The sequence below is a fragment of the Enhydra lutris genome, unplaced genomic scaffold (genome assembly GCF_002288905.1).
Source record: "Enhydra lutris kenyoni isolate GAN:26980312 unplaced genomic scaffold, ASM228890v2 scaffoldscaffold76, whole genome shotgun sequence".
Taxonomy (NCBI): Eukaryota; Metazoa; Chordata; class Mammalia; order Carnivora; family Mustelidae; genus Enhydra; species Enhydra lutris.
Window position 1 is genome coordinate 4,602,025 of NW_019154160.1, and position 127,775 is coordinate 4,729,799.

A 127,775-nucleotide genomic window follows, 5' to 3' on the forward strand; every position below is an offset into this window, starting at 1 on the left:
ACAGGGGAGCTGCCAGGAGTCCTGCGTCCCGCTGCCCTGCAGACAGCTCTGTTTAGAAGTGATTAAGGACAAGAGCCAGGGAGACTGGTGTGACAGCAGAAGGGCCCACCATTTCTGGATCATTTCCAGGAAATGATCAGCAACCTTGGTTTCTGAGAATTTCCCCCTCAAATGCCCCGGCGAGGCGGAAAGGGAGCTTGACGTGAAATCTAACAGCAGGAGGCGTCACGAAGGGTCCGCTTCATGCCAGACTTTCCCCAGGCTCCGGGAACCCGTGTCCTTATTCCGTCCCCGTTACAAAACCCTCTCTGGGCAGGAGTCTTTCCACTTGGTCTCTCCTGCGGACTGGAAGAACCAGACTTTTTCCTGAAAGCCTGTTCTAGTTACTGGGAAATCAGAGAGCGCGTTGCCATTTGTGACTACCGCGAAAACGCCTCTGAGTGGGAAACACACTGAAAGCGTTTAGCAATCTGCAGCCTGTTGGGGTTCGCCTTGCACTCTGCTCACCAGGACCGTGGTCCCACCGGGGGAGACAGGACTGAGGCCAGGACCCTGCCCCAGTGCTCCTGTCTACCTGCGGGGCCTCAGGTGTTACTACCTGGTCAGCCTTCCTGACCCCTCCCAGCTCCATCCCTTGGGACAGCCATGGCCCGGATGCTGGCAGGAGGACTACCCACCCCCCACCTCCCGCAGTGCTCTGGGCTGATGCTCCTGCAGCGCTCATTGGCCTGGCTCAGGGCTGCATCTGAGCACCTCTGAGCCTGCGCCCGGCTCCGCCTGGCACCCTGGCTGGGGGAATATTGGACCAATGCCTCAGGAAAGCAGACACCGTTCTTGAGACTCTTGGTTTAATTTTCCAAACCTTCGCTTCTTCTCAGGATGGAAAAGGGTTAGAGGAACGTCAGCCACACCGCCTGGAGGCCCGGCGGGTGCGCACACCTCCTCCAGGCAGGCCCCCCTCACACCCCCTAGGAAACGCTCTGAACATCTCGGAGAGGAAGGTTCATGGGTTTGCCTGCGGGAATGGGGTGCATTTCTTGAAATAAGCTCTGTCTGCTTGTCACCAGCTGAGAGAGAGACCCGGGTGGCTTTGAGCCCCGTGAGCCTCATGGGGACCATTCATCATTTGGGCTGTATCTCCTTCCCCTTGACAAGAACAATGTGCTGGAGTGAATTCTAAATTAATTGATCCTTACCAGGGCCTCAGGGGGCCTACTGGTTCTTCCCTTCCACACCCCTGGCTTGCACTGAGTATGTTTTGTTTTCCTTTCTCCACAGTAAGCCCAGATGGGTTTGTGCAGCGGAGGGATGAGAGGAGCATGTCTGGGGTGGGGGTTGGGAGGAGTCTCACCCGGTGTGCAGCTACTTTGCCCGAGGACTCCAGTAGCCTTGGACACTGCAGCAGGGCAGACCGACTCTCCCTCTCCAGGACTTGCCAAGTGCACACACCGAACTCGATCCTGCCACGGGGCCTGTCCTGTGTTCTGTGCCTGGCTTAGCAGTGCTGGGGGCTGTGTGCAGAATGATTGGGGAGGCTGGAGGAGGAACCCGGAGGGGAGGGGAGCCAGGGTGCATGACCCGGTGTCCAGGGGAGAGGGGCCGTGGCTTAGGGCAGGGATGTTAGGAAAGCGGGTGAGAGGGGGCAGATTCTCTTAGCAAAATGACTGTCAGGGCTTCTTTGTGGGGCGCTAGGTTGGGGCTTCCTGCTCCCAGACCTGAGTCCAAGGACGGAAGAGGGACAGACCGGCAAGTTCAAAAAACTTTGGATATGCTGGCACGAAAACGCCCTCCTCCCTGCTGGTGGGAGGATAGAGAGTAAACTCTCATAATCTTTTTGGAGAATTGTTGATTAAAATCTATCAAAATAACAAATGCCCGGACCTCCCCACCCTGAGCCAGCTGTTTCCTCCTAGCAACGTCCCCCGCAGATAAACCTGTCCCCCTGAAACACTTTCCAGCTTGTTCAGTTCATTGCAACACTATTTACTGTAGAGAAAAGTTGGGAAGCCCTTAGGGCCCACTCTTAGGGGCCACGATAAAAAATTACGGCCCAGTTAACTGTGAAACGGAACACCGTGTGGCCAACAGACGGGAACGAGGGGATTCCACACTGACAGGGATGTTTGACAGAAAGGTCCCCGTGCAGCGTGGTGTGCAGAGTTGGCCACCGTTTGTAGAGAAACAGGGAAGAGAATATGCTTTTCTAGCTGCAGAAGAAGTTCTTGGAAAATACACCTGGCATTAGCAAGAGGATCCCCTTTTCTGGGGTTTGGACTGAGTAAGCAGTGGCTAGGGTGTCCGGAGACTTCTCTGTATGCCTTTTTATAGGATTTTGTACTTGTAACCTTATAGATGTACTCGGATGAATTTCTTTCTAAGTTTGAGATGTTGAGGTCCAGTGGGCGGTTAGATAGCGAGCAGGACTGCAGACGTCGTGGAGAGTGCCCCTGTCCTCCTGTCTGAGCGACCGAGTCCCTCTGGCTGCATGGACCCCTCAGTAGGATGCTCTCCACTCTCCCCCTCCCAACTCTCCTAGCGACCCCTCCTCATACGTGACCCTGTGCCCCAGCATGTACCACCCACTGTGTGTGCGAAGGGGCTTGGGCCGGGATGGGGGCCTCGGAATTCATGCACCACGTCCCACGTGTGCAGAAATGGAATTCCTTCTCTTCTGGTGCCTACGCCCCGACGGGCCTTGGGACTGCCAACTGCCCAGAGCACCCTGTGATCTTGCCCCTTCGCGGGGTGCTCTAACACATGGAGTTCAAGGCCACTTTTAAGTATTACTGGCTTAGTCACTCTTTTGGCCAAAACTGAGTCCTCTTGAGGTAAGCACTGTCTCCAGGATTTCTACCCCAGTCCACTTTTCTCCCCGGGGAGGGGGGGTGGCATTTGGGCACAGGGAGGGAAATGGGCTTCTTTGGTACCAGAACCAGACCAGAGGTCCCCAAGTCTCCTGGCCTGTGGTGGATCTGTCCTCCTCCCCTGGCCCCAGGAGACTTTCTTTCTAAGGTGGGAATGACCCACGTGTCACCATAGACTTCAAAAAGTCTAGCTTGAAGCTCAAAGCCAAGCAGGGATGTCTTCATTCTAGAGGGCCTCTGTTTCCCCTCCCTTCGTCTCACTGCCAAGAAGTTGAGGCTCAGGAGTGGTGGTCACGAGGGCCACCCCCGTCTCCTAGAAGGTGCGAGCTGGTACTCCCTCTGTCACCTCCCAGGTTCACACCGGGAAGCCTGGGTCCCAGGTGAGATTCTCACTTCCTCCCCCAGGCCGTGTCCTCACCGGAACGGCCGGCATTCCAGCATCCGGATACCCACCCTTCCCCGCCAGCGGGCCACCCACATTGACGTCACATCACAGGCCAGGTGGTCACCGGCAGGCACCCAGCGCGAATCTTTCCCAGATGCTCTTTGCAGTCTCTGGCCTCAGTTGTCTGAGGGCAGAGAGTGTGCCGCTCGGAGACGCGCGCTGATCAGCTCCGGAGAGTTCCCCTGGGCTCCCAGAGCTGCTCATGCTGCCTGCGCTGCCTTTGGCTGTGGCCTTGCTTTCTGGCTTGGTTGTGGAATGCGGTTTCCTCCAAGGCCTTGTCGTCCCAAATAAGCACAAGGCTCCTGCTCTACAGCCCAAGGTGACACTGTCGAAACGGCCTTTGCATTCCTGAGGGGTTTCACTCTTTGAGATTTCAGCGTGGGGGCACCTGGGTGGCTCTGTTGGTTAAGTGTCTGACTCTTGGTTTTGGCTCAGGTCGTGATCTCACGTCGTTGAGATCGAACCCCACCTGGGGCTCCACAGTCCGCGTGGAGTCTGCCTCATATACTCTCTCCCTCTCCCTCTACCCCTCTTTCTCACTCTCTCTCTGTCAAATAAATAAATCAATCTTTAAAAAATAAAAATAAAATAGTAATAAAATAAAATAAAATTTTGGTGTGGAAGGAACACCGATATCCTTGGCTTCCTTCTGTGGACCCTCTGATGCCTCTGTCCCTGCAATTTGGTCTCATTCCCAGAGGACAGCTTCCCGGCCTCCCTCGGGGCCGCAGGTTGATGCTACACACAGATCCTAGGATGCCCTGAACCCTAGGCCCAGCAGAATGGACCTCCACTCTCCGTGGTTTAGCAAGCAAACATCCCAACTTGATTTTTGAAAACCTATGCGTCTTGTCGCCTCTTGCCCTGGAGCCCCCATTCCCATCCAGTAGTAAAAATGGGATTTACATTTTGCTGTGTGATACTCTTTCATTTTAAAAGGGTCTCTTTTTTTTTTTTAATTTTTAAAATTTATTTTCAGCGTAACGGTATTCACTGTTTTTGTACCACACCCAGTGCTCCATGCAATCCGTGCCCTCTCCAATACCCACCACCTGGCTCCCCCAACCTCCCACCCCCCGCCCCTTCAAAACCCTCAGATTGTTTTTCAGAGTCCATAGTCTCTCATGGTTCATCTCCCCTCCCAATTGCTCTGCCAACTAGCCGTCCACTTCAGCGCTCAAGCACCCTCTGAATCAGTCTCTCCGCACTCAACGGTCTTCTTCTCCCTTCTTTCCAACAGGGGCACCTGCAGCATCTGGGGAGGTGGGGAGCTGTGGGGGGGTGTCTGACTTATCTGGGGCATTGGGGCGGGGCCTCTGGGGCCCTGGGAATTCACCTCTTTTCTCACTGAGTTTGCTGCTGGAGGTTGCGTTTCGATTTTTTATCGTGGATGATGCTTTGTAATTCCCTGGGGGTGCAGCATGGCTCCATTTTTCCCTGATGGAAGCCCCTCCACTGGGGTCTCTCCGGGCCCCCTCAATCTCTGGCCCTCGGTTCCCTTTCCCGGCTGGGCTCTCAGCTCCCGCAGCCACCCCAACACGTCCCCTGCCTGCTCAGGACAATGCCAGGGGAAGTGACTCTTGAGTCTCAGCCACGCCTTCCCTGCCAGTGGAAATTGACATGTTTGGGCTGTGCAATGTCATTTGAACCCCCTTCTTCCAACTGGAGGGTTTCATAAATCCCATTTCATAAATCCCATCTCCCGGGGATGGGAACAGAACTTATTCCCGGGTCTTCCTGGCTGTCGGGGGCTACATGACTCAGGCTCTGCTCCTCAGAGGTCCCCACGTGAGACTGATTCAGAGCGAGAGCTGGAGAAGCAGGAGAGAAGGAACTTGTTTCGTGTGTTGTGAGAGCGAGGCGGTGGTGGAGGCACTCTGGTCTTTAGGGTCTGCGTGGGAAGCATTTGGTGTCTGTGTGTCAGCATCCTGTGAGCCTCTAGCAGGTGGGCCTGAGGAATGAGGTCTCTGCCGGCGAGTGACCGTGGAGTTGACCTTTCTCCAAAGAAGCCCGGGATGGCGCTGAGAATCACTGCTGGCTTTGTTCCTCCCAAGCCTGGGTCGCTGGCTTCCCTGGAAACCGTGACCTCCCTCTACCCTTTAATAAACATTCTGCTTTAAGTAGCAACTGTTGCTTGCGACGAGGAATTGTGGGCACCCTTGGCTTGTTTCCATGTGATCTTCAGGTCCTGGGATCTGAGCAGGCTTGCAGGCTTCCCTCTACCCAAACAGCCTTGGTGCTCTTCTTGTCTGGGACCCACAGGAGCCCCTGTGAGGCCGTCTGCCCCGCGGATGCACGCAGAACCTGGTGCACAGCGTACTGGTTTCAGAGTCTCCTGCAAACATCTGGAAGTGTTTCCTCCATTGCCCCTTCTCTGCAGGGTTAACCAAGAGGAGTCTTGGGGCGGGTGGAGGCAATGACTTCACACATGGGAACTCCATTCTCATCTTTAGCTTCTCCCTACCTCCACCAGCCCGGCCTGGGCTCTGGACACTTTGGGACTCCTGCTCTGGTCCTGAGAACTCCTCTGGTACCGCATCCACAAGCCTGGCTAGTGTTCTGCTGGGCAGGGGAGGGGCCGCAGGGAGAGAGGGTGCAGCCCTCTCGGCAGGCCGGCCACAACCATCCCAGCTCCATTGTCTCCTTCCGAGCCGGCTCACGGCCAAACAGCAGAGCCCACCCAGAGCAGGACAGTCCAGCTGAGCCTCATGTAAAAGACCAGCCACAGACTCATGGAAAACACATGTTCTGTAAAGCCCTTAAGCTGCAGGGGGTTTGTTATGCAGCAAAAGCTCACCGACACACCTCCCATGAGACCGTAACTATGGTGGGATGAATGGGACAGTCATGAGGCGGTCTCGTAACTGAGCACGACTGGGGGCAAAAATACACTGGTTTGGGATTTAGTGTTGAAAAAATACCCCTGTTACACATCATTTTCTAAATCAAATTACACTTGGTCTGAGCTGCCAGTCTTCAGAACTGATGGAAAGTGTCCGTTCAGTGAGCTTTGGGGATGGCTCTGTCCAGGGTTGCACAAGCACTCCCCAGGGAGATGCAGGAGGCCGTGGGGGCTCGTACAGGGTGGTCCCTGGCATTGCTGGGGCCTCCTGGCTTGGATGAGGACGCAGCACGTGAGAGCTAGAGAGGCTCCTGTGCTTGTGGCATTGGCCCCGTTGGCTCTGTGAGGGTAGACATTGTCCTGACCCTAATTCCTCTGCAGAAGATCTGTTGTCCCAACTACTAATCCTCCCCTGATTCTCCCCTAGAACACTGAGGAAACATAGATTAGGGCGAGTCTGGGAGACCCCTTCCCTCCTTTCCAGAGATGCTATGGGGGTTTTGTTCTGGGTCTGAAGGATCCTTCCATCCTAAGCCCAAGCACCATGTCAGACACCCTCTGATACACCAGAGCAATTATCCCAGAAGATCCCAGCAGAACACTCAACTGTCCTGGATCGTCCCCAATCCAGAAGGCTTCACCATTATACAGCCTGTCCCAGGGTCCTGGGGTCAGTCCAGCCTAGCCTCGAAGACAACCCTCAGATTTACTATGAAATCAAGCAAGACCCTGGACCTTGATTTTACTTTGAGTTCACATCTAGGGAGGTTGGAGTAAGGGAGGCCCAAAGCTCCAGGGAGCCCGTTGGCAGAGACTTTGCCAACAAGTCACGTGGCTCTGGGCATGAATAATGCAGAGTATTGTCCTGAAGCAGCTTCTGCCATGTAGGAGGAAAGACAGTCACTAGTAGTTTGTGATGTTTTCCTGTAGCAAAAAGAGATGGAATACAAAAGAAAAAAGAAAGAAAGAAAAAAAAATCATTGTAGAGATTTTTATATTCTCCACAGCATTGCTGGGTTTATTAAAATAATTAATATAATTACAAATATCTCATGGGAGCTCTCTCCTGCATCATACAGCCCAGCTGCATATGCAGTAATTGACATAGATTTTATTTCATTCCCCCCCTTTTTTTTTGCGGCGAAGGTTTATCTTCAGCAACTCTTCATGTGTCTCATCTTTTGTCACTTCTCATTGCGTCTTTTTGACACACCATTTTCAGATTCTCATAAATGGTATTCTCCCACGTTGGGAAGGCACCATTAGGCAGCAAACACATGCTACTTTCGCCCGGATGAATGGCTCAGGAAAAGAACTATTTGTCTCCTTTGAGCTAATGGCTTTCATAAAATCTCATAGAAATCCTTATGCTCCAGCTTTCAGGAGGATTTATTAGCTTAGGCTCCCATGAAAAGGGAATTTATAAAGTCTCTGACTGTCAGTCCTAGCTTGGAGGACACCAAGGAACACAAGAATTGCTCATTTTGGATAGGACTTCTTTCATCTGAGTACTATGATATGAATGAATACGGTCATGGGTTCGATTATTATAACTAATGTATAAATATAGTTTCCTGTTTAATTTAGGCAATTACAAACTGTGGGAGCTGGTGGGATGCAAAACCATTTCACGATTTTGGAGAATAGTCTAGTCGTTCCTGAAATGGTTACACCTAGTTACCATGTGACCCAGCAATCCCAGTCCCAGACGTATCCCCCACCCCATGAAAATATATGTCCACACAAAACCTTGTTCATGGGTGTCTGTAGCAACATTATTCATAATGGCCAAAAGGTAGAAAGAATGTGAACCAACTGATGAGTGGATAACCAGAATTTGGGATGTCCATGCGGTAGAATATGGGCGAGTCAAGACAAGGAATGAAACCCAACAGACGCCACAACATGGAGGAACCATGAAAACATTATGCCCTCATGAAAGAACCATCACAAAAATCCATGTATTAGATGCTGTGGACTGAAGAATGTCTGTGTCCCCTCCCCGCAGCCCCAGGTCATAGGTGGAGACCTAACCCCCAGTGTGATGGGATTTGCTGGTGGAGCACTCACGAATGGGAGGACCGCCCTAAAAAAGAGGTTCAGGAAAGCTCCCTTGTCCCCTTCACCACTGGGCACACAGGAAAAAGACGGCCATCTCTTAGCCAAGAAATGGGTTCTCGTCAGACACTGGGTCTGGTGGTGCTTTGATCTTGGGACTTCCCAAGCTTCCAGAACTGTAAGAATTGTTTGTTGGTGATGCCTCACTGTCTGTGGTATTTTTGTTATAGCAACCCAAACGACTAAGCTATTCCATGATTCCATTCGTATGATCGTCCATAACAGGAAAATCTGTAGAGACAGCAACTAGATTAGTGGTTGCCAAGGGCTGGGGGAGAGCGGAGGGTGGGATAGAAGTGGGGTGCTAGCTATAGGATTCGGGGTTTCTCTGAGGTGATGAAAATGTGCTGAGATTCACGGAGGTGATGGTTGCACATAGTTGTGACCATACTAAGCATCGTTGAATCGTACACTTAAAATAGGTGAATTGCATAATATGTGAATTATAGCTCAATAAAGCTGCTTATAAAAAGAAGATGTGTGTAAGTTCTGTGCTTAATTTTGCCCCTGATAAGGTTTCATAAAGTTATGTGCTGCAAATGTGACTTGGGTGTTAATAATAGTGATGGTACGGACTGTAATCTCCACGGGAGGTTCTCCGGCGTCCCTGCACACGCAGTGTTCCGTGCAGATGGCTCCTTGCGGGTCAAGGTTCTCCTGTAAGCTGTGCAGATTGATCTGCGTAAATGAGGCAGAAAGGTATTTATCAAAAGAGCTCGGGAAACCCAGAAAATGGGTAAATGCAGAGAAAAACTAAGAACCGGGTATGGAGATGAGCAGGAACTGGGGGAGACCCAAGAGCTGTGAACAGAGGGGTGCCTGGGTGGCTCAGTTGGTTGAGCATCTGCCTTCAGCTCTGGTTGTGATCTCAGGGTCCTGGGATTGAGCCCCACATCCGGCCCCACATCCGCCCCGTATCAGGCTCCCTGCTCCACGGGGAGTCTGTTTCTCCCTTTGCCCCTCCCCACTGCTTGTATGTGCTCTCTCTGCCTCAAATAAATAAAATAAAAGCTTCAGAAAAGAAAAAGAGCTGAGAATAGAAACATTCTCACAGCAGGGTCAGAAGTCGGGGTGACTGGAAGCCGACCATCCCCACAGCTTATACCTCTGTGCTTTGGACTCCAACGCCAGGTGGTGGCCCCTGAGCCCAGCGAAGGCAGAACCTCCCACTAACAGCCCTTCCAGATTCTACCCGAGACCCACAGGGGTCCAGGTGCTGAAAACTGACCCAAGCCCTCAGCAGGCTCCCGGGATGCTGCCGGTTTTGTCCAGGGTGAACCCTGTGGCCCCATCAGGAAACAGAGCCTCCCCATTTTGCAATTTGGCCCCAAAATGCTACTCGAAGAATTACATTAGACACTATAGCAGTGTGTGGCTGACTCGGGAAAGAGAAATCGGAAGTGGAGGAAACATTTCATTCAGCCCTGAACGCCCGAGTAACAAATCTCTTCCTTGCTCAGCCCTGGTTCAGACCAGTGTCCGTGCTCTCGATGTTGTGCAAATCCTGGCCAAAGGAGGACGTTTGAAAGAATGTTTTGGATCAAGACCCAGATGAGGAGAAATCCATCACATTAACAACCGCAACAACAACTTTGTGTTAAACCTTTATATGTAAAGATTGAATTTGCTTCAGGAGCTTGGAAGCCGAGCTGAGTACGACTGAGTATTACTGAGTATTACTGAATGTTACTGAACAACACGTGTGTTCTCTGCCACACCAAAGCAAACTCTTTGGATTTAAAGTTTTTCTTTAAGTTTTTCTTTAAGTTTTTCTTAAACTTTCTTTAAGTTTTGATATCCTTTTCCAAGATCCCCTAAATGTATGTGAGGCATTTTTCTTTTAAATAGTGTAGTCAGGGTCCTGGGAAGAAGTAGGCGGTACACCCACTGGGACAACCGAGAAGATTTTCATCAATGAACTGTTCACCAGGATGTGGGCAGGAAAAGACACAGTAGCTTGAACAGCTCCCTGGGTCTTGGAGCAACGGGGTCCCTCTAGAACGTCCCCATCTGGGAGGGGCAGGAGTTGACAGAAGAGGGCGTAACCCCGGGAGGGACTCCTACAGGTAGCGAGGACTGCAGGACCAGTAAGGATGATCTCCTCCACCGCCGAGACCAACTGAAAGTCCACCAAGGGAGCCTGATGGCCTCATTCATGTCAATCAGCCTCCCAGGGCAGGGGCAGGGAGGCGAGGGCGGGAGGGAGCAGGTGGGTGGGAGTCTTGAGTGAGCTCTTTGCAGGGGGTGGGTCGTGCTGGCATCGAGCTGCGTCCCACAAGAGGGTGGGAGTCCCCAAACATTGAGCCCAGGCCTGAGTGCAGTTTTCTGAGCCAATGAGTGATGTGATTATTACCCACCTTTCCCTCCAGCGTGCCTCTGGCTCTGGTCTTTTGTTCAGATGATAAGCAAAGCCAATTATTTATAGAATTTATGAATTAAATTCTTTCCTGGAGTCTTTTTGTGGTGAAATACATGTAACGTGAAAGTGACCGTGGTAACGATTTTGAAGTGTGCGGTTCAGTGGCCTTAAGGACGATCACAGTGTTCGGTGACCATCACTCCCATCCGGCTCCAGAACCTTCTCATCTTCCCAAACTGAAACCCTGCCACCGTTTAACAGTAGCTTCCCATTCCCCGTACCCCAGGCCCTGGCCACCACCAACCCGCTTTCTGTTACTATGAATCTGACCTCCTACAAGTGGGACCATACGGTATTCGTCCTTTTGCCAATGACTTATTTTACTCAGGATCATGTCTTCAAGGTCCTTCCATGCTGTAGCCTGGGTCTGGATTCCCTTCCTTTTAAATCTGAGTGATAGTCCATTCATGGCGCCCTGCTGATCCATTCACCCACCAGAAGATACCAGGATCGCTTCCACCTTCTGGGTACTGTGAACAAAGCATAGGGGATTTAAGTGAAACAAACATAATGCAAACACCTTTGCGCAAACTCCAGCGCGTGCCCGCGACCCCACTGGCTAGAGGATCGTGCACACAAGAGAACTAGAAAACACATGTGCCCCCTGCAAGAGAGGGCATTAGAAGCTTCGAGAGCCCTGAGCTCAGCTCCTTATGGTATCTAGAAGTGAAACCCAAGCTTCTACCTGAGCCCTCCCCCTACCTTGAAGATGGGGGTGGTGGTCCCGGAATGATTGACAGGACAAGTCTCCAGAAGATGGTCTCCCCATAGACAAGATGGAAGAGAAGGCATGGGGGTGGCCCAGTGACAGGCAAGCCAAGAGGAAGACTCTGGTCCCCATCACAGTGGCTCTCAAGTGGCCCCATCCAACCAGATGTCACCAGGAGGCAGAGCCTGGGGTGGGGCAGCTTTGGAATTACACATGATCAGGTGAGTTCACCCCAACTCAACTGCATTGACAAGTTTTCCAGAGGAAACGTCAATCCTGCAAAAGCTTCCTATTTTCAAACAGTAGCAAAGATCCCATTTTGGCCTGAGTGGGTTTATCACTTTGTAGCAATTGAAAAGCTTTTCAGGGATAAGAAAGTGCAAACGAGTCTCCTAGTAAGAAAAGCAGCCTTAGGACTAAGGGTGCTGGCTGGGGGTTCCTGATGGTAATTTTCACAGGTGCTTGCTTTCACAAGCTTTAGCCTTTCGAATTTTTATTTGTTGTGGCACCTGGATGGCTCAGTAGGTTCAGCATCCAACTCTTGAGCTCAGCTCAGGGCTTGAACTCAGGGTCGTGAGTTCAAGCCCCATGTTGGGCTCCATGATAGGTGTAGAACCTACTTAAAAAAAATACAGTAGATTTTTTGTTTGTTTGTTTGTTTGAAACCTGGTGAATGTATGAAAGCGTGCTTGGAAACATCTAGTAAAGAGCTGAGTTTAGGAGTTGATAGAAACTTTCTATCATTTTAATCAGAAGGAATTTTCACGAAAAGGGGCGGAATTTTAATAGACCAACTTGGTTTTTAGGTACCTCTGGCTTTGGGTACCTCTCCAAATTTCTTGTGCTGATTTGCTGCACTCATGGGCCAGTTCACCAAGAAAGCCAGGGCTGCTCCTCCCTGCTGGGCACACCAATTTTGGAGACCCACCTGTGGCCAGACACTGTTCTAGATGTGGAACTCTTGCCAGGAAAAAAAATCAGCCCTCAACGAGCTCATCACCCAGAATTCAATATACAAACTGTATGATTTCATACAATGATCCCCGGTAGAAGGAAGTTAAGGAGGAGTCAGGGGATAAGGCGTGGGGCAGGGTGTCCCTCTGGGGTGCTCACAGAGGCCTCTGAAGCATGAGATTTGAACTGATCAGTGAGTAATGAGCCCCTGCTCCCAGATTGAGGAAGAAATCATGCTGGGTGGTGGTTTCTGGGTTCAGGGGACAGGAAAGAGGTCAGAGTGGCTGGAGCCCAGAGGATAAAGGGTGGGGGTCGTGTACTTAGGGCTTACCCACGTGGTGAGGGTTCTGATTTGTCACTAACTACAATGGGCCGCCTTTGGAGGTCTTGCTCCTAGAGGGAATGTGATGGGATTTACACTGAAGAAAGACCTCACTGCGGGCCACATGACCAACAGATGGGAGGGAGCCGTGGGGGCAGAAAGCAGGAAGTCTAGCAAGGTGGCCTGTGGGACATGTGGAGGAGCTGTGCAAGCCTTAGACAAGCAGTTATGGGACTCTGTTGGGGGACATTTAATTAAAAAGCAGAGTCTTCTCTCAACCTGGTAATTCTCTCCACAAAACAATAGAGCAAAAAAACCGGTTTTATGAGTGAAGAGGCATTAAACCACATGTGATAGGCATCGCAGGGAATCCACGAGAAGATGGCCGGCAGATACCACCAGGACACACGTGTTCTCAAGACAGACGACAACTAGTCCTCAAGGAAGAGGACACGATGGCCCTCCTGCTCATGCAGAGTTCATTGAACTTTACCTGGTGACTGGAGTGACCATCTGCTAATTGAAGGGAAGACATGCTTCTCGCAACATTACGACAGGAGGTGGGGGAGCCATCCCCCTCCCCAGCTTAGGCTCCTACATACGGCACCCAGGGGCTGGGACATAAGGAGCTCTGGCCCTTCCTGCTTCTGTTTCAAAAAGAAGAGAATTGGATTGACAGTGCCGAGTTTTCTAAGGTAAGTGTTCTGAGAAAACGGATGGGGGAGGGGAGATCCCTTCCCCCACTCTCAACAGGGAGAATGGAGTCTCAGGATTTCATTTGAATTTGTCCTTACAGGGCCCTCTGTGTATCAGAAACACTACCCGGGAGCACAGGGCAGCTGTGCTGAAGACTAGTTGGGCGCCATCGGCCTCCTGCTGGCCATGGATGAAAGTCCGGGAGAGATGACCAGTGGAGGCCAAAGGGCAGTGTGGAGCACAGAGAGGGAGAGGGCGGACAAAGCACACAAGATAGAGACCTTCGGCTCAGGGTCAGGTGGAGGGTCAGATCACCGTTGCGCTTCCGCTTGCTGTCAGCCCAGCAGAGCTAGCGCTCTCCCCAGCCGCCCGGCTGAAACCCACATCCCCAGCAGCCCTTTCATGGTGGACAGCACACTGGTGTCATCATAAAACACTCATCATGACCTTTGAGACTAGAGTTGTTCTCCTGGGGCTTGCAGAGAGGATAACAATCAGCCTGATCGGTTCCCTGACCTAATTCCAGAGTATATGATGCAAGAGCCAGAAGAACACCTGTGCCCAAAGAGTTACGGTGCAGAGAGTGTATTCTACCCTGTTATAGAGAAGGGACGTGAAGCAGCAGGTGGGAAGTCCTAGAAGGGTGACCTGCCCCTCAAAGGTGCTTAGGAAGTGGCAGCCTCTTATAGTTGTTGCTATGATCTCACAGGTGACATAAATAGCGCCTCTCCAGATGGACGTAAGAGCCCGGAAGGCTGGAGAACTTTCTGTGTTGTGCCTCCCAGGGTCAGATCAAGACCTGATACAGAAGACGTGCTCACTAATTACTGAGAGATGAGGATTGTTGCGCCCTCAGAAGTGGATAGAACTTGCCATTTTCTCACACGGGCATGGTGTCTTTCTGGAGGAGACAACTCAGCAGAACTCTGTCGTGTGCCCCTCAGTTACTTACTCGAGGTTTCTAGGACCTCCTGAGCCTGTACTGATGGTTTGACTTTTGCTGGAGAATTGTCGCTGTCAACGTAGGTTTTCATACCACCTGGCGAAAAACCGTAGGTAAGATTCTCTCTCAATTTCCTAATCTCCTTTGTAACTGTAGCCTTTTTATATGTGCTTGGTAAATACGCATTGACAGTCTGATTGATAGCTTTAATTTATGATCATAGAATAACTCAGAGAGTACAGTTGGGCGTTTGACTCCTGGGGAAGACCCCGGGGATTCATAATTTCCGTGCTTGGTGTTATGTGATGGTCTCTTTGCTCTGGCCTGAGAAATCACTCAAATGGGTTTAGGTATGAGACATAGTTCCTGGCACAGGTGGTCACTGTGCCTGGTCACACTGTCTGGAGCAGAGAGCTCAGGAGAATTATATTTTTCCTTTGCCCAGAATCTTTAGGAGGAGGGATTATCTTTTTTGGACCTCAGCTTCATACCTGAGCACCACTGGTGTGATTTTGGGGCTCTCCTATGTCTATCAGGGTGCCAATTTCCTGGGACCTTCTCAGAAAGTCCAACCATTCACCATCTCCAATGCAACCTTGATTCCAGAAAGTCATCATTGACATTACTGCCCAGGGGAGAGGGAGAAGGGAGGACTTTCAGATCCTGTATCCAAATTCTTCACTCCTTACTCAGAGAGTTGGAGTGTTGGAGTGTCTTCTTGGAAACATTTTGAGATCCAAGGGAACGTCAGGAGGTGAAAAAACAAGACCTGGGGAGACACAGGGGCTGTGCCCCCCCAGTAAAGCTCTATGGAAGAACATACACAGATTGAATTCTTCATCAAAATATGGAGCAGGGATGCTGGGACAGGATGTGAGAAGAGATTCGTTCACCCGTCGGGCTCCCTACTCTTGATAAAGTAGGGGAAGTGGTCCTACCAGCTCCAGTTTTTGTTCGTTTGTTTTTAAATATCGTAAGCACAAACCAAATAGAGCCCTCTCCCATCTTGGCTCATAGCATGACATCTGGGGCCAAGTCCCACTGTCCAGACTGCTTGATCACTCGCCATGGAGCCATTTATAAGCCCGTCCCTCTATTAATAAGATGGGCAAAGCAAGTGTCATGGCTTCTTCTCTTCATACAGGACAGTCAACTAGCAATACCCACAATGCCTGGGGGAGGCCTGAGAGGTGACCCAGGAATCCCGGCCTCTGCTATACGGCTGGTTCTGGCTGGCAGCTTTTGCTGGCACTCCTACCACGGCTGGCCTCCCCACTGCACCCCGACTTCTCCACTCCTTCCTGTTTGCGGCCGGAAGGCACCTCCACAGGTTTCTGTCCCCAAATTTCTTTGCTGTGTTTTCCATGGAAGAAGACGCGATCGTTGCATAAACACTATTTCTGGAACTCGGTTTTCGCAAGAGGTACATCTCGGGCCCGTAAGGATGGTGTTTCTGTTATCACCTGTATGGAACTTCAGTGGGAAAAGGGTGACAGCGTTTCCCCATTGGACAGCCATTCCTTATCTAAACTTATTAAATGGCGAGCAGCACTGTCCCCTGTAGACTTTTCCCAACCCCACGGGTGCCAAAGCAAACACATGGAGTCCGGCCACCTTGCTGTAGTAATACAAGTGTAAGGTGGTGTGAGTAGGGAAAATAGATCTGGAAAACAGTACTCTCTGTATCTGCTTTCAGGATGCCTCCCTCTGCTGACACAGAAACGGAAGGCCAGGCCTGTCCAGGGCCATTCCCCAACCAGAGAGTCACCCCCAAAACAAACTGAGGACCCTCGATAATGTGCCATCTTAAACAAGAATGACGAATTCAACTTCATGTGACTCCTGATGAATTTTCATTGAAGATGTATTTTCTGGGATAAAACCCCTTCAGCCAATTTAATTCACTAATCAATCTCTATTATATAGAGTAGTTAAATCATTTTTATTTTTCTAAAGTTAATGAAATGTTTTCCATTCTAATTTCTCAAAAGTTAATTATCATCAGGATAAATTCTTTCCCTTTTAAAATTTATTGTGAAGAGCTGATTAATCAATTAGCTTTTGTCCTCATCAAATTCTCTTGATTATATCATCTGCCTCTCAAGATTTTTCTTTTATAGCCGGACCCAAAGTTTCCTTTTGTTTTTCTCCCCCTTCCCCTTTGGCCAAGTTCAATGGCTCAGGCTTAAAGTTGGCAGATCTGTGTTTTACCAACAATATAGTTTTTAAAATCAATTTTCGATTAGTGACAAAGTTTGTCATGTACAATTCTAGCCATCGTCTGGATAGGTTATGTACGTCATTTCTTCCTGTCCTTTTCATTATGAAGGGGATAAAATAGATCATCTAGCTTTTTTTGGTTCAGAATTTTCTGTACAGTCATCTCTTCATGCACGAATAAAATAATAAAATTATACACGAAACAGGTGTTGTAAATAAAATAGATGTTTCCAAAGTGAATATTTATGTATTTATGCTTTAAAGATTTATGTATTTATATATTTGTGTGAGAGGGAGAGAGTACCCATGCAGGGCAGGGGAAGAGAGAGAATCCCAAGCAGGCTCACCGCTGAGCGTGGAGCCCGACGCGGGACTCGATCTCACGAGACCATGACCTGAGCCGTCAGCCAGTTAACTGACGGAGCCACCCACGCGCCCTCCAAAGTTGAATTTTAGAGAAGGACGCTATGCAAGTATAGATCCATTACCTTTGTCCCTGGTAACCTGGATTAACAGAACAGATCAAGGTTCAGCGAGCCTTTTGTGGGGAGGGCAGGGTAACAAATATTTTAGGGTCATATCTTCTCTCAACTCTGCTGTTGTAGCCTGAAAGCAGCCATGGACCGTATGGAAGTTACCAAGTATGACTGTGTTCAATTAAAACTGTATTGTACATAGATAAACATATAGTGTATATTTATATATACTTATATACATAAATATATACTATTTATCGAGATAAATATATGATATTGATATAAATATATATTTATCTATATATCCACAGATCTTATTGAAGTGTAATTAAGACACAATGTTATGTCAGTTTCCGGTGCACAACATACTGATTTAACAATTCTGTCCACACTTCAGGGCGCCCCACAGTAAGCACAGCAACCATCGGTCCCCGTACGAGGTTGCCACGATATTACGGACGGTATCCCCTCTGCTGTACTTTTCATCTCCGTGACTTACTTAATTTATGACTGGAAGATTGTACCTCTTAGCCTCCTTGATCCTCTCCCATTTTCCCCGCTGCATCCCCTCTGGCAGACTCCGGTTTGCTCTCTGTATTTAAGAGCCTGTTGTTCCCCCCTCCCCATTCCACACACGAGTGAAATCATATAGTATTTGTCTTTCCCTGACTTACTTCACTTAGCATAACACCCTCTAGGTCCACCCACGTTGGCTCGAACGGCACGATCTCATTCTTGTTGGTGACTGCGGAATATTGCATTGGGTGTATGTACACCACGTCTTTATCTGTTCATCTATCAATGAACACTCGAGTCGCTTCTGTATCTCAGCTGTTGGAAATAATGTTGCAGGAAACATAGGGATACCTATATCTTTTTGAAAGAGTGTTTTCCTTCTCTTTGGGTAAATGCCTGGCAGTGGAATTGCTGTGTCATATGGTAGCTGTAATTTTTGAGGCATGTCCCTGTTACTTTCCGCAGTGGTCGCATGAGTTGACATTCCCACCAGCAGTGCACGAGGTTTCTCTTTTCTCCACATCCTGGCCAGCACCTGTTACTGTCTTTTTGATTCTAGCCATTCTGACTGCTGTGGGGGTGATACCTCATCGTTCTCCAATAAAACTTCATTCATAGAGTTGTGGTCCAGATTTGGCCCGTGTGCCGTAGCTTGCCAATCCCTGGAATGGATGAATGCTATTCCGTTGTTTGTTTACTTGCCTGGGTTGACTACAGACGACTCTGGTTAGAGAGTTCCTGGAACGCACATTAGAAGTGGTTTCTCTTTGCCCAGTCTCTTGGGATCTCAGGATCACAGCTGTTCTTCAAAGTCCTGTGAAGCTGCCATGTGTGTGTCATACCCACTTTTTTTTAAGGAGCTCATCAACCCACGGACTTAAATGGAGAACCATAAAATGTCCTGGGGCAGGATAAAGGGAAGATAATCATAGCTCCATCTTACTGAAAACGGAGGCAGAACAATCCTCTTAACCTTCATCACAGGGTTAATTATGGTTGGAGCATATTATATGATAAAACCAAAACGCATTGCAAAGCAAGGCATGACTCTAACGTTATTATTCATGAACCTCATCTGGGCAGAGCAGATTAAGTTCTGAATTTAACTGGGAAATTGTTACACTTTATACTTAGATCGCTCCCTTAAATACAGAAACGATGACACTTCTGAGTATAGTATTAGAGAATTGTCTCGTCACCGTGTCGGAAACTGGCAGCGAATGTAAAACTGTGTGTCAATGTACTTAAATAAAAAAGAAAAGAAGAAAAGCCAAAAATTCAACTAAAGCAAATGTAAAAGGGAGACCCATTACACACAGGCTAAAACTTGAAGGGAAATTTAGTGTACTCAGGGGAATCGAATTTTAAAAAAATATTTCATTTATTTGTTTTGGGGGGTGGGGTGGGCAGAGGAAGAGGGAGAAAGAGTCCTGGGCAGATTCCCAGCTGAGTGCAGAGCCTGACACCACCCTGAGCCGAAACCAAGGCTTGGATGATTGACTGTGCCACCCACACGCCCTGGAATTGGATTTTTGAAGAATGCTCTCTTGCCCTTTCCGTGGGAATAAAGGTTAAGTTATCGGGGATATCCAGAGACAGGCAATCGTCGGCACCAGCTGGGAAGCTCGATGTGCCAATCAAAGCTCAGGTTTTCCCTCTCGTTCCACTCTATCATTCTTAGTTTGTTGGCCTTTGGTCCTTGTGGGTGTTGTCTCATGGTTACAAGATGGCTGCCCTGTCTCCGCGTAGTACGTAATGTTTGAGGGAGTAGATTCTGAGTCACTAACTGCTAACACAAGGAAAGCAACAAGACTCCCAGAGGCCCTCAAATTTCTGTTTATGTCTCGCCGGCCTGAACCATCTCCCTTGACCAGTAGTGGTTACAGGAGAGCCGAGGAAAGTGAATAGTTACTTTTCCCAATTTCTGCGTGGATGTGGATGAAGGAGAAAGGTGCAGGGGAGAGGAGAGGTCGGCATCCAACAGCATCCGGGATTAACTTTATTGCCCGTTTTCACAGTCCCCTGGAACTGATTCACTAACTGTATCACCTTACATCAAAATTGATGGAGACAAATAATCTACTTCTTATTTATACAACTGTAGTGGGTGACCAAGAAGAGTCATCCGTTTGGCTCTGTGTTCTGAAATATGCTCCAGTCACAAGAATTTCCCCGAACGGTGTCATCTGGAATCCCCATCCCCTCCAGCCCTTGGTCTCCTGCATCTAAATCAGCAGCCATGTCCTCACCAGACAACATCTGTATGCAGAGGTCTGCAGGGCCCGGCCCGGCCCAGGGCATCACGCGATGTCCGGGAGGGCTCCCAGGGGGAGCAGATCCCTCCTGCTGAGAAGCGGGTGCTGGCACTAGTTCGTCTTATTTAGCAGGAGTCTAAAGCCCTTGAGAGCTGAGAACACTGCCTTTGTATTTGAGGACTCTTTATTGGAAGGAGATGGATTTCTCCCTAATGAGTCCATTTTACCAACGGAGAGAGCCCTAAGAGCTGTTCCAGTTTCTCTGACTCAGATGAGCAGGGATGAGGACTCAGAAATGGGGGAACGTGTCCTCGTCACAAAAAGAAGAACTTGGCGGCAGGACAGGGAGCACCTCCCTGCCGTCTGGTTCCAGGAAATGATGTACCTGTACTCATGTGTCCCGGACCAGGCATGTTTGTGGGACAACAGCTCTGATCTGGGAAGAAGCAAGTCCCCCGTGAAATAATGAGTTTTGTCCTAGAAGTAGAAATAGAAACCCGGTTCCTGTGTTTATGCCTCCTTCTTTCCTTGGTTCATTCTACCAGCCTCAGAGTCTGATGACGTCATGTACATCAGTAAAGCATGGCGTAGTTTCCCAGTTTGGCTTTGTTTTGCTTTAGAGCAGGAGTTTGTGTGTGTTTGTCCTGTGGCTGGCGGGCTGGCTGGTCAAGAGGTGGGAAAGCAGGAGTTTGAGTTCAGACCAATCCTCATCTCCATGACTGCAGCATGGACTTGACCTCCAGTAGTGCCAGATGGAGGCGTACCCCCTCGCCAAGGCTTCACTGTGGCCCAACGCTGCCTCTGACCCATGGCTGGGTTCATGGACCCCATTCTGAGGGATGGCTTACTCAAGCTCCATGGCCAATATGTGCTGTTCATTCCACAGTCTGCATTTAGCTGCAGATAAACCATCCCGGACTTCCACTTAGAGAGCAGACATAAGAAATGGTACATATTAGAAAGAAAATTGTCCTAACTCTACATCAGGTCAAAAGTCAGTGGCCTGTTTGAGTGGTTGCTGCTTCTGGGAATAATTTAGAGTCTTGATCAAATGCTCTAGCAATTTTCTGATTTATTTTAATGAGCTTAAAAGCCTGGCATCGAAAATCCACCCAGCTGATAGTCAGCCTTGGGAGCTGATTAATGGCCTTGAACCAGTCTCGCAAGAAGTCGAAGCTGACATCCTTTACTGTGTCCCACTTAATGGTGATTGCCTCCTTATTTTTTCCCCAGTATTATGTCATTACCAAGAGAGAAATGTCTGTTTAGAGGCCCCTCTCCACTTTGTAACAAGTTTGAAATGAACTTTGACGTGTGTTGTAATCCCTGAGAAGCTGCTTTCAAATATACTAAAGGCTGTAATTGTGTGACAGGGACACTCAAGCCTGAAAAAATTGAGAGAAGTGGGGGAAATCACTCAAGGACACTCAAGGGCATGTTTTTCAGATGCTCACAGATGGGGGCAGAGGTGACCTGGGTCTAGGGGATGGGGGGAGTGCCCAGAGGAGGGACACATTGGATGTTCCCTTGATGCCGGGCCACCACTAAGCTATTTGGCAAAGACAATTAACCTTTGGGAGGAACTTGTCTATATGAGCAAAATTAAAAAAAGCACAGACAATTAACCTTTGGGAGGAACTTGTCTATATGAGCGAAATAATTGTAAAATTATGTGACAGAATTCATAGGCCCATGTGAGATACAGTGATTCTTTTAAAATGAAGATTTAGAAAAGTGGTCAGAGAAGGGACTTAAGTCCCTACTGTCTAATCAGTGAATGTCAAGATTCTTTCTGTTCTTTATTATCAAATGTGTCATTCCTGGATAATTTCTATCTTGTGGCTCCTCCAGCCTGTTTGTGTCGAGACAGTACAGACCTTCCTGTCTCAGCAGTTTCCCAACACTCCTGAAGCTGTGCCCTCTGTCATGCCATCTGGGAATGCTGGCTTCTGATGACTTAGCAAGTTGCCCTGTCCTTTGTTGACGATGACCACAAATGCAAGTCTTACCTACAGGGCAGTCTGAATTAGAATTCTTCTTCTGGTCATGTTAAACGTACTGCTTGGATTTTTTTTTTTTTTTTTTTTTGTAGCATAAACAGAATAACAGGTGTTATGATCATACCTTCCCCTGAACTCCATAGGACGTGTGGGCAGGGTGCATTCCATTGTCCACCTGCCTTTGGCACCCAACAGGAGCAGGGAGGGTAGGTGATGAGCGACAGTCTGGGGAAAAGGGGGGGGTCTCATTGTCCCAAGGAATGTCCGTCTCCCATCTGGCATTGCAGAAGCCCAACCCAGAAAGCATGATGTCATTGCACTGATTCGAGGCAAGAGAGGGCATCTATCAGAAGGACCAGTTAGTGAATGGGCACCGATTTTGAAAGTCCTTGGAAGGGAGAGGACCACCCCTGGAGGACTGGCTGACACAGAGCCTGTGGAAGGGGTGGGGTGAGCATTCTGAGGGCCAGAGGCAAGGAATCCATAGGAAGAAAGATGCCCACTGCCATCGGTACCCTGAGGCCATAGAAAGCAGAAAAGATACATGGGACACAGGTGATTGAGACAGATGTATGGCTCAAGCCCAAGGCTTTGGCAGTGGCTCTTTGTAGCTCAGAGCTCCGACGTCCCAAAAGGAGACATCAGTACCATCCTAACAGCCCAATCTTATGTGATCCTACTAATTATTATCAGTGAAACAAACGTTGTGCCAGCCAGCAAGAGTGATCTGATGAGGAGACAGCCCTCCTAAACCGAGGATGCTCCAGAGGCAAGAGGCCTAGAACTACTCAGACATCTGGTCACCCCCTAATGCAACATGGGGAATGCATAGAAGGTGAGGGAATGTCTTCATGGGGAGAAACAGGAATCAGGGACCACACAGGTCATGGTCCTGCCCCCAACCTGTCCCTGACACCCGAGAACTTAAAACATTGAAAAGAAGGTGCTCTAGGGCATAGTTTGTCTCCTTCCAGTTCTGTGGTCCTAAGATTCAACCCTTCATGCCTTGGTTTACCCACTGTGTTGGGCCATTTTGAGATAATACAGTAAATCTAGTTTTGTACATATCTGGGGTTCAGGATCCCTCCCCCAAACTTTACTAGTTTAAGAAATATGTGTACGGTATGGTTTGTCTAGACAGCAGATGTCCTCCTGTCCCTTAATACTGTCATTTCTGTGAAATAGTTGCTGTCCTTTGGACAGCTGGGCTAAGACACATGATCAGACATTGAACTTCCAATTCTTGACCTGTAGAAGGTTTTCAATAAATAGTTGTTGGACACATGCCTGAATGTGGTAGGAAAAGAACAGGTGTAGGTGTCAGACAGACCTGGATTCACCATGTTCTTTCTGGGTGATGTTTAGCAAACCTCTGAGCCTCTTGGGGGCCTCAGTTTTCTCTCTCTGGATGGCAGCGGGTGTGTGAAAGTGTGCACTGAAGACATCGAAGAACGTGGGTGCACGGGGCATGGAGCCCCACCTTAGAAAGAAAACTACAGGCCCCAAATGGCATCACTTAGGCTAACTCAGCAAACCAAGACTTAATACGCAAGCTAACTGCAGTTTGGATCCCTCGAGAACATGACCTTTCAGCAGACAACATGGAATTTTCTGGTCGATACCAGAAAATTTACTGAGAGACCACTTCTGCTCCCTCTAGAAGGCCGACATTGCCTGAAAAATGCACTCTTAGCTCTTGCTAACAAATTAAAATTCTATTCATTGTTTGCATGCCCTCTGTCTGCCTTCAAAAATCTTTCTTTTGGTTTGCTCAGTGGAGCTCCCCTCTACTTGCTGCCTGATTCATGAATTGTTGAACAAAGCCCATCGTATCTTCGCATTTGCTTGGTAGAATTCTGATTTTTAACAAGCTGCTCAACAAACATGAATTCTCTCTTCCTTCTACCCAGGAGTTGAGAATACGGAGTTTTTTGCTCCCTGCACCCATTCATTACCATGATTGTTAAAAGAGGAGTCCACAGTTCAATCTTCCATTGGCTTCTCAAACCATCTCAGCCGGACCCCTCCCTCGTCCTTCCCTGAGGCTGCTCTCCAACTCCCTAGGGACTCCTACCCTCCTCCTCATGGTCTTTGATGAGCAATAAAGGGTGTCAATCAAGATCGCTCTGGGTACAGACATCTCCACTCCGGTGACTTGAAGCCATTCTGACATATGCTGCCCAAAAGCCCTCCTTCCGGCCCTGACTCCTCACCTTTCGGAACTCTCCTCCTGGCTTCTGGAACACAACCCCCTGTGTGTTACAGCCACCCCCCTGCCCCTCCTCATCCTGTGCTGACTCCCTTCCCATCCCCCAGCTCCCTAGGTTTCCCTCTTCTCCCCTCTCCTCACATCTAAGACTTCTCGGGGTCGGGGGTGGGGGGTGGGGAACATCTCCACCCACAGGCCTTGAACTCCACCATGATGCATCAGGACCCTGCATCCAGCTGAGATCTCTGTGCTGAGAGCAGGAATTGTCGCCCCGAGTATTCCCGGCTGGGATCCAATAGGGGCTCAAAACAAACCCATCTGAGATCAAACTCTTCCTGTTGCTTCCCCAAAGCTCTTGTGCTTCCTCGGTCCCTCTCTCGATTATTGGTTTCAGCATTCTCTCTCTCTCTGGGCCGGAGCTTGGAAACCTGATGCCTGTCCCAGTTAGAGGACATTTGTAAAAGCAGAAATCAGGCTTCATAACATTCTCCCGCTCAGACACCTTCCATCCCTCCCTCCCATGGCATTGACTTTGACCTCTGAGCTGGTGTTCAGGCTCTAGCCAGCGTCCTTTCTTTCCACATCACTCGGTCCCACACCCCAGATCTGGGGTGGCCGAGTGGGTTTCGTCTCGTATGTTGGCTCAGATCCTGGAGAGTTTGGCCTGAAGCCCTGTGTCCAGGGGACACTCAGGAATGATGGGGCGCCCTCCCCGGCCATGGGGGCAGGCACAGGGAACAGTGGCCATTTGCTGTTATCCCTGCTCTTCCTTGTAGCACCTTTAGGGGTGCTGGTGTCCCCTGAAAATCTCCGTGCTTTCCCGCCCCTCTGGTACTACTATCCGTAGGCCTCTAAAGACCCCTCCCTCAGTGTCCAAGCCCAGCTTGTTTACCCTTCAGGCTTGGACAGAAATGACTTTGCTTCCTGAAACCTTCCCCAGCTTAACAATTGTTCCTTCCCAGGATCTGAAAGCATCTTGTCGGTGCCTGTCTGTCTGTCTGTACCACTGTTGGCGTCTAGCAGTCTCCCCAGCGAAATCACCAGTCTCTGGAAGGTGCTTCTGCTTGGTTGTGCATCTCTCCCCCTGCCCGCCAGAGGGCGTCTCAGGGAGCAGGTGCCTAAAGGTGGTTTGGATAATCATTGAGCGGCTCAAGGCCGTGGGGTCAGAAATCGCCCACCCGCCACCTCCCGGGCCACCCTTCACAGCTCCCTCCCCTGCCCAATGGGGACTCAAGCACAATCTTGGGGACTCTCAGAAGCACACCTCAAGAGGGCTCTGTCAGAAGGCCTGGGTGGCTGTCACACCTCAGGCTAGAGACCCATCACACACCTACACACACCTACGTGGGATCCCTGTGTGCGTCCCCGCGGCCCTAGGGCAGGTGAGCTGGGGTAAATGTGTAACTCCACGGCTTGCCGGCTCATGCTGTTCGGCACGGAAAGTGTGTATCGATCACTCTGACTTCCTGGAAGGAGTCCCAGCCTGAGAGTCGCTCTGGCGCCTGTCCCCTAGCCACCCAGCCGCCTGAGGCCCCCACCCCCCAGGGTCAGGCCAAGTGATGTCACCACCCTCCTCCCCAGCTTGGGCACAGAACGGTCTGGGAACGGCTCCATCCCCTCTGATATAAATAGGGCCTCGGCCCAGCCAGGGGAAGAGGCTGCTCTTGTTTTGGGGACCCGAGGAGAAGGTAAGCGGGGAGCCCCTCCCTGTCAGGGCAGCTGAGTTCTGCCGGGAGGAGAAGCCAAGGGGTCTCTAGTGGGAGCAGCTGGGAGCCGGAAGGCAGGGATCTGTGGTGACAGGCGCTGCGGAGGGATCACTACCGAAGACGACGCCGATATGTACCCCCTCCTGTCACATCGGAAGTCCTCTCATGGGCTGTCCTCCCCCTCAGCCACCCCAGGTCTTAGCAGAGGAACTTCCCCCTCCTCCACAGCTGTAGGGCAGGGTGGCCGCGTCCCCTGCTGCCTCTGAGCAGGGCTGGGTCCTCAGGCACAGGCCGGGAGCAGAGCCACGGGGGGCCTAGAGTCAGAAGGAAGCACAAAGCTTGTGCAGGGACAGGAGCTGTGAGGTGGATGGGGGAGCAGCCTCAGATAGCTGGGAGCTGCGTCCCTGACCCTATCCCTGGAGGCTCAGACGAGGAGTGGCCTGCACCATGTCTGTCTCCCTGCACCTCCCCCAGGCAGTGCTGCCTCTGGCCCTGGGTTCAAAGCTTGGGTGCCCTCAACTCATCACTTTGTATCCCCAAGCCTCGGTTTGCCCATCTATAAAATGGGACAAACAGCGATGCCTGGCCTCCCTTGCTCATGAGCTAGGGGGTATCTTCAGAGAGCTAATATAATGTGAAAGTGCTTTCTAAACTTTAAGAGAAACTACAAAGACAGATTCTTATTGTTCAAGAGGCACTACGATGGGTGCTGAAGTGTGTTGACTGTGGCATCAGGGGGTCTGGGTTTGAATCCTAGTTCTGTCTCTCACTTAGCTGCGTGACCTTGAGCAAGTCACGGAACCTCTCTGTTCCTCCGCAAAACAGCATCCATTAATCCACTTAACAACTGTTTATCAAGTACGTACTATGTCCCAGGAACATTTCTGGAAATGCAGCATGCATATCAGCGAATAAAACAGAGCAAGGACCCCACTCTCTTGGGGTTTGCCTTCACGTGGGAAGAGACAGGTAATGAACACTAAACAAATAAATACATGAGAATTAATTATTTGTAAGGTCATAAGGGGGTCAGTGCTGTGGAGAGAGGAAGTAAAGCGGGATAAGTGAGTTCAGGGTGTCAGGCGTGGTGGGGGACAGTTACAGCGGGAAATGGGATGTCACGGAAGCCTTAGCAGGATGAGACAAGTCCATGGAAAGTGCTAGAACACTGCCTGGCAATGATAGGCATTAGACCAGTGTTGGCTGCTGATCTCACCATTTCACGAAGCCACAGAACCACGAGGGGATATGGAGAGGAGACTGAGCAGGGGTGCCGGAGGAGGGCAGATCCACAGGAGCCTGGAGCCCCCGTTTATTCTGAGACCCCGTGGTGGGCTGCTAAGGACCGGTCAGTATGGCAGCCACAGATCCCAGCTGAGAGCAACACACAGCAGCCCCCGCCCCGGACCGTGACCGTGAAACTGTTTCACTGTAGACAGTGCGTGTGCTGTGCGGGACTGGCAAAGCAGGGAGGGGGCTGTGCTTACCTGTGTGGCCCTAGCCCGGGACTGGGGGCCACTTCTGCCAGATTCCTCCAGCCCTCCGCTTCTACAGGTTTCCCCTGATAACTCAGAGTGTTTTGGCTTTTTACACGAGGCAAGAGCTGGCCACGGAGGCCCGTCTGGACGGGAAGGAGAACTTTCTGTTCCGTTTTTGTATGTCGTGTGGCTTCTCATGAGAACCATGGATTGGGTCAAACATGTGGGGAGGAGGGGGAAGCGGTGGCCGAGGTCAGAAGTCAAAGTTCCTTTGGTGTTTGATGACCAGAGCAGAACTAAACACACAATGCTCGTGAGTTGAAAGCGGGTGCAGGTGACCAGACCCGGGAGAGGAGTGCGGAGCGCCAACATCAGGGGATAACTGGGTATGCCTGGGTGTACAGGAAAGATGGAGGCGTCAAGGTGACCTTGAGTTCATGCCTCAGTTCCAGGGATGACTGGGCTGCTCTGGGAGGGCGGGGGATGGGTGAGGATGAGGACGGGAGCACGAAGGCTGAAGCTGGTAATGCAGTCCTCAGCTTCACCAGAAATCAGTGCGGTACCATGGAAATGACTGGGAGCGAAGGAACCCGTGCCATGAACACAGGTCCTAGGTCCGCAGAGCCAGCCCAAGAACCTTGTCTGCCACGTTCTCTCTCATTGAGAGGAGAGGCGGGAGCAGAATCGCAGGGCGCTAGAGAAAGGTGCCAGAAATCCTCCTGCCAACGACAGAGACCCACGTCTAGGGCACAGGATGGTTCTACTTCAGACTCACCTGGGACTTTTTTTAAAAAAAACTATCCCTGGCCCCAGCGCAGACCAACGCCACCGGCTGTCGGTGAGAGGCGTTGGTGGGGCTGGTGTCGGGCTCCACGGGGATCCACTGCGCAGGACATGGTCCTCTACGAGCAGGACACAGTCGCTGACCGGCCTGGGGCACTGGGACAGGTGCAAACACCAGGGTTTCAGGCTGAGGCTCTGGGGCTCACCGCCAGCTGCCTGTGGGGGCCACAGTGGAGCTGAGAAACCCCTTCAAGGCCACACCCCAGGGTCATTATAGCTGGCATCTCCGGGGGCGGGGGAAGACGAACTTCCACGGTTTCTAAGGCTCCCCCGGATGAGATCTGTGGGAACCGGGCTTGGGACTAAACGCAGGTCTGAATTGTGTCTGTTACACGCTTTGCTGTGTGAACTCGGGAACTTTTCTTTATGCCTCAGAACTCCCCTTTCCGTGTCTGCAAAGGGGTGAAAACTTTCCTTCCTCGCATGAACAGCCAAGGGCTGGATTGGGGAATCTGTAGGCAGGGGCTTCTGGGAACTGTCACACACTACCCAGTTAGAACAGGTCTATTCTTACAGGACGCACCGGTCTGGGGAATGAGGTGTGTATCTCCTGGTTGGGACCATACAGATCGTTCTCACCAGGCCAACTTATAACGTAGAAAAAAACCTCTGTGCATCTTAGTCTCGTGTTCCAAACTGGTTTCCACCTACCCCGGGGCTAGGAGGCCTCCTAGAGACTCGAGGTCTGCCCCACGGCTGGTTTTCTAGGGAAGCTCATAGCCAGAGGCAGCCATATCAAAGTCTCACAGACTGGGTCCCTTCAACGACAGAAATCTGTTCTCTCGTGATTCGGACGGCGACAAGTACTGATGACTCCTTCTGGGAGAACCTTCATGTCTCATACTGGTTCCAAGTCCAAGCTGAGATGTTGACAGATGTGTCTTCTGAGGTCCCTCCCCCTGGCTTGTAGATGGCTGTCTTCCTGTCTTTCCAGGGTCTTCCGTTTGTGTGTGTCTGTGTCCTAATCTCTTCTAAGAGGGATCCCAGTCAAATGCGATGAGGGTCCATCCCAATGACCCCATTTAACCTAAATTACCTCTTTAGAGACTCTATCTCCCAATAGAGTACATTTTGAAGTAGTGGGATTTAGGACTTCAACATAGCAAGTTAAAAATTTTAAGGCAACAAGGTGCATTTTGTTTATTTTAAAATCAAAGTTCCTTCAAAAATAAGTTTAACAAGATGGGATCGGGAGGGAGATAAACCATAAGAGATTCTTTTTTTTAAATTAATTTTATTTTTTTTAAACATATAATATATTTTTATCCCCAGGGGTACAGGTCTGTGAATCGCCAGGTTTACACATTTTACAGCACTCACCATAGCACATACCCTCCCCAATGTTCATAACCCCACCCCCCGACCATAAGAGATTCTTAATGTCACAAAACAAACTGAGGGTTGCCGGGGGCAGAGGGGTCGGGAGAGGGTGGCTGGGTTATGGACATTGGGGAGGGTATGTGCTATGGTGAGAGCTGGGAAGTGTGTAAGCCTGACGATTCACAGACCTGTACCCCTGGGGCTAATAATACATTATATGTTAATACAAATAATAAAAAAAAAATAAAATTCAGTAAAGGCAAAAAAAAATAAGTTTAAATGTTTCCATATTACTCTTTAAAAAAAAGATTTTATTTATTTACTTGAGAGATGGAGAGAGTGAGCACAAGCAGGTAGGGGATGTGTAGAGGGAGAGGGAGAAGTAGGCTCCCCGCTGAGCAGGGAGCCAGACACGGGACTTGATCCCAGGACCCCAGGATCATGACCTGGGCTGAAGGCAGATGCTTAACGACTGAGCCACCCAGGTGCCCCCCCATTACTCTTTATTAAACATATAATTATTGACTAATCCATGATATCACTGATTTACCCAAGGTAAAAAATACTATCAGGCAGTCGCATATTTTTTTTTAAGATTTTTATTTATTTATTTGACAGAGAGAGATCACAAGTAGGCAGAAAGGCAGGCAGAGAGAGAGAGGGAAGCAGGCTCCCCGCCGAGCAGAGAGTCTGATGTGGGGCTCAATCCCAGGACCCTGAGATCATGACCTGAGCCGAAGGCAGAGGCTCAACCCACTGAGCCACCCAGGCACCCGCAGTTGCGTATTCTTGAAGAGAAGCACTTAACAACATTTTGTGAAAATATTTGTGTATATTTTTCCTTGATGTAACGGACATTTTGGTATTTCTGTTTATAATCTACCCATGTCTTACTGTCGAGACATTCTCCCCATTATAAAAATCAGACAAAACAAAACCAACCCCAAAATACTCCCCCCCCCCCCCCCCCCCACCCCACCGCCCACCCCACGATAGCGCGTCATGGCTCCCAGAGATACTGTCCTCAGAGCCTGGAATCTATCGCTTCTCTTCAAGGTGTGTGTAGACCCGGATAGATTTCTCCTGGGTTCATGACCGCAGGGAATACGGGAACAGCTAGACGTCTGGCTGGAGGGCACTAACGCACTTAGTAACCTGTCGCCTTACACGAAATGCTGTTTCAGGGAAGCGAGCGCCCCTGCCGGAGATGGGTCCTGCCGGAGTGGGCCTAAGGGCCACTGTCCTCTGCCTCATGGCCTGGGCCGGCCTGGCCGCTGGGGACCGAGTGTACATCCATCCCTTCCACCTCCTCGTCTACAGCAAGAGCAGCTGTGAGCAGCTGGAGAGACCCGGCCCAGAGATGCCCGAGGAGCGGACCTTCACGCCCGTCCCGATTCAGGCCAAGACGTCCCCGGTGGACGAGGAGGCGCTCCGGGAGCAGCTGGCGCTGGCGGCCGGGAAGCTGGAGGAGGAGGACAGGATGCGGGCGGTTAAAGTGGGCACGATGCTCAACTTCCTGGGCTTCCACATGTACAGGGCACTGGGCGAGTCCGGGAGCGCGGCCAGTGGGACCGTCCTGTCCCCCACGACTCTATTCGGCACGCTGGCCTCTCTCTACCTGGGCGCGCTGGACCCCACGGCCAGCAGACTGCAGGCCTTCCTGGGCGTCCCCGGGGAGGACCAGAGCTGCACCTCCCGGCTGGACGGCCACAAGGTGCTGTCCGCCCTGCAGACCATCCAGGGCCTTCTGGTCGCCAAGGGTGAGGCCGGCGGCCGGTCCGCACTGCTCCTCTCCACGGTGCTGGGCCTGTTCACAGCCCCTGGCCTGCGCCTGAAGCAGCCTTTTGTGCGGGGCCTGGCGCCCTTTGCCCCCGTCACCCTCCCGCGCTCTCTGGACTTGTTCACGGACCCGGATCTTGCTGCTGAGAAGATCGACAGGTTCATGCAGGCAGTGACAGGGTGGAAAATGGACAGACCCCTGTCAGGAGTCAGCCCAGACAGCACCCTGCTTTTCAACGCCTATGTCCACTTCCAAGGTAAGGCAAAGCCCGGAGGTGCCCTTGGGGTGGGTGCCCTAGGGGGACAGCTCTCTGTGTCTACAGACTTAGTGTCCAGCATTTGGCTCAGCAGGGCTGGGCCTTGGGGATGGGCAAGGTGAGAACGTGGGGAAGTACCTGAGAGTCGCTCTCAAGGAGCTGGTAGTAGCTGCACAAGGGGCTCCTTGGATGAGCATCCAGATAGCCACCTGCTGTCCTACTGTGTGCAGCGACTCTAGTACTCCCTCCTATCCTGATCATTTAATCCCCTTGGGACGTGGTAAAGCAGTGTTACTGCCTCCAGGGAAAAACCCACAGTGACCGCCTTAAGAAGGCACGGCCACAAGTCGGGGTCCTGAGATCCAAACCCACACCTCCCAGCCCAGTGGCCCATCTCCACACTCAGGAGGGGAGGCTTCTTGTCTCCTGAGAAGGTCAGTGTCCTTGCAAAAATACCGTTTGTTTGCTTACACCACTTTCATGCTGGGAGCGGTTAGTACTACTCCCCCCTCCCTAAATCCCCACAAAGATAGCTCGCTCATTCAACAACTGATTGTTGAAGCCCTATTACGCGCATGCCCCTGAGCTGGGCGTCTCAGGGGGCCAGGGAGGAAGGACGCACAGGTGTGGAACCCAGGTTGCCTACTGACGTTACAGAGGGGAGATCGACCCACAGGTGAGTGCCCCCAGCTGCAGAGCTCTAGGGAAACGTGCCCTGAAAAGGCACTCTGGGGCGCCAGGCCCTTGGAGGAGGGAGGGCCCCCGGGGAGAGGACAGAGGATGGCGAGGGGAGCAGGGCTGTGGAAGGACAAATGTGTGAGCAAAAAGGCTGGCAAGTTCGGGGCCAGAAACCAGAGCAAGGGCGGCTCTGTTTGGCCAGAGCTCAGGGGGGATGGGACCTATGGGAGGCACAGCCCGAAAGAGGGGTCCAGCCAGATCTTGGGATGTGATGCTGGGAAGGGTGGTGGATGCTGGAGCAGGAAAAGTGTTCTGGTCAGAGGGCATCCAGGCTGCCAGGGCTGTGTGCACGGGAGGCGGGGAGGGTCCCAGGAAGGTGATGCAACGGGCCCACTGTCCCGGGAGCACGTGCTGAGGCAGTGACCTTGCAGACTGACAGGTGCGGTGGGCAGGGTGTGTTTGCGAGCCAAGGGAGCCACAGCAGAGAGATGAAACCAGAGACATGGAGGTGTAATAGAGCATGACTGTTGTCTTACTCTGAAAACATCCTACAAGTATGTAAACCCCCCACGGGGGAGGACCTCCAGCCCGTTCTGGGTGCAGGGGGAAGACGATGGACCCAGGAACCGAGGACAGCACAGGTGCCCTCCTGCTGAGGGTGGCTGCCCCCGCCCCGTGGAGGACAGAGGGGGGACGCACGGCCTCAGCCTGCCGTTTCCAGGAGGAGCCCCAGGAGGAGCCCCAGGAGGATTGCTCACTGAGAAAGTCCTGCCCCCCAAAAGCTGGAGAGCCACAGGTGCCTGGACACTCGGCCAGCCCCACCATGCCCACTCTCTGATCTTGCCCCCTGACCTTTCTGGGCCTCGGTTTCCATCCAACAGAGATGCACAACCCCTCCCAGCCCAGCACCACACGGCTGCCTTACGAAGCCAAAGGCTGTCTCTCTGGGGAGCTCGAAGTGCCTCTTTGGTAATGATGTTCTGTGACCACGATCTCAGAGCCCAGATGGACGTTCCCGGCTCTCGAGGCCTTGGGGGTTGGGAGCCCCTGAGCTGTAGGGCGCCCTTTGCTCCGGCCCTGTGGTCATCCCGAGCTGCCGCGGGCTCTGGCAGGTTCCACAACACCAGTTGACTTAACCTTGAGAGATTTACTTAACCTCTGGGTGAGGATGGATTCTGTGCTTTTCAGCGGAGTGTCCAGGACAGGGAAGCCACCTCTGTTCAGACTCTCACGTCCTTCTGTTTGGGTGGGAAAAGGTTTAGTTCTTTCTTCCCCTAAATCTACAAGTCTCCGGCCAGGCCTGGTGGGCCGGCACTGAGGACCCCCTTGGGGAGCCTGGTACAGTCACGGGGGACCCCCAGAGTCAGGGCATCCAGCAAGCGTCTGCCTCTCTTTCCGGACAGCGGAGCCAGCTGGCCGCACCCCTCGGCCACCCCTCATGCAGCCCCCCCGGGGGGGGCCACACGGGGCTGCCCCCTCCCCGCAGGGCCCAGGGTGAGCTTGCACCGAGCGCTTCCCTCCGAGCCACGGCTCGCACTAGGTCCTGTGTCTGTCCTGGGCAGCACGTGGAGCCTGCCTTGCGGGACGTGTGCTTAGCTCTGCGTCCTGACTGCAGAAGGGGAGCCTGTCGCAGCTGACACTGCTCCCAGATGGAGACGCGCGCGTGCCCCAAGGCTGCGTAGGGCTGCCAAGCTGCTCTGGGTGACGCTGGGATGGTGGGCGCAGATCACTGCACGTCTGTCCAGCCCCACAGAACGTACGGCCCTGAGAGCGAGCCCTCATGTCAGCCCTGGACTCTGGGTGACAGTGATGTGTCGGTGGAGGGTCATCAGGGTTAACGGACGTCCCACTCCGGTGGGGGTGCAGATAGCACGGGAGGCTGTGCTTGGGGTGGGGATGGGTGTACGGGGAAACTCTATACCTTCCCCTAATTATGCTATGAACCTAACTTCTCTAAAAAAATGAAGTTTATTTAAAAAAAGAAGCCAGTGAGTGTGGTGGGCCGCAGGCTTTGGGCCAGGACAGATCTGGGGTGAGTTTACCTGGTCAGTTCATGGTGGCCTAAGGTCCCTGGTTTCCTTTGTGGACCTTAAGGTGACAGGTGTAAAATCTCAGAGTGCACCTGGTGTGTTAAATGTCTTCAACACGGGCAGTTAGCGTCACCGTCGTGATCTCAAACGGTTGGATCTTGTAGGAGGAAGACTCTACCGGCCCTTGGGGTACAGGGTAGGGCCTGCAAAGCGCAGGGGTGGGAAGATACCCCGTGGCCCGGGGTATGCCGGGGGAGGCCGGGGGAGGTCGGGTCACAGGCTGGGCCTTCGGCTCTCCCCGTGGTGTCCCCAGCCCTGAGCGCATCTGCCTGCCCCTGCCTCGGCTGATCCGTCCCTCCTTGTCTCCTCTCTGGGTCTCCAGGACAGCTGAAGGGCTTCTCCCTGCTGGGGGGACTGCAGGAGTTCTGGGTGGACAATGCCACCTCGGTGTCGGTCCCCATGCTCTCAGGCACGGGCACCTTCCAGCACTGGAGCGACGTCCAGAACAACCTCTCCATGACCCGGGTACCCCTCAGCAAGAGTGCCTGCCTGCTGCTGGTCCAGCCCCACGGCACCTCGGGCCTGCAGAAGGTGGAGGCCGTCACCTTCCAGCACAAATTCCTGACGTGGTTGAAGAACCTGTCTCCCCGGTACGGCTCCTGGGACACCGGCTGGCACCTCTGGGGCAGCTCCCCGTGGACAGTGGGGAGCTGGGCCCATCTGTCTACCCAGGGCGGGAGGGGACGTGGGATGAGCAGATGTGTGGGAGTTGACTGAGCCCTGGGCCCAGGACGGGGAGGGGCCGGGGGCTTCTGCTGTTCTGGAGCCTGTGCGTTCATGTGTCACCCCTCCTTCCGTCCACCCGTCCACCTAACTCTGCAGGTGTCGCCTCTTTCTGGGTGCAGGAGAGGGAAGGAGTGGGAACGTGATTTCCTTGGGCTTGGGCTTACCCGCTGGTTTTGGAGGACTGCGTTTCAATCCGCCCTGAAGGGGGGACCTTTGATGCCATGACCACCCACCACGTCCCCCTCCCCTCCCCCGCCATCCTCCCACCCCCAGTCTGCTGCATTCCCAGAGCTTGTCGGGGACTGGCTTCCCAGAAGGGTTCAGACCCCTCTGGGAGGCCTGGGGGAGACGCTTTCTTGGGGAACTGTCCTTGAGTCCAGAACTCCCTGCTTTGCTGCCCGAGTCGTTTGCTCCTCTTTCCAACTATGGCAGGAAGAAAGCCATTCCCGTACGCTGGCGTGCTACACTTGTCCCTTGTCCATGGCCCAGAGCAGTGGGGGCCGGAAACCTGCTCCGAGACCATCACTCAGGGACACACTGGCCTCCCGAGGGCAACGCTCCTTTGGAAATCAGTTTCGGGTGTGCTGACGGTAAACGCCTAACGGCAAGTGTACCACGTGTACCATCTGTAGCGCACCATTCAGTGGCATGAAGCACCCCACGCTGGTGTGCCCCCCCACCGTCCGTCTCCAGGTTTTCAGCTTCCCCGACGGAAACGCAGCCTGCCCACCCCACTCCACCCCACCCCCACCAAAGCCCTGGCCATGGCCGCTCTGCTTCTGCTCTCTGTGAACTTGTCTGTTCTAGGACCTCAGAGGAGTGAACTCATACAGTGTCTGTCCTTTTGTGACAGGCTTGTTTCACTTAGCATGACGTCCTCAGGGCTCGCCCGTGTGGCAGCGTGGGTCGGGATTCCCTTCTCTTACATCTGATGCTCCGTTAGACGGACAGACATGTTTTGTTTATCCCGCCGTCCGTCCGTGCACTCTTGGGTCACTTCCACCATTTGGCTATTGTGGATAATGTATGGACGTGGGTGTCACGTAAATCCCGTGAAGGCTTTGGGGGTCACGGGAAACATCCCTGGGCTCTCAGGGAAGCTGACGGAAGGCAGAGGCCCTACAGGCAAGCCAGCTGAGTTGATGTCAGCAACATGACGGTGTGGAGAGTGACGGGACGTTCTTCCCATTGCTCTCTCCTCCACGGGGCTTTCTGTGTCAAGAATAACACTGCAAGGTGGTAGTAAGACGCGCTGCGTTATTTCAGAAAACAGCTTTTTACAATTATCCACGTAGTGCAGCTTTGATGCGACCAGCTGAAAACCAGAGTAGAACGAAGGACAACTCATCGCCAACCTCCCGGGCGCTACTTGAAGCGCACATCCTTCGCACAGTATTTCCAAGGACACGAGAGTTTTTTTGTTGTATTTGTTGCTGACAAACTTTCTCTAGCTGGGCGGGGGGCCCCAGGGCCTCCCAGGGGGGGCCACCCGGGACTTCCTAAGCGTGTGTCACCCCCATAGGACCATCCGCCTGACCGTGCCCCAGCTGACACTGCGAGCCTCCTATGACCTGCGGGACCTGCTGGCCCAGGCCAAGCTGCCTACCCTGCTGGGGGCCGAGGCAAACCTGGGCAAAATCAGCAATGATGATCTCCGAGTCGGAAAGGTACCGTCTGTGCCGGTGATGTCCAGGCCCAAGTGATTCCGTGTGTTCACGGCGGGGGAGATGGAGACGGAAGGGACACGGAGAGAGCTTCTGCGGGGCAGGCAGGGGAGGAGAGGAGGACAGCATGGCTATGTGGCTATGCATCCGGGGTGGGAGAGAAGTGACCAGAACTTTCCAGGGCTTTCTGGGGACAGGCGGAGAGCAGCAAACCCTTCCCCACCATGTGTTTTTGGCTCTGCCCAGCATGGCCTAGCCTCGGGGTCCTTCCCAAATCCCACAAGAGGGTCAGGACTCAGGCCATGGGATAAGGACCCGGTGCCAGTTCTGCCAGAGCTGCGTGCCCCAGGGAACACTCAGCAGGAGTGTCCCTCTGCCTGAATGATGTCTCCCTGGAGCTGGGGGGCTTGGAAGTGCTGGCACCGGGCTGGGTACCGGGGAGAGGGGGCCTTCGCAGTTCTTCACTTCTGGGGAGCATCAGTCCTCTTGCTAACTTCGTGGGAGGAACCAAGCACTAGCAGACCACAGCCAAGGGGCCTGGGGTTCTGTCCTGGAAATCCAGGTGGAAAGTGGGAGACCGGTGGGTTGGAGGGATGCTCTGGGGAGAGCTGTTCTGTGAGTTGGGCCGAGTGGGAGCCATCTACACCGAGGGGCATGTATGGCACGAGCGAGCTGGAGAAACAGCTGTCCTGCACCTTCTCCCTGGGCCCTGAGGGCCATTGGGAGCTGTCACAACGCTTGCTGCTTTGCAGGTGCTGAATAGCATCCTTTTGGAACTAAAAGCAGACGAGGGAGAGCAGCCCACAGAGTCTGCCCCACAGCCGGATGGGCCCAAGGCCTTGGAGGTGACCTTGAACCGCCCGTTCCTGTTTGCCATTTACGAGCATGACTCCACTGCCCTGCACTTCTTGGGCCGTGTGACCAACCCGCTGAGCACGGTGTGAGGCCCGGCCCGCCCACAGACCTGGCAGTCACCGTGAGCAAGGGCAGCGGCCCGCAGCAGCGCTGATCTGTCGCCGTCTTCCACTCTGCCTTCCAGTGAGTCAGCTTCGCGCTGGGAGAAAGCCGTTCTCCTCCCGTCTAATGAGCAGCAGAACCTGCGGGCAGAAGGCCTCCCGGGTTCTTCGACTTCTCCTGGGCCACGTGGGGGGTACCAGGAACCGGAATTTAGTACAGGACAACTGTTCAGGAGAAAGTCTGAACAGACCAACTGGGTCGTGAAACCGGAAATTGTTTCCTTTTTATCGGAGAACAGGAATTGGGTTTCACAGTCGCACGGTTTTCCCTGCCCTGAGTGGAGATCGGCTGGGGAAGCGTGAGCCGCCGAGCCGCCGTCCCCGCGATGCCTTAGCTTTTGTTGGTCCCGGTCTTCTTTCCCAGGATGCTGTGATCTTGGAAAAACCCAAGCACCTGAATTTATGTTAGAATGTAACACCATGGCTAATTATCCCTTGTGTTATTAATACATGTTTTGCAACAATAAACAAAACAAGAAAAATTCTTGGGCTGCCTGGGTGGTTCAGTGGGTTAAGCGTCTGCCTTCGGCTCAGATCATGATCCCAGGGTCCTGGGATCGAACCCCACATTAGGCTCCGTGCTCAGCCCATCCTTCCACTCCTGTTCTCTCTCGCGTCTACTCTCTTGTCAATAAATAAATAAAACAAATCAAATAAATAAAATCTTAAAAAGAAAAATTCTATCCTTCAGCAGCAAAACAAAACCCTGCCATCTAGCTGACAGACGGTACACACCAAGTCCTTTCTAGGGCTTTGAGCCAGACTTTGGGCGTATTTCCACGGAAGGTGTGGGCCGTGACTTAGCCATCATGTGGAGAAGTTTGCTTCCGGACGCTTCCGTCCCCAAGCGGCAGGTGGGTGCGTGGGGGAGGAGGCCTCAGGCCCCTACATGCAGCCGGAAGGAACGGGGCCCATGGGCACTTCTTCCTTTCCGGGGACACAGGGTTGATCGCTGGTGCTGACGACAGTGAACCCGTTTCCTCATGTACATTCAGCGCTCTCTCCGGCTGCCTCCACCAACACCAAAATGACCAGGCAGGCTACGGACTACGGGGCCCACCGACGAGGGCCAGGGGCATGCGGCGGCCGGGCATGCGTCTGGGGGTGAGAGTGGGGGTGACCATCTCAGAGTTGAACCGGGTCTCTCCCATTTGCGGATGCAGTGGTGGGAGCAGAAGCACCCGTGTTCTGCTCACACGACGGCTTTGCTGCCCACAGTCCAGAGCAGACTGAGTGTCCTCCGAGCCTCAGTGTCCCCCTCATGTTCCAAGCGTCCAGCTAGTCTGGCACACACCTCCTTGCTCTGAGATCCGGGGAACAGCTGGGCCAGGCATGTGAGAGGCAGCATGGTGGGGGCTTAGGGGCATGGCTTCCAGAAATGGATGGGCTGAGCAGGAAGCCCACATCCAACGCTGACCGTGACCCAGAGCGGGTGACCTCCCGGTCTGGGGTCCCCTGCCCTTCTGTGCCAAATGGGAAATCCTTGAATGAATAAATGAGAAATAACCACCATCATGCCAGTGGCAAATGTTTTGGGGTGCAGGCAGCACCCATCCTTATCTCTACAGCTGCAGGTGAAGCTTTCTGCTGCGGATCATTTCAGTTCCTGGCCGCTTCCCATCGCCCTGCCCCCCAGCTCCCCTTTCCTCAGATCAGCCTCTGCCTTCTGGCTGCACAAGGAGGCCCCAGACACATTACACCGATCTAGATGGATGCTTGAAAGTTCTAAGGCATGAGTCCTTCCAGAATGTGAAAGAGCCTAAGCAAGGGGTGCCCATTCCCCCCAAACCCCCAAACCTCACACGACGTCAGCCTGAGTGATATGGGCCCCCGGGGGGATGACTGTGACACAGCACCAGTGCTTTGCATGGTCACTTCGAGGACGCAGAGATCCAGACGCCCTGAACCCTCCCCGCGGCATGTTAATGAACTGTGGGTGCTGCCTGGGGCCCTCCTTTCTGCAGCTGGCAGAGACCCGATTCCCGCAGCAGCCCCGACCCTGCTGGGCCAGCCCTGGCTTATTTTCCACCACGCTCTGCGCTCCCTGGGTCCCTCTTCCCTCCGCCCAGCGTGGGGCAGAAGCTGCCCCCCAAGTCCTCTCTGGCTTGGGCTTTCTGGAAAGGTTAGGAGACACCAAGGCTCTGGGGAAAGCCGGACGTTCAGGAGACAGGCGTGCCTGAGACTCTCACGACTCAGCCCAGCCTGTGGTGTGTGTTGGGGACGCAGAGCCTCGGGTCCCACCCAGGCCCCAGAGTCCGCGTCTGCATCTTCCCGGTGGCCCGCGAATGCACACTGGACTTCAGGTTAGGGACAGCACAGAATCCCCCTCCCAGCACAAGCTTCAAGAAGGGCCGGGGCCACAGCCAGCAGCATCAGCTCCCGGATTCCCGCTCTCAGCGGGGAGGACGCATCTTCAGTCGGAACTAACCCTGACGGCTTCTCCCGTGGTTCCTGAAGCGACTGCAGACGGACAGCGGTCTGGACGGGCGCGTGCGCTACAGGCGCAGCTCGTCCCTGTACTGGCACAACGGCGCCGGCAGGGAACCCGAGCCACCGTCGCTGCCCTCTATCTGACTCGTGAACCGTGGTCTCGAGGCGGCTCGCGGAGACACACGTGGTCGCGCTGCCCGCAGAGGAAGGGCACGTCGGTGTTCTTCCCCGCACTTTAGAAAGCAGCCGGCAGCGGACGAGCGCGTTTCTCCCGCTGCTGGGGCCGCTGGGGCTCGGGGCGGTTGCTAGGAGTACGGTGTTGCCAACCCACGCACGGCTGCTTTTGTCCTCCAGCCCTTTTATAAATGGGCAGTGGGTCAGCATGTTCCCAGGATACAAAATACGAACATTCTGCAGATTGGGTCACACGCAGGCATCACTTCTGGGGGTCTGTTTCTCTTACACCATTCTTCACTCAGTTCTAAGTCTTCCTGGGGGTGCCAAGCGCCCCTCCCGTAGACACCGGCGTGATTCTGCAGCTCTGATCCCCTCCAGCCTGGGCACAGGTGGGGCCGGCAGGGACGGTGGTCCAGGTTGCTTCCCTGCCCACTGAGGAAGCACATCAGAGCCCGAATCTTTATGACTTTTGTTTGTTACTCATTTGGCAGCAAACCCCAGCCTGAACCGACACGAGGCTGCTTAAGATCCTTGCGTGACGGAAGTTTATGGAAGTGTGACGGGCCCTCAGTTTGCTGCAGGAAGATCCGTGTTGGATGAGCAGATGCGTTCCATGCGGCCCCATGGTACCCGAGATGGAAATCACGTTACCTTTCCAAACTGAGAAATTCGGATCTCTGAAACGTGTACTGAAGGCTTTGGGCTTTAGATAGATGGTGGATTTGAATATCATCCCATGTGATCTTTTTTTTCCAATAGGATTTATTTTTTAGAGCAGTTTTAGGCTCACAACAAAACTGAAGAGAAACTAGAGTTCTCCTATACTAATAGGTGAGATTTTGGGTGTCCTAAAAACCCTCTGTGCTCTACCTATTCATACCCCACGCCTCCTGGCACCACTGACCCTTTAACCGCCTCCCTAGGGAGACATTCTCTTCCAGAAGGTCGTGTAGCTAGAATTCTACAGTGTGCAGTCTTTCCAGATCGCCTTCTCTTAGCAATATGCGTTTAAGATGCCTCCGTATCTTTTCATGGCTTGATGGCTCATTTCTTTTTAGCACCAATGACATTCCACTGCCTGGATGGGCCAGCCTTTGATTTATCCCTCCCCATACTGAAGGACAACTTGGTTGTTTCCAATATTTTTTGGAAATTATGAATAAAAGCTGCTATAAACATCCGTGTGCAGGTTTTTGTGTGGTCACCATTTTGCCGTGATTTTTTTTTTTAAGATTTTATTTATTTATTTGACAGAGAGAGATCACAAGTAGGCAGAGAGAGAGAGGGAGAAGCAGGCTCCCTGCTGAGCAGAGGACCAGATGCAGGGCTCGATCCCAGGACCCTGAGATCATGACCTGAGCCGAAGGCAGAGGCCTCCGCCCATGATTTTTTTTTTTTTTCCTTCAAGATTTTACTTATTGAGGCGCCTGGGTGGCTCAGTTGGTTGAGTGACTGCCTTCAGCTCAGGTCATGATCCTGGAGTCCCAAGATCGAGTCCGGCATCGGGCTCCCAGCTCCATGGGGAGTCTGCTTCTCCCTCTGACCTTCTCCCTTCTCATGCTCTCTTTCAAATAAATAAAATTTTAAAAGAATTTAAAAAAAAAGATTTTATTTATTTATTTGAGAGAGACCAAGAGAGCACCAGCAGGGAGAGGAGTGGAGGGAGAGGGACAAACAGACCCTGCGCAGATCAGGGAGTCTGATGCGGGGCTCGATCCCAGGACCCTGAGGTCATGACCTGAGCCGAAAGCAGCCACTTCACCAACGAGCCACCCAGGTGCCCCCATCATGTGATTTCTTAAAGCTGCAGAATGAGTAGACGTTCAGGGTGCCTCAGGGAGACCCTCAAACACCGTGTGTTTTGAATGTCAGTGACTCCATCACTTCAAAGGAGTGGGGGTCCCGTAGCCCACCTCCCTGCAAGTTACCGCACACTTCTGCTGAGTTACCCGGAAAGTTATCCTCGGAGGCCTGTTTGTAAGCTCTGTTAAGTGGGTAGAGAGCAGCCTGCGGTTTAGGCTAATTTGGTGCCACCCCTGAGGCCATATCCCTCCAAGGACCCTCCTCATGGCCCCTGTGAGAAACCTTCCATTCCGGGAACACACACTGTTCCCAGGCACCCCGAGCTCGGAGGATTGTTCTACCTGCTCCCTTCCTCGCCTTCGTGGCCTCCTGCCCACACCTGTCCACACGGCTAGTCAGCACCCAGCTATACGAGAGCCGCCCTCCTTCCTCTCCACACTCTACCCTCAAGTTCTGGCCTCCCAAGCACCCCCAACTCCAAACTCTCTCAAACCAGAGTCGCCAGGCTCTGGGTCCACCTGTGCTGGGGCCTGGCTGCCGTCCACACGGGGCTCAGTTTCCTTTCTCTCTGAGATCTCGGACACTGCTGCTGCCTGGTGTCCACACTGCACGTTTCTGACCTTGGCCTTGTTCAGCTGTTCAAGGTGGGAGAGTGACTCAGGTCATGGTTACTGCATCACGCTGGAGTCCTTCACAGCCGGAACCCGCCTTGAAGATTAAGAGTGCGTTTTGGCCCCCCATCAGAGAGAGAACCCCAGTGTTCTGAGGTGCAGCGTGAATGTGAGAATGAGGCTGAGTGGAGCACAGAGGCGCGCTGGCAGCCGCGGGAAGGGAGCATGGGGCCTGCCCCCGCTGCTGTGCGACACGACACCCGGAGGCCGGTCAGGGGGGGGTGGGCAGTGCCGGGAATGTGCACAGGTCAGTGCCGGCGTCCCCTTCAGAGCTGCTGACCCTGAGGCAGGAGGAGGAGACGGACAGGGAGAGGCCAGCTTTCTCCCATGGCGGGGAGACTCCATTGGGGCTGCGTGGAGGCGGAGGAGGGGTCTCTCCTGTGGGTCGGGATGCCAGCACCAAGAAGATCAACGGTGCCTTCAGAGAAGAATCACTGCCCCACCACCCCCAAGACCCGGCTTCAGAATCTACCACTCACTCGACGTCTGCATTCCGTCACTGGCCTCAGTCCTGGAACATGAACTTGAGCGGGAAGGTCTCAGCAATCTCCGTGGCAGGTCACATCTGCGTGTCACCGTGCGGCCGGTAGGGCAAGGCCAAGCACCTGAAGTCCTGCGGCCCCGGCGGCCCTGCTTTAGCCCACCAGGAGAGGCCTGAGGACCCAGGGCAGCCTTTCCCACACGCGCTTGGTGGCTGAGCAGCTTGGTTGCCGGCAGCGACGCCCTACAGAAGTCTAGGACGCTGCAGAATCACCGGGACAGATGCCCACCAGGAGCGCGGGCGCGAGTCTGAAGCAGCTCCAGGATCAGCGTCCGTCTCTCGGTCCTCCTGGACACACAGCCAGACCGGTTTCCAGTCTCCACGGGCTGAGCTCTGGCCACGGGAGTGTGCTGGGCTCTCCCACATGGGGCCACCCCCCCACCCCCCGGCGTGGCCCTCCATGTGCTTTTCCTTTCCCGGTTGGCTGCCGCCAAGGGGGAGACCCCATGGTGGCCCCAGAAGGTCGGCCCACATCCGAAGCCCTGGAACCTGGGCCTGGTGCCCGGTGACCTCACTCGGCAAAGAGGCCTTTGCAAACACGATTCAGCTCGGGAGCTCGTGACGAGATCCTCCCGGATTAAGCACGTGGATCCTAAATACAAGGACAGCGTTCTCCTAAGGGAGGAAGGGCAGGCGGCCCCGGGAAGAGGGAGGCAGAGACTGAGTAGTGCTAATGTGAGGGAGGTGGGAGAGGCAAGGACTGTGTCTGACCAGTCCTCAGGGTGCAGGGCCCCGCCGACGCCCACATTCGGACCTCTGCCTTCAGAACTCTGAGAGAACAGAATTCTGTCGTTTTAAGCCACCATATTTGCAGTAATTTGTTAAAACAGCCACAGGGAACCAACACAGGAAGTCACCCTCGGGAAACGTGGAAGCCACAGGAAGGAGGTGGCGGCTGGGAGGCAGCTGGGGTCCCTGAACGATGGCGGGGAACGCCCCACCAACTCGCGCACAGCCTCCGGGCACCACATCACTCAGGCCAGAGAGACGTCCTTGTGCTGAGATGGCTGTTTGGCTCCTATGTCTTAGGGTAAAAACTCATTCTAGTTTTTCCTATAAAAAATGCATTGGTTCGTCCTTAACCTTTGCTCAATTATGATTCTTCAAGGCAAAGCGAACTAACAGAACACACATTGACACAGACGTTCTGGGGAAGCCAGGGATAAGTGTTCTAGAACTTTCTGCTTTTCACTAAAGACTGTTTCTTCAGCCTAGGAACCAGCCTCAGGACCCCAACCGTGTAGCTACACCGAAATGAGCCCGGAACATGTTGTTACCGGACCTAGGCTGAGCCTGGGCCCCAGTCCTGCAGCAGCAGCTTCTCTGTTCCGACGCTCCTATTAAGGAGGGAGAATTACCTAGTGGGGAAGCCTGGACCCTGGGACCAGCTTGGTTGGATTGAAATTCCACTTGTTAGTTATCCTAACTCCTTGTCTTCTGTTTCCTCATCTGCATACGGGGACAGTGGGGGGTTGGAAGGGCTAAATACACTGGATCCTTGTCAACCCTGTTTTGAGACAAACGAGAAAGGCAAGGCAGCCAGGCCGAGGGGACACACCAAGGCTAGCGTTGACCAGCGCTGGGCTGGCGACAGGTGCTCAGCCACGTGGCAAGTGAGCAGACCGTGGGCAGGTGGGCGGATCTGCGCAGCCGCTGGCGCTGGGTCCCGGCTCCCGGAGGGCCGTGCCAGGGGCGGCGGGAAGCTGGCGTTACCCACGAGGGCCTAAGTTTACACGCAGAGGCAAGTGCTGGGCCGGCCACTGTGGTGGCTCACACAGGTCCTGTGGGGCTGCAGGCTTGCCTGCTGGCACAGGGTGGCAGGGCCGCCGCTGGCTCTCCCTCGGCTCCCGCAAATCCTGGGCCGGGGGTGTGTGCAGCTTCCAGAAAGCGCGACTTTTGTAGGCCCCCTTTACGGAACTTGGGGTCTGGGGGCAGCCAGAGACAAACGCGGGTGTGGGCTGATCTCCACTGGCTCCAGGGCAGCCTCGCTCGCTCTCGCTCCCGTCCCCTCCAGCGCACCTTCCTACCGCCCCCGACTGCCCCCCACGGCCTACAGGCCCAGCGCCCGCAGAGGCAACAGCCCGTGTAGACGGCTGAGCCGGTTCCCGCGGTCGTGCGAGCGACCACCCTGACGCTCAGTCCCTTCTGCTCTCACCACCGCGCGGCGGCCCACCAGACCCCGGTCCCATCAGGTGAGAGCCGGCTCCAGCCGGGGCTCTCCAGGCCCCGAAACACAGCGGGAGCTCCTGCCGCCCCTGCCGCTCTTACTGGGGTTCCTCTCGTGCCCCCCTTCTGCTGCTCGGCCTCAGCACGGCGCTGAAAACAAACAGCAGAGTAACTGCTGCCGCCTCCCGGCCCTGCCTCTTCATGGGCTCTTAGCCTCTTCCTTTCTCGGCCGGCAGCGGCCCTTTGAACCAAGGAGACTCTGAGATGCGACGAAACGCACGCTCGCGGGAGGAGCGCGGCGCCTCCGCCGGTGGGTCCAGGGGTCGGCAGCGGCCCACGCCGCGCTCCTCCCTCTTCCCCGCGTCCTGCAGCCTCCCCCTCCCGCCGGGGAGCGCCACCTCACCCGCGCTCACCCACAGCCCAAACCCGAAACCGCAGCGCTCAGGCAGACGCGTCTTTTATTCCGGAAACACGTCTTTCCTCCTGCTTCGCCGGCAGACGGAGGAGTGCGGCTTCCCGCCTCCCTCAGAGCGTGCCCTGCGCGCGGCCCCCCTGCAGGCGGGCGCTCCCCGCGGCGGGTCCCGGGCCAACTTTCCGCCGCTGCGCGGCTCTACCTACTCAAGTCCCGTTTTAGAAATCGGCTCTTCCACGCTAAGATTTACAATAAAAATAAAATAATTTGCTCTGTAAACTATAGTAGAAAGTTTCAAGTGTCTTAAAAACGATCTTCCATACAACGGAAAAAGGCTTCTGTGTTCTGCTCTGGGTGACAGGACACCTGATGTGCGGGGAGCAGCGGCGTCGGGGTGTGGCTGGAGACACGATGCACCACTTCTGGGCCACAGAGACTTGCGGAGGGGCAGAGCCGCTTTCCTCCCCTCAGGCTCCATGGCCTGCTCTCCCCTCCCTGTGGGCTCTTCCAAAATGCTCAGGGCTGTTCTGCCGTTGCCTGGTCCTTGGCGGCAGCGACCAGCTCGGCGAGAGCGGGGAAGCTCTTTATGTCCTTTGTCGCCAGGCCCATCTTTTGAATCTGCAAAGGCCAGGAGAGCGAATGAAGGCCCCTCCGTCTGAATGCGAACAAAAGCCCCTTATGAAAGGACACACAGAACAGCTACCCCCCCAGGAACCCAGAAAAAGGGCGCTCCCCAGTGACTGCCAGAGTATTTCTCCCTCACAGCAAAGGGCTGACTCATCGTCAAGCCTCACTTTTTGGGGCCAAACGCTTGACATCCTCAGAAGCCAGCATGTTCATTTATCTTAGTCCGTCACACCGGGCTCTTACCAGCCTGAGAGCCTCTTTTGTGGACTGCGAAAGAAAATTCACACAAAAAGAATAATAAAGTGAACTATTTCTTAAGTGGAGAGTTTTCAGAAAAGCATTGGCCTGAGCTCTTCATTTCTTCACACACCACCACCAACCTCTCCTCAGAATCTGATGAATTGCGGATGCCGTGGCGGGGCGAACGCCGTGGATTACCGGGCAACCGAGTCGTGGCACACTGTGTTCCCGCTTTTCTGAACGGCAGCTACAAACACCACATGCACACATGCACAGGAAAATCTGGAAAAATCTGCACCAAGTATACAGAATCTGCCGGCATGCTGATGCTCCTCTGGGGACCGGGACCAAGGACTCCCATTTCTTTTTGTCCCCCTGCTGCTAGCCCCCCAGCCCTCCCCTTCTTTCTTTGGCTTCTTTGTTCTTCGCATTGCTGTAACAAATTGTTTTACTTGTAAAAAGACTCTAAGTTTCTCTTTTGAAATAAAAAAACAAGGCAATGGGCTTCTGCCAGAATAGACCTATCTCTAAATTCACCTTAAAGCAGCAAAATTCAGCCTGCAGGAGTCCTCAATGAGCTAGAAAGCCAAGCATCTCCTGATGGAGATTTCAGGATCCCTCCTCTTTTCCTCCAGCACAAGACCTTCCCAGAGGACCTGTGTCATTCCATGAGCCTAAACAGTTTAGAAAGCCAGCTTCTCGAGGATGAGAAGTTTCTCGATCCTTGAGCAAGTCACCTCAGTGTGAACAGAGGCCTTGCACAGAACCTGGATCCGCCCCCTCAGAGACATTAGGTACAGTAATGCTCATCCACCCGCCGTGACCCTAAAGCCTGGGTTCGATGAAAACAGAGAACTCAGCCAGGGACGCAAAGAGGTCAGGCTTAGGCGATTCCTCAAGGGCCACACTGAGAAATCCACAGGCTAATGGTTTTCTCGTTATTCTAACAACCTGACTGCGTCTTGGGCACTTTCCAGAAGGCGGACAAATAGGACACCATCTCCGTCTGTGAGCTCACACTCACACTCATACGCTCACACTCACGAGTGCCCGAGCCGAACAGAGGTGGTGGGACTGCAACCGTCATTTTTAGTATCTGCTGGTGCACATCCTTTTCCTTCAAGTATTTTGGGGCCCTGACCTACTCTTCCAGCCCCAGAGGTGGATACCCCCACCTTCCCCGGGCAGCACGTGTGGGCTCAGGTGAGTCCCCAAGAGACCGAGGGGCCATCATCAGAGGCATCATGCTGACGACAGCTCGGGCCTTACCTGCTCTCCCAAGTATTCCACGTCCAAGGCCAACTGCAGCCGGATTTTGTCATCGTCGCTCATGCCGCCGCCACTGGGACCGACGGGGTTGGCGGGAGTGCTTTTCCTGGCTTGTTTCAGCCTTTTCAGGCTCTCCTCCATTTTCCTCACCGAGCTCAGGACGTCTGACACGGTTTCGTAATACCTGGAGCACAGGACACACTCACTGGTGAGGCCGAGGTGCTCGTGTGTCTCCCCAGACAGGGGAACTGGCTTTGTGGGCCAAAACAAGAGATTTTTAGGATTAAAAATTCATTTCCAATTTTTAAAAAATCTGCCATGGTAGATTTATCAATGTTTCTTATGACTGAAAAAAAAAATAAGTTTTTTTTGTTTTTTGTTTTTTTAAAGATGTTATTTATTTGAAAGAGCGAGAGAGAGTGCACAAAGTGGGAGGCGCAGAGCGAGGGGGAGAAGCAGGCTCCTCGCTCAGCGGGGGGCCGGATGCGGGGCTTGAGCCTGGGGGATCATGACCTGAGCCGAAGGCAAATGCTTAACTGAGCCACCCAGGTGCCCCTAACGGGCGGGTCGTGACTCTCTAACACTGCGTTCCCTCAGACCTGAAGAAATATGTACGTGGACTTGTGTACAGTTTTACCCCCGAACTCTAAGAGGAAACTATGGGCCAAATGGTCTTTCCTACTTGAAGAGTGAGTAGCTGGAGTTCATTCCCCAAGCGCAAGTAACAGATTCATTTACAGTCAGTTCTCGGAACAGTTCATCTTTTAAAGAATGGAAGCATTTCAAATTTTTAAATAAAACAAATTACCTTCACAATAGTCTCAATATAATTTGCAAATTATAAATGAGTTGCTTTTCAAAACTTTGTTTACAAGCTGGTTACTTGGCACTTGGAATGTATTTGCCCACAAAAGCAATATTGTAACTCACTGTTATGTCCTAAATTAACCCACAGATTTCACTTAATTCAGATGAGACTGAAATAAATCAAGCATTAGTGCAAAATAATTAAACAAAACTGAATAATATTCTTTTGACATAAGTCAAGGCTGGCATCGGGGGAGAAGCTGATTAAGGGAGAAATGAGGAGACATTCAACCACAGGGATGCTAAAGACCTCCTTGTATTTTTAAGGACTGCAGGGTTTGAGACACGGAGCATTTCTCCGTTGTAATGACAGTTCCGAATGTCTGTTTTCTCGTCTAGACCGCAGTGGCCTCGCGGGTAGGAGCCTTGGATTATGCGGCGTGATCAGAGCCATTTCAGACACAGCTGAGGAGAGAGAGGATCTTGAAAGGGAAAGTAAGCCTGGACTTGCACAAAGAGGCCCGCATGAGGTGCATCACGGACAGCAAGGCCCGGGAGTGCCCAGGGAGGTGCAGGGCCAGTGTGAGCCCCAGGGAGGCCAGGAAGCAGGCGGCCCGACGCGCTCTGGGTGCAGGGCGAGTGGTGCGAGCGCGGCTGAGCCATCAACACAGACGGAAGGACAGAGCACCCTGGCTCGTCCAGGTACCCGCTGACTGGATGGACTCCCCACCTTGTGCACATGCAACCTGCCAGGGCCTCCGCGGTCTCTGACTCAAGGCTTTTCTAAGAAAGTCTGGAATTGCCTACTCCTCGGGTACTTACTTATGAGTGCTCTCAGAAAGGGCGCCTTCTAGCCACTGCCGGATTATTGCCTGTTTGAGCTTATCCTTGTGCCCGCTCTGAAGCTGGTGAAAGGGCTTCAGAGCACTGTCCACGTACGAGGAGGCTGCTGTTGGCACCTCCTGGAATAACGACGGTGGGGGATACAAAAGTACACGGGAAAAAAAAAAAGAGAGAGTAAGTTACTCAAACTTCACGGAGGTGCTACTGACCTACCAGTTTTGAGACAGGTACAAAGTCTCTCCCTCCCCAGAAGGCACACCAGTGTTGTCTACAGAAAGACACCTGGAGAACAAAGGGGGTCTGGTAAAGCAAGGGAAAAGTCACGTTTCCAGCCAGAGACGGAGAGAGAAAGAGAACATGCACCAGGGCGGATGGGGGTGATGGGGGCCGTGGGGGGCTGTGTCTGAGACCATGCATGTCTAACAAGCTCCCACCAGGTGGCGCTAACGCCGCCTATGGGCAGCCAGAGGAGCATGGATCTAGGGTTCGTAATTTGACTTTCTTCAGTTTTAGCTTCTTCAGCTGCAGACAAGGCCACTGGCATTCACTTTATAGAAGAACAAATGACAGTATCTGACCCACCTGCACCTGGTAAATACATTAATGTATGGAACAGACGGGGAAAGCCGGTAGCTTACTAAAAGGAAATTAATGTATTTGGAACATAAAGTAGGTCTCTCTCCCACTTTGAAGTGGGAGCTTCAAGTCAGACCAGAAAGAGGAAGCCAGGTGAGAAAGTGCGCTTGCTGGAAGCGGCAATCCTAACGCACACCCCAGATTTAAGAAGGAGAAGAAAAAGAACCACAAAGGAGATTCGCCCCAGCTCAGTTCAGCCCTCTCTGCCTCCGGAACACGAGTTGGACAGGAAGGCCAGCACGAATGGGACAGGACCCACGATCAGCATGCGCGGAGGCTGCCCCAGGGACACTCCAAAACAGCACAGCGTCTTAGGAAATCGTCATAGTTCTTGAAAATAATTTTAGCCTAACATCCAACTCTACAATTGTGAAAAAAGAAATTCGATGGAAAATTAAGTGACATGTAGCCAGAAGGAGATGAGAAATGCCTGAAAATAAGAATTCAGGAGGGGAAACTAAGACCACTGGTCCAAAAGAAGTCCCCAAGTCGCCATTCTATAAAACGTGACAACAGGAGAATTCAACTTTGAACACCAGTGTGCGTGCACGCTTTTCCATCTCATAAATGCTTTCCATGTTCTTAACGCAGCTTTTCAAATCTTACCGAGTTAAAGAACCGGAGGAAGCTGGTACTTGCTAGGATAGTATGAAGGGAACAAGATAAATTCAAATTTTTTCAAATATAAGATTCAAAGACCAAAAGAGTACAGGAGTTAAAGATATTTTCTTAAAATGCTTTCTTTTGAAATCTTTATCTTTATCTTTTCTTTTATCTTTATCTTTTCTTTATCTTTCCTTAAGGCCAAAGGCATCCAGAACAAGTCTGTATAGTCTGAGTCCAATTCCCAAAGCAGCTGACCGTAACCATCCACCTGTGTGGTCCCCCTCCAGCAAATAAAGACTCTTTGGATGAGGCTGATTAGGTCTGTCTTGGGCTGTCCTGGGTCTTGCTGAACCACTCCCTCCCTCAGTGTCTTTCCTGCTCTGTATTTCCCCACCTTGGAATTCTTTTCAGTGAGTGCTGCTAACCTTATTGGTTCTTCGGTAAAGCCTGGGGACCTCCAGGGCACTTTTCAGGTAACTGAAACAAGACTCACTTAAGTCTTGGATGATTCTGTTACTCAAGGCAGGCACACAGGCTGACAGAGACGTCTGGGAGTCCTCCAGGGCTGCTGTAGAGACATAAAGATTAAATGTAACCACTTACTCAGGCCCAGATGTGAATCTTAATTTAGACAGTGCCATGGTATTTAGAGAGTATATGACAGTAAATCAAATCAAATCATTAGAATTAAACAAAATATCTCATTTAGAGAAGTTAAAATCACAGAACAGAATATAGAAACAACCAAGGATTTACAACGAGAGAAGAAAATTACCGGTAAATATATCCTACAGTGTCTAAAGTTTTATTTTAAATTATTTCTCATTCAAAGATTTGCTGGGTCTAAAGGTTTATTTTTTTTACCTGAGATAGAAGAAAAATTCTTAAAGCCAATCATTTCAAGTTTTGGCTTGATTGTTTCCAAGAGTTCTGGAAGCTGAAATAAATATGCACTTTATATATTCAGTTACTTTTTAGAAATCAAAGGAAGAGGCAATTCTATTTGCATCTATAAACTCTAAAATATTGTTAATGAACGATGAAACTAAACTCAGGACTTTCTGTCATTTTCGTCAGAAGAAGGGAGAATTCCTAACGCTTTCACAATATAACAGAAGCCAACATCACGTGAAACGGCAGTGCTCGGCTAGCAACAGGCCAGGGACTATGAAAACCATTTCCTATCCTGTGGCTCTCTCCCGTCCCAAAATAAATTTACAATGAAGACCATGTTTTTGCTCAAAACATGTTATTTGTTCGAGCCCCACAACATATTTAAACCGGAGGAAAGCAGATTTATGTACCAGAGCACTCGCACACAAATTCGGCCCACAAAGCCCTCTTAATTAGTGATAAAGGCCCCCGATATGGGGCCCTATCCAGGGGAAACAGAGGCAGAAGTTTTAACAGTTGAGCACTTTCAAAGTACAGCTGACGATCTAAAGTTACCTGGAAATGATGTGGTCAGGTCAAGTGGGGTAGAGACAATTAAGCCCCAACCTGTTAGCAATCATGCCGCACAGCGTGAGCGGAACTAACGGGCCGACGGGAGCAGGCTCGCTCGGGGCTCATGACAGCGCTACGGGAGAGGAAGCGGAGGCCCCAGGTTCACACAGTTTGCGACCAGACTGATGAGCAAGGACGAAGACAGCCCACTGGTGGTGGGGGGAGGGTTTGGAGAGACACCTCAGAGGGCAGATGAACATGTTCTCTCGAGGTGCCCTTGGGCCCCATGATTCTAAGCCCTGTGAGGCCAAATGGCGTCAGGTCTTTGCACACACACTGCTTTCTGTGGCCACACCGAAGCAAGCACCAGGGATTCTTCCGGGACACAGGCCTACCTGCTCCTGAAGCTTGTCCAGGTCTGCGACCACATACACGAGCTGCGTACTGGAAATGGAGACCGTGGGCTTTGTTTCTGAAGGGCCACTTCCTTGGTCTTCACCATTTCCTTGGGTAACTGAAGGGTCTTTGCTACCAGTTACCAAAGGCTTTTTGATATCCTTGGCACTTTCATTAGAGATGGGCCTGAGTAAAAGCTGGAAAACCATTGCAATGATTATTTTTCCACTAGCAACATCTCTGAGCTTTCGTTTTTGTGGGTCAACGACTCACCTAAAGTGACAGCTATCTACGAAGTATTACAAGTTAACCAACGGAAGCACAACAAGGAGAAACAAGGTCAAGCGACAACCCCACGTACATTTAATCTTCCTTAAACCTGTGTCTAATTTTGGTGATAAAAAGTAACTGGCAAAAATAAAATAGGTTCCTAAACAGAATGAAAATTAGTTTCTGGAACATCACAATTAAAAAAAAAAAATCACTGACTCTACTGGGTAAAATCATTTACCTAGTGTGCTTGGTAAATTTATCATTATAATTAGTAAGGATAAAAAAAAATCAAAATCCAACCCTCATTATGCTTCAAATAGTACAAACAAAAGTATTACTCAAATCATGTATTGTTACAAGGGAAAAACCAGAGAGAATTACCCTGGAATCAGGAAAAAAATGCAAAAATGAATGTTCAGGGCAAGATAATTTTATTAGAGACGTCAGAATTACTGGCTGGTCAGAATGCATGCCGCCGCCGACTCAGACCAAACTGAAGCATCTCACGGCCCCCGTGTCCCCAGAACCGACCACACCGTGCTCTTCAGAAACAGCCTGATGGTCTGCTAAGACCCTTCTGAGCAGAGGAAGGCAAAGGGGGAAAAAAAAAAAAAAACTGGCTTCCACTGAGCTCCCGGGATCCGCCAGGTACTTCCATCAACAATTTGTTGGTCAACAAATTATCTCTTTACTCCGCACAACCACATATAGAAGCTGTTTTCCCATTTTACAGATGAAGAATTTGGGACTCCAGAGCTAATCTTCCCAAGGCCATGAAACATAAAAGTGGCAGAACCTCGGTTTGGTTCTGACTGAAGCCTGCGCTCCTTCCGTTAGAACACTCAGCGACATGGTGACGTGCTCATCTCTGATGCCAACTAGGACTTCCTTCCCACAGAGGAGGCTTCTTTGTGTCATCTTTCTAGAGAGCAAACACCCGCTTCCGGCCTCTTTTCATTGTCATCACACACAATGAACCGGCTGCGTGTCTGTCTGTCTCCTGAGACTGTCCAGGAGGCAGGGCCTCTCTCAGACCCAGATGCTGGTGTGGGGCCTGCCTGTGGGCTGAGCTGAATGGATGCTTTACCCACAGAACCTAATAAATCTTCGTGGGCATGTGGCTATTTAATATAGCCAACTACCTGATAAGGAGAAAAGTAGGATATTCTGAAATGAAGGGAAGGTTAATTAATTTCCCTACCTTTTAATCTTGACGATCGTATGATTTTTTTTAAACTTCCAAATACGATTAAAACATGTGTATTTTTATTTCTACTCCTTTTCATTAAAATGAGCATCTCTGTTTTAATCTGGGGGCACCTCAAAGATTCTGGCTTTGAGGAGGGAACATGAGCTCGTCAGTGTGGAGCTTTCCTACCAGACGCCCACAAAGGCCATGGAGCCAAGAGGGAAAGGGAAACACACACTGGCTACGAACTTGAGAAGGGCACCTACTGTCGTCCTCCAGATTAACCTCTGGTGACCACAGGGCCTTGTAACTCTGGTGACCACAGGGCCTTGTGAAACCAGAGTCCCTGACAGCACTGGTTCTGGAGCGGCGGCGTGGCCGGCCCTCACCTCGCGGACGAAGCCCGAGTACCGAGCCAAGAGCTGCAGCGTGAGCCTCCACAGCCGATGCGTCAGCCCCGGGAGGAACATCTTGGCCGACCAGCACCGCTGCAGGCCACTCCACGTCCTGTGAGAAGCCAGGAGGCAAAAGGGACTGCCAGCTGGAGAGGAAACAGACACGTCAAGAATCACCGCCAACTCCAGGCTCAACTCAAACATTCTCAACGTGTAACTCAGGAGTGGGGAAACTGGCCCTAAACCATCCACGTTACCCCATCTTTTGTGGCAATGCGCTCTCTAATTTTACACAGGTCCCCTCCCAGGTGCTGGGGAAACAAACACACAGCATTCAGGAATCATGTTACGAGGCATTTTATACCACCTCAATAAACACAAGCAGGAGGGGCGGTCCTTGCAAGGGTTTTGACTTTGGTGCCGAGTCTGTCCTGTTGCATTTGTCTGCTTCTCCGTTCCCCTCCCTGAACCCACTGCTCATGTACAGAAAGTCAGGGACATATGACCCTGTTCAGCAAAAACAGGTGAAGACCGACTTTGAGGCTAAAATCGCGCGGTCCAGGCTGACCTGGCCACACAGACACGAGGAGTCTCAGCAGGGCAGCCTAGAGACCCACATGGCTACAGAAGTAGCTGGACAGTGTGTGAGTGGCTGCCGGGAGTGACTACAGGACATGGGATTAGCGAGACCACCGAGGAAAGCAAGCACGTCCGGAACCCACCAACCACAGTCACCTGCTCACTATCCCGGAATGGAGGCCGGGGCTCTGGAGGCCTGGGGCGGGAACCCCAGTTGTGAATCATTCCCAGGAGGGAAGGGCCATCCTGATGCTTTACATGGGCTTGGGACTAAAGCAGATGTGAGCCAATTTGCTATACAAAGAGCTGATCACCAGGGGCTAATCCCCTTGCCATGTTATATTCAGAAACAAAAATAACGTCTGCTTCCTGTATCCTTAGAGTGTTTTTTGCTTGTTTATTTTAATTTCACTTTAGGGACACCTGGGTGGCCCAGTCAGTTAAGTCTGCCTTCAGCTCCGGTCATAATCCTGGGGTCCTGGGATCGAGGCCCGAGTCAGGCTCCTTGCTCAGCAAGAAGCCTGCTTCTCCCTCTGCCTGCCTCTCCCCCTGCTTGTGCTCACTCTCTCTTTCTCTAACAAATAAATCTTTAAGAAATAAAATCTTAATTCCAGTGTAGTTAACATACAGTGTTGTACTGGTTTCAGGCGTACAATAGTGACTGAACGATTCTGTACATTCCTCAGTGCTCATCATGTTAAGTGTCCTCTTAATCCCCGTGACCCATTTCCCCCTCCCCTCTGGTGACCACCAGTTTGCTGTCCATGGTTAAGAGCCTGTTTCTTGGTTTGTCTCTTTTGTTCCCTTTGCTCGCTTATTTTGTTCCTTACATTCCACAAGTGAAATCAGATGGTGTGTCTTTCTCTGACTCAGTTCACTTAGCATAATGCACTCTAGGTCCCTCATGTCCTTGCACATGACAAGATTTCCTTCTTCTTTACTGCTGAAACAATATCCCATTCTTTTTACCGAGAATGCTCTATAAACCAAAAAAATTTGATTTCTTTAGCCTCTTTAGAAAAAAAGAGAGACTGAGTTATGTTTTTAAGGTCTAACTACAGCATGACAGGACAAGGTGCAAGTACCCTCGGAATGGGGAGGTCTAGGTGACTGGCTGAGCTTCCCTCACTCAGGGAGCGACATCCTGCCACTGATCACTTTCAGGAAGTTACCTGGGGCGTCCGCCAGCACACCTGTGAGTGCTGCTTCTAAGGATCCTGCGATCTCTCTGAATCTGAGATAAAAACAAGAGCACAGATGAGGGTTAATGCAGCTGCTAGATGCCTCTCTCTGTTCTCCCTCCTTCCCAGGGACCAGCCACTGCCTCCATTGGCTTGTCCCTCGGTCTGATGCTCTTATCAATGTCCAACCAGCCCCAGAATGCCTATTCTCCCAAACGTTTTCTAAACTGAACAAGGAAAACATTTCTCTTAATCGGGCACGATTAGGTAGGGTTTCTCTGTTATTTGCATCTGACTGGAATCATGACTAACCCGTGCTTTTCAAACTAAAACAAACTGCCCGTTAAGCTGCCATCAAGAAGCCATGCCTGCAAAGTCCCACATGCCTTGTGAAACCTGCGTTTCCATCCCCTTGCGGCCACGAGACTGCGGCTATCTTCAATCTGTCTTGATTTGCACCATCACAGCAGAGTACATGTCCTCAAACTAAGGAACGGGGAGGCTGTATTCTGTATCTTTGTTTGCAAGCTTGAGAAAAGCCACTGCAGGTAGCCAGTGAGCACAGCGGCTGGTGGCCCATGCTCTGTGCATTTCCGTGGAGCCCCTCATGCTCCCTGGTGCCCGCCCTGTTGGCACAGCCAGCGGCATCTGCGCCACTGCTTCCGGTCACTTTGCCTGTGTCTCAGCTGGCCCACCATCCATCGTGACCTCCTGTCCCCGATTTCTGTTTTAATAACTGATGAGGGCATGTGTTTAGGACTTTGTGACATGAAAGTGTGTATTTTTTAAACTAGGTGCTCAGGTAACATTCTGTTTCCCGACTACGTAAACTTCCCCCATTATACCCTCCCCAGCACGCTCCTGTCACCGGCCAGTTCCCTTATGGCAATCAATTCTGACACACGCTCAAGATTAATTTACCTAATTGAGCAGTTTGGTTTTTTAAATTATTTTACCTATTTTATTATTTTTTAAATTGTTTTGTTATTCACCATACAGCATGTCCTTGGTTTTTGGTGCAGTGTTCCATGATTCATTGTTTGCATATAATACCCAGTGCTCCATGCAATGCGTTTCCTCCTTAACACCCATCACTGGGCTCACCCATCTCCCCACCCCCCTGAAACCCTCAGTTCCTTTCCCAGAGTTTACAGTCTCTTGTGGTTCATCTCCTCCTGATTCCACACCCCCTTCATTTTTCCCTTCCTTCTCCTAATGTCCTCCATGTTATTCCTTATGCATCACAAGTAAGTGAAACCATATGATAATTCACTCTCTCTGCTTGACTTATTTCACTCAGCACAATCTCCTCCAGTCCCGTCCATGTTGATACAAAAGTTGGGTATTCATCCTCTCTGATGGAGGCATAATACTCCATAGTGTATACGGACCACATCTTCCTCATCCATTCATCTGCTCAAGGGTATCTTGGCTCTTTCCATAGTTTGGCAACTGTGGCCATTGCTGCTATGAACAATGGGGTACATGTGCCCCTTCTTTTCACATTTGTATCTTTGGGGTAAATACCCAGTAGTGTGATTGCTGGGTTGTAGGGTAGCTCTATTTTTAACTTTTTGAGGAACCTCCATGCTTTTTCCAAAGCGCCCATACCAGCTCGTGTTCCCATCAAGTGTTAAGAGGGTTCCCCTTTCTCCACATCCTCTCCAACATTTGTTGTTTCTTGTCTTGTCAATTTTTGCCAGTCTAACTCGTGTAAGGTGGTAGTGGTTTTATGATTTGAATTTCCCTGATGGCTAACAATGAACATTTCTTCGTGTGTTCTTCATGTGTCTGTAGCCATTTATATGTCTTCTTTAGAGAAGTGTCTGTTTATGTCTTCTGCCCATTTTTTGACTTGATTACTTGTTTTTAGAGTAGAAGTTCTTTATAGATCTTGGGTTTCAGCCCTTTGTCTGTAGTGTCATTTGTGAATATCTTCTCCCATTCCGTGGGTTGCCTCTTTGTTTTGTTGATTATTTCCTTTGCTGTGCAGAAGCTTTTTATCTTGATGAAGTCCCAAAAGTTCATGTTCCCTTTTGTTTCCCTTGCCTTTGGAGACGTGTCTTAAATAAACATTGTTAAAATTAAAATGTCTATGCTGACCAGAGCAATCTGTACTTTAAATGCCATCCCAATCAAAATAGCAATGGTATTTTTCAAAGTGATGGAACAAACAATCTTAAAATTGTATGGAACCAGAAAAGGCCAAGGAAATGTTAAGAAAGAAAAACAAAGCTGGGGGCATCATGTTGCCTGATATCAAGGTTTATTACAAAGCTGTGATCACCAAGACAGCAGAGTACCGGCACGAAAACAGACACACCGATCAATGGAACAGAATAGAGAGTCCAAATACAGACCCTCAACTCTACGGTCAACTAATCTTCAACAAAGCAGGAAAAAATAGCCAATGGGAAAAAAGAGAGTCTCTTCAGTAAATGGTGCTGGGAAAACTGGACAGCTATATACAGAAGAATGACACTTGACCATTCTCTTACACCATACACAAAGATAAACTCGAAATGGATAAAAGACCTCAACTGTGAGACAGGAATCCATCAAAATGCTAGAGGAGAATGTAGGCAGTAACCTCTTCGACATGGGGCACAGCAACTTCTCTTAAGACACGTCTCCAAAGGCAGTTTGTCTTTTTTACAGTACATATGTGCTTTTTAAAAGCAGTCCAGGGACGGAGCTGAAGGAAACTGTCTGAAGGGTGAAAAGAACCAACTGTGAGAACCAACTGAAGCGAGGCTGTGCACATCAGACAGAGAGCAGCAGCTGTGCCGTCCACCAACACGGCCCAGAGCCCAAGACCCCAAGGCTGCCCTGCATTGCTAGGACCCCCCTGGTTACCACAGTTTCCTAGAGGCTAAGTGGAAGGAACCTTCGCACCTACTGCCCAGGGAAGCCTGCGGAAGGCTTGTCTCCCTGAGCTGCAGACAAGAGGCATGGGGGAAAACAAGTGACAAGCAGAAAGGCGGGGTTAGAGAAGGGAGCCCAGGAGATGAGCCCAAGAACAGAGCAAAAGGGGGTGGTATGACCCTGCGCCTGGGGAAGAGAGGGGGGAAGGGGAGCTCTGCAGTGGGGAGAGCGTACTGGCCCCAGGTCTCAGCCTCAGGCCCCTCACATCACTTTTTACAAAATCTATACAAAATACAGAGTAAGCTCAGACAGGGAAAAGGCCTGAGAGGTAACCCGGCACTGCATACAGCTGGGGAAACCCGGAGCGAGCTACACGGCCCCGAGTAAGGAAACGGTTACGTGATGTGTGGCACATTCATTCTAGAATGTGGTATGGGAAGAGGTCGGCTTGAAGGTACACAGCAGTTAGAGCAAATATAACTTACCAGTAAGGAAGAGACAGAGGACACAAAATTATGCAGACATTTATGCTAACGACAAGAATGCACACGTGAGAAGTTACCAGAACCAAAAGCAGCAGGACCCCTGGTACCTTGCTGCCTTCACACGGCCCTTTGCCGTGCGACACGTGGGAAGAGCCGTGAAAGCACACCTGCCTGTGTCACCTGACAGAGCTGTGCCTCCCCAGCCCGGGACCTAGCACCAGCCCCTCGCTCAGCTTTGCTGGGCAGCCGACTTCCAGGACGGAAGAGACAGGTTATCGTTCTTTATGCAAAACAGCAGCAAGTGAGAGGCGACTCTGGTGAAGCTAGAGAAGCGTGCTGTCAATGGCACGTGGATGTGTGATGCCTTCTGCTCTTGTCAAGAGTACTCGCAGCGAGGGCAAACCCCAAATAAAATGTTTCTCAAGTCTTAAATCTGGGTTTGGGGAAGGTCTCCGGACACATTCCTCCAGGCAGGCTTCAGGTCTGCGAGCTTCCGAAAGTGCTCGTACAGAATCGGCGCGGCAGCGAGACACCCCCTCTGCTTGGCAGGATCAGAACTGTCAGAGGCCGAGTCTCTACACACCTCTACCTCGTGTACACGCACACTTGGGGCAAAGGGAGGGTGCGCTGATGCTGCAGACACTCCACATCATTAACGAGGAGACCTACTACGTTCAGCATGTACCGAATAAAGCATATACTGTGAACGTTCTGGGAGTATGTAAGGTTCTAGAAAGATTTCAATTAAAAAGACCTGCAACTTAGCCTTTGGCTTTGAAGGGACTAGCACCAGTTTCTAGGTGGCCACTGGCTTGTGACAATTTAACACGGTTTCGGTCCTGCCCGCATTTACTTTTCTTCCTATGAGAAACTAAATCCTAAAGCTACTTTGCAACATGCCTGTAAGAACATGGGAAATGCAGACCCAGCAGGGTATCAGGAACAGTGTGCTCCAGAAGGTGCTAGCTCGGAATGCTCCCTTTTCTCCTAAGAGGATGGGGATGCAGGCCTATGGTCAGACCAGGAGCGTAAACCTGTTCCCAAGAGTGCAATATGAGTATTTCTCCCTATAAATATGTCAAAGCGTACCACCCCACTGGCTTTTGGCTTCCTTCAGGTGACCCTGAAATGAATCAGATAACAACACAACTCTGACCCTAGTCATGTTTGTGGAACTTTCTGTCATTCCCCCAGAGTAAACAATTCGACACCTGGTAAAAACAGGACAGTCCTACAAAGGATTACTTGAATTTATTTTTAAAATGGAAAAACAAACGTATTGAATACAAGTTCCACACTTCGTAACTCAAACGTCATTTTTAAGAATTTCACAAATTTTGAGAGAGATTACCAAAAAAAGTTAACCAATTCCTTTGAATGCTTAATTTTAAAGATCTGGTGAAGGTACAAAATCTTTCAGGAACTGGCTGACTTTCAACCTAGTTTAAGGCTCATCTGCCAGCCCTGTGAGAACCAACTGAAGCGAGGCTGTGCTGTCGCTGTGGGGCTCTGCCTGGCCCACCCTGAGCTCGGGCTGAAAACAGCCCGCTGGAGCTCCAGGAGGGTGGGTCCAGGAGGTGGGGGGACAGTACAAGATCTCCAAGCACGGGATCATGGGATCTGGGGGAACAACTGGAAATAAGAGTTCGGAGGCAGCAGCCAGGACGTGATGTGATAGTACCGGGCGTCTAAAGCTATCTAACTCACCACCGACTACGGAAGAAATGGTTAAATGCAGACATCTCTTCTCTGCTGTAGCCTTATACTGTGACATAATGCTCCACTATTTTAAATTCTGCTCCTGAATCGAAAGGGCTTCTTACCCGGGCTTGATCTTGATTATCCCGTAACAACTACTTCCAGTGTGGTCCATGAATACCTTAGATGAATAAATCCTTAATTTCCTACTCAGAGACAAGCTACGTGGTGATGGGACCTTGGCAAATTAAGCATAAAATTTGGGAGTAATATGAGAAGGGCATCTCCCTAATGTTCTGATAACCGTGATTTCATTATCACAAGATGATTACATACATTTGCAATCATGGCAAGCAATTATAATCAAGGTACCTAATCCGTAATATATTTCCCTGTGACTTTCCCTCAGAACTCTAGGGAAAAGGACTGCATCGTAATGAAAGTACTCAGCGATGAAAACAAAAAGCCTATGACCCTCTACAGACCGTTCTATCTAAACCACTCTAGTTAATGTCATTCTATGAAGGAACTTACCATGACCTCAATCAAGAGACTCTGCAAAAATGCCTGATCTCATCGATTTTTCTAGCAGAACACACGTTGCTAAGAGTTTATCCTAAATTTCCCCAATAGTTTATAGAAGCACTTATTTACATACGTGTCGTCATGAGGACATCTGTTAGAAGCATCATCTTCCAGAACAGAGAGAACAAATGTCAGAGATTATAAAGAAAAGCCAAAATAATAACTAAGATTCTCGTAACTGATCGAAGGAACCAGATGCAAAGGATACCTAAGGCTGCGCCTCTCCCCACTCTCTCTGAGGGAAAGAACTATCCAGAGAAGCCGACAACAGATGTGGGCCGGGGCCGCTGTTTGACAGTGGCAGGTGGTGAGAAGAGGAAAAGGTAAAAGAAGAGTGAGCCGCTCCAGAGCCCCTCCCGTCTGCCTCCGTGGGATGGCTGTGGAAGTGTCATCTGGGGGGACGGAGCTGGGCCCGGAGGCCACCTCAATTCGAGGCTGGTGTGCGCAGCCCTCTAATCACAAAATTATTTTTCTCTCATGTGAGCCAGGACCTTGATAATCGAGACACCTGCACGTTTCCATTTTAGGTTTTGCTTCCCACGGAAAAGTACAATGATCTCAAAGAAAAGGCCGGTAAGTGGGGCAACCCCTGCATTGGTATTCGAATTCCGTCTTAGAAGACTGGAGGTGGGGGGAGGGAATAAATTACTGACCTTATTTGAAAATAAACAGGTAAATTCCACTTATTATTGAAGCTGTGATAGGCAGGATGAGCTCTTAGTCTCCTCACACTGGCCTGGGATCCACACTGCTGTTCAAACGCTCTCACAAAATCCATACTTACGGTGTATTTCTAAAAGAAGAACACACAGGTGGGCGTTTCACTGTAAGCACACTAACCAGAGACAGGAACATGCACGGAAAGCTGTAATCCAGAGAGAGAAGGGGAGCCCTAGGACTCCGTTCCCAGAGCCAACAGGGACCTCAAGAGATCGTCCTTCCCAGGTCCCAACTTGAAGATCCTGTAATGCCCAAGTGGTCCGGTGACGGCTCACGAGCTTATGTGACAAGCTCATCTGGAAACCCAGTGCTCTGCAAAGGACAGCTCTCATGTTCCAGGGCACCCCTAACCTAGCCCACTGGAACGAGACGAGACTGGAAATTAAGTGGTCTCGCTTTCACTGCTGCTCCAGAAGAAGCAGCAGGACAAGAATCAAACCAGGGGAGCAGTCCAGTCCTTTCTACAGACAGAACAGCATGAAAGCGGATGGGGACGGGTGGGGGGACGGGGGGTCACACCACCGTGAAGAGCAACAGCTGAAACTCACCCAGCATTCATCACCTGTGCACTGTGCTTAAAACTGTACCACTTAATTTTGCCCACAAAACTACCCTACCAGTAACTACTGCTTGTACTTTAAGGACGACATTTCCTCTTCTGCTTAGGCTCCGAGAGAATTTATCCCCAGACGAAGCTAACAGAGGACACAGAACCGGGGTCAGCCAGCGGAGCAAAACCGCAGATGTGGTGAAATGCGGATTCCCTTGTGGGAACTCCAGACGTCCGAGTGCCCAGGCTGTTAGGAGAACGTGTGTGGACCTTCCACGGACTTCTTAATTAAGATGGGCTCAATTCTGGCTCACCAAACCATTCACCTAAATTTGCTGAAGTCTGCGCTTAGGCCCGAATTACGGTGCCCTGAATACTACACATTTTTAATTTCTTTCAATTGGTTCTGAGCAACAGATCCCCTGAGTGTGGGGTCTAGGCATGTGGAGTTGAGATAAAAGTATTATTCATCCTTTTGGGATAAAACGTATTCTACCTCTGCATAGGACAGGATGTTAAAGGAATACAAAGATGTTTCTCTCTTCACAAGAAGCATGTCACAGCAATGTGGAAAGCTGAAAGCATTTTTTGAGAGAAACTGACAGATGCTATGCTTGCTTGAAATATACCCACCAACATTAAGCACTGGTTTAGAATTCTAAAATCAAAGCGCTGTGAGAAAGTGTCATTTCCAAGCTAAAACATCTCCTGAGCCTAACGTGATCCATACAATTCTCTAGAGTACAGCAAAATGTAAAAGGTCTTAAATGGTTCCTGCCTAAATCACTATTTCATTCTGCTTACAGTATCTATTTTTGAAAGCCCTAATTTTCAAAATCACAAAAATCACTGTCACACAATTTACTGAAAGTGACACCAAGTGATCGTATTGTTCAACATACTGTTAACATCACACAATGAGTCACGAGGTCAGTGGTATTTCTGGAATAATAACGCTCCAAATTTGTTGTCTTACCTGTTTTTGAAGTCCACCAGACCCCCAGCTCACCACACTTACTGCCTGCCTCTCTACGCTTTAAAAATTAACAAGGATTTTACAATCCCATCGATACCTTTTGTTTTCCTTAAAAATTATACAGTACAGATCTGCAAACCTACTTTTTCATGGAAAACAATTGCAACGAGATTGGCTTTTAATGGTTTCTAGGATCTTTTTAAAAAAGTGAGAAAACAATATACGTATCTAGTCACAACTGTGTTCAGACTGGATTTTACTAAACATTGTCAAATTAAAATACTTATTCCCAAAAGTATCAGGGACTATTACTTGGATGAAACGATTTTTAAGTACATGCTCACTCATGAACTCAAATTTTTATTAAAAAAATAACACCACAGAACCAAGACTCTGCAGAAAACATGATTAGCATCAAGCCTCTGGTTAATATCTTCAAGAATCAAGATGATGGAGGAAAAGGTACCTCGTGAAATGCATCAGGATTCCCGGGATTAAAGAGAGAAGGCAATTTTTCTTCTAATCCTCGTACTATTTCTGGCCACACAGAGTTCACCAAAAAGTCATATCCAGGAACAGTATTGCCTTTTTCACTGCAGGACAAGAGCAAAATCTCAGTCAGATACACTGTGCTCTTCTACTTACAAAGGGCGAAATTCTACTGTGCTGCTTTTACTAGAAGTTCCTCAGCCTACACTTATTTCAATCTTTACGAACAACTCTCTCTGTCAATGAGCTGGTTTAGGGCCGACACTTCTATCTTACTCTTTGATCCCAGACTCACCTGGAAGCTGGTGTGTCCTCTGTGGCCTGACTCTTCTATCTATCACACAGGAGAGCAAGCTGGTGTCAGACTGCCTTGGCACGATTCCTCCCCTAATTAGGCCACCGTATTTACACTCTATCTTGGATAAGAAGCAGTCTAATAACACAAGAAAAGCTATCTTCGCATTGAATCTTAATACCGCGAAGCCCCGAGGCGTTGTAAATGACACTAATTTACCAATTACTAAGAGCTGTGCGAAGATGCCGCCCTCTCTGAGATCACCTTCAGTTCTACAGCTGTAGGACTGCTCCGTGTAAAATCTTGATCACAAATTCCGATACAGAATACCTACCACACTAATGTTTTTGTGTGTGTCCATGCTTTATTTTGCATTTTTTAGCAAAAGGCTGGACTCTGGATTTCTAGTTCTAGAATTCGACGAGAGGCAGAGGCAACACAGACATGAAGCATTCACTCGGAAGCCAGAGTGCCTGCGTTCAAGCCGTGGGCCCTTTACTTTCTATGTTTTGTTGTCTTCGTCTTTAGATGGACATGACAGCATATCACAGGTTCATCATACGGGTTAACGTCTACCAAGCGTTTAGGCTGGGGCCTGGCGTACAGTAAGTGCTATGTTAGCAATGCTTTCATACATAAGTAAATAAGGCAGATTCCTTAAGTATCTCCTGAATTTAAAGACACATAAATATGTTTCAGGCAAATGCCACCGCGATGATTACCCGCTCCGATGGTTGTATACTGCGTCACATGCTCTACTTTTAAGAAAATTTTCTTGAACAATGGTCAGCAATGCAGTACACGTTCTTATTTAAGCTAAAGTGGGAGTTCTGTAGCTAAGCTGCGATAGCATATTGGGATTTTACTATGCTGGCATTAAAAATCAACAGAAAAATGCTTTCATAATCTTCCTGCTTAGCAAAAATTATCAGGAAACACAGGTTATAAAGGAAGCTAGGCTTCACTTCCAGAAAGGGATACCAAATAATCTTACTATAGTTTAGTATTGATAAGAAATCCCCGGTGGGTTGGAAGAGGGTTGGGGAGGGGAAAAAAAAAAAAGGAGGGCTGGGGATGGCAAAAAAGAAAGAATAACATTAAGGGTTTTAAAACTACAGATGCACAGAGTATAAGCAACATTAAATAACAAGATCTCCACATCCTCAAGGTAAATATCTACTTAAAGCCCCAAAGAGAAAATTTACATCCTCAAGATGAACAGCTGAAACAGATGGCAAATGAGGGAAGTGAATCCTTATTCCTCAGAAGATAAATCCCGCATGGTGCCCGGTGCTGCCAGATTATAAAGGGCACGTGCAGACGCGACACATGGAACAAGTGAAGGACGGACAAGGAAAGTGCTGAGCCGAGCGTGTGGAAACCTGGAGGCAGGAGCTAAGCAGGGGGTGGTCAGGGGCAGCACAATCAGGGTGCTTGAGGCAAATGACGATCTACCGAGGTACAATTTAGATTCCTCAATGGGAAACCTGGGTGGTTCAGTCGGTTAAGCATCTGCCTTCGCTTGGGTCATGCTATCGGGTCCTGGGACCAACCCTGCACTGGGCTCTCTGCTCAGGGAGGAGTCTGCTTCTTCCTCTTCCTCTGCTCCTCCCGGGCTCATACGTTCTCTCTCTCTCTCTCTCCCCTCCTCCCTCTTACATAAATAAGTAAATAAAATCTTTAAATAAAAAAACATAGATTCCGGGGTGCCTGGGTGGCTCAGTGGGTTAAGCCTCTGCCTTTGGCTCAGATCATGATCCCAGGGTCCTGGGATCGAGCCCCACATGGGGCTCTCTGCTCGGCAGGGAGCCTGCTTCCCCCTTTCTCTCTGCCTGCCTCTCTGCCTACTTGTGATCTCTGTCAAATAAATAAATAAAACCTTTAGGAAAAAAAACAAAAACAAAAAAAAACACAAAAAAACCCATAGATTCCCCAAATTTCTGAGGCTTCTACGTGAATTTGGCCACACTGAAAACGGTGGGAGAACCTGCAAAGCTTTGAAACTTGACATTTCAGACCAAGACTAGCCTTGCTGAATCTAATGACCGGCTGTTTCCTAGCTGTGGTTTCTTTAGTTCTGCATCATGACTTTTCTTCTTCTTCTTCTTCTTCTTTTTTTAAAAATTTTATTTGAGAGAAAGACAGCACAAGCCAGGGGTCAGGGCAGAAGGAGCCAACACGGGGCTCGATCCTAGGACCCTGAGATCATGACCTGAGCAGAAAGGCAGAGCTCAACCGACAACCACCCAGGCCTCTCTACATCATGACTTCTAAATTCTTAATGTGAAATCCAAATCCAGCTAAATCTTCATGATTACTAACTGCAAGCGGCAAAACCAGGCTTTCTCTAAATCCCTGTAGTGAAAACAGGGTATTTCAATGGTCAAGTGGCGTATTTATTACTCCAGGTTTTTCTTCCCACAGAACACAAATTCAAGACCAACTACATTGCTTGCTTACTTCATAAAGATTAGGGCCCTCCTTAGCCTACAGATTCATTCTTTCATTTTGCAGACACTGGGTAGTTTTATCTTTAAGATGCTGTGCCAGGTGTGGGCAGGAAGGCGTGGGCAGCACAGAAGGGATCACGTGCTAGGTCTATGGACATCAGTTCTCAATAGATTAAAAGCCAAATGGAATCCAGAGGATGTGCCTAATGCTGAACAACGGGATACAAGATGGTCTCTTGAAAGAAGTAGTACCTCAGGCACGCCTGGGTGGCTCAGCGGGTTAAGCCTCTGCCTTTGGCTCGGGTCATGATCTCAGGGTCCTGGGATGGAGTCCCACATTGGGCTCCCCGCTCAATGGGGAGCCTGCTTCTCTCTTTGCCTCCCCCTCTGCTTATGCTTTCTCTAATAAGTAAATAAATAAATAATCTAAAAAAAAAAAAAAGAAGTGGTATTTGGACTGGAGCTTCATGTGGAGTGACAGGTCAACAGAAAGACAAAGGGAATGAGACAGTCAGGAAGCAATGAGGGAAAACACAGAAGCGCACAGTACAGATAGATGTTCCTTGGCTTATGATGGCCTCGGCTCCTAATAAACCCATTGTTCAGCTGGAAATCTCTTTAGCTGAAAATGCATGGAATACACCTAAGCGACTGAACATCAGAGCTCAGCCCCGCCGACCTTAAATGTGCTGAGAACACTTACAGTATTGCACAGTTGGGCAAAATCCTCTAACACAAAGCCTATTTCACAATAAAGTGTCTGGTATCTCATGTAATTTGCTGAACACTGTACTGAAAGCCAGAACAGGATGATTCAAGTGTGCTGGTTGCTGACCGTCGTGATCACGTGGTTTGCCTGGGGGCTGTGCTCCCCGCCCCTGCCCGGCATTACAAAAGAGGATGGATCCCACTGTAGATCGCCAGCCCGGGAAAAGATCCAAACTGAACACACTACTATAAAAAGTCAAAAAACCATAAACTGAACGAATGTGAAGTCAGGGATCTTCTGTATCAGGTGTGTTAGGGAAGGTCAAGTGCTCCTGTCTGGCCAGGAACCATAGTGGTATGGGGGAAAGTTCCACAGTAGAAAGTTCTACAGCGGAGAACCACTAAGACTCAAGCACCAAGGGCCTCACAGGTTGTGCCAGGAAGACTGGATGCTCCTCTGTGGGCGATGAGAAGCCACGAGCAACTCAGGAAGGCTGCAGAGCTCTGGGCAGGTGGGACGGCCGAGGGCTGCAATGAAGAGGGACAGGTGGAGCCGGGAGACCAGGTGGGGAGAGCCCGCTACCCTGGACAAAAGGCGACAAAAGCCTGGACTGGGATGACGGAGATGTTGGAAGGTAATGGGACATTCATGAAACGGAACTGGAAAGCCATGGAAATGAAATAAGAGAGGGAGGGAAAACCGAACAGGACTTTAATCACCATCAGTATAAAACGTGTTGAATTAAACTGAATTGGTATTTCTAGACAGATGATGACATCACAACAATGGAAGGAAAACAATTTTGATTTTGAACCTGGTTAAGGAGAAAGTATAGACAAGAGAAAAGCGGAGGCTCTGGAGTCACAGAAATGTCACCGTCAAGATTCGTCCCCACTCTTCGTTCCCTTCCCTGTAACCCCAGGCTAGCGACACCCGCCTCACAGCACTGGTAACAAACAGGGAAGCGCACACGTTCCCGGGTCAGACAGGACAGCCAGGGGTCAGCGGCGCATGAGGAGGTGACAGGTGGTCACTAAACTGAGCTCAGGCTCATGCACAGCAGTTTACGTCACCTTGAGATGGCGCCTCCTGTGACCTCTCGAAGAAGGCGGCAGTGGTGAGGAACGAACTCAAGGAGCTTGGCATACATGATCTGTAGGCCGTCCGGATGAGACTCAACGATCTGTTCTACGATCACCTAGAGGAAGGAAGAGCGTTTTTTTGTTGTTGTTGTTTTTTTAAAGCACCTAAAAGAGAAGTATGAACTATACACTACAGACCAAAGAATCGAGTAAACCTTAAAAATGCACTTCGTCATTCCTCCTCCCCACTCAACGTGCTTTCTAAACAGGAGGTAAGTCACAGCGGCACGAAAATCTAGGTCCCGGGATTTGGGAACACTGTTCCAACCCTGGGGGACACAGAGGCCGGGGGACAGAGACTGGCCTGAAGCTAAAACATCACACACACTCATCTGTTTCCCTTCTGAGCTTAAAAGCAAAATACTGTGTCTCCAGACAACAGCTCCGTGCCATCTTCACCCTGGCCTTGTCCTCTACCGTCTCCAGAACAGGGAAAGGGCTGAGATGGAGAGCGATGGAATAAAACACATCTTATTTTGCTTTAGTATTTTATTTTTTGTGGTGAGGCTGAGTTGCAGGAGGTGAATGACAAGCATACAAACTTAAAATACAAACATGGCCACAGTTCATTTAATGACACGGAAATGTCAAGTACTTCCCTAATTTAGCATATTAGATTCAGTTCAATGAAAAGGGCATAAATTAAATAACTAAAATATTTTCATTTAGTGACAAAGAATAACGTGATCTTTTTCACCCCCACAGAGAGAGCTATGAACTATAATAGGATACAAAGAACTGACAGATCATTTATTTTTAGTAGTCCTAATGAAGCTGAGAGGATTACTGAAATTAATCCTTCAATTTCACTTCTATCAATGGGATGCTGTCCCGTTTTAAAACTGGAAGCCTTTCATCCTGAAGTCATGGTGGGTAGCTTTGTACTTACTGGACAGAAAGAGCACTCGCACTGGCAGGTTGACTGAAGAAAGCCCTCAAACGCTGAGACTGGCTTCATGATTTCTATCAGCCTGAACCAGATGAAACCGACGCTCTCTAAGTGGGAAATTGCTGAGTGCTGGTGGCCTCACACAGCGCAGCCTGTACTCTGGCCGCTCAGAGGCAGGATACACTGACTCCCTGTATTTAACTGTATCCTCATAGGTCAAGGACACTGGGCAACCAAGTTCCGGACTTAAAGTACTACCCCGCTAACTCACCCATAAAAGCCCTTTATCTTTGAATATTCCCTCCCTCCCACCTTCCTGGCCTAGCAAACTCCTCCATGGTTTTCAAGACTTAGGCCACATCAATTCTGCGAAGACGCCTCCCCTCACGGACTTTCCCTGCGCACAGGGCTGTCTTCCAGCTCCTCCAGCGGGCACGGGCGCCTTGGTGGGGTCACGCTTTTCGGCAACTTCATTGACGTGTAACTTACAGAAATTGAAATTGACCTGAAAATGTTCTGATCCGTACCTTCTTCCTAGGCAAGTCCCTCACCCCTACTAAATTAAGATGATCCCTGAGCTATGGCATCACTGGAAGAGACCAGAGCGCATGCCTGATTCCTGCCATGCTGACGGGCACCAACCAGGACCAACCCTTTCTTACAACCAGAAGAGCAGTAACTAGGAGCATATTCAAGGAAGAGCCCTGAGCTCTCTCACACCCAGTCAAGAATCGAAGCCAGAGTAGATGCTCTGTGTTTGCAGAATAAAGTGCATGGGGGCACAAACCTCATCCATGTACGGTTTCACCAGTACTTGACCGACTAGCGCCTCTGCGTCCCGTGTCTTGTCAATTGTGGCGTAGGTCCGTAGGCAGTGCCGTATGATGTCAACATTGGAAGTCTGAAGACCTTCTAACAGCAGGCCTTCCAGGGACTGCTGCAGCATGGCCGTAATGCCAGCTATACGCTGCAAGAACAGAGAGACAAGGAAAGAAAGGTCCAGGCAGAACAGTTTCTAAAAATTCAAATATGTATGTATAATTTATATATATATGTGTTATATATATAAAGCAGACCTCTAATTCTACCAGAATATATGTAAGATTAAAATCCCAACATTTCCTAGAGAATAACAATGAATCTCTTCTCCCCATGATTTCTTTCTTTCTTTCTTTTATTTTTTAAAGATTTTTATTTATTTATTTGTCAAGAGAGAGCACAAGCACACAAGCAGGCAGAGGCAGAGAGAGAAACAGGCTTCCTGCCAAGCAAGGAGCCCAAGGTGGGACTCGATCCCAGGACCCTGGGATCATGACCTAAGCCAGAGGCAGTGGCTTAACCGACTGAGCCACCGAGGCATCCCCTCCCTGTGATTTCTTTGAAGGTAAGTCAGCTTCATCAAAGGGAAGTTTAGACAATTACTGAACGACAAAAAGTTATTTGCCTCTTAAGCTATGGAGTAAATCTGACAAGTGTGCATTTAAAACTGGTCAAGGGCTTTGGATAAATGAACTCTGACTACATCATATGAAATTCAGAATTAATTTTACGCGCATAGTTTAGAGACTACACTCGTGTCTTTACACAAAATCTATCTAGTGTGACACAATGGAAGCAGGGTCCCAAGCAGCAGACACTGAAAGAAAAAATTCAAAGCTAGCTTCAAAATCCTGTAGAGTAGCAATTATCCGGGGGCAATGCTAGGTCAAACCAAAATCATCCAGGAAATTCGCAAACAGCACACTGAAAATCAAAACCAACACTTACTGGTCTTACTTTGTCCAGAAGAGGCATGCCTTTGCTCTGAACAGCATGAAACTGTAACTGGTTAAATTCTGTGGCAATTCTCTCCAAAATCTGTCCCGTCCAGAGAGGGCTAGTAGAGACAATTAGAGAAGTGTAATTCCCAAAGTTAATTTGTGAGCGACCACATCACCTGGTTAGCAGTGCTGACTTTGGCGCCCCCCGTGCTCTAACTTTCTTCACAATGTGTTCCCAGCCACAACCCGTCACCCCCGCCGCCCCCCACGCCTTACAGCGCTCAGGCACCTGCACGCCATCAATTTTCAGGACAAACTGTCTGTGCAGCAGGCCCCAGGTGCGGGGGGTGAGGAGAGGGGAGGTCGTAGAAGCCACCGACGCAGCCTGGCCCGGGCCACAGGGCCTAGGCAAGGGGATGGAGCTATTTTAGGTCAGTGTTTTAGGTCAACTGCATGTTTCCACCACGTTCCTCGGGCTCTCCCATTCGGGCCCTTCTTTTCCCTTCTTCTCCCATTCTCTAGCCCCCTCCTCTCTCTTCCCCTGTCCTACTGTTCATACCCGAATCCCCCTCTTCTTCTCCGCCTGCCTCATTCTCCCTCCCCAGTACCTCCCCAGTACCAACTACTGCTGTCTCCTCAATCAGCTAAAACCGGCCGCCTAGCAGCAACCCAGGAAATCCCTCAGAGCAGCGGACTCCAAGTTTACATTTACCCAACGGCGGAAAGAGCAAGCTCGGTGCTCTCAGAGCTAGTGAGAAAACACAGTGCATCTGCCACCAAGTGGACTGGATACACTTCCCTCCCGCCCTCCACATTAGAAAGCATCAACCCCATTCAAAAGGAAGCCGAACAGTGAAATAAAATAAAATAAAATAAAATAAAGGCCCCGAAGCACCTGCTGGGCTCTTTGAGGCATCCCACATCTGAGGATGGGCAGTCAGGTAGTGAGGAAACACATTGTAAGGAAACCCAAAACGTCTGGAGACCCGCGGTGGTGCGCATCAGAACTAGTGTGGAGGGAAGGCAAGCGATCGGCACGACCAACGCCGAAGCCTAATCCCAACCTCTACTGACTGATCCCGTGGGCATTTCCTATTTATCCTTATCTCGACGTTTCTGGGCCTGGCAAGCATGAAGGATTTACCGTGCGCCAACGCCGCTCTGGCTTTCCTGACTCTAGAGCTCAGAGCTGCTCTTCTCAAGAAAAAAAGTCCTCCAAGGTAATTCTGAGCAAGAAAGCGCACAATGTCTGTTTATCAAGGACAGCGTTGCAAAGGGCCAGGATTGTAGACACAGAGCTCTCTGAGGTGTTTCTATCCGAGGGGCGCAGCGGCAATGGCAAAGATGGGAAGAACAGTGGAGGGCCGGCTCCCCAGGGGCCGAACGAGGACGTGGCCGGAGGGGCTGCAGGCGCTGCGGAGGGCCACAGCGAAGTGGAGCCGCTGGAGACACATGGGCTGCAGAAGGGCTGCGCACCGAGTGTCTGCTAAGTGCGGGCTAACGGGGGCAGAAGCACGAGAGCAACGGGCTAGAGACACAAGCACGGCGGGGGCTGACCATGTAGTTGAACGCCTTGATGTGAAAGGGGGCAGAGACCTTGCACCAGAGAATGGCTTCCTTTGGGATGTGTCCATTCTGAATCTCCATCATGAGACATGTGGAGCATATGGTCTCTCAAGTTCCTTCCAAATCTAAAACCTTAATTCCTAAAATTTAGAAACCTAACTCCGCCTGCAGGAGGAGGGACTGTGAGCCTCACACGACAGAGCACGCAGGGCACCAGGCGACCTTGACGCCGGCGGCCCAGCTGCTACGTGCAGGACCAGCCCGGGCTCCTCCCACTGCACCACTGTGCGTCTCACGGTGCTGACAGGACCTAACAACTCATTTTCTGAGTCACTCATCTACCCTGCCTGACTGAAAATTCACACCAGGAAGGGAACAAGACAATCACAGTATAACAAAGAGAGCCATCATCTTTTTCCTATTTCATAAGCTTTTTCTTTCCTGTTTGTAAATTTCAACTGGATGTGTCCTACACTGTTTCATAATAATATAATGCTGGTGCAAAATACATCAATGGTAATACTCTGGGCATGTCTAGGAAAAAAAATCTGAGCAAGATGAATGGTAGGTATGCCTTGAAGATCAACAGGATTTTGCTAGTCCTCAGGGAAGATGATTCCAAATATAAAACTTTTTCACTGGAAGCATACTGATGTGCTGGAACTGTGGTCTAGAACCAAAGGGTTTACAGGGACGTGTTACAGACGTCACCATTTCATGCTCTCCACTCTCCTGGAGCTACATTCAAAAACACTAAGTCACAAACCTGGATTTTCTTCTTGTTCAGAAATGAATTCTAACTAAGCCCTCCCCACCAAATTGGGCTGGATGTGAAGTATTAATTTATGTGCTACTTAGTAAAAAAAAAAAAAATGCTTACCTGCTAGCTTCGAGTGCAGAGGTTTCTTTAGAACTTTGTGAATTTAAGATTTTTTCAATCTTTTCAACTGATCGAATAACTTGTATAAGCCTCAACACACACATCTATAAAAATAAAAATTAAGCAAACAAAAAAAGTCACCATTTTTACTCTTAATCATCTTTATTTCCCATGCTAAATGCAGGAAAATATAAGACCAAAAGTCAACTCCAAATATGTAGGGCATGCTATATTTTGAATATATCTATGAAACACAGAATTCTCAAGAACGCAAATCTTAGTTCTGGCTTTCTAGAATAGGCATACTTCAATATTCTATTGCAAGTTTATAGAAAAAAAAAAACCCTAGACTTTGCTTTCTCATATTCTATACTCTTATTTCTTCTTTTTCCCATCCTGAATCTTTCTATGGACATTTCTTTCCTATTTTTTAAAAAAGATGTATTTATTTGAGAGAGAAAGAGAGAGACTGCATGTGCACGTGCAGGGGAGGGGCAGAGGGAGAGAGAGAATCTCGAGCAGACATCCTGCTGAGCACAGAGCTCGATGCGGGACTCAATCTCATGACCCTGAGATCATGACCTGAGCCAAAATCAAGAGCCGGACGTTTAACCAACTGAGCCACAGGCGCCCCTCCATTTGTTTTCTTATGGCCCTTTATTCATGTTTTAACTTTGGCTTCCGATCATACTGACCCTCTCAGTTTATATGTGCGTATACCTATCCACCCAAGCATCAATTCATTAAAGACCTTTTACACTACAAATATTATCAAAGAGGTTGAGGGACATTATGAAAACTCTCATCCTTAAAGAACAAAAAAATACAAAGTCATCCATTCAATAAATAGTTACTGAACACCCCTGGGAGCTCGACATTCGTCCCGACGCGGGAGGGACACGAGAAAATGCAAGAAAAACACCCTGCTCTCACAAAGCTTACTGTTTTGTCTGGAAGCGCACGGGAAGCATTCTTTGGACAAAAGCTGTGAGGAGATCGAGAGGCGAATTAAACAGAAGGTCCCCTCAAATACGCTTCTCCCCACTGAGATTTTAACAAATATGCTAATAATACAAATAGAAAACATTGTACAGAGCAGCAGGCAAGAGTCAGAAGCCCGGACTCCCAATGCCCGCTGTGCCCCTACATCGTTATGATCATGAATGAAATCGAGGACACTTGAAACTGGAGATAGCACTAAGGGGCGCACTCCCAGGGTGAGCCCTCGGATGTACGGAGCCGCTGCCTGTCTCACACAACTGAAACTAAGCCAACACCACATGCTAACTACTGGGAATCGAAAAAATTAAAGTGAACACAGAACATAAAGAACACAGAATCAGAAAATAACAACAAACCTGCGGCAGAATCCTGAGTTTGCTTTAGAAAGCCCACTTCTCCCCTAGTCTCTAATACAGACCTATTTTCTTTACGGGGCCGCTGAAAATTTATACGGTCATTAAACTGTCAAGCCCTGCACCGACAACACTTATCACTGTTTCTTGTTCTGGAAAAAGTGAGTGATCTTGAGACCATGTGGGTACCTCTAAAATTCTGTCTCATTATTTCAAGTAGATAATGTGACATAATGCATGAGAGCTTTGAAAAAAAGCTGAATACTGCTGACAAGTACGCGGAGACGAGAGGAGAGGGCTTTAACTGGCATGCAGCGTAAGAAATCTAGTGGAGGGTACCTTTTTCTTCCTTATGTCCTCTTGTTTACACATTCGTTCATCTACTGCCCGAATTCCTTCACTGACAGATGACCTGAGACTCTTTAAAAGAATAATAAAGAAAATGTATTACAGACGTTGTTTTGTCACATTGCCAAGTTCCTACATCTCACTCAATTCCACAGAACTTAATACCTGCGCGGCAGTACTATGCAGATATCGACAAAAACACGATATACCAGACACAATTACTGTTGAGGGGACTCATGATCTGGGGGCAAAATGACACAAAGGCAGGGTCGCATGGCCAGAAGAAGAATGACACATATACAGTGAAAGTCGGGGGGGTGGGGGGGTGGTTAGAACAGAGAACAGGTAATCTGGAGCAAAGTACAGGGGAGTCTGGAAATGCGACGGGGCTCGAATCAGACTCTGAAAACGATGTGTACACAGCTGCTGAGGTGGGGGGGATGTGGAGAAGAGGTCCGTGCAGATGCACTCAGGGTCAGGGTCGGACAGGCACACAGCAGTGTGCACTGCAGGCTTCCTTCTGGAGAGAAGCAGAAACAGGAAGGGAGGGCCAACTTCACTGAGATGAGGGCTTTAGATTCTGCACGTTCTGGAGAATGAGAGAATGTCAAAGCACTGATGCATGATGATGAAACGTGGGTTCGGGAAAACTAGGAATCAAGAATGAAGACCAGAAGACCAGAAAAAAGCAGAGCGCATAGGTAGAGAAACATGTCCAGAAGCTAATGAATAAAGAGATAATTAGGAATTAGGGCCAAAACAAAGGTTAACAGAAACAACTAGAATAAAGTAGGCATATCACAAAAATTCCACAGGAAGGTGAATTAATTCACTCCATCAACATTATGAAACACCTCCTAGACGTCAGTATTGTGGGAGCCCACAGGGATACAATGAAGACAGAAATAGTTGTATCTCAGTGGTCTGAGAATCTCACAGAACAGCTTCAGAGTTGGGACCAGAAGGCAGGTCAGGCCTGTGGCTGAGCAGGACCAAAGTGGCTATAAAACGGGCCACGGAAAAGGGAGGGGATAGGGTCCTGGCAGGGGGCGAGGTAGGATAGGAGCCTGTGCGAACAGAGCAAATCTGCCTCCAGGGAGGGAGTTTGAGAGAAGAGTGGGAGGCCAAAGGAAGGTTAGGCTCGGGAAACAGCACCGCTACGAGGCCCCAGGAGGAAGAGGAACACCAAGAAGGCAGCAGGAGAGCCCCACAGCGGCTGGTGTGGAATCCAACACTGGACCAAGAAAATCACTTCCATTCCAAGGAAAAGTACCTTTAACAAGATTTTGTAAAATTCAAACAAGACATAAACCATGGAAAGTATCGGCTAGCTCAAGGCACAACTCAAGATTTTTACCTCTTTCACAAACTCTTTCCTGCCTACCCCTCCCCTGGGCTTCTCAGCACTGACATTTCTGTTACTCTGCATTTTTCTTGGTTCTGACCATGCAGTGTGTCTTCCCTTAAATTATCTTCTCTTTACATTCTCTCTAGGATGCAGGCACTGTCTTAGGGGCAGGATGCATGAGGCCACTCAAGCTAGAGGAGATGCACAAGGAAGGATGGAGTCGTTTACGAGAAGTTTATGCCAGGGCATCAGAACGGATGGAGGCCGGAAGTCAGGGCACCAGACACGGACGGCGGGAGTGGGGAAGACAGGGCAGCACAGTTTTCTGTTGGAAGAGATGCCACAACTCCCCTCCACAGTTCACCCGGGTGGAGTTCCTATTCCCAATGGTTTAGAGGTGGGGATTCCATTCCCACAACAGAGATTCTTCTGAGAGAACATTCAAATGTAACATTTATTAAGTATTACATTTTATTTATATTATCCTTCAGTTCCATTAGGGATTACACAGTTTTTGTAGATCAGCCCAGGAACCTAATCACATGTAAATTACGTGGGGGGGGGATATTTACAAGATTATAAACTGTTAAAATACAAGTCATTCGTAAGTTGGAAACCACTTACATATGACCAAAGTGGCATTAATAAGTTGAATTTGGAAATATGCTTCCTCTCCCCTGACATTTTAAGGCCGTCTACTCTGAGAATCTGTCTTCTTCAAATCGAACATGTTTTTTAGGTTTTTAGCATATGTGAAAACAGAAAATCATTTACAATTCTTCTGAAGGTGAATACTATAATCATGAACCATTAAAATACAACCACCAGTACCACCAACCTAACAGATGAAAAGAATTCTTAGAGAAAAGCCGATAAGGACAACATGCGTCACAGTAGACTGTTTTCATTAACTGGGGACTTACCAGAACTTCTTCTCGTAACTGTCCCAAAGGCACAGAAAGCTGATTGAGGGCTTTGTCCATGCCGACCTAAAGGCAAAGCCAGGTTGGCACAAACACATCACAATCAGGAGTAACAGTGACGTATCTACTTAACGATCAAAGCAGTACCAGATTTAAGTGATTTTTTTGGCACAACCGTATTTTGCTACTTAACTAGCTAAACAACAGAGGTGTTATTTGGCCATTAATGTTGCTCACAGAGTATGAAAAAATCTGCTGAAATACATGAAACTATAAAAATAAGGGAAGTCATGAGAAACGAAAGTTTCCTTAGGAACAATTTGCCTTTAGATGACATTTTAAATGAATGTGAAAAATTTTCACAGAAGGTGAACAGTTCTGTCTGTAATTGATGATACTCAGCCAGCTGATGTGAAAGTCTGATGGGCTATGTCTCTCTTAAACATTATTATAACCCTTGAGAAAAATCCAAATTAAACAGAAATAAAACTTTCTAGGTTTCTAATCCTATTGGGACATTTATCTTAGTGGTATATTTCCCCAAAGCAAATATGCATCATTAATTTTAATGCTTCTTGAAATTCCTGTGGAGCTGTGACTTTCTGTGCTTTTCTGGACAAACAGATTTAAAACAAAATGAAACATCAACAAGGAGATTTTTCTGCCAAGTAATAAAACTCAACATTTCTCAATGGCTTTTACCAACAACTAATAAGCTCATTGCAAATCATTCTTATATTTTTATAAAAACAAACTTTTAAAATATCAATATTGGTCAATGTTCCCTCAACCTAGCTCTGGCTAACAGATATACCTGGGAGTAAATTAAACATTTCTGTAAACGTGGTGCACATTTGCTCCTACAAATTAGTCTAAACCAAGGAAGACTTCAGGGTAATCACTTAGCAATTAACAAAACAACCCCTCGGATATTATTATCCTTTACTTTTCACTGCTGACTAATGAATTTGAAACATAATCAAACTAGAGCAGCCTTAAATGAATAAAAACTAAAACAAAAAAAAAATGCATTCCAAAAAGTTTAGTTCTTTTATTAATGAAATTGGTAATTTCTTCAAGTTTCTGGTGGGGGTGAGGGGTAATCAACTGAAAGGTTTCTAAAAACTCTGTCCTTTTAATAAATATGAAGGAGAGAGAACGTGTGTGTGTGTGTGTGTGTGTGTGTGTGTGTAGGACTTGCAAATTTCAGGTTTACCAAGTTTGTGGAAAGGTTGACAAAATCTGCGTAATCCTTATTGATGAGCTCAACCATGGCTGTTTTAAGAAGTTTATAGTAGAGTTCCAGATCTCCTCTTAGTTCCTCCAGCTGGACACGCTTCCTACAGTCAGACACAAAATGATCGACATCGAAATCTTCCTGAAAATCAAACCAGAAAGAAAAAATGACTGTACTGATATCACATTTTACCTATAAAAATAAAACCAGAGAAAGAATAAAAGAGAAACGCCATTCTATTCATTTAAGAGGCCGTATTACTGCAGGGGAGCACACACAGGGACATTGGGGGTCTGCTCACTTCATAATGGTGTGGGAAAGGGGGCCCCTCGCCAAGACCATTCTCTCCTGTTGCCTAACTCTACAAGGCACTTTATTTCTTTTAATTATACATTTCAAAGAGGCTCTTCTCAAAATAGAAACAGCTTTTTCTTCTTAATTTTAAAAGTAACAAATGTTCACTGTCAAACTTTCAACCAACAAAGAAATACTTATATAAAAGAGTAAAAAAAAAAAAATCACCCACTCTCTGATGCTCTGCAGTTAAGCACTGTTAATGTTTGTTTGTTTTTTTTCACTATGTAACACTGCAATTCACATCCTTCCAGACTTTGTTTTGGTCTTTCTCTTTACTTTTTTTTTTTAAAGATTTTATTTATTTGAGAGAGAGACTGAGAGAACAAGTGGGAGGAGGGGCAGAGGGAGAAGCAGACTCCCCGCTGAGCTGGGAGCCTGATGCCAGGCTTCATCCCAAGACCCTGAAATCATGACCTCAACCGAAGGCAGATGCTTAACCAACTGAGCCACTCAGGTGCCCTAGTCTTTCTCTTTAAAATATAAATAACTTTCAGGGCACCTGGGTGGCTCAGTGGGTTATAGCCTCTGTCTTCAACTCAGGTCATGATCCCAGAGTCCTGGGATCAAGCCCAGCATCGGGCTCTCTGCTCAGCAGGAAGCTTGCTTCCCTGTCTCTCTTCCTGCCTCTCTGCCTACCTGTGATCTCTGTCAAATAAATAAATAAAATATTTTTTAAGAAAATAAAATATAAATTACTTTTAAAAAAAACTGACATATAATGGAAACATGTTAGTTGCAGGTGTACAACATAAAAATTCCATATTTTTATCTATTTTGAAATGATCACTGTAATACTAATTAACGTCCATTACCAAACATACATTGTTTTTTGTGCTAAGAACTCTTAAGCTTTAGCAACTTTAAATATACAATGGAATACTACGCAGCCATCAAAAGAGATGAAATCCTGTCATTTGCAATGACGTGGATGGAACTAGAGGGTATTATGCTGAGCGAAATAAGTCAATCAGAGAAAGACAATCATCATATAATCTCCCTGATATGAAGAATTTGAGAGGCAAAGTGGGGGGCCTGGGGGGTAGGGAAGGAAAAAAATGAAACAAGATGGGATCGGGAGGGAGACAAACCATAAGAGATTCTTAATCTCACAAAACAAACTGAGGGTTGCTGGGTGGAGGGGTTTAGGGATAGGGTGGCTGGGTTATGGACACTGGGGATCGTATGTGCTATGGTGAGTGCTGGGAAGTGTGTAAGCCTGATGATTCACAGACCTGTACCCCTGGGGCTAATAATAATAATTATATGTTAATAAAAAATAATAAAATAAATATACAATAATATACAGTTATTATTTACTACAGTCACCATGATGTACCTTACATACCCAGGGCTTATCTTATTAACTGAAGTTTTTACCACCGGACCCCTTCATCCATTTCCTCCACAACCCCATCGCCTTTGGCAACCACCAATCTGTTCTCTATGACTTCATTTGTTTTGTTTTTTAGATTCACATATGAGGGAGATCATACAGTATTTGTCTTTCTCTGTCTGACTTATTTCACTCAGCACAATATCCTCAAGGTCCATCCATGCTGTTGCAAATGGCAAGACTTCCTTCTTTTTATGAATGAATAATATTCCATTGTATACACACACATTTTCTTTATCCATTCACCCATCGGTGGACACTTAAGTCATTTCCAAGTCTTGGCTGTTGTAAATACTGCGATATTCACTACCGTGAGTGTAAGTCTTGTTGGCCACTAGTGCCAGGTGATCTAGAGGTACTCCCTGGGTAGCAACTGCAAACCTTGGGGCATCATAAGAGCATGCAAGCTCCTTTCTAGGAGATACCAGAAAGCAGAAGCGAGGCAGAGGGACAGCGCAAAGATGGCACCTGTAAGCTCCATCTTTGGAGAATACCTTACTAGGCCCCCAGATCCCTGTTAAATTAGATGCCTGCCCCTCAGGGCTTTAAGATAAGCAAATGAGCCTCTTTCACAGAAATCTGAACGCTTTTCAGTGTGCTGCTTCTGTGCTGAGTTCCAGGGTGGGTGAGTCTACTCGCGCAACTGCTTTAAGAACTGTTTCTCCGTTTGCTACAGCTTTGTGGGTCTCATGGATGCAAGCCCTGATGGCTTTCGAAGCTAGATGTTTTGTGGTCTTGTCTCCCAGATGCAGGTCTTAAAAGTTGGGGTGCCAGAAGTGGGGTTCAAACCCTTTGCTCCTCAGGGAGAAGCCTGGGGTTTTGAGTACCCTCCCAATCCTAGGTTGCTGTACCAGGGGTGGGGTTTATGGCAAGACTGAATCCTACTTCAATGTAGGTTTTGTTCTCATTCACCTAACATGTAGGAGTCACTCGGCTAGTTTTAGGGTTTTTTCCACAGGAAATTTTTCCATATGGAGCTATAGATTCAGTGTATTTGACTGAAGAGATGAGTTCAAGATCCGTCTATGCCACCATCTTGAATGGAAACCCCAGACCTTCTCTATGTATGTGTGTACACTCTCTCTCTCTCTCTCTCTCTCTCTCTCTCTCTTAATACTGTAAGGGCCTATTCAGCCAGAGCAGCCCCAACCCAGTTGAACTGCCATTTTGTTGCAAAACTTAAAATGACCCTGCCCCCCACCCCCAGGGGAACTTACTCTAAAAACAAGTCCCAGGTAACAAAGTCCAAATACAAGGGTGGGTCAGGCCAGGTGGAGGTATTCAATCAGTGGGGGCACATACTGTCTCCTAGCTACCGAGTATGGGCCCCGCCCTTTGGGCACCTTTTGGGCGCCAATTCTGAACAAGGTAATAGGCTGGTTCAAATATCTACTAGGGTAAATTGTAATTCAATTGGTCACCTAGCATGACTGTGCAGCTTTCTCTGCGTGTTACAATTTCATTGGCCACCTGTGGCCAGGCCCAACCACATGGCCTTTGCTCTATAAAAGTTAGCCTGTGAAACAGAGAGGGGTCGCCCTCACTTAAAAGGGGCGGCCCCCACCGGTCTATTTGACCGTCAGTTTGATTCTTGATGCTTGGCCTGAAATAAAGCTTTGCTTGACCTTTGCTTTATATCTGTCTCGCTCCTTTAATCACAGACCCATTATTGGGGGACCCAACATTGGGGACCCAACAATACTCGTGCTATTCTAAACCATTTCCCATCTAGAGGCGCCCGGGTTACTCAGTGGCTTAAGCCTCTGCCTTCAGCTCAGGTCCCGATCTCAGGGTCCTGGAATCGAGCCCCGCATCGGGCTCTCTGCTCAGCAGGGAGCCTGCTTCCCCCTCTCTCTCTGCCTCCTTGTGATCTCTCTCTCTCTGTCAAATAAATAAAATCTTAAAAAAAGAATAAAAAAAAATAAAAACCCATTCTATAAAAAAAAATTTCCCATCTAAAAATATAACTTCAATATCTTTTTGTAAAACACATACATTTCTATTAATATTTTATGTGGATGTTGAGTGTTCCATTGAACAGATGTTCCAAATCTTTCATAACCTATTTCCAAGTATTGGTCTCACAGGATTAGCTATGCTGTGTTTCCTCTTTAGAATACTGTGATGACCCTGGTAGGCTTATATGCTTAGAGGCAATAAATTACTATCTACTTCCCCTGTGACTTTGCTACTCATTGACCTGTTTAGTCAGCAAGAATCAAATGTGATGATTCTCAAACTAGTTAAGGACACCTACACTTACTTCGTAATTATATAGTTTCATTAAACACAATGTAAACCAACAAAATATGAGTGGAAAAAGATCACAGTTCTTACGAAAACTAAGACGGCTACTTTGGAAAGATTTGATACAAAGGAATCAATAAGAAAATTTTTGCTAAGTTAGGTATGGGTGAGATAACCACATATTAGGTAAGGAGGGGGTGATCACAGGATTCTCACTCAATTCAGTTAAAGAAACTGAAACACAGAAAGCTTTTTTTTTTTAAAGATTTTTTTTATTTATTTGAGACACAGAGAGACAGTATGAGCAGGAAAAGGGGCAGAGGGAGAAGCAGATTCCCTGCTGAACAGAGAGCACAACCTGGGACCCCATTCCAGGACCCCGAGGTCATGACCTGAACCGAAGGCAGATGCCTAACCTACTGAGCCACCCAAGTGCCATGACAACTCTTCGGAAATCTAATCAGCAGCCAGTTCCCCGAGAAAAGACCTGGCACTGCTTCAATGGAGAATAAATGTACATATATTTTTTCCAAATAAAATGCTAAGAACTATATGTACCATTCCCTAAGAGTACTTGTTTAAACTGACTTTCTTAGTTAATCAACCATAGACCCGACCCTGATAGTGTCGGAGAGGAGGACTTCATACCAAACTGTAATTTCACAGTCATCTACTGAAAACCACCTGCTTCTTAAACTGGGGCCCGAATTAGCCTGGACCTTTCTCTCTTGAGACCATCTCAGACAACACCTTACATCATAGTTATGTAGTACGTCACGGGATGCGAGTCTCAGTTCATAATCCTGGCCATGCTACTCACCAACTGTATGCCTTTAGGTTGATCACTTTCCCTGCCTCAGTTACACATTGTTGAAGTTCTGAACTTCATGATGGCATTCTAAATTGTGTAACTGGGACGCCTGCGTGGCTCAGTTGGTTAAGCGTCTGCCTTCAGCTCAGGTCATGATCCCAGTCTCCTGGGTTCGAGTCCCACATGAGGCTCTCTGCTGAGCAAGGTGCCTGCTTCTCCCTCTGTCCCTCCCTCCTGCTCCTGAACACTCTCACTCTCAAATAAAATCGTAAATAAATAAATAAATTGTATAACTTAGCCTCAGTGAACAAATGCTATTAGGTAATATTAGTACTTAACTTACCATTTATGTATTTGTTCTCAGATAAACAAAAGTTGCATAACACATGACTAAATAACTCGGAACATCTGTGAATACTGGGTTAGGCAGCTTTTGCTGTGAAAAGCAAACCCAAACTTGCAGTGCCATAATACAGACCCATTTCACTTACCAAGAATGGTTTTACTTTATAGTAGATTTATATAGTAGATTTCCCAAGTATTTAAAAAGAAAGTATTTACAACCCATACATTTATGGTCAACTGATTTTTCACAAGGATGCCAAGACCAATTAATGGGGGGGAGACAGTCTTTTCGAGTGCCTACTACTGGGACAACTGAATATCAACACGCAAAAGAATGAATTTGGAACAGCAACTTCACACATACACAAAAATGTAACTCAAAAGGGATCAAAGATTTAAATATAAGAGTAAAAACTGTAACACTCTCAGGGAAAACAGGTGAAAATCTGTATGACTTTGGATTGGGCAAAGCTTTCTTAGATATGATACACAAAGCAATAAGAAATAACAGATAAGCTGAACTTGATCAAAATAAAAACTTTCGTGTGTCAAAGGACACTACTGAGAAAGTGAAAAGACAACCCACAGAATGGGAGAAAGTATCTGCAAATCATTTGTCTGACAAGGACCTAATAACCAGAATATGCAAAGAACTCTTAGAACTCAACAACAAAAAGAAAAATAGCCTAATTTAAAAACAAGCCAAAGACTTTTGAATAGACATTTCTCCAAAGATGATACACAGATGGTCAAGAGCACACATTGGGATGTTCGACACCCTTGGTCATTGGGGAAATGCAAATCAAAAGCATACGGAGATGCCACTTCACACTCACTAGGACAACTACGGTAAAAGAAGAAAAAGAAAAAGAAAAAAAGAAGAAAAGTGCTGGCAAGAAGGCAGAGAAGCTGGAACCCTCCTGTATTGCCAGCGAGAACGTAAAATGGTGCGGCTAAGGCAGCAATCAGCTCGGCAGCTCCTCAAGAAGTTACACGTACAATTCCCCAGCAATTCTACCTCTAGGGGTATGACATCGACAGAACTGACAACAGATGTTCCTGCCACAATCTGTACATGAATGTGCACAGTAGCGCTGCTCGGAACGGCCAAAAAGTATAAAGCCAACGACCATCAACTGATGAATGGATACTTAAAATGTGGAAGAGCCTCTTACACAGCAATAAAAAGGAATAAACTGTTACATGCTACAACACGAGTGAAGTCTGGAAACATTCTACTCTCAGGTTAAAGGAAGCCAGACACAAAAGGTCACGTTTTATATGATTCCATTGATATGAGATGTTCCAGAAGAGGCAAATCCATAAGAATAGAAAGATTCATGGTTCATGCATGATTCATGAATTGCCAGGGAATAAGGGGAGGAGAGAATTGGAACTAAGAGGTTTATTTTTCGGGTGATGGACATGTTCTGGAATTAGACAGTAGGGACGTATGTACCACATACATAGTAAATATACTAAAAACCAGAGAAAAGTACACTTTAAAATGGCAACTACTATGCTTTGTGAATTATATCTCGATGAAAAACGAAACAACTTAAATATCAACAAGTTAAATGCTCAGATACATTAAAAAAATCTAAAGTAACACTAATCACAGGAACACTGGAGAAGCTATATGAATTTCAGACAAAGCAGATTTCAGAGCAAGGAAAATTATCAGGCATAAGGAGGAGCATTAAATAATGATAAAGAAATCAACTGACTAAGAAGACACAATTATCCTTAACGTATATGTGCCTGATCAACGCAGGTGAGACACAACCTAACAGAACTGCAGGGAGAAATAAACAATTCCATTATCATAGCTGGTGACTTCAACGCTTCTCCATCAGTAATGGGCCGATCCAGCAGCAGGGCAATAAGGATCTGACAGATATGGCGCATTCTTTCATCCCAGACATGGCGCACTCAACACCACCATTGATTAACATACAACAGACGTCCACAGACAACTTTGCCCAGTAATAGTGCAACACACATTCTTCTTAAGCTCATAGGGAACACTCATCAAGACAGAATAATTCTGGGCCACAAAACACAACAAATTTTTAAAAATAAAAATTATACCAAGTATGTTCTCAGACCACAGTGGAATTAAAAATCAGTAACGGAAAGATAGCTGAAGAAGTCCAAAATACATGGAGATTAAATGGCACACTTGTAAATAACAGGAGACAAGTCTCAACAAAATACAATGTAGCAAAATGTGTGGGATGCTGCTTAAAGGGAAAATACAGTATTGAATGCAAATATTAGAAAAAAAAGATTAAAGTTAATAATCTAAGCTTCCATTTTAGGCAATAACAACAAAAATTAAATCTAACGTAAGGAGGGGCGCCTGGGTGGTTCAGTTGGGTAAGCATATGCCTTTGGCTCAGGATATGGTCCCAGGGTCCTGGGACAGAGCCCTGCATCAGGCTCCCTGCTCAGGGAGGCTACTTCTCCCTCTCCCATTCCTCCTGCCTGTATTCCCTCTCTCACTGACTCTCTCTGTGTCAAGTAAAACCTTAAAAAAAAAAAAAAACCTAAATTAAGTAGAAAAAAAATTAAAATTAGAGCAGAAATCAATGTAATTAAAACCAGGAATTTTTTTTTAAAAAATCAATAAACCCCAAGTCTGTTTCTTTGAAAACATCAATAAAACAGATAAACTCTTAGCCAGGCAAACAAAGAAAAAAAGGTAGAAGACATAAATTACTAATATCAGATAAAGAAGGGAGGACTACTGCTAACAATCCCAATCACTGTAAATTCAACCAAACATTTATGGAAGAAATACTACACAATTCTCTACAATCTCTTCCAGAAAGTAAAACTAGAAGGAATACTTCCTAAATCATTCTAGGAGATCATCATTACCCTAATACCAAAACCAATACTGCAAGAAAACAAACTACAAACTAGTATCTCTCATGAACACAGATACAAAAATCTTCAACAAAAAATAGCAAATAAAAGCAAAGAGTATATTAAAAAATTATACACCAGGATCATGTAGGATTTATTCCAGGTATGCAAGTCTGGTTCAACATTAGAAAATCAATGTGATCCATCACATCAACAGAAAAAAATCACATGATCATATCAATGAAGGGAGGAAAAAAACATTTAACAAAATCCACACCTCTTCATTATTAACCCTCAGGAAACTAGGAATAGGAGGACTTCCTCAACTTGATAAAAAATGTTTCCAAAAATCCACAGCTAACATGATATTAATACTGAGAAAATAGAAGACAGGAAATCAAGGCAAGGATGTCCCTCTTACTACTACTATTCAACACTATACTGGGAGGCCAAACTAATGAAATAAGTTAAGAAAAGGAAATAAAAGGTGCACAACCTGGGAAAGAATAAAACTTTGTTCACAGATGACATGACTGTCTACAGAAAATAGAAAGACTTCATACCCCACACCCACACCCACACCCTCCTGAAACTAGTCAAGTGATTATAGCAAGACTGCACGATACACAGTTAAAATACAAAAGTCAACTGCTTTCCAATGATGTATCAGACAAAGGGCCAGTATTCAAAATTTATAAAGAATTTATCAAACTCAACATCCAAAAAACAAAAAAATCCATTCAAGAAATGGACAGAAGACATGAACAGACCAAAGAAGACATCCAAATGGCCAACAGACACATGAAAAAGTGCTCCACATCACTCAGCATCAGGGAAATACAAATCAAAACCACAATGAGATACCACCTCACACCAGTCAGAATGGCTAAAATTAACAAGTCAGGAAATGACAGATGTTGGCGAGGATGCGGAGAAAGGGGAACCCTCCTACACTGTTGGTGGGAATGCAAGCTGGTGCAGCCACTTTAGAAAACAGTATGGAGGCTCCTCAAAAAGTTAAAAATAGAACAACCCAACGACTTAGCAATTGCACTACAAGATGTTTATCCAAAGTACACAAACATAGTGATTTGAAGGGGCACAAGCACCCCAATGTTTATAGTAGCAATGTCCACAATAGTCAAACGATGGAAAGAGCCCAGATGTCCATCAACAGATGAATGGATAAAGAAGATGCGGTGTGTACACACACACACACACACACACACACACACACACACACACATATTACTGAGCCATCAAAAACAATGAAATCTTGCCGTTTGCAAGGACATGGATGGAACCAGAGGAAGAAAGACAAACACCATATGATTTCAGTCACACGTGGAACTTAAGAAACAACAGATGAATATAGGGGAAGGGAAGGAAAAATAGAAACAGACAGGGAGGCAAATCACAAGAGATTCTTAACTACAGGAAACAAACCGAGGGTTACTGGAGGAGAGGGGAAGGTTGGGGTAACTGGGTGAGGGGTATTAAGGAGGGCACTTGTTGGGATGAGCTCTGGGTGTTGTATGCAACCAATGAATCACGAAATTCTAACCATGAAACTAAAAGTACACTATATGTTAACGAAATTGAATTTAAATAAAAAAATTTAAAAAGTCAATTGCTTTTGTATATACCAGCAATGTGCAAATGGAACACAAGACCATTTACACTAGCAGACAAAAAAAATTTAATACTTAGGTGCAAATCTAACGAAATAGGCACAAGATCTATGTGAGAAAAAGTATAAAATTCTGATGAAAGATAGCAAGCAAGGTAAGATGTGAAGTGAGAAAGTCCATAATCTTCGGTAAGAACACTCAATACTGTTATGAGGTCAGTTCTTCCCAAACTGATCTACAGACTCAATGCAATCCAATCAAAATGCCAGGAAGTTATTTTGTGGATATCAACATGTTGATTCTAAAATCTGGATGGAAAACTGGAAAACCAAGAGTCCCAGAGTAGTCAGTTTTCCTTTTAAAGGGGGGGGGGGAAGGAAATTGAGGATTGCCACCACCCAATCTCAAAACTTACTATGAAAGCTACAGTGATTAAGACAGAAGGTGCTTGGCAAAAGAGATGAACAAAGCAACGGAACAGAGTGGAGAGCCCAGAAAAAGATCCACACACACAGGCAAAGGCAATTCAATGGGAAGGAGAGTCTTCAACAAATGGAACCGGACGATGGGACAGCGACATGAAAAAAACAAACAAACGAAAAGAATAAAAACAAACTTTTCACACCTTTCACAAAACCTAAACGTAAAATGCAAAACTTCTTAAAGATAACATAAGAATAAAATGTAGGGATCCTTGGATTTGGCAATGACTTTTCATATACAAAACCAAAAGCATGATCTACAAAAGAAAAAACCGATGAGGGCACTTTATTAAAATTAAACTTCTCTTTAAAAGACACTCTTAAGAGAATGAAAAGACCAGTCACAGAGTAGAGAAAATATCTGCAAAACACATCCATGGTAAAGTACTTAAAACCAAAAATATAAAGATGTCTTAGTAACAATAAGAAATCAAACCTAATTTAAAAATGAGAAAAGAGGGGTGCCTGGGAGGCTCAGTCAGTTAAGCATCTGCCTTTGACTCAGGTCCTGGGATTGAACCCCACACTGGGCCCCCTGCTCAGCGAGAAGACTGCTTTTCCCTCTCCCACTGCCTGCTGCTACCTCTGCGTGTGCTTGTGCTGTTAATAAATAAATAGAATCTTAAAAAAAAATCTGAAAAGATGCTCAACTTTGTATGTCATTAGGAAAATGCAAATTTAAACAAGGTACTATTATATATCACGTAGAATATCAAAAATCCAAAACACTATTAATACCAAATGCTAGCAAGGATGTGGGGTAACAGAACTCTTCATTCACTGTTGGTCAGAACGCAAAATGGGAGACATTTTATAAGACAGCTTGGCAGTTTCTCACAGAACTGAACACACTCTCACCATAAGATCAGTAATTGTGCTCCTTCGTATTTACCCCAAAGAGCTTAAAACTACTGTCCACACAAAAACCTACACACGGATGTTTACAGCAGCTTTATTCTCTGAAGTGCCAAAACTTAGAAGCAATCCAAATCTCCTTCAGTAGGTGAACAGGTATACTGTGCCACACCCACACAATGGATTATTCGGCAATTAAAAAGATGAATTATTAAGCCTCAAGACTTGGAAGAACCTTAAATGCATATTACTAAGTGAAAGACCAGTCTGAAAGGCTAAATACTGTATGATTCCAACTATATGGTATTCTGGAAAAGGTAAAAATTAACCAGCATTTTTATTTTTTATTTATTTTTTAGGTCATCTCTACACCCAATGCGGGGGCTGGAACATACAACCCCGAGATCAAGAGTCAGATGCCCTAGCGACTGAGCCAGCCAGGTGCCTCTGAAAAGGTAAAACTCTAGACAGTAAAAAGATCCCGGGCTGCAGGGGTGAGGGAGGAGGGTGCAGACAGAGGAGAAGAAACAAATAGATGAGGTACAGGGGGTTTCAAGGCAATGAAACTAGGCTGTAAGATACCGACAGTAGGTAAATAACATTATACATTTGTCAAAACCCAAAGAACTATAGAAAGAGGAGTGAACCCTAATGTAAACCATGGACTTTAGTTAATACTGTATCAATGCTGGTTCATCAGTTCTAACACATGTGCCACAACAATGCAAGACATTAATAATAGGAGATACTGAAATTAGAAGAAAAATAGCTTCTCTTTGTACTCAGGGGTATTTCCTATCTGAACCCAGGTAAAGTACAAGTCCCCCAAAAGGCCAGGAGTTGGGAGATCACAAGAGGTGTTAGAACACAGGAAAAGAAATGAGCAAAGCAGACAAGTTACAAGCAATTTAAGAACCATTAACCATTAGAGAAGCAGTGACATCACTTAAAATTAAAACCAAGTAGAGTTTAAAGGTTTAACTACTTTACTAACTAGCTGCATTCAGGGATGGCAAAGACTAATTCAAAATAACCTGAGAATTAATCATTTAAGACTTACCAAAAATCCAATTATTAGTAGCTTTAACACTATGAAAATTACATAGAATTTTGGAAAAGATCAAAGTTCTCTAAGCTGCCAAGAAGTAAAACACTCTTTCCCAAATACATGGACTTATAAGATCACTATGTACTATCTCCATGACAGAAACAGAATCCCCCGGAACCATCACTCTGTAATGATGAGAAGTACTAAGAGGGCACATGAAATTTATGATCTCTGCCCTGAAACATACCATTTGATTGAGACAAAAAAACAAAATAGTTAAGCACTAACCTGCATACTACATAGGTTGAAAGACATAGAAAGTTAGTGTGAGCTCATGTATGTGTGTTTCCAACCATTCTTGAAAACTAATGGACAAAAGAGATGAATAAATGCCCCTGTATATCCCGCAAATATTCCTTAAATATTTATCATGCAACTCCAGCTCTGCTCTAAGACCTGTGGACACAGTCATGAAAAGGAAAGACAAGGTCTCTGCTTTTAAGGAGCATATATTCTAATGCACGAATGAAGAAATAAACATGTAAACAAACAAACATGATATTAATGAACAGTGATCAAATAGTGATTAATGAATAGTGATCACAGCTAAAAAGAAAACAGGATACCGTAAAGGTTTGAATGACAAATGGGATGTACTTTAACTTGGATGAACCAGGAAAGACACTTACAGAACAATGAGTTGAGATCCAAATGACACAAAGGAGCTAGCCACGGGAAGTGTGGGAAGAGTGTTCCGGCCCAAGGGATCAGCATGTGTGCAAAAATGTCCTTGGAGCTCTTCCCTCCAGCCCCTGCCCTCAAATCTCTGACCCAGCTAGGTGGGGACATAATCTAGGACTTGTGTCTCCCAAAACTCATTCTAAATCTTTATTTGGTGACTAAATTATTCAAGCTTGAGAAATTAAAAACATATGCTAACAAGATCTTCCCACCATCTACAGAGAGCTCATCTTAAAAGCATCATGAAATAGTAACAGTGAAATTCTAAGGAACTTCTGTTCTAACATTTTAATCAATTTTATATCTAACTCCTTCGTTGAATTTATATACCTGTTTGACATACTTATGGAGAGACAAAAAAAAAAAAAAAAACCCACCCTACATTCTGTAAATTTATTCATCCATCTAACAAATATTTGGGTACCTAATTACACTCTGTTCCAGCTGAATTCTTCTCTTTGTCTCTTTTTTCCCCTCAATTTAACACCAATCGCAATCTATATAGGCTTTTAGTTCGCTTTTCAAACTTAATTTCTTGAGCTATTTAAAGGAATTATCTAGTTCTAGAGTTCTCAACATTGGTCACACATTAGAATCACCTAAGGAACATTTTTAAAGATTTTATTTATTTATTTGACAGAGAGAGAGAGAGCCCAAGTAGGCAGAGAGGCAGGCAGAGAGAGAGGGGGAATCAGGCTCCCAGCTGAGCAGAGAGTCCCACGCGGGGCTCGATCCCAGAACCCTGAGACCAGGACCTGAGCTGAAGGCAGAGGCTTAACCCTCTGAGCCACTAAGGAACCCCCTCACCTGAGGAACTTTCAAACAAAAAGCCCAAAGGGCACTTGGCTGGTTCAGTCACGGGAGCGTGCAGGTCTTGATCTCAGGGTTGTGAGTTCAAGTCCCATGTTGGGTTTAGAGATTACTTTAAAAAAAAAGAAAAGCCCAAGCCCCAGTTTGTGATTAATTTGTTTAAATGTTTAAAGAAATTTGAGGCTAAATGTTGTAAGACTAGTTAAATAACAAAAAGATATATTTACATAATACTTCTTGCTCTCAAATTTTGAACAAAGAACTTACTAATAATCAAAAACTCAGTAGGCCAACATTTTATTCAAATGATAAGTTTTATGATACTACAAAGAGTGAATTAGAAAATCAAAAGCAAGGAGAAATGAGCAGGTGTGAACATGGGGAAGCAAGAGAAAGCAAGAAAGTATGTGACCATGAAGTGAATGCTTAGCTCCGAAATCAAAGGCTTAAAGAGAAGGACAGATTAAAACCTAAAAAGAAAGAAAAGAAAGATCCCGTGCACTCAAGGAAAGAGAAGTCCCCCAACATCCCTCCTCCTTTTTCCAGTATAAACACACAGCTGGGCCGCCTTACCACATCCTGGTTGGTATCGACTTTATCAACTTTTCTATTTAAGCCAAACTTGACCGGGTACAGTCAATGATGGACGGGCTGTGTGCCAAGTGTATCAGTTGTATAACTGACCGTGTAATGGCTGAAACTGAGAAACTGGGGTGAAAGTATCAAGTGGCTCTAAGGATTGCCAAAGAGCCAAGATTCAAACGATTACCATGTACACACAAGACAAACTACCCAGATGTCTGCTCAGTACAGAAGTAATTCAGAGTGTTACATTGTGGCATCAGCTGACCCAGACCCAGAAGATAGCTGGAGTTCCCATCATGGACATTTCTAACCATAGGGACGACACTGAGTGAATGCCAGATGATGACGGAGCCCCTCGCTTCTATTTCTTAATAGAGTTCCTCAGCCCTCCTTTACCAACTTTTCCTGTTGCCAGTTCATACAAGCAATGTGCCACCGCATGAATTATTCTCCTTACCCATTTCCTCTGTTCTGAGCTATGGCTAAAGACACTCACTTTTTGATGTTTTGAAACTGATTATCTTGTACCATTTTACATTTTGTTGCATCTTTTTATAAATCAGATGACCGCTCACAAAAGAAAAAAAAAAGGAAAGGAAAGGAAAGATCAAAAGGGAGGACAACAACAACAAAAAACCACTTCTTTTTTGCCGGGAACCCTTCTTACCAAGTGCCAATCAGATAAACTTTATCTGATGTTACATCGTCACATCTCCTCTATCATCAAGGAAAGTAGTTCACATAAGAAAATTTCTCTATAAAATGAGTTGTAGGCTCACATTCCATATTTGACTGATTAGAATTTTATTACGATGTCTGTCTCAAACTGATGCGGAAGAGAATGGAATCTTGTCATCAAGACGTGGCATCGAACTAAGAACCCACAGGGTAAGCACTCAGCTCCTGTGACACGAAGACGGCTCCTGGGGATGGGGGGACCCTGGGCAACAGTGGCTGACCTGCTGGCCTGCGGCTATCTGCCATCTGTCACTCTTCCCTCTTCCTCCTCTGTCAGCCGCCATCAACAAAGTCTGCCTGAAACAGCCATCACTTCCCTCTGGTCCCGTTTACCGTAGCTAAGCTACAGGCCAAGCATCCAGATCACCAGCCCTGTGGGAATTTCTTCTAAGGTAAGAGGTGGCGCTATTGGTGAAATGCAGGCGCCAAGGCATGTGGACATTGTGCCATCTTCTGCGCTATTCTTAATGTTCTGATTGTCCCACTTCCCATCTGCGGCCTCTGGAAAGGAACATGCTACAGTAGGATTTCCAAGGACTGATGCATGGGGGTCAGGAGATCCGGCCTGTGATTTGCCCCAACTAGCTGTGTGGCTTTAGTGGAAGTCATCACACCTCAGGCCTCAGTTTCCTTATCTGCAAGCCGCGAAAATGGACTAGAGTCTTTTCAGACAAGCAGGCAAAGATCATACAGATAAGCACCACCTCATTATACTAACAAGCAAACAGAAGCCCAGAGGCGAGTGATTTGCCCCAAGTCAGACGGGACCCACATCTGCAGGTCACTCCTAATCAGCCAGCACAGTACAAAGAGATCTGAGCAGCTGCTCATTCTTCCCCTTTTCCATTTTGTCCATCAGACTGCATGCTCCCTGCGAACAAGGACACGCAGGACCCGCTTCCTATGTCAAAATTCCCAGTTCACCCAATCAGAACAGGGAGGAGCCTCAAGGACTTACTCCCCGCGGTTCTTTCACCTACGGTTCCTGCTTACGGTCACCGTCCGGAGAGCTCCCGCCTTCACGTCTCATGGAAAAGGTCATCATGTGCCCACCCGGGTTGCCAACGAAGCCGCAGGTTCCGGAGAGGAACTGACGCAGAGACGTTCGAAGGAGGCAGACTGGCTCAGTGCAGAAACAAACTGGCTACCAAGGAAAACTACCCCACAGGGGACTGAGTCTCTTTGAAATACGTTCGAATGTGTAGGAAAATGTTTTTTCAAGAGCTGGTGGACTGACCAGTCACCTCGTACATACAAGATCACATCCGCATTCTGACAAGAGTGGCCCGCCTGCAGTGTAGACCAGGGGCCAGAAAAAGACAAGGAAGGCGCAAGGAGACTGGGTGAGAAGCTTCTAAGGCGCGATGACGAGGGCGCACTGCAAAGGTACGAGAAGAGATGGAGAGAAGTATATGGACTCAAGAGGTTTAGGGAGCGAAATCCACAGGACCTGGTGTGACAGACTAGATTTTGGAAAGGTGACAGAGTAGGAGCTGACTTCTGGTTTCCCGACTCCCAGCTAAACGGATGGTGAAGTGTTTACTGAGAGAGGCAACAGAATAAGAAAGGTGGTTTTCAGCGGAAGAGGTGCTCACGAATTCCGTCTTGAACCTGATGAGTCTGAGGGGCCACAGACACATCCAAGAAGAAAGGTCAGCAAGTCCGATACACAGGACTGGTGCTCAGGAGACATCTGGGCCAGAGACAGGAATCTGCCTTACCTGCCCATAGGTGGTCATGAAGTAGCACAAAGGGTCATCTAGGGAAAGGAGGGAACACGGGGCTGAGCCCATAGCCAGCATTCAGTGGCTACCAGGAGCATGACTTTGCACAGGAGACACATCAGAGAGGTAGAAGAAAAACAGGAAGCAATGCAGAGCATTTGGTCTACTGCGACGTCGAGTAAGGAGACGGAGAAAGGTCAGGTGCGCTGACTTACAAACAGCTTTGGTAAGAACTCTTTAGTGGAACGACAGGGCCTGAAGGGTGGAAGGTGAGAAAGTCTAGTCAACCCCTGAGCACTGGCTGCGATGCACAACAGTGACAGGGCAATACCTAGAGGTGGGACCGTCAAGTGGGAGAGGATCAAACAGGAGCGCGTGATGGGAAGGAGTGCAGGGGAGAGGATCCTCACAGGCTCCTGGAAGGGCGGGAGGGCATGGATTTCGAGCCAGAGCGGAGACTGAACCCGAAGAGGAAGGAGAGCCCCTCCCCGTACCAGGCGAGGAGGAGAAGGGGACAAATACAAGAATGGGATCGTGATCAGCAGGATGGAGGAGGTCCCGTGGATGGCTGCTAATTTTTCTGTACGACTGGAGATGAAGTCCTATGTTGAGATGGAAGAGGAAGGCTACGTGTGATGTCAACAGCACACCCATGTAAATGGTCTAATTTATCTGTTATGCCACCTTCTCCCCCTACTACCAATACCTCATGTTCCACTCATCTATTAGTTGGCTGTCAACCCTAAGGATTTTCGTATTTCTAAGTCAACAAAGTATGATGTTGCCACTGCCTCTGCCCCAGGGGACCCTTCCCCATCTGCCATTCCTGCATTTTGATCACCCACCTCTTTTGCATACCTTTTCCCTCCTCTCTATTTCTCATCAGATCTCATAAACATGACTTTTTAAGTAGTCTCCTGCCACCAGTCAGCTCCAACTCAACAGATATGACCACGCAACTTCCTGCTGTAAACCTGACTGCAGCTCTACCGTGAAGACTGCATCAACGTGGATCCCTCAATGTATGCAGTGTCCAAGGTGTGACCCGCAGCCCCACCCCACCTCCCTCTCTACCATCCCAGTCTCGTTCCAAAATGTGCCGAACAAGACACCTATGTAGAGATACAACCCCGACAGCAAGCTCTCCACTCATTTCTGCCTGGGAACTGTAACTTACAAAACGTCTCTCTGATGGAAACACAAATTGCAAATAACCTTTATCTCCAGGTCCCACCTAGAAGATCAATACCACTTTACACAGAACAGCTGTTCCATGTATTTTCCTTCTATGTATGAAGGGGTCACGTTCATTAACACCACAAATTGTACATTACATTCAGAAGTTTCAGAGCCTTGAAAGAACACGGAATTGCTGGCATTCTAGCCACTTTCCCAATTTGCTCTCTCCCTACCTCTAAGTCCTACTTTAGAACTGCTATTTTGAGATTTCTATTTTCTGAAGCTGCTTTGACCAAAGGCATTCTGTCAGCTCAGAGTGAGAAAGATGGCGGGGCTAGTAAGTGTGAGAAAATGCTAGTGTTAGGCCCAAAGGAAGCCTGACGAAGTCCAAAGACAGACAAGCTAAAGAGACTTCCGTGCTTTGAGAGTCTTTAAGTCTCTGCGTGTGCCTTTTCTTCTTCCAATGACCTCTCCTCATCATGTGTCCTTCGTTAACAAAAGGTTTCTGGATCAGAGAATTCACTCTGTGCTCTCCTTCAGACACTCCATTCAATTTACACCTTTTATTACAGTGGTTTAACATCACTGTACAAGAACAAGAGTACAATATACCTTCGTCTAGACATCCCTACATATTAAAAATGATATGGCCACACCGCAGAGGATCCAAACATAAGCACTTTTAAAGCCAGAGTTTGGGAGATGTGATCTGAATGCAAATATCAAAAAGGAACTAGCTGGTTAACCCAAAAAAGACAAAAAACATATTATGACTTGAAGCCATAAAAAAGTAAGAAATTCAAACTCTTTCAAAATTTTAGGTACCTACAGAGCCAAAACTTTCTAATATTGAAACCAGCGACTAAATCCCAATCCTTAGAAATTAAACATATACGTTTTGATAGTTTAAGTACGGACCCAGAGGGATACAGAAAACAGATAAAGCTCCTCCTGGCTCTGATTCAAACCTTGGGACATTTTCAAGGCTATGCCTGATGAACCTTTATTGTCAGTAAAGTCTTTTCAGTTTAAATTTCTATTCTGTAAGTTTATGTCCTACAGTTATCTGCAGCTAGCTTCAAGCTGACCTCACCAAGAGAAGTAGGGCAACTTTAGAAAAGGAGCTTGGTATGCTTTGTAATACTGGAACAGAATTGGTCAGGATAGTACAGTCTTTCAGATTTCACATTCCAGGAGCTTTAGACGAAAGTGAGGCAATAACTTTAGGTTAAGTGCCTTTTTGACCCGATTCCTGGTAAGTACGTGCGTTCAGAGATGTGTTCAACGCACAGTCGCTGAGCTTCTAGGCGCAAGGCACTGGGAGGCTTCTGTCAGGCCAGGGGAGCGGCGGTCTGACTGTGCCGCACGGTAACAGAGTCGGGTCCTAACAGGGGCTTTTACGTTTAGCTCAAAACCACTTGCCCTGAACTTTCAGGCCTTTTCATTCAATGTGCACGATTTCACAGAAGTGCTTTCTCCAGGCTGCACCTACCAAACCCGAGGCCAAGAGACTCACTGCGAAGTGCAGCGAGGTCCCCGCCGAGGACCCGTCCGGGGCGGGCACGGCCCAGGAAGCCCGCAGGAGAAGCCCGAGGAGAGGCCCCGGAGGGCAAAGGAGGGCAGGCCACCCACGGCCCGGCTCCGGGGAGCCGAGCCCCGGCGCGCACCTTCATGAACTCGTCCTTGTCGAAGCAGAGCGTGTCCGGCCCCTTGGGCAGGTTCATCCTAATTCTCTCCATCCCGCCGGCCGCCGCCACTCAGCGCCGACACTCGAGCGAGGAGGAAAGGTAGGAGATTGCGCTCCCGGGCGCTGCGGGCGCAGGCACTACCAGTTCCCACCGCACAGAAGGCACCGCTTCCGCCAACATGGCAGCGCCCGCGCCGCGGCCAATGAACGAGGACGCCGCGGGCCCGCCTCCGCCTGCCGCCGCCAAGAGAGGCGCGAGGACCGCCGCCGCTGAGCCAGCAGGTCGTGCTGCCCCCGTGCGGCGGAGGGCGGCACTACAACCTCGAGTACGTTACTGCGGGGCAGCCCAGCTGCTGGCGACGCGGGGCGAACCCGAGAGGGGAGGGCGGGGAGAGTCAGGGGCACTCCCTCCCCACCTCACCGTTTCCCTCGGAAAATCGGCCTGCGAGCCTCTTCCAGGATCTTCTCCCGAGATTGTCCCGCGGGAAGCATAGCCGTGGAGGTATGCTGGCCCTTTACTTCTGCGGCCGGTCGTCCAGAGTGGGGCGCGTCCCCGTGTCAGTCCTCCGGTCCCCGTGCGCCGCCGCTGCAGCCGCCTGGGCGCGGAGGCCTCTGTGGGAGCCTGGCTTCCGCCCTTAGCCCCGGCGCCCACCGGCGAGCGTGGCTTCTCCCCCGCTGAGCTTGGCTCCAGCGATCTGTAGGGAGGAAGGTGGTCAGCTGGCAGCCTCGGGTCTTCTGGGCAGCTCCCTGCTCCGCTTCGGCTCAGCTCCGGGGTGGCCACAAGTTTGGGTCCTCAGAGCTCTTAAAGGATCACCTCGCTACCGGCCGACAAAACACAGCCGACAAGTAGATGTGCGAGCATGTTTATTTCTAGTCCACGCTAGAATGGGCGGAATTGTGCGTTTGTGGCCAGCATTGGTTCGATCGCCACACCTGACCCCAATTTCCGAGACTCCCTCCTCCTCCTGCCATCTACCCCACATTTATTTTGAGATTTTTCTTTCCTCTTCCCTTGCTCTTTCTCCCACTGTCCTCCCCTTTAGTGGGAATGCCATGGTCAAATGATGATTCATTTCTCTTTTTTTTCTCCTTGAGACTCTGATAGCTCAAACCACAGATCTCATTTCGCGCCCTTCACCCTGCAGCTTTGCTGTAATAGACCAGGCCCCCTCCCAATGCTGTGATCTCCCAGAGATAGCATTAACAGTCCTTAGAAAGGGATGGGACCCAGCAAGACAACGGCTTAACAGTGAGTCTTGCATTCGAGTCACTCCAAATGGGAAACTGGTCACTTTTTTTTTAAAAACGTGAGTATAGAATCTGAAACAATACATTCCCTAGCAGTGGGCCTGGCAAGGCCTTGTTGAGGAAAACGTTCCCAGTCAATACCCAGAGACTATGAGAGGTAGGATGAGAGCTGGAATCTTATCTGGAGAATCAGAATAAATTGCCAGGGGAGCAACTATGAAAGTGCATTTTATGCCCTGTTGTGGTCATTTGAATATAGGGAATGAAAGCCTCGTTATTTGGTCTTTGTTTGTTTACTCTTATTATGAAAATTTTCAAACATACACCAAAGTGTGGAGAGCGGAAGGATCCCGGCCCTTCCGAGTACTTATCACTCTGCTTCCCCAACTGTCTGTTTCATAGGCCCTCCTCCTCCTACTGCCCACGCAGTGCCTGTATTTTTTTTTTTTTTTGGGGGGGGGGACGGGGGAGGTCTGGAATATATTTTAAAGTAAATCCCAAACATCACATCATTCCCTGCTCCCCAAATACCTTGGTTTACACATCAAAGAAGGAGGAGGAAGAGGAGGAGGGGAAGACTGAGAAGGAGGAGGGACGAAGAAGAGAGATTTCCGCACAGGCCCAGAATGCCAGAATCAATAGGTCTAATAAGCTATTTCGATTGGCTCTGAGAGGCATGACTTTTAGCCCAGGGCCACACTGTTAATAAGCGACAAGGGCAAATTCAGGCAGGGCAAACAGCAAGGCCCACACTCATCACCAAGGCACCGAGAGAGGGGGCAAGGGTGCCAGTCGACCGAACAAAGTTGTCTGGGAACCCCGCCTGCCCTAGAAGTCCAGATGAGCGAGTAGTTGAACTGTTTCTTACCTTCATTGTCATTCCTTTCTGAAATGATTGCCGGCCTTTGGTAAAGACATGAACCTGAGCTTGTGCAGCCTGGGGTACTGATCTTGGGGATGCTGAAGAGGGTAGGTGCCAACAAAGAATGAAAATCCCTGATGCCTGTTCTCCTTCCGAGAGTCAGGAGGGAACAGTCAAGACCCTATACAGTGGCGTGGCCCACCAAAGCCAGGAGCAACAGGCAAGACCCCAGATGCTAATGGAACACCCTGGGGAGGACGAAGGAAAGGCAGAGAGTCAGCTGAAACCTTCCCAAAGGACATTGCCCTCAGTTTCACCTGGGAGCTGTCATTCAGCTGGTACACACCCCTTCAGCCATGCAAAGTTTGGTGACTAGCTTCTGGCCAGAGCCTGCTGTGTGTCTCCCTACCCTGAACCCTTCCCAAGATCCCTACCATGGCCTCAGGATCCAGGCACTGGGAGCGTAACACATGACTCTGCAGGGGTCCTTGGGCCAGCTTTTGGTTAGTTAGTTGGATCTCTGTTAAAGATTTGCCTACTGTTACATGTTTGACTCTCGTCTTTGGTTGATGGTACCTATTTCATAGGAAATAGGAGCTGGAATCCAGGAAACAGGCTGGAAGATGAAATTAAAAAGTGGATACAAAGCTTCTAATCAGAGCCAGACACAATCGGCAGTCAAGTATATCCCAGTCTCTCCCCTCTTCTCTGATCTGTACTTTCCTTAATGAGGAATGAGACTTTAAGTTGACTTTTTTTTATCTTCAAGTCTTTCTCTCTCTCTATTCCCTAAGTTGCCTCTCTTGCCTTCATTTCATCCTAGAGCTTGTGCCCACGACTTCTTTTCTAAGTAAATATTAACCCCCTTTGACTCTGAATCTCTGGAAAATTCTCAGTTCCCTATTTTCGCTGGCACTGTGACAGGTCCTCATTTCTCCTTCCCACTCTTCTCTATTTATAGTTTTCACATTTTTTTTGGCAGGTTGGCTACAGAACACTCAAAAATTGCAAAGAGAAATATTGTGTTCTGGAAATTCGTATGAGCATTTTTTCCAATATCATCCTTATCCTCTTCTGATCCTCTCTTGAACTGTTGGACTAAAGCAGCTGACGCTTCCACCAGCAACCAGAGTCATCCTGTCCACTACTGTGGGAACAGAGGGTTTCCATTTGGAACTGCAGACTGAGCCTAAAGTCTGGTGGCCCTTTGGTGCCAGGATAGCAGGTGTGGGGCGGGTGGGACATGGAGGACAAGCATCATGGTAGAGGTCTCCATTCGACCAGGAAAGCTCACAATGAGCCAACAGGGCCATTTCAACATCTTCTGTATTTTCCTTATACCCTGTTTCATTCCAGAGTGGATTTGAGATCATTTAGTTTGATTCTTAAATATTTCCCATTCCAACCGGAAACAGACTCATCCTGGGGCTCCCAAATTCTGCCTCATCTTCCTAATCAGTTAGTACCCCAAATTGGGTATGATAGTGCCAGAACATTCTTGCATGTGTATTTTATTACAGACTAATATTTTATTAGTTTTTTTCAAACTAATAAGAATGATAAGGGTAACTTTTTTTTAAAGCATAGGCAAAATCACAAAAGACATTGAAATGAACCTAAAAGATTATAGTGTCTTCCAAGGGAAAACAGGTGTTGTCTCATGTACCATTCTGGGCTGACCAATTCTATGGGATATTCTGTGCCTTTCTTGTCTTTGAGCTATTTTGCAACTCTACAGATTGTACATAATTGATATGGATACAGATGATCTTGTCTAGCGATATGCAAATGAATTTTGTCCACTGCAAGTACAGTTGACCCCCTTTCCTTTGGTAGAAGGCAGTTTTGCATCCATTTGCATTCTATTTGCATACCTATTTGCATCTATCAAAGCAAATTCGTTTAAGTATTACTGATTGTATATGTGTCTGCCTTGAGATTCTTGCTTGAAGTGGTGGTAACGTCTTAGTGGTTCCCGAGCTAATGAATGAACTAAACAAAATCCCTTCAGGCATTCATCTCATATTTGTAAAATGGTCATTATTTAATCTTTTCGAGAAAATGATACACTAGCAAACCATGACAGGATTCTGGTAAATGAAAAGTGCAGTGAAATCAAATCGGAACGAATTTTAGAATTACCTTCAGTGTGGCCCACGCTATGCCAGAGGCAGAGAATGAACGAAGCTCGAAGACGTGGCTTCTGGCCCCCAGGAGTTACAATAATCTGTGTCCACATTGGCATGCCTGACAAATGCATGTGACTCTCCCATCAGGGTTTCCCCAGGGGTTCAGTTAACCTTTCTCTTCCAAGCTACCCTCTCTTGTAGTGAAATCAACTGTGCCCTTGGTTTCAGCTCCCATTCCCTAGCCAACATCTCTCCCACCGATACACGACCATCTGTTTCTTTCCTACCCACCAGGCCCGTGCAACTGACTACCTACTCGTGCTATTTCACTGTGATGTCCCACCCGTGCCTCAAAACCCAGCATGTTCAAAACTTGATTCATCATCGTTTCTGAAAGAACGGCTTATCCTCCTTTGTTTTCTTTCTTTAGAAATGATTCCACCAATGCCAGCGGCATGCACCAGAAACCAGGAACCAATCATTCAGCTGAGCCAACCTGCTGTACTTTAAAACACTTGACTACAATCCTCCAGTGGATACTCAACCCTGGCTTCAAACTCCCTTGTCTCTCCGGTGGGTTTGCTTTCCCTCTAATGGATGACCGTTTCACACCTTCAAGACTTGCCTCAACAACCCCTACCCCCACCTCTTCTGAACTATGTCCCCTCACTCTCAGCTCCCGTCCTAGGGATGAGGGAGCAGAAGGCAAGCTGAGGACAAAGCAGAAGCTGGCGCCCTACACCCACACCCCATGCCATATGTGTGACATTCCTCAGGCACTCCTGGCTACCCTAAAGGAAAAATAATGCTTAACTGATAGAGATCCCAGTCCTGCAGGACAGGAGTCTCCCTCCGTTTACAAATGTCCTAGCGACTTACAAGGAAGGAAGAAGATTTCTCATCAATAGCCTGACTTCCGGAGACCCATACCTCAGTTTCCGGAAGCCCTAACATCACCCTCCCCTCCATAAAATTGAGGGAGGCTGAGGGGGAGGGAAGTGTAAATAAAACTGAATTTCTTCTAAACCTGAAGCCCACTGACAAGGATGTGTGATAGGAGGAATGTAACATTCCTCCAGGAAACTCCCAACTGTCTTCATGCTTTCCCTCATTAGAGGCAAAAACAGCCTTGGCTTGACAATAACCAGGTCTCCCTTATCCTGAAATTCTTCTTTAGCATATGACAGTCCTTCTGGACACCCCCTTTGTCCTCACCTTCCTCAGCTCCCAGTCCCAATCAAATCTATACCTACATTTGTATCCATTTTTAATTTGTTTTTAGACATTTACTCAACAAATATTTAGTCAGTACCTACTAAGTGCTACACACTGCCCTGAGTGTGTGTAAATCTGTGGCGAACGACCCAGAAAAGTCCCTGGCATCATGGAATTTACATGGTAATTGGAGAAATGTACAAGAAATACAGAAAGAGTTGAAGACAGAGCAGGGTTATTGAGAAGAACAGACACCCCCAGCTGGGTCCCCTTCCTTGTGTCTGGGATTTGTTCTCTCCAGCCCTCTCCAGGACTCCACTCCCAGGGTCAATATCAAGTTCTCTTTCCAATGGATCCTTCCAGTCAGAAGACAAATGACCTTTTTTTTAAAAACAAAAGGAAAAAACCCAAAACAAAGACTTCCTTTAACCTTCTATCTTCCTATAACAACCTCCATATTTCTCTCCCCACCTCATTCCCAGCATAGCTTGTAAAATATTTGTCTACACCTGTGGATGTAGGGTACCATGTCTGCAAGGGTAGTTGAAAAATCTCTATAAAGAATCCTTGTGTGAAGATCATTTTAAGGGAGTCCATTTCCAGATCCAAACTCCACGTGTGCTCTGTAGGATAGGTGATATGCGCATTCTTGGGTCTGATATCAGGATACTCCTCTCGCTTCCTGGAAGATCAAGACACTCCTCTCAGATCTTATTAGACTGTAGGACTTGGGCTGACACCAAAGTTGGGGCTCCGCCTTTAGGGCTTCCTCTCCTTATTAAGGGTGAAGGTTAACATCAGAAAGGGGATTTGGGCAGATGTTGGAAGTGCTCTGAAATCAGAAAAACAATCAGTTTTGGTTAGTGACACTCATTCCTTCATATTTAAATTAAACTACATATTTTTAGGGGACATAATAGGAAAAAGCACAAGTAAGGATTTTAATGGTTTCATTCCATTCCAGTGTGGTTTGGGAAATAAAATAACAGAAAACGAGACTGTTCTGCTTTAAAAAAAAAAAAAAAATCAACTCGTAGCAGGCCAATGTTATTCCAATGAAGTCGATCCTTTCCTATCTCATTTTCTTTTTAAAGATTTATTTATTTATTTGGCAGAGAGAGAGACACACACACACACACACACACAGAGAACACAAGTAGGGGGGGCAGGAGAGGGAGAAGCAGGCTTCCTGCTGAGCAGGAATGTGGGCCTTCATCCCAGGACCCTGGGATCATGACCTGAGCCAAAGGCAGCTGCTTAGTGACTGAACCACCCAGGCTCCCTCTATCTCATTTTTTAAATGTTTAATATTTTCAACACCTAGTTAATAAAATATACATATACTGTGATGAAAAGTTTATGATTAAAAATTTCAGATGTCCACTCTAAAATGTGCAAGGTGCACGAATTCTCGTAGGGGGTCTATGCACCATACACGCCTACCACTAGCAAACGTGGACGTACTCGGTGTCTCTAGGTTCCCACTTCCTTAGTGCCCTCTTAATCACGTGGTTTCTCTTCCTACCATCCTGGACCTGTATTCTCAATCTGCTTCTCTATCATCTCCGCACCTTTGAAGAGCTTGATTCTGGGTCTTCTGTAGCTATGTGCTCTCTCTCTTTCTCTCTAGATCAGGGTTTCGCAACCTAGCACTCTTGATACTTGGTGGATGATTCTCTGCTGTGGGGCTGTCCTGTGCACTGCAGGACAGTTAGCAGCATCTCTGGTCTCTAGCCACTGAATGCCAGTAGCACCCTCCCACCCAGTAGTGACCACCAAAAATGTCTCCGGATATTGTTCAATCGGCCCTGGGAGCAAAACCCCCTACCTCCCAGCCCCAGTTTAAAAACCACTGCTTTAGCTGATTCCATTCAGCATCATTGATTTAAGTTCTTTGAAGAAGCTGAAGGCTCTGAAGTTAACGTCTCTAATCCTAACCCGCCCTTGGAGCTGAGAATCACGTGGCCAGCTGCCTGGCAGCATTTCTCCATGAATATGTAACAGGAGTCTTATTTTCACCACGATTTCTAACTTGCTCCCTCCTCAACCTGCTCCTGTCCCGGTCTCCCCATCTTAGTAAACAGCATCCCCACCTCCTACTGGCTAAAGCCTCAGCCCCTGGGATAAATTCCTCCTTTCCCTTTTCTCGTATCTAATCCATCAGCAAAACCAACTGATTTGACCTCCAAAACAGAAGTCAGACTTGATCACTGCTCTTTATATCCACTGCTCCCATTTGAATCCAAACCCTGAAATTTTTTTTGCACTTCAGACACTGTCAACAGTCGTTGGTCCCACGACTACACCTACACAGATATTTTACAAGATCGCTAATCACCGCCAAATTGCCAAATCCAGTGATTAACCCTCAGATCCAAATGACTCAACCTGTCAGTCCCATAGACACAGAAGTCCCTCCACTTCTCTGGAAATATTCTATTTTTTTCATCGTAATGTTGGCTCTCCCTTCCTCTTCCACACTGGTCAGTGATGGCTCCTTTCTTGGCTGGGTTCTCTCGAGCTTCCTGACCTTTAAACATCAGTCCTGTGCTCTGGGACTCGGACCTTCTGCCTGAGTTTTCTGTTGTGTTTAAAAAAAAATAATAATTCAGCTGAGTACATTTTAAAGAACCTATTGGTTGTATTCAATGATTCACGAAATGGGCAGCATCTAGCTAGCAGATTGAAAGGAGCTCGGAGGAGCTGCACAAAACAAAAGACTTTTATAGGCAGAAGGGAGGAGGAGCAAGGAAGTCACATCAGGCAAACAAGGCAGGTTGGTTGTGGCCAGGTGACTTGGCTGCCGGGGATGGCAGGGGTCCAAGGGAGTGCGGATCAGGTGGTGTCTGATTGCCTGGGCTCAGATTCCTTTTCTGGGACAGCTGAAATCATAATTGAGTCTGGTTTGGGTGACGGGGGGCTTAGCATAAGCAACTCCATTTTGGGCCTCTTGTTTTGTTTTTAATAGTTACTTCGTAAAAAATAATAACAAGTTTAGTAACTTTAAACAGCTCAGTTTACTATCTTACCATCTCTAGCTGTCAGGAGGCCAGACACAGCTTAGCCAGGGTCCTCGGCTCTGGGTCTCACTCAAAGGAGGAGAGAAGGCGCCCACCAAGCTGTGTTCTCACCCGCAGGTTCCGCTATGGAAGGCTCTGCTTCCAAACTCACTCAGGTCGTTGGCGGAACTCATTTCCTTGTAGCTGTGTGATTTGGGGGGCAGCCCACGCTGGGCGGGGGGGGGCAGGGAGATTCTCCAGGCTGTTAACTGGAGACCATCCTCAGCCCCCAGAGGCCGCCTGCGGTTTCCTGCCATCTAACTCTCTCCACGGGTGATTCCGAACTTGGCTCTTTGCTTCTTCAAGTCCAGGAGAGCCTCTCACTCCAATCAGTAAAACAGTCTGATTTAATATACTGAGATCATAATAGTGACATCCTCTTACCTTGCCAAATTCTACTGGTTAAAAGCAAGTCCTAGGTCCCATCCACACTCCTGTCCACACTCACAGGACAAACACCAGGGGACAGATATCATGAAGCTGCCTTATCGTGTTGCCAAACACACCTCTGTCCATACTCACTGCATAGGTAAGCCCACTTCTTCTCAGAGCTTGAACCCTATGTCCTAACGGTGCCCATATTTATGCCTCCAGCCTGGACCTCACCCCTGAATGCCAAACTCACGTGTTCAGCTGCTGGTTTGGCATCCCCATGTGGACTCAACCGCCATCTCCAAAACCAAACACCTGTTTCCCATCAAACTTGCTTCTCCTGTAGTCTTTCCCATCTTAGCAAATGGCAACTTCATTGTTCCAGGGCCTAGGGCCCCCCAAATTGTAAAATCATCCCAACTCTTTTCTTTTCCGCATACTCCACACTTACTATATTTACAAATCCTGTGTGTTTTGCCTTCAATATACACACAGAATCTCCCCACTTCTCCCCACCCCTGCATCTACTGCTCTGGTCTGGGCCAATACTGCCTCTCACCCAGATCGGTGGTCCTCAGCCAGGAGAGTTTTGTGCACCTGCCCCCCTCGGGGGACTTTGACAGGGTCTGGACACACTTTTTATTGTCACAACTTGGGAGTGGGAAAGGGCGCTCCTGGAATCTAGTGGTCAGTGCACAGGACAGCTCCCCATAGCAAAAATTAATGTGGCCCCAAATGCCAGCAGTATAGAAATCTCAATCTACATTAATACAAGTAGCCTCTCCACCCCACAACCCCACAAGTCCGTTCTGCACACAGTAGCCTGAGTGATTCTTTTCTTTTCTTTTTAAAATTTTATTTATTTATTTGACAGAGAGAGAGAGAGAGATCTCATGTAGGCAGAGAGGCAGGCAGTGGGAAAGGGGGAATCAGGCTCCCTGATGAGCAGAGAGCCCGATTCGCGGCTGGATCCCAGGACCCTGAGACCATGACCTGAGCTGAAGGCAGAGGCTTAACCCACTGAGCCACCCAGGCACCCTGATCCTTTTCTAATCTAAATCAAGTCAAGCCTCTTCAAAACCATCGAAGGTCTTCTCGTCTGGCACAAAGTTAAAGGCAAATCTTTACAAAAGCCTTCGAGACTTTATGTGATCTGACCCCACTACCTTCCTTACCTACCTCCTACCACTTGCCCTCTTGCTCATTTTTTGCCCAGCATTATTGGTCGCCGTGTCATTCTTTTAACACACCAGATGTGCTCCTACCTTGGGCTTAGCAAACACTAAATACCACAACTGCTCGTTCCTTAATTTCCTCCAGGTCTTTCCTCAAATGAGGGAGACTTCCCTGACACAGCCCCATAGAAAATACCAACATGCTCCCCTAAACCCCCACACCCCATGTCCACTCACTCAGCTCAGTTTCTTTCCTACCCCACATCAACCCCTCATATGTATGTATATTTATTTGCTTCATTTCTCACTCAACAACTAAAATGGAAACTCCAAGAGGACATCAAATTTATTTTGTCTCTTGTTAACTATTCTGTCTTTAGGGTTTAGAACAGGACCTGACACATAGTAGATGTTCCATAAATATTGGAGAATGATTTGTTTCTATTTTTGCCTTCTCTCTATCCATTCTTTACACGGCAGCCAAAATGACATTTTAAAAATACAAAAGGAATCCCATGACCACCCTCCACCTACCAGTGTAAAACCCTTCAACGGCTTTTCGTTGTGCTGAAGCCGCAGCTGACATTTTACAGCCCAGACCAGATTAAGATTTCAGAGTTCTTAATCACCAGAAAGACGATGGTGTCGTCACCACCAGAGATATTTAAATTTTTTTAAAGATTAGATCCCAAAGTAAGTGTGCTAAAAGCCTAGCAATTTTGGATTTCACAAATTCAGATTTCATAAAGTCTCATTAGTCTTCTCACCTTGTGTAAGTTTAATCTTTCCACGGCCCCTTTCTCTCTTCTGTTTCAGGCACTCACCATACTTTGCCAGAATGACCATAATGGCCTTCCAATCTGTCATCTCATCTCCAGCCATATGCCCCTTTCCCTCCCCTCCTCACACCAATTCATCCTTCCTCTAAACTTATTCCAAGATGATCACTCTAAAACGTGCATCTCATGTCTTTCCCCTACAGAAACTTACTCAGTAGCTCCTAAGGACGTGTGGATTTCCTTGGTGTAGTATTTTTACAAGACCCTTTGGTTGCAAGTGGCAGCAATCCAAAGAAAACTGGACTGAACCAAAGGGGAAAAGTAAACAAACAAACAAACAAACAAATGAAACAAAGGAACGTCCAGTTCCCGTAGGGGTGGATACCACGGGAGTTCATAAAAATCAAAAGAAGAGCTGCAGAACTAAAATTTCAGAATCAAGAACTAGGGACTGGAAACAAGCAAAACACTTTTCTCTTTGTCCATGTCTCATGTTTACTCGTCTCCATAGGGAGGCTTTCTTCTCTGGTCAGAGTCTTTTCAAGTGTCAGGGAAGATGGCCATTGCCAGCTCCTGAATCCCATCCAGCAAGGCCAGCCACTCGCCTAAAGAGAGAACCTCCCCTTCCCATCATTTACATATCAATCCCAGGGAGACTCTGATTGGTCCTATTGGTGTCAGGTGGACCAATCACTGTGTGGGTTTATACGTGTGCCCCTCCTCCCCGCTGACTGCATAAAGCACAGGCAAAATTCTTTTTTTTTTTTTTAATTAACATGTAATGTATTATTTGCCCCAAGGGCACAGGTCTGTGAATCATCAGTCTTACACATTTCACAAAACTCACCATATCACATACCCTCCCCAATGTCCATAACCCAACCATCCTCTCCATACCCTACCCCCCCATCCTCAATTTGTTTTGTGAGATTAAGGTCTCTTATGGTTTGTTTCTCTCCCATCTTGTTTCATTTTTTTCCCTCCCTACACCCCAAGACCCCCCCACCCTGCCTCTCAAATTCCTCATATCAGAGAGATCATATGATAATTGTCTTTCTCTGATTGACTTATTTCACTTAGCATAATACCCTCTAGTCCCATCCAAGTCATTGCAAATGGCAAGATTTCATTTTTGATGGCTGCGTAGTATTCCATTGCATATATACACCACATCTTCTTTATCCATTCATCTGCTGATGGACATCTAGGTTCTTTCCATAGTTTGGCTATTGTGGACATTGCTGCTGTAAACATTCAGGTGCATGTGCCCCTTCGGATCACTACATTTGTATCTTTGGAATAAATACCCAGTAGTGCAATTGCTGGGTCCTAGGGTAGCTCTATTTTCAACTCTTTGAGAAACCTCCATACTGTTTTCCAGAGAAGCATGGGGGAAATTACCCAGAGTGAACAGCGTTCTGTACCCAGAAAGAGGAAGATGAGAAAGCACAATGGTCAGGCACAACACATAGCCAACAGTTTTCACCATTTACATGATCTCTTCAATTCCACTTTTCCCCGCTCCTTCCGCAGGTTCTGTGCTTGAACCACAGTGAGCCCCTGTGAATTCGTGGATAGCTTTGGCTTTCTCTCACCTACATCTGGCCACACCTGCTGCTCTCTGTGCCTAAAACCCTATTTGCTGGCTTGTTATACAAAGATAATACTTCCAGACCTTCTTCACACATTGTACATCTCATACATCACCTCCTCCAGGAAGTCTTTGTTTGGACTTAGGGGTTTTATTGTCATTTAGGGATAGTAAGGCCAACAGACCAGGAGATCACTGCCGTTGAAAAGACAATTGGTTACTCACAGATCCCAGAAGGAGGGGGCTGGTGCAGCCACCAGGGAGGGATGTGGGAGGACAAAGGGGAGCACCAGGGTCTGTCAGGATGGGACTGAGGGTAAGAGCCTTTATTGTGGTTTCTGCAGGAAGGAATGGGGGAAGTGGGGACAGTAGGTTGGGACTGGCTGATTTGGACACTTTCAGCAGGAGCTGGGGTGTAACAGCTGTCCCTGGTTGTCTGGTACTTGACCCTGGGGTGATTCGGACCCTGAGTAAGAGTTTCACAGAGAAGGTGGTCAGGAATTCAGACTCTAGATTCATTGCTTTGCATTTAAAAACCACACTCCCAGCTGAGTGATAACTCTCTCTAGGAGCTGACCAACCCTGGAGTAGCAGTCCTTCCAGCATCAGCAAGCACTCATGATGGTCAAGGTATCAAAATATGGAAAATAAAGGACATGGTTACTCGTCTTCCCTGATTTTTTTTTCTTTTTAAACTTCTTTTATTTAAATTCAATTAGTTAACATAGAGTGTATCAATAGTTTCTAATGCAGAGTTCAATTATTCTTCCCTGATATTTTTTGTTCACCCTCTTCCCCTAAATCAGGTTTCTGTGTCTCTTCCTTCTGATCCCATAATAACCGGTGCATATTTCTGTCCTTGCAAGGTGACAGCGCCAACAATGGCATCCCAAGTGACAGCATAGCAATGTTTGACCTTCAGATTCCTTTGAGGGAAGGGGGTGAGAACTTGAAGCCATTTTAATTTCGATGTAATGTATATGTGACCTCATTTGATGCGGGTAGCCTGTAAGACTGCACTTCTAGTCTTTACTCACGTGTCCTAAAAATATTTTTATTCATTTTTTTTATTAAAATGATGACAACAAAATTTGAGGTGTGCTATATATCCTGAATTTCCACCATCACATTCACTTATGGAGCCATTGTTCATTTATCCTCATACAGATTATTGAATATGTTTTTTTCTCTGCATCATTGTGCCTATCTTAGACCCTCCAAATACACAATTAACCAGGAAAATTTAAACTCTGACTGCTCTTTTAAGAAATTCAGGCCTGTGAATATCCATGCATAGAAAATCAAAACAATATGCCTGATTACATAAGGACCCCTCCCACTGCTGAATGTATGGTGCCTTATTATCGTTATATGATGCCTGGGTGTGGATTAGGAAAAGAAGCACCTTCCTTTGCGTGGTTGCAGCTGTGTGCTGTGGAGACTACTTGGGGAGCCAAGCACAGGTTGGTTTTTAGCCCAAAGTGTCTCCTTCTGGTAACCCTTAAAACATCAGGCGAAGATGCTGAATGTGCACTATTTTGCCCCAATGGGTGTAGCTCGATTCATGCTCCTCCCAGGGATTTTCTCCGGGACCTGATAGCATTAGACAATAGCAAGTGAGGGACTAACCCATCACTGTGTAAATTTCTGCTGCCGTAATAAAATGTGCATGTTTCTGTTTAGGAATCTGAACACGTATTTGACCTTCTTAGTGATTCAACTTTGAAGCAAAGACTTTTTTCATCTTTTCTTCAAGACTTTGGGTTAAATTAAGGAGTGCCCCGAGATTTTAAGGCAAATTGTCATGAGTCAGCCTTTATCTACAGTTACTTGTCTCTGTAATCAGATTTTTCTCAAGACAGAAAATACATGTACACACAAAATAAAACACAGATACAGTTTAGATGCTGACTCAAATTGTCAGCCAGGGCTGCTGAGTCCACATTTTTTATCATCCCAGGTGATTGATTATATTAAGTGAATATTATACATTTGCAGTTACAAAATAAATCTACAGTAATACAATGTACTTTTATCATTTTTTTACATTAATGGTTTTTGGTTAATTTTTCCCATTTCTTAAAAAATAATTTTTAAAAAATATAGCTCTGCTATAGACTGAATGTTTGTGTCCCCTCTCAAAAGTAATATGTTGGAGGGGCACCTGGGTGGCTCAGTGGGTTAAACCTCTGCCTTCAGCTGAGGTCATGATCCCAGGGTCCTGGGATCGAGCCCTGAGTTGGGCTTTCTGCTCAGCAGGGAGCCTGCTTCCCTCCCTCTCTCTGCCTGCCTCTCTGCCTACTTGTGATCTCTGTCTGTCAAATAAATAAATAAAATCTTTTTAAAAAAGTCATATTTTGGAACCCTAATCCCAGTGTAATGACATTTACAGATAAGGCCTTTGGGAGATTATTAGGTCATGGTGGTGGGGCCCTAACAATGGGATTAGTGCCATTATGGGAAGAGACAGGAGAGAGCCAATGATATGATATACTACATATAATATATGAAATATTATCATAATGTTATATTACTATATCAATAAATGAAATGCAATAAATAAATAAATTTCCAGGTACTGTACAAGGCACAAGAGATAAGCAGTAACAAAGTGGAAGTTCTCCCTGCCCTTCTGACATTATATATTTTTTCCTATGATATGAAAGAAAGTTATTTTGTGAATTGGTGGGTTAAAATAACTGACTTACATGTAAGTCCCTCCTAAAAAACTCCTAGTCTGTCATTTACTTTAAACACTGTACATTTGACTCAAAATAATTAAAAAAAGATTAATTCTAGTATAGACACAAAATAAAATTAAATGGAATGACAGGTATTTACAGAAATTTGTTGGGTGATTGGGTACTTGAGAGGAAACAGGTACAAAGGGAAGACATTGAGGATATTTGTGGGTGTTTGGAAGGAATTTCTGTGTCCATTCAAGGACTCTGATTCTGCATATTACTGTACCTCCCAGACTTTCAAAAAGCTGAGACTGGGAATGAACTGGGTCAGATACAGGGATGCATGAGAGGGTGTCAGACTTCATCAGCAATTCAGGAGGCCAGCTCAGAGGGACAGACGTTGTCAGTGTGACGGAGCTGGGGGAAGAGGGAGTTGGTGTTACATAACTGGGATGAGCCATTTGGAAGATACTGGCAAGTTTGGGTTCCTGGAGATGGAAACATCAATTTACATTTTAATCCCTTGAAAAGAAACCCAAAAGTTAAGCAAGTATCCAGCCATCTTTTGACAGTGAGATTATAACCAGAGTTTTCATCTAAGTAGAGCACCCTCCCCACCACCTTCTTTGGCAAATGGACCCACGTCCACCTTTCCCTGTAATCATGGAGGTTAGCCGGGATTGTGTGGGGAAGTTGGCAAAAGCAGAACAGGCTCTCCAAAAGGGAAGGGAACAACAACTCTGCTCATTCTAAGATTGAAATCAAGTAATAGAGATGATCTTTTTCAAAGATGAAGCCAATATAATCTCAGTAGGGCCCCAAATTACATTCCCATATGGACTTCTGTCCCCAAGGCAGAGCCAGAAGTCTCAGGAAAGACCACAGGAACCACTGAAATCAAATAGGTCATTCATCAACCAAGTCTCAAAGTTGAGTTTTTATTTTTATTTTTATTTTTTTATCCCCAGCTAGAAAAAGCTTCTTCCTTTCAAACTTATAGGAGCCAGGTCCGAGGGACTCTATGGTAGTGCTTCTTTCCTAGTGTGTCGAGAACACTCTTCCCATCATTAAAATTGAGTCAAGAAGCTTAGTGTTTGGGTGGAGGAAGATATGGGGGTGTGGAGTTGGCTGGACAGAAGAGGCTGAGGCGAGTTCCTGGCTCCACACAGTCTGTGTGGTATGGAGAAGACCCAGAGCCCCCCTCACCTCCCCAGCTCCTGCTGGGGAGCAGAGAGAAGACCAAGAGGGATAGGGCTGGGATGAGTGAGCCATGGTATACAGGGACTTGATAGGAGCCAGCCTCCAGCAGTGGGAGCCCACAAGACCTCACCAGGACCACCCACAAACCAGCATTCTGCAGCAAAGACTACCAGTGCCACAGGACGCAGCATGAATCCAAGGGCTTTGTGTCCCACAGCCTTCAGTCCCATCCCACCCTACATCCAGATCCATGGTAGGGAGAAGGGTGAACGGAGAGAGAGCGCCTATACCTGAAAAAGACTGCGTGGTACAATGGAGTGTCTGACCCCGCCTGGTGAGGGAGCTCGATTTTGAATGCGCTCTACTTAACCACAAAGATGCTGAGATACTGTAAGTCCCCTGCTCGCTCTCCATACAAGGCAGAGCCCCATGAGCAAGAATGGATACGACAATAAAGAAGCCATATTTTCTTTTCCCCGTTGATGGTAGGGTGCACTCTGTCTCTTCACCAAGTGGGGGCAAAGACAAAAATGTGCCAGAGTAACTGACCATCAAGCCCCTGAACGAAAGTAGGGCGATGAGGCTATGAGTGAAAAATCACTGTGGGAACAAGGAAGCGGACTCGGTTCTGGGTCATGTGGCAGCTGATGCAGGAGAGCTCTGTCTGCCATCCCAGTGGGCTGTGTCCCAGGGAAGAGCTCTGCGAAATGATGGGAAAGGTCCATGTCAGAAAGAGCAGCCTAAGTGTCCATCACCACATGAACAGACCCACAAAATGTGGTAAATCCATACAATGGAAGATTATCCAGCTTAACAAAGGAAGGAGTGTGGGTGATGTCCCTGGTGGGCCATGCTGGCTCTTGGCCGGGACCTCAGCCAGGCCCGGACTGAAAACCTGCATCGTCCCACCAACTTGGGGTTTCCTGCTGTCTGCCCCCCAAAGGACAAGTGTCCAGTGTCAGAGTGTGGGGACAGAAATAGCCTCAGTTAGTTCCTACACTAAGAGTAGCTTTGGAAACTTCTGAAAACCCAACTCGTCATCCATCTGGCTATGAAGGGACGTCTACAACATTAATCCCGTGACCCATGTTTTACTTTGTAGAATTCCAAACATTCAGCAAGCTTGTGAGTGGCCTATTTATTTGCAAGCTTAGGTTGCTGCTTCTTGCCTTTAAAAGCCAAGCACTGTAGTTGCTACCATAGATCGGTACAGTCTTTTATAGTTTTCAAAGCACTTATGAGTTCTTCCCCTATTCTTTACTTCTGAAAAGCAAAATGTGTATCAGTCAATGATGTAACTAGTTTGAACAGAAAAGGACTTTATTGAACATTATCAAGGGCCTTGAAGAATGCCCAGAGGGCCAATGCCAGGTTCTGGGGCTGTACCACCGCAGGACTGCCCAGGGGAGATAGTATAGTGATACCCCAATAGTGGGCCCTGGATGGAACCGTGGGCATGGCTGCTCAGAGAACTCCATTCCTTTGCATTCATCCTTAGAAACAGATCCTACCTACTTGGTGCTTGCTTCTTCTTCTCCCATCAGAGCCTCATGTGGGTGCATCTGATGGGCAGACCTTAGGTCACATCCTTATATCATTTGCAAGGTAGAATGAGAAAGTAATTTCTAGCTTCTCTTTTGGGGTAGAAAGTCAACATGGGAAAATTCCTCGGAGGTAGGAAGAGTGTTCAAAGGATGCTGGCCGTTGCAAATTACAACAAACATGACTAAATACCACTGACCACCAGAAGTGGGGTTTTAATGTCTTGAAACGGTTATTATTGGGTTTTGATGTTACTGGGAATCATTTACTGTAGGTTCACAGGATATCTGATAAGAGAGCACCTTTTAGATTTCTCTAACCAATAATGTCTGCATTCTGATCCTGCAGAAAAAAGTTCTCTGAAAGTGCTGACCAGCTTTGATTGCAATACAATTTCTCAGCCGATTCTTTTCATATCCTATCTGAAGCAGAGCTCAAAGCTCTGTACTCAGTGGGTGGTTGTATAATTGTTTTAATTCATTTGTTAAACATAATTATCTTTCCTCACTTCTGTCCTATTCCTTTGATATATGCTCAGCAACTAGGTCCCTAATGGATGTGATTAGAGCTTCCCACGGTGTGCAGCATGAGAGGGAAGGGGTGTTACATCGTTAAGCTGGGGACACATCTTCATTTCATGTTTCAGGGACTTAAGCTGTTTCTTCTGATACCTGGGGGCTAAGTTAACGAGAGAGTTCTTTAATGGCTTTATGTGAGCTAATTCTGCTTGTCACATGCTATAGGGGACCTGGAGAAGAGGGAGGAAGTCAGAGGGCAGAGAATAGGTGGGGTGTCTTTGTTCAGTGACCATCCCCTCATGCCAACCACCAACCCAATCATTAACTCTGTGCGTTTAAACACAGACATCCTGAGACAGATCAAAGACAGGTCCTTGGCAACAAGTCAGAACATATTCTTGGGAAAAAGAGTTACGCTAGTGGTCCCTTGTGAATCTGAGGTGTCTTCCTCCTAGAGACCTGAGGGTTTCGTAGACATCCTCTCATCCACCTTTTTGCAATGTCTCCACAAGGCACCTCTTCCCAAGTCTGGGAAAACTGAAGAATATTAGACTTTGTGCTCTTAGAGATGAGGGCAGGTGTCAATGAATCATCCTTCTGGGTTCTAACCTAGACTGACAACAAATACGAACTGAGTTCAATCAAATGTGATAGGTATTGAGGGCTAGATGAGTCAACATGGCTTAGATTCAAGACCAAAATAGTCTTGAATCTTCCTGTGCCCTGAATTGAAAAATGGTGCCCAGGGAATAGTGTACCTGGCCCGATCCACCCATGCTTACCCCAAGAATATGAAGATTTCCCCCTGCATTTTCTTTTGGAAGTTTTATGGTTTTAGCCTTTACCTTTAAGTCTACAATCTATTTCCAGTTAATTTTTGGGTATATTGTGAGGTAAGAGTGGTGATTTGTTTTCCCATACATACATGCAATGATAGAAATGCTTTCCAGCCTGTCCCCAAGAAGAACGAGCCTGGGTCTTTCCCACTGTTTCCTGGCAATGGTCCAGCACAGCTTTCCTTTGGAGCAGGCAAATAACTGAAAGAAAATCCTCAAATTTAACAATCTTGTCTACTGGGTTTCAATGGAAGTTCATGCATTTTATCCACTCCCCCTTTTCAACCTGCTTTCTATAGAGAACATCAATTCACCTGTTGGAATTAAACCTGAAAAAAAGGGCAACAAATTAAGCCACTTACAAGAGTGTCATGAAGTACCAATCTCTTATTCTTAACACAGTGACTGGACAGAACCCCTATTTTTTGCCAGTAAAATAGAGCAGGCAACCCTTCCCCATCCTATGCAATGGTGCGCTTCGAAGCCTTGTCTAAGCAAATCTTAGAATGTAGAAGTTATAGGGAACAGAACGTTCATCAGTTTGATGAACGTTGGAAACAGTGATCTTTGCAGCTTTGGTTTATAATGGTGAGCTTGTGCATTCTTGGATAGCTGTCCATTACTGATGTGTGCCGGATTAGTTTTACAGTTTCACCTGAGAAGCGGAAGTCTGTTGTAGTTGTTTTATGAAGAGTCCAGAAATTCTGTTTTTAAAAAACAGGCTAGATGCATAAAGCAACATTTATTACACGGAAAACGCAGCAAGTCTACAAGACCAGAAGCATAAGTACTGATGAATGGACGGCAGCAGTAGCTAGGACTATAGACAATCCTATAGCGAGAGAAGACTGTGATGCTTCTGGCTGGTCCAGGAAAGCTTCTGGAGGCTTCAGTACCTGGTGTGATCATTTAGCTGTGAAGAGGGCACATTGGAAGGGGTGGTGTGGTGAGCAAGGGCACAGGACAGGAACCGAGCACATCTGGTGGGTGGCAAGTGGACTGTCGAGGTGGGGCCGTGAGAGACTGGGGTCAAGGCAAGCTTCCAGGAGCCAGGAAGCCTCCTGAAAGCCCGAACATCCCAGGATAGCATATCCTCAAATCATGGTGATAAGACTTACAACGATTTAAATGCTGTTAAATGGGAATTTTCAAACCATGCTATACCTTTGATTGTAAGATGTATCCCAATCTCAAAGATGTTAGATTGTGTGGGGGTAAAAGCATAAGTCAGTGTGCTAGCCAGCCTCGGAGAAGACCACAAAGATTTCCACATCCCGGTATCTGCACATGTGTTGTACCCTCCCACATTTGGTGTGACTAACAGGATATAGCAGAAATGGAGGTAAATCAATTACAGAATTAGGTTATGAAAGACACTGAGGCTTCTGTTTTGTTCTCTCTTTTCCTCTCTTTCTCTTCTCTCTCTCTCTCTCTCTCTTCCTCTATTCCCCCTCTCCTTCCCTCTCACTCCCTCCCTTTCTCTCTCTCTCTCATTCATCATTAGCTCTTGTGGACACGCAGGTCTCCCTGTAGATACCCGGGTATCTGAGGAACTGAAGCCCTCCACCCCTGCCACCTGCACAGAATTGAGGTCTGTCCATCATCACATGTCCTTCAAACAGCTGCAGCCGGCTGACTGTGTGATGGCAATCTCATGAGATACCTCAAGGCAGAAACACCCAGCTCAACTGCTTCCAGGTGCCTGACCCTCAGAAACTGTGTGAGATCATAAGTACTTAAATATATTGTTTGGGCTGCTAAGTTTGGGGGTAATTCATTGCACAGCCATAGAGGAGGGATTCTATATTCAGAATCGAAAAATGCCCTATTCCATATGTATACTCAGTGTCAGTCTGACGTTCAGAAAGAGATATGCCTGCCTGAGTCAGCTTAGACCCTGCAGTGCCTCAGAACAGGGGGGAGACATTAAAGAGAGGTAACCACATGGGACTCAGGTGGTGAGTCATATGGTCACAAACGAGGATGGTTTGCAGAAGCAAGACTGGGAGGTACTGAGCCAAACCTAAATGCCTTCAAAGCTGAGACCGCTGTCTGCCTCTGTCCTGGAACATTCTATCTTCTTCCTACCCAAGTAGAAGTCAACTCCAGAACAAAGTCCCACCAGATTTCATAGAAAGAATTAAGAGGAATATTTCTACAAAGTAAGAAGTTCAAGGGTGGGTGCGGATCCAGGCATTTCTGGGACGCTAGAATTTTAGAACTTCAGAATGTTATACGCCAGTGATAGATCCTAGAGGACCTTGACAGCCAGGCTAAGGTATTTTGACATTATTGTGCAAGCCAAAGGCAGCTGCAATGATTTGGGGCATGAGAGCTGGGTGATAATAACAGTCTTTAGGAAGATTAAACCGATCACGGCAGGCAATGTGAACTTGAGTCAGAGAAGCTATAAAAGTGTGGCCTATTTCCAGCATGAGGATGTCAGTTTCAACTTAGCAGAATCCTTATTTTCTCATCCCCTCATGCCCCCTGCCTGGCTCAGCATCGAAGTGAGCCTCACTTCTCCATTCCCAGTGCCTTGCTGTCACCTTACGCCGATTAGAAACTTCTCTTCCCGTGGCCACTCACTCCCTCATAAAAGTCCTTCCATGAGACCATTCTAGAAGCTGAAGTCCATCTGAGGCTAGCATGCTGAGTCCAGGGCCAAAGCAGGACCGGGCTCTGGGGGAGGTTAGGGTGGGTGCGACGTCCTTGAAGAGGGAGGACAGGGCAGCCTCCCCTGGGATATGGAAAGACCTTCAGGAGAAAGAGCCAGAGAGCTGACTCTAGGCGAGAGTGTGGGAGAACAGAGGCTTCCCATAAATTCCTTTAATGTGCTGGAGGGATCTTAGGCACATTCTGATTCAGCCCACAGTTTTGTTAATAAGGCACCGAGCTGAGCCTTATACACACAATCCATGGAAAGGTCTCGACTCCTGGTCTGCAGTCCCCCAGGCCAGTCTAGTATCACCTACAGACCCCATCTACCCCCCAAAAGGAAGAAAAGTCAGTGTCTACCAGCATGCAAGGTGAGCCTCCATGACGGGGATGACAGCACAGGTTTCCTTAGAAAGCAGACTGCCCCTGGGGTGTTTTTGCTCATTTTTTGATGAGTTAAAATTGGAGAGCTTGGGACTGGTGCCTCCCACTTCCACCTAGACGAAAACGATTTTTACACGTGGGTGAAGGAGAGACGAATTCCTATCTAGTTTACTTTCTGTGACTCTATTGAGGGGGAAGTTAAGCAGGTAAACTCGACATATTTTTATAAGTCTGTTTTAAGAAAGTCGAAAGATTAATGTGATTTATTCAAGAGTATTTGTTTCTCCTCCTATAATTAGTCTGCGCTGGCATAGATTTATCTCCCTTCACATGGGGAAGGCACAATCCTAAACAAGGAGGAGGAAATCCTCCCACTCGATTTTGTCATCTCTTTCCTTTCTCACATGTCTTTTCTCTCTTCCTGAGAAAGTCACCTGGTTGACTTATAGCACTTCGTACCTCCCGGGACAGAAGCAAAAGTCACAATGTGTTTCAGTCACACAATAGGGCTGAAACACCTGTTTACAAAATTAAAGCAGAGTTTTATTTACTAACCTGTGCATTTTATTAGGCGTCATTTTCTTCTCTTTATGTTTCACACACACAAGCCCTGCAGGGTTCTCCTTCTGGCCATAGGGCAACCTAATTACCCAAATCATTCCTTCTTGCTGAAAATAACTAGAAAGGTTGAAAATCAAAGGCTTCTTCAAAGCGCTGATGAGCTGGCAAGAAATCAAGGCATACACAGGGCAGAATCCAAGGGAACATGGAAACACAGGGAAGTAACAGAGACGGCTGTCTGCCTGGGGCATTTACCAACTTTGGTGACACTGAGCTCCGGTGCTCATGGCTTCGTGGAGCCTAGGAGATGGAGACGCAGCACAGGACAGCCGAAGTGGCACATCCCAGAAGACCCTCGTCCCCCAAAGCTGGGACCCCCCGAAAATCACACCTTCAGCATCAGCTTGATCTGAAAATAGATCCAAGTCTCCCCTTACCACTGCACAGCACTAGGAGGAAAATCACCCAGCTCCTTGGGGCCCAGCAGAAGGGAAACCCCGTCCATGGGAAGTCGCGGCCACAGGCTAGACCTTATACACATTTGCAGCACAGACTCACCCTGCCTGGGTAAAACAACAATACTCAGGGCACCTGGGTGGCTCAGTGGGTTGGGCCTTTGCCTTCAGCTTGGGTCATGATCTCGGGGTCCTGGGATTGAGCCCCGCATCGGGCTTTCTGCTCAGCACGGACCCTGCTTCGTCCTCTCTCTCTGCCTGCCTCTCTGCCTACTTGTGATCTCTGTCTGTCAAATAAATGAATAAAATCTTAAAACAACAACAACACTCAAGAGGAAATGTAGCTCGAAGGGACAATGTGCTAATGGTCTCCCAGGGCATCTGGCAAAATAACCTCGACTTTTCTACAGAGTTCTGTTTTAATTCCAGGAGAATCAGGAATTCTTTCTCTCTCACTCTTTTTTTTTTTTTTTAATTTAAATTTTAGGTAGTTAACATACAGTGCAATACTGGTTTCTGGAGCAAAATTCAGTGATTCATCATTTACATACAACACCCAGGGCTCATCCCAGTGAGTGCCTTCCTTGGGGCGCCTGGGTGGCTCAGCTGGTTAAGGGACTGCCTTCGGCTCAGGTCATGATCCCAGGGTACTTGGATCGAGCCCCGCACTGGGCTCCCTGCTCAGTGGGGGGGCTTGCTTCTCTTCTCCCTCTGCTGCTCTCAACTGCTGGTGCTCTCCTGCTTCTGTCAAATAAATAAATAAAATCTTTAAAAAAAAATGAGTGGCCTCTTTAATGCCCATCACCCACCTAGCCCATCCCCCACCCACCTCCCTCCATCAACCCTCAGTTTTTTCTTATCATTAAGAGTCTCATAACTTGTGTACCTCTCTCCTTTTTCTTTTTCCCCTTCCCATAGGTACATCTGCTTTCTTTCTTAAAACCTACATATAAGTAAATCATATGGTTTTCTTTCTTAAAATCCACATATAAGTGAATCATATGGTATTTGTCTTTCTCTGACTTATTTCACTCAGCATAATACTCTCTTGGTCTTGTTGTGACAAGTGTCAAGATTTCATTCTTTTTGATGGCTAAGTAATAGTCCTTTGTAGGTAAATACCACAGCTTCTTTATCCATTCATCATTCAATGGACTTTTGGGCTCTCTCCGTAGTTTAACTATTGTTGATAATACAGCTATAAACATGGGGGGGGGTGTCCCTTCAAATCTGTATTTTTCTATCCTTTGGGTAAATATGTAGTAGTGCAATGGCTGAGTTGTAGGGTAATTTGACTATTAACATGTTGAGGAACCTCCATATTGTTTTCCAGAGTTTCTGCACCAGTTTGCATTCCCACCAACATTGCAAGAGGCTTCCCCTTTCACCACAACCTCGCCAACACCTGTTGTTTCTTGTGTTGTTGATTTTAGCCATCCTGACAGGCTTCAGATAGTATCTCATTGTGATCTTGACTCACATTTCCCTGAGGATGACTGATGTTGAGCTTCTTTTCATGTGTCTCTTGGCCATCTCAATGTCTTTTGGAAAAGTGTCTATTCACGTCTTTTGCCCATTTCTTAACTGGGTTATTTGTTTTTTGGGTGTTGAGTTTGATAAGTTCTTTGTAGATTTGGGGTACTAAATCAGCAGTAGATTTGGGGTACTTATCGGCAGATATATTGTTTGCAAATATCTTCTCCAGTTCTATAGGCTGCTTTTAGTGCTGTTGATTGTTTTCTTTGCTATGCAGGAGATTTTTATCTTGGTGAAATCCCAGTGATTCATTGTTGCTTTTGTTTCCCTTGTCTGTGGTGACCTGTCTAGTAAGAAGTTGCTATGGCCGAGGTCACAGAGGGTTCTGCCTGTGTTCTCCTCTAGGATTTTGATGATTTCCTGTCTCACATTAAGGTTTTTATTTTTGTATAAGGTATAAGAAAGTGGTTCAGTTTCATTCTTCTGCATGTTGCTGTCCAGTTTTCCCAATGGTGTTGGGACTTTCCTTCTTCCACTGGATATTCTTTCCTGCTTTGTTGAATATCAGTTAACTGTATAGTTGTGGGTCCATTTTCTGGGTTCTCTATTCTGTTCCATTGATCTTTGTGTCTGCTTTTGTGCCAGTACCATACTGTCTTTTTTTTCCTTTAAGATTTATTTCTTTATTGAGGGGGAGGGGCAGAGGGAGTGAGAGAGTCCAAGCAGACGTCTCATTGAGTGGGTAGCCTGTTGTGGGGCTCCAGCCCAAGACCCTGAGACCATGACCTGAGCCAAAATCAAGAGTCAGATGCTAAACCAACTGAGCCACCCAGGCACCCCAGTACCATACTGCCGTGATGATTACAGCCTTGTAATATAGTTTGAAATCCAAAATTGTGGTGCCTCTAATTAATTTTGTTTTTCTTTTTCAGAACTGCTATTCAGGGTCTTTTGTGGTTCCATACCAATTTTAGGATTATTTATTCTAACTCTGTGAAAAAGTGCTTGTGGTATTAAAATGCGTTAATAAATGTGTAGATTGCTTTGGGTAGTATAAACGCTTTAACAATGTTTGTTTTTCCAATCTGTAAGCATAGAATGCTTGCCATTTCTTTGTGTCCTCTTCAATTTCTTTCATAAGTGTTTTATAGTTTTCAGAGTATAGATCTTTTACCTCTTTATTTAGATTTATTATTAAGTATCCTGTTGTTTTTGGTGTAATTGTAAATGGGATGCATTCCTTGATTTCTTTTTCTGCCACTTTGTTATTGGTATATAGAAAGGCAACAGACTTCTGCACATTGATTTTATACCCTGCAATTTTGCTGAATTCATGTATGAGTCCTAGTAACTTTTTGGTGGAATCTTTCAGATTTCCTACATAGAGTACCATGTCATTTGCAAATAGTGTAACTTTGACTCTTCTTTGCCAACTTAGATGCCTTTTATTTCTTTTTGTTTATTTCTTTTTATGGCTGAGGCTAAGACTTCCAGTAATATGTTAAATAGGAATGGTGCAGGTGGACATCCTTATCTTTTTCTTGATTGTAGAGGAAAGGCTCTCAGTTTTACCCCATTAAAAAATGATATTAGCTGTGGGTGTTTCATATATGGCCCTCATGATATTGAGTTATGTTCCATCTATCCTTATTCTGGTGAGCATTTTTGTCAGGAAAAGATGCTGTATTTTGTCAGATTTTTTTCTGCACCTATTTACAGGATCATATGGTTCTTACCCTTTCTTTTATTAATATGATGTACCACTTTGATTGATTTGTGAATAGTGAACCACCCCTGCAACCCAGGAATAAATCCCTCTTGATCAGGGTGAATAGTTCTTTTAATGTATTGTTGAATTTTATTTACTACTGTATTGTTGAGAATTTTCTTTTACATCCATGTTCATCAGGGATATTAGTCTGTAATTCTCCTTTTCAGTGGGGTCTTCATCTGATTTGGGAATCAAGGTAATGTTGGTTTCATAGAATAAATTTGGAAGGTTTCCTTCCATTTCTATTTTATGGAACAGTTTGAGAAGAATATATATTAACTCTTCTTTAAATGTCTGATAGAATTTCCCTGGGAAGCCATCTAGCCCAGGATTTTTTGTTTGTTGGGAGATTTTTGATTTCTGATTCAATTTCATTGCTGCTTATGGGTGTGTTCAAATTTTCTATTTCTTCCTGTTTCAGTTTTGATAGTTTATAAATTTCTAGGAATTTGTCCATTTTTTCCAGGTTGCCCAGTTTGTTGGCATGTAATTTTTCATAGTATTCTCTGAAAATTGTTTGTATTTCTGTGGTATTGGTTGTGATCTCTCCTCTATCGTTCGTGATTTTATATATTTGGGTCCTTTCTCTTTTCTTTTTGATTAATGTGACTAGGGATTTATCAATTTTATTAATTCTTTTAAAGAACCAGCTCTTAATTTCATTAATCCATTCTACTGGTTTTCTTTTTGTTTGTTTCTACATAATTTATTTCTGCTCTAACTTTTATTATTTCCCTTCTTCTATTGGCTTTAGGCTCTATTGCTGTTGCTTTTCTAGCTCCTTCAGGTGTAAGGTCAGGTTGTGTATTTGAGACTTTTCTTCTTGAGGTAGGCCTATACTGCTATGTACTTCCCTCTTAGGACTGCCTTTGCTACATCCCAAAGGTTTTGGGCTGTTGTGCTTTTTCATTTTCTTCCATGTATTTTTAAAAATTCTTCTTTAATTTCCTGGTTAACCCATTCATTCTTTAATAGGATGTTCTTTAACCTCTATGTATTTGACAAACTATAAGAGACTCTTAATCTCAGGAAACAAACTGAGGATTGCTGGAGGAGTGGAGAGGGATAGGGTGGCTGGGTGATGGACATTGGGGAAGGTATGTGCTATAGTGAGTGCTGTGAATTGTGTAAGACTGATGATTCACAGCCCTGCACCCCTGAAACAAATAATACATTATATGTTAATTTAAAAATAACTATGTATTTGAGGTCTTTCCAATTTTTTTCTTGTGGTTGACTTCCATCTTTTTGTACTTGTTGAGGGCTGATTTGTGATCTATTCTAGAGAATGTCCCATGTGCACTCAAGAAGAATGGGTATTCTGCTGCTTTAGGATGAATTGTTCTGAATATATCTGTTAAGTCCATCTGGTCCAGTGTCATTCAAAGCCATTGTTTCCTTGTTGATTTTCTGCTCAGATGATCTGTCCACTGCTGTAAGTGGGATGTTAAAGTCCCCTACTGTTATTTTGTTATTATTATTCAGTTTCTTTATGTTTGTTATTAACTGCTTTATATTTCTGGGTGCTCCCAAGTTGGGGGCATAAATATTTACAATTATTAGATCTTCTTTTTTTTCTTTTATTTTTTTTTTTAATATTTGATTTATTTACTTGAGAGAGAGAGAGAGAGAGCAAGCATGAGCAAGGGGAGGGGTGTAGAGAGGGGCAGAGGGAGGAACAGAGGGAGAGGGATAAGCTCCACTGAGCGGGGAGCCCAATGTAGGGCTCAGTTCCAGGGTCCTGGGATCATGACCTGAGCCAAAGGCAGGCACTTAACTGCCTGAGCTACCCAGTCACCCCCAATTGTGAACTCTTCTTGATGGATAGACCACTTAATTATGATGCAGTGCCCTTCCTCATCTCTTGTTACAGTCTTTGGTTTAAAATCCAATTTGTCTGATATAAGCATAGCCACTCTAGCTTTCTTTTGATATGCATTAACAGAATAGATGGTTCTGCATCCCCTCACTGTCAATCTGTAGGTGTCTTTAGGTATAAAAGGAGTCTGTCATAGACAGCATATGGATGGATCTTATTTTTTTTTTAATCCATTCTGATACCCTATGTCTTTTGATGAGAGCATTTAGTCCATTTACCTTCAGATTGATTATTGAATGTAGGTGTCTTTAGGTATAAAAGGAGTCTGTCATAGACAGCATATGGATGGATCTTATTTTTTTTTTAATCCATTCTGATACCCTATGTCTTTTGATGAGAGCATTTAGTCCATTTACCTTCAGATTGATTATTGAA

General features: G+C 47.5%; 2 protein-coding genes and 1 pseudogene across 5 annotated transcripts; 2 read left to right on the forward strand and 1 right to left on the reverse strand.

Annotated features, from left to right (window-relative positions):
* The first annotated feature begins 25,623 nt into the window (after positions 1–25,623).
* Positions 25,624–38,013, forward strand: LOC111160516 (angiotensinogen). 2 transcript variants are annotated; one of them, XM_022523669.1, is made up of 5 exons: positions 25,624–25,676; positions 30,520–31,371; positions 34,462–34,729; positions 36,388–36,532; positions 37,282–38,013. In XM_022523669.1, exons 2-5 carry the CDS (start codon positions 30,543–30,545, stop codon positions 37,471–37,473), a joined length of 1,434 nt encoding a protein of 477 aa, XP_022379377.1. In that variant the 5' UTR covers positions 25,624–25,676; positions 30,520–30,542; the 3' UTR covers positions 37,474–38,013. The 2 variants fall into 2 exon arrangements, with proteins under 2 accessions (XP_022379377.1, XP_022379375.1); XM_022523667.1 differs by having other exon boundaries at positions 25,656–25,676; positions 30,392–31,371; positions 37,282–37,733.
* Positions 38,014–45,630: 7,617 nt separating this feature from the next.
* LOC111160512 (component of oligomeric golgi complex 2) lies at positions 45,631–99,068 on the reverse strand. 3 transcript variants are annotated; one of them, XM_022523661.1, is made up of 18 exons: positions 98,987–99,068; positions 79,482–79,643; positions 78,266–78,331; positions 75,986–76,066; positions 74,292–74,395; positions 71,853–71,961; positions 70,873–71,052; positions 69,128–69,252; positions 64,578–64,704; positions 62,519–62,658; positions 56,224–56,285; positions 54,467–54,618; positions 52,615–52,812; positions 51,638–51,710; positions 51,199–51,338; positions 49,511–49,650; positions 47,882–48,065; positions 45,631–46,363 (listed from the first exon to the last, which is right to left on the reverse strand). In XM_022523661.1, the coding sequence occupies exons 1-18, from the start codon at positions 99,056–99,058 to the stop codon at positions 46,262–46,264; spliced, it is 2,217 nt and encodes a 738-aa protein (XP_022379369.1). In that variant the 5' UTR covers positions 99,059–99,068; the 3' UTR covers positions 45,631–46,261. The 3 variants fall into 3 exon arrangements, with proteins under 3 accessions (XP_022379369.1, XP_022379368.1, XP_022379370.1); XM_022523660.1 differs by having other exon boundaries at positions 51,199–51,341; XM_022523662.1 differs by lacking the exon at positions 75,986–76,066 and having other exon boundaries at positions 51,199–51,341.
* On the forward strand, positions 93,471–94,121 carry LOC111160481 (annotated as a pseudogene).
* Positions 99,069–127,775: the final 28,707 nt, after the last annotated feature.

Coding starts and splice junctions, on each gene's coding strand:
- LOC111160512 (XM_022523660.1), bottom strand. CDS start 99,058: ATGGAGAGAATTAGGATGAACCTGCCCAAGGGGCCGGACACGCTCTGC. Junction 74,396..75,985: donor AGGACATAAGGAAGAAAAAG/GTACCCTCCACT, acceptor TTATTTTTATAG/ATGTGTGTGTTGAGGCTTAT. Junction 52,813..54,466: donor ACTCGGGCTTCGTCCGCGAG/GTGAGGGCCGGC, acceptor ATGGTTTTCCAG/CTTTTACTCAGGCCCATCTC.
- LOC111160516 (XM_022523669.1), top strand. CDS start 30,543: ATGGGTCCTGCCGGAGTGGGCCTAAGGGCCACTGTCCTCTGCCTCATG. Junction 34,730..36,387: donor TTGAAGAACCTGTCTCCCCG/GTACGGCTCCTG, acceptor TCACCCCCATAG/GACCATCCGCCTGACCGTGC. Junction 36,533..37,281: donor ATGATCTCCGAGTCGGAAAG/GTACCGTCTGTG, acceptor GCTGCTTTGCAG/GTGCTGAATAGCATCCTTTT.